Source organism: Rhopalosiphum maidis, chromosome 2 (genome assembly GCF_003676215.2).
Source record: "Rhopalosiphum maidis isolate BTI-1 chromosome 2, ASM367621v3, whole genome shotgun sequence".
NCBI lineage: Eukaryota > Metazoa > Arthropoda > Insecta > Hemiptera > Aphididae > Rhopalosiphum > Rhopalosiphum maidis.
The window spans coordinates 32,498,404-32,614,563 of NC_040878.1; the positions used below are offsets into that span (position 1 = coordinate 32,498,404).

The 116,160-nt window shown below is 26.7% G+C and overlaps 16 protein-coding genes and 1 pseudogene across 28 annotated transcripts; 8 read left to right on the forward strand and 9 right to left on the reverse strand.

Annotated features, from left to right (window-relative positions):
* Positions 1–2,793: 2,793 nt before the first annotated feature.
* LOC113552050 (protein dispatched) lies at positions 2,794–16,804 on the reverse strand. 3 transcript variants are annotated; one of them, XM_026954717.1, is made up of 12 exons: positions 12,607–12,896; positions 10,149–10,264; positions 9,210–9,333; positions 8,254–8,430; positions 7,731–7,893; positions 6,294–6,511; positions 6,053–6,229; positions 5,849–5,981; positions 5,348–5,780; positions 4,891–5,278; positions 4,269–4,814; positions 2,794–4,188 (listed from the first exon to the last, which is right to left on the reverse strand). In XM_026954717.1, the coding sequence occupies exons 2-12, from the start codon at positions 10,157–10,159 to the stop codon at positions 3,310–3,312; spliced, it is 3,249 nt and encodes a 1,082-aa protein (XP_026810518.1). In that variant the 5' UTR covers positions 10,160–10,264; positions 12,607–12,896; the 3' UTR covers positions 2,794–3,309. The 3 variants fall into 3 exon arrangements, with proteins under 3 accessions (XP_026810518.1, XP_026810517.1, XP_026810515.1); XM_026954716.1 differs by having other exon boundaries at positions 7,731–7,896; XM_026954714.1 differs by lacking the exon at positions 12,607–12,896 and adding an exon at positions 16,787–16,804 and having other exon boundaries at positions 3,310–4,188; positions 7,731–7,896.
* On the reverse strand, positions 16,654–20,567 carry LOC113552051 (protein C12orf4 homolog). Its single transcript, XM_026954718.1, has 12 exons — positions 20,384–20,567; positions 20,180–20,325; positions 19,921–20,105; positions 19,742–19,850; positions 18,475–18,593; positions 18,227–18,400; positions 18,041–18,162; positions 17,821–17,969; positions 17,641–17,758; positions 17,457–17,575; positions 17,025–17,150; positions 16,654–16,941 (listed from the first exon to the last, which is right to left on the reverse strand). Exons 1-12 carry the CDS (start codon positions 20,565–20,567, stop codon positions 16,783–16,785), a joined length of 1,710 nt encoding a protein of 569 aa, XP_026810519.1. The 3' UTR covers positions 16,654–16,782.
* Positions 20,568–21,839: 1,272 nt separating this feature from the next.
* LOC113551057 (60S ribosomal protein L18a) lies at positions 21,840–24,541 on the reverse strand. Its single transcript, XM_026953075.1, has 4 exons — positions 24,407–24,541; positions 24,029–24,208; positions 23,787–23,963; positions 21,840–22,057 (listed from the first exon to the last, which is right to left on the reverse strand). Exons 1-4 carry the CDS (start codon positions 24,422–24,424, stop codon positions 21,896–21,898), a joined length of 537 nt encoding a protein of 178 aa, XP_026808876.1. The 5' UTR covers positions 24,425–24,541; the 3' UTR covers positions 21,840–21,895.
* Positions 24,542–24,762: 221 nt separating this feature from the next.
* LOC113553640 (uncharacterized protein B0303.7) lies at positions 24,763–27,387 on the forward strand. Its single transcript, XM_026957079.1, has 8 exons — positions 24,763–25,062; positions 25,130–25,184; positions 25,251–25,383; positions 25,772–25,938; positions 26,022–26,277; positions 26,785–26,868; positions 26,930–27,133; positions 27,215–27,387. The coding sequence occupies exons 1-8, from the start codon at positions 25,029–25,031 to the stop codon at positions 27,332–27,334; spliced, it is 1,053 nt and encodes a 350-aa protein (XP_026812880.1). The 5' UTR covers positions 24,763–25,028; the 3' UTR covers positions 27,335–27,387.
* A 2,146-nt stretch (positions 27,388–29,533) lies between these two features.
* On the reverse strand, positions 29,534–33,582 carry LOC113553544 (cysteine-rich hydrophobic domain-containing protein 2). The gene is made up of 5 exons (XM_026956917.1): positions 33,348–33,582; positions 32,924–33,065; positions 31,336–31,546; positions 31,120–31,236; positions 29,534–30,459 (listed from the first exon to the last, which is right to left on the reverse strand). The coding sequence occupies exons 2-5, from the start codon at positions 33,043–33,045 to the stop codon at positions 30,409–30,411; spliced, it is 501 nt and encodes a 166-aa protein (XP_026812718.1). The 5' UTR covers positions 33,046–33,065; positions 33,348–33,582; the 3' UTR covers positions 29,534–30,408.
* Positions 33,583–33,752: 170 nt separating this feature from the next.
* LOC113553763 (short coiled-coil protein A) lies at positions 33,753–35,229 on the forward strand. The gene is made up of 4 exons (XM_026957269.1): positions 33,753–34,021; positions 34,104–34,220; positions 34,678–34,764; positions 34,852–35,229. Exons 1-4 carry the CDS (start codon positions 33,958–33,960, stop codon positions 34,992–34,994), a joined length of 411 nt encoding a protein of 136 aa, XP_026813070.1. The 5' UTR covers positions 33,753–33,957; the 3' UTR covers positions 34,995–35,229.
* Positions 35,230–35,847: 618 nt separating this feature from the next.
* Positions 35,848–38,799, reverse strand: LOC113553764 (fibroblast growth factor 1-like). Of its 5 annotated transcripts, none has more exons than XM_026957275.1 (6): positions 38,597–38,616; positions 38,356–38,462; positions 37,095–37,131; positions 36,718–37,012; positions 36,563–36,654; positions 35,848–36,349 (listed from the first exon to the last, which is right to left on the reverse strand). In XM_026957275.1, the coding sequence occupies exons 4-6, from the start codon at positions 36,907–36,909 to the stop codon at positions 36,205–36,207; spliced, it is 429 nt and encodes a 142-aa protein (XP_026813076.1). In that variant the 5' UTR covers positions 36,910–37,012; positions 37,095–37,131; positions 38,356–38,462; positions 38,597–38,616; the 3' UTR covers positions 35,848–36,204. The 5 variants fall into 5 exon arrangements, with proteins under 5 accessions (XP_026813076.1, XP_026813075.1, XP_026813074.1 ...); XM_026957274.1 differs by having other exon boundaries at positions 38,349–38,462; positions 38,597–38,614; XM_026957273.1 differs by having other exon boundaries at positions 38,356–38,799.
* Positions 38,800–43,225: 4,426 nt separating this feature from the next.
* Positions 43,226–44,116, forward strand: LOC113552431 (annotated as a pseudogene).
* Positions 44,117–44,646: 530 nt separating this feature from the next.
* Positions 44,647–45,636, forward strand: LOC113552432 (renalase-like). The gene has a single exon (XM_026955314.1). The coding sequence runs from the start codon at positions 44,647–44,649 to the stop codon at positions 45,634–45,636; it is 990 nt and encodes a 329-aa protein (XP_026811115.1).
* Positions 45,634–49,300, reverse strand: LOC113551585 (zinc finger CCCH domain-containing protein 15 homolog). Its single transcript, XM_026953905.1, has 7 exons — positions 49,229–49,300; positions 48,939–49,119; positions 47,234–47,475; positions 47,057–47,176; positions 46,757–46,966; positions 46,571–46,696; positions 45,634–45,946 (listed from the first exon to the last, which is right to left on the reverse strand). The coding sequence occupies exons 1-7, from the start codon at positions 49,298–49,300 to the stop codon at positions 45,746–45,748; spliced, it is 1,152 nt and encodes a 383-aa protein (XP_026809706.1). The 3' UTR covers positions 45,634–45,745.
* Positions 49,301–51,584: 2,284 nt separating this feature from the next.
* Positions 51,585–54,785, forward strand: LOC113553220 (lariat debranching enzyme). 3 transcript variants are annotated; one of them, XM_026956426.1, is made up of 8 exons: positions 51,585–51,717; positions 51,786–52,001; positions 52,064–52,355; positions 52,446–52,546; positions 53,452–53,587; positions 53,822–54,036; positions 54,127–54,578; positions 54,644–54,741. In XM_026956426.1, exons 2-8 carry the CDS (start codon positions 51,805–51,807, stop codon positions 54,739–54,741), a joined length of 1,491 nt encoding a protein of 496 aa, XP_026812227.1. In that variant the 5' UTR covers positions 51,585–51,717; positions 51,786–51,804. The 3 variants fall into 3 exon arrangements, with proteins under 3 accessions (XP_026812227.1, XP_026812228.1, XP_026812226.1); XM_026956427.1 differs by having other exon boundaries at positions 51,647–51,706; XM_026956425.1 differs by lacking the exon at positions 51,585–51,717 and having other exon boundaries at positions 51,805–52,001; positions 54,644–54,785.
* Positions 54,786–55,706: 921 nt separating this feature from the next.
* LOC113553567 (UDP-galactose transporter senju) lies at positions 55,707–59,618 on the forward strand. Its single transcript, XM_026956953.1, has 5 exons — positions 55,707–55,978; positions 57,606–57,720; positions 58,347–58,393; positions 58,470–58,957; positions 59,029–59,618. Exons 1-5 carry the CDS (start codon positions 55,885–55,887, stop codon positions 59,299–59,301), a joined length of 1,017 nt encoding a protein of 338 aa, XP_026812754.1. The 5' UTR covers positions 55,707–55,884; the 3' UTR covers positions 59,302–59,618.
* Positions 59,619–63,934: 4,316 nt separating this feature from the next.
* LOC113552145 lies at positions 63,935–84,812 on the forward strand. Of its 2 annotated transcripts, XM_026954859.1 has the most exons (12): positions 63,935–64,034; positions 64,106–64,407; positions 64,976–65,290; positions 65,790–65,954; positions 66,673–66,954; positions 71,714–71,754; positions 82,081–82,515; positions 83,446–83,652; positions 83,939–84,134; positions 84,191–84,339; positions 84,418–84,576; positions 84,649–84,812. In XM_026954859.1, the coding sequence occupies exons 2-12, from the start codon at positions 64,204–64,206 to the stop codon at positions 84,776–84,778; spliced, it is 2,283 nt and encodes a 760-aa protein (XP_026810660.1). In that variant the 5' UTR covers positions 63,935–64,034; positions 64,106–64,203; the 3' UTR covers positions 84,779–84,812. The 2 variants fall into 2 exon arrangements, with proteins under 2 accessions (XP_026810660.1, XP_026810661.1); XM_026954860.1 differs by lacking the exon at positions 83,446–83,652.
* LOC113552146 (UDP-N-acetylglucosamine transferase subunit ALG14 homolog) lies at positions 71,910–72,846 on the reverse strand. Its single transcript, XM_026954861.1, has one exon. The coding sequence runs from the start codon at positions 72,657–72,659 to the stop codon at positions 72,009–72,011; it is 651 nt and encodes a 216-aa protein (XP_026810662.1). The 5' UTR covers positions 72,660–72,846; the 3' UTR covers positions 71,910–72,008.
* A 225-nt stretch (positions 84,813–85,037) lies between the features above and the next one.
* Positions 85,038–88,544, reverse strand: LOC113553424 (transmembrane protein 87A). 4 transcript variants are annotated; one of them, XM_026956748.1, is made up of 16 exons: positions 88,331–88,544; positions 88,190–88,250; positions 87,700–87,788; positions 87,522–87,638; positions 87,408–87,461; positions 87,039–87,212; positions 86,852–86,972; positions 86,620–86,788; positions 86,346–86,555; positions 85,986–86,106; positions 85,821–85,924; positions 85,669–85,751; positions 85,497–85,603; positions 85,376–85,428; positions 85,270–85,297; positions 85,038–85,195 (listed from the first exon to the last, which is right to left on the reverse strand). In XM_026956748.1, the coding sequence occupies exons 1-16, from the start codon at positions 88,433–88,435 to the stop codon at positions 85,154–85,156; spliced, it is 1,638 nt and encodes a 545-aa protein (XP_026812549.1). In that variant the 5' UTR covers positions 88,436–88,544; the 3' UTR covers positions 85,038–85,153. The 4 variants fall into 4 exon arrangements, with proteins under 4 accessions (XP_026812549.1, XP_026812550.1, XP_026812548.1 ...); XM_026956749.1 differs by having other exon boundaries at positions 85,672–85,751; positions 87,039–87,215; XM_026956747.1 differs by having other exon boundaries at positions 87,039–87,215.
* A 2,290-nt stretch (positions 88,545–90,834) lies between these two features.
* On the reverse strand, positions 90,835–94,209 carry LOC113552214 (pre-mRNA-splicing factor Slu7). The gene is made up of 6 exons (XM_026954968.1): positions 94,018–94,209; positions 93,764–93,949; positions 92,229–92,525; positions 91,934–92,157; positions 91,569–91,875; positions 90,835–91,512 (listed from the first exon to the last, which is right to left on the reverse strand). Exons 1-6 carry the CDS (start codon positions 94,129–94,131, stop codon positions 90,916–90,918), a joined length of 1,725 nt encoding a protein of 574 aa, XP_026810769.1. The 5' UTR covers positions 94,132–94,209; the 3' UTR covers positions 90,835–90,915.
* Positions 94,210–97,586: 3,377 nt separating this feature from the next.
* On the forward strand, positions 97,587–104,405 carry LOC113552252 (protein inturned). Its single transcript, XM_026955032.1, has 19 exons — positions 97,587–98,443; positions 98,503–98,749; positions 98,809–98,995; positions 99,063–99,148; positions 99,219–99,493; positions 99,566–99,655; positions 99,716–99,793; positions 99,866–100,028; positions 100,090–100,134; positions 100,203–100,262; positions 100,323–100,591; positions 100,659–100,760; positions 103,183–103,271; positions 103,331–103,411; positions 103,482–103,654; positions 103,718–103,779; positions 103,855–104,044; positions 104,103–104,203; positions 104,268–104,405. The coding sequence occupies exons 1-19, from the start codon at positions 98,337–98,339 to the stop codon at positions 104,380–104,382; spliced, it is 2,520 nt and encodes an 839-aa protein (XP_026810833.1). The 5' UTR covers positions 97,587–98,336; the 3' UTR covers positions 104,383–104,405.
* The last annotated feature ends 11,755 nt before the right edge of the window (positions 104,406–116,160 follow it).

Consider the following 116,160-nt stretch of genomic DNA (forward strand, 5'->3'; position numbering starts at 1 on the left):
TGGCTCGCGAGCCGCATGCGGCTCTCTTCATCGTCGTATGCGGCTCGCGGTAATTAATATGTTTATCGGATGTTAGCTATCTTTATTATTTTTGTGGTATAAAAGTACAGATTAGATAATTTGGTTCTTGATATAATTGCATATAATTGCAATATATATGGCTCGCGTACATAGTCATGTTGACCACCACTGGTGTACAATGAAGTAGAGTAAACTACAAAAATATTATACATAATTATGGGTATGCCTAGCAAGTATATCCTATACTCATCAATACATGTACATCAATCATCAATCACATAAGTAATAATTTATAGGTACTCTCGTATAGGTACTATAAAATTAATTTCATATAGAAATAGAGTGCAACTCGTTAGGCACAAAAAATACTTTATGATTTTGTTTGTACACAGTAACTTAAAGTATTTTACCAGACAGCTGCAGCTACGCGTAATTATAATCTAAAGAATTTAGGTGAGATACGTCATCCGCAGTAGCGTACTAACAGAGTACCCCCCTCTCCCAAAAAAATTGAGATCTAAGTACGCTACTGATCATTTTAGACTGCATAAGATAATAGGGGATTATCGCACGTACGCGCGAACGGTAGCTACACGGTGGTGCGCAGCTCTTGACCAGATTACGAACGAGAAAGTGATGACCAAGAAAAGTGAGGAAAGAACCTATATGGGAAAGTTCAAGATAAAACATTTTAAAAGGGAATTACAAGAATTAGAGCGAGCACCTTCACACCAGTCTATTGTCAGAATTTAGTCATTAGGACATACCTAGAAACATTTTTGATTCAAAAATACGTTCAAAAATATTTTCAATTTAAAAACATTTAGAAAAATTTTTACGACTTGCTTATTGCACTGCGAGCTACTGCACAGCTTCATACACTCACCCGCTGGCCGCCACACTCGCATCCACAAATACACTAGAACTACGGTGACAAAATTTGAACTGTCGACATATTAATTAATAATTATGCAAACATTAATTTTTAGTTAAATGTATTAAGTCAGCTTTAATAAGGTACCTACATAATTCCAAAGGAATATTTAAGAATTTCATAATATAATGTACATAGATAGATGATAGGTACCTATGGTAATATTAGGTGATAGGTTCATTACAAACATAAATTGCAATCAAATTTACTTCCTATTGTTTACATTAATTTTATTTTGAACTAAATTCCAAACAATGTTCCACCACAACAGAATATTTAATACAAATCAATTCCATGTATAATATTAATATAGGTAAATACATTTATAATAGTAATGTAGTTAATTATACAATATTATATATGTAGATATCTACTTAAGACAATAAAGAAAATCAACCAACATTCATCAATATACAGTTCACAATTTATTTTGCACAACCATAATGCAAATGAGCAATATTTAATATATTGTTAAATTAAGTTCTGCCGTGATTGGTCAATTGTAAAACTAGTAAGTTGTTGTGCTTGCAAGTGATGAAATGAGGCATCGAATACTATCACTATACTTAATAATTATATACTATAATTATTTTAGCGTAGTCGCGTAGATTATACAAAAATTATGAGTATTAGAGACTATACCAATAAATGTTTTTTTGTGTGTTAGGTTTAGTAAAATATATTTCACACCGCCACTTCATATTGTAAATAATTTTAATTAAAAGGATGTCAGCACACCATTTTTTTCTCTCTGCAACCTACGCGCAACATAGAAAATCGACGTTCAACTAAATCTACCTTGTAGTATTAATTATTAGCACTAGTATTAAAGTGAAATGACTTATTATCAAGCTTAAAATTAAGAACTTGATCTGTGTTTTAATATTGAAATTTTATGATATTTCAATTTTAAAGCAAGATATGAACATTTTTAAATCCATGAAATTATGCACATTCCTACACATAACTTCATAAAAAATCCAATGTAAAAAGTAAGAATATGGATTATGTTTTTAACTTTAAATTTTACGATAGGTTTATTCATTATTACTACAGCTAGCTAACATTATAAGATTAGTTTTGTTGAAAGATTAAACGCAAATTTGCTATGTTGCGCATGGGTCAGAGAAAGAATTAAGAAACACATAATGCGCTGACATTCTCCTTGGTAACAATAACAATAATTATATCCATTAAAAATAAATTAATAATTATATTGTATATTTTAGTTAAATTTCTGAATCTCACTTATAAATTACTTCTTAATTCGACAAAATTTTAGTTCATATAGTTATAAAAATTGCAAAGGTATCTATGTCTTAAAACTAAAATATTCGTTTATATTTTTAAAAGCCACAAAATATTTTTGAAGTAATACAATTAATTCCGCTTTTTTCTTTTCAGTCAAATTAACTTGTTTACAATAATAATAATATTTTGGAATATCTTTTTTTTGTACAATAAACTAATAAACATAAATAACTGTATGTCTGTATACATAGGTATACTACTTTTATGTTTAAAAATTATAAATATAATTTAATACACATATAACTTATATTTAAATATAATAGCTATTACATAGTTAAACTATAATATAATAAACAATAGCATTTTATTAAATGCATCAAATATTAAACTCAAAAAATTTCATAAAATAATAAAAACAATAATTTTACAAACTAAAGAGATCAAAATTCAAAACTAATATTAACAAAATAAATATTTTACAAACAAATCATTTTAATTATCTACTCAAATAAATAAAATTTATATTTAATATTAACTAATGAACATATAATTGAGCACAAGCAATTTTCATAATTATAACTATATACTATAGTTATAATTATTAATTTATTTTTCATTTAAAACAATAGGTATGTTATGAAACTCCGCAGAAAAAAAAACATGTTTTAATATTATGTGCAACAGGTATTAGTATATATGTATTAGTGAGCACATAAACGTATCCCTCGAATTGCTATTACAGTATAAAATTTAAGTATCACAATAATAGTTCTTAGCGCCTAATGGCTCCGGTCACCAAACTAAAGGCCTATAGTGGCCTCCAAGCCTGCAAGGCTAGGTAAATCACCACAAAGGTTCTTCAAAATCGAGGAAATACTGGTAAGTGTACATCTAATAGGTATAACCTTGCTAATTTAAGTATGACAAATAATCAATTCCTATGTTTGCTCACTCTAGTCGGAACACTACAGTAAGTATTTACTAAATCATTTCATGAACATAATAAGTTTATAAAAGTTTATTAATATTAAATACCCAATAAATAATAAAATTTGGTAGGTATTTTCTATGTTCAAATAAAAATACTTAACTAATGGAAAATGTTAAATATGTATGGCATTAGTTTCATTTTTTTTTATCACATCATTATCATCAACATTCAAATATAAGCACGAAGTAACAGATTTTGTATTAGAAGGTTGACATTTTACTGGGAGAACAGTTAAATTTTCTAATTCTTGAGCTGTAGATTGATTAACAATAGCAGTGCTTATACATGATACAGTTGATTCTGATGCAACATTAGAAAATGGAGAAGCGTGTCTTACACGATTTTTATGTCTTTCGTTCACATTGATGTTTCGTAATTTCTTACAACAACGATATGGATATGGACCATGATCATAATCTGAACCAAATACTGATAAAAGTGATACTAGAAAAAAAGTTGAGTAGAACCAACTAATAAACATTATTATGATCAAAAATATGCCTAGTTGAGTATACGGTAAAACATCTGAAGGCAACATGAATGCTCCACTAGCGCCAGTTGTGATTGCACCCATTAATGATGGACAAGCCATTAAAGACAATGCTTTTGAAATAGCTGTTGCTCTAGGTGAGTCTTCACAAGCCAACTGATACTCAATAGTATAATGCAAACTAAAATCTACAGATAAACCAATAGCTACAGAAGTAGCAATTGATTCTAAGACATTAAGATGCCAGCCCATCAAAACCAACACAGCAATTGTAGTGCATATGATAAAAAATATAGAGAGCACTGTAATTATAGTTAGTGAAATACTTGTAGTTACAAAGAACATTATGGTAAAAGCAAGAAAAAGTGCAATAAAAGCTGACATTATAGTGTCTTCAATTAATGTCTTTTGAAGATCATAGAAACCAAGATGACTGTAAAACCAACCATTTCTGAGGCCCGGCGGAGCAGTTTCCATCATTTTAGATGACCATGACTCAACCTAAATTATAGACAATTCATAACATAATAAACAAAAAATCATTGTTTGTAAATAATTTAATGAAGTAAAAATATAATTACTTGTTTGTAAAAGAGTTCCATATCAGTATAAGATGTAGTAAAAATAAAATTACTTTCTAGTTCTACAACAACAGCTTTTATGATTGGCATGAGTGTTTGGTTTTCTGGATGAAATAATGGATTTGAAAACTTAGGTCCAGCTGCAGAAGGAACAAATATGGAAACTGGTGTATTATACACAATGTACATGGCTTTCATAATACAGAAATGAAATATATTTCTCGGGTATGGAAACTCAAAAGAATTACAACATGGCCATCGATCTTTTTCGAGATTATTTACACAAGCATGGCCCATCCAATTCACAAAAGTTTCCATAAAACAATTTGTCAATTGTGGTCCACCAACAGCTCGATAGAAGGGCTGTAAGCGTAAATTTGCACAAAACTGCAATAGCCAACTTTGCGACTTTGGATGCGCTATATCAAAGTTTGGATCATATACTAAATTTCCGTGATCTTCTGGATCCAAATGATTACCTGTATCATTGGGAAACAAACCCCAGACAAAGCGTAGAGGAACACGATTTTCTGGATTATTATCAATCTATAAAATTAAAATTAAATTATATTATAAATTTATTCACATTTTAAATAAAAATTGTAGTATTATAATGACTTACCCTTAAAATTCTTTCAAACCAGAATTGGTTTTTATATACCAAATCATATTGTTCGAATGGATGAGACTCTCGAAACAACTGAAACTCTACAGATTCTGGTAATTTCATACCTGGCCATATCCATATTATAGTTATACTTAAAATACCCAGGATAAAAAAAAATATTATCCACACCCATCGAAAGCGAAACACAATTTTTAATAACCATGCATTAAAAGAAGTTTGAATTCCACGTAACATTTGCTCCATTGAAAGTAATTTATTAACTGATCCGACTTCAAACAACACAATATTATGCCTGTGCTTTGAGCTTAAAAGTACGATACAGGATGGCAATAAACTTACAGTGATTAACAAATTCACAAAAACTGCCATAGCTGAAAAAATACTAATTAAAAAAAAATAATAATAATTAGAATAATAAATATTGTAATAAATATGATTTTAATAAACATACCTAAAACAACTAATTCCATTAATAGCACTGAGAAATGATGATGCAAAAGCACAAAATGTCGTTGTTGTGGATAATGATATAGAAAGTAATGAATGTTTTAATGTCTTAGAAATTACATCAACCAAAGAACCAGCCTGGTCATTGATCTTGATTACTTTCCAAACGTCACACATAATGAACGATGAATCTGCACTGACTCCAATTAACACAATTATGGCAAGAACATTCATGAATGGAAAAAAATGTATTTGAAACACAAATGTATAAATAAAATAGGAAACGGATAAGGAAAATAGTATATTCAAGAAAGTCACAATCGTAATTATTATTGACCAAGTATAAAATAATACACATAACATAATGAAAAAGGTACTCAGGAAAATTAGATATATATCCCTGACAAGCTCAAGGTCAAATAGCTTTTCTTTAATACCTAAAAATGATAATATAAATCTTAAACTCAATTTATTATTAAAATTTATTTTAAGATATATTTCTTACCAAAATCAATTGCTGAAATGCTAACTAATGGTGTTGATAAATTAGCGTCTTTCATTGCTTCATAAACATGAACAACTGATCCTTTTCCAAATGGTAAAAACATCATTGAACTTGTCAAAACATTAGTTGGAGCCTAAAATTATTTAAATAAAATAATAAAAAAAAATGTAATATAAGATATAAAATAATAAAAAATTGATTTACATGTGGTGGCATAAAATTTACATCTAAGTGATAATGCATTAAATTATAAACACCACTAAATTGAACACATTGTCGTGGTATTGTTGGATGATCTGTTTGCCATTCAAACAACTTATTGTCATGATAAAAGTGAGCACAACCTTCAAGTATTGTCATTGTTGCATTAATATCTCTTGGCTAAATAATAATACATAATATAAGTATTTTAGATTTAAAAACAAATAGTTTTTATTCAAATTACTGTAATTTCTGAACAAGACTTATGTTTTCTTAACAATGTAATGTAGTTAACCAAAGACCACGGAGGACAACACCCATTGTCTTGTACATCACAGACATCTTTATATGCTACCAAATTTTCTAAACGCTCCTGTATAAGACACATATCCTTGATAGATTTATATGTAAAAATATGTCCACCATCACTAGATGTGAACACCACTCTAGCATGATCATACGCTGCAAAATCATATGAATTTCAATTATTAAACATAAAATTATTAATGTGACAATGAATTTTAGATTTTGATACCTAAATTTTAGTCTGACTTAAAAATAATTAATTTTAAAATTTTTTAATACAACTTTGTTAACTAAGAAAATTGTTGAAGAAAAAAATGATGATAAAATTAAAAACTGAATTACATAACCACATGAACTAGATAACTATTTTTAATAATCTAGTAATATAATATAATTATGTTTCAAACTGGTATTTTACAGTTAATATTTTTCAGTATTCTGCTAGTTGTAGGTATAATAATTTTTTTATACATTATAATTGTATTTGAGAGTTACATCAAAACATTTATATTCTGAATTTCAAATTTTGCTCAAACAAATAAAATTCTATAATATAACTCATTTATGATTATTCCTATGTTTAAAATTGTATCTTGATAATTTTATGATTGAGACTTCCAACCTCTATAAACAATATTTTCACAAACCAATCATGAGCACTTTCAAATCATATTGGGACCAAATAAAATTTTTGAAACACTTCTGATCTCCAAAAAGTATTTTCCAAAATTCAAAATATATCATTGCCAAAACTTTCCTACTCTTATTCGAATACATTATATAAGTACAATGCTCAGATTTATAAATTTAAAAAGTACTAAAATATACGCGTATACATATATGCGTTATAATATACCTAAAAATCTTTGAAAAACAAATTGCTATAATATAAGCAATTATAACAATTGTATTTATTATTTTGAACGAAAAATTAAAAAGTGATTTATAATATATTATAATATAATTAAAAAATTTCTACAAAAAAATAAAATTAACTCAAATGCTGTCAATTAGATACAATTATTCAAAATTATTCGGAAAAGACTAAATATTTTTTCAAAATCAATCAAATTGCAAGGTAGAAAAATAGGACTAAAATATAAAATGCTTAAAATATAAATTAAAAATATTAAAACTATATATTTGTAATCCATGATATACAAAACAAAACAAATGTATAGCTTTTATTTGTATACATTTATATTTATAAGTATTTTATATGTATCTTAAAATAATTATCAAATACTGTAGAATCTGAGCCCTAATAATATAGAATACTAAAATATTAACCATAAACTAGTGAAGTACAGAACCATTAAGTATTAAATTTTAAGTATAAATACATTTTTAAATTGATATTATTAGTATTACTAACTTGGTCTTGAACAAAAAAAATCTAATCTACTCTTTCGTCTTTTCTTATCATTTCGTTGCGTCATCATTTCAGTTTCTTCAAATACTTCATCATCTAATGGTGACGTTTGAGGTAGGAATTTTTTTATATCCGCACTTGTAGAATCCACATCAGAATTCAAATTCTTCTATGTGCAAAAATATTATAGAATATTGTACATAAATAAAAATGTATTTACAAGCATCTAAAGTTTGAGGAATGGAATATTGTAGTAAAAATACATATAATAAAATATAAATATAATAATATTCAATTTCTAACTACTCCTCTAATCTAAACTACAAAACGTTTAAACTTAACATTCATAAATTAATATCTTTAATTAATAGGGACAGATATCATTGTTTAGAAATCAAAAATGAATTTAGTTTTACTAAAACATTCAAAAAAATAATAATTTTTAATTATAATATATACTATTATAAGTTATTTAAAATAATTAAAAATACTAAATAAACTAAAAGTAATATTAAACACAACTTACAAAATTAACTACAACATCATTTTTTCTGAAGTCTATATCTTTATAATGTTTTGGTAATATATGAGTTGGTATTCTTGAAATATCATCTACCAACTCTGTGCCTTTTTCTAATGCTTTAATTAAATTGTCCCAAGTAACTTGACGATTACCTATTTCAGTACCACGTGTTTCAAAACCCTGTTTAAAATATAAAATATTATTTGAATTTAATTTTAAATACAAATTTTGTATAGTGCAATTATAGATTAACACAATAATAGTTCTGTATGTATGTCTTTATATAATAAATTCTACACATTGTTTTATATTACAATATTAATAAAAACTAAAGCAACTTGATTATACTTAAAAATTGATTTTATTTAACTTTTATTTTAATTATTTCTGATTAGTCCACTCACTTTAAATATAAATTTGTAATTTATAGTTTACAAACTATTCAAATTATATAAAATAATACCATTGGGCAAATTTGACTAAATTATAAAAGTTAAGTGTATAAATCATGATCTATTTAAATTACCCATAAATAATATTCAAAAGAAAATATTTTTATAATCATTCTTTATTTTTAATACCTATTATTATTATTATTAAGTATACTAAATTTTTTTTGTATTTTTACTCCATTTAAAATTATTCTAACCAAGAAGTATTAGATATTCTACAAATAATATACTTATAAATTACCCAAGGGTGGGTTCTCTTCCTTTATTTTTTTTATACATTTTATTACATTTTTTTTAAAACCATAATATTATTATGGCCAATCAGAACAAAGCAAATTGTACCAGACACAAAAATCATGGGAAACCTCAAACAATAAATACATACATAAATAAAGTTTACTCCTTCCTACTTATAAATGTTAATAATTTTTATCAGTTTAATATAATCAATATTTTAAACATAAATCATAAATTAATTAAATCAGTAGAAAAACTTTAAATACTTACTAGTTCAGGATGTGAAAACTCTGGTAAGCGTCCAATAAAATAAGGTATAAGAATAGTACTACTGCATAATAACACCACAGTTGATATTACTTTACGTGGATGGTTTACTAATAATTTCACATACCTAAAATAAAATTTAAAATAATGTAAATAAATATATATGAAAAAATATGTACAAATTTTGATAAAAAATACTAAATTCAAATAATAATTCATTTTTAATAAGTTACAATAACTAAAATGCAGTCATATTATGAAAAGACAATACAATTATAAAAATTTCTTTTTTAACCATTACAAAACTATAGTATTAAAATATAACTTATGAACAATCATGTACAATAATTATTTATAATTAAATTAATTGTACCAACATCTGCAATAATGTCATAAAAGATAAACTAAAACACATAAGTGTATATATATATATATATATATATATATATATATAGAAAAATCATTTATATTCATCAGTATATTTTAAAAGAAAACTATAAAGAATATAATAAATCGAGTATTTATCCCTATACTCTACAAAAGTTAATTTATCAATTAGAATAACATAGCACTAACAACTCAATTTTTATAAATCATAATCACAATTGTATAATGGCTATATCTATTGATATCATATCAGCATAAAAATACTTAGAATTTACCCATTTTAAGGATGTAAAACTTGTTTATATGTTATTAACTTTTTATGAAACAATTTAAATTATATAAATAGCAAATTATAAATTTAGTATTGTATAAATAGCTTCTTAGAAAACAATATATTTATCTGGCTGATCTTATAATTATTTTAGACTCATAATAATTTAATATCCAAACAAAAATCAAAAATTGTATTTAATATTCATAAAATATGCAACATCTATGTAATCATCACAAAATATTTAACTTACATTAACTTATATATAAAACAATTATATTTACCAGTCAATCATTTTATATAATCAGACAATAAATCAAACAATATGTAGTAAAGACCTTATAATACTACAAATTCTTGTCTTCCAAACTTCCAAACATTAATTCTTTTTTCCTGATTTCTGAAAATATAAATAATAAATATATAAATGAAGTCTTGAATACATCGCTCTTTAACTTTATTCCAGTTTTACAGTTAAATACATTACACTTAAATCTTTATTTAAAAAACAAATAATACAACCCAACTGGTTAAATAAGTAGGAATAAATATTGCTAATAAATCGACTATTAATTTTTGTACATATACGTCCTGTAATACTCATCGAATATATGGCCAGGAATATTTATCAATAACTATTAAGTATTACTGTATTATTGAAATCTTATAACAATAAATCACAGTCATAAAATAAATATGATTGATGGGGGGAGGGCTCCTAAGCGCATACATAACAGTAATTATAAATGCGGAGGTAGACATTTCTAAAATTGTTTAGAAACATTCACCGGCTACACGTGCGTTTTTAGATAGTAAACCTTAGATCGTGAACAAAAAATGTAAAATAACAATAATAGTATTACGATTAAATACTTATCAAATCAACAGTAAAAAGTATTTGCTATAATATATATGTATAATAATAATTAATAATAATATAATAATTGAACAGACGAGTGCCGCGGTGGCTGAACACTGTCCGACCGGCGATCGACATAAAACAATTTAAATTACAACCACGACATTACTATATATACATATAGATTATAGACATATAGTAACATTAGTAACTATAAAATAAAAATGTACAAGTAAAGTTGTACTATTATACATTCAATTTGTAGAGTAGGTACTAAAGTAGGAGCTATACGTCATGTATATTGTATTATTTATATTATTATAATACAGTATATGAGCCGTAGGTCCGTAGAAATATTAAAGACGAGCCAATAATAAACAGATGGCTCATAAAAATATATGGTTTGTTATGGATCAATTTATGAAATATGTAATGCGTTTGAGCAAATGAGTATAATATATTTGGTCGAACGTTTTGAATAATATTATTAATTGCCAATTGGTGACATTGGTGTTTGTATTTTGGCGATATTTTAAACAACGCACGTTTTCCACTCGTTTGAATAAAACTATAGTGAATATCACGATATGATTAAAAAATACAGGTATTGAAAAACACAAAATATTCATAAATAATTACAAATCTGCAATAAGGTACTTACAAAAGAAATTTTTAAAAATAAATCTCAAATTTTATTTTTTGTTTTGTATTATATTCTATTGTAATAATGCATTTTTAGTAAATATATTGATCTAAAAATGTTGTATTTTTTTTATAAATTTAATGTCATCTTTTAGAGATAGCTGTTGCCATAATTCATTACGCGTAACATCCAGCGCTTACTTTTTATACTATGGTGATCTCAAAGCTCAAACTCATTGCTTAATACATTAATAGCCAATAGGTACCTCCTATTCGTCCCAAAATACATTTTACGGATCTCAATTATTGCAATTAAGATACGTGTGAAAAAATAATTAGCCCTCTCATTACGGTACATAAAAATGATGTAAACCATTAGACCAGTAATAGCCAATACTGGCAATACTCAATAGATTTATTCCTATAGTCTATAGTATATAAATTCGTAAAGATTGTATAATACTACCGTTACTACTTACCTACTGTCCTACTATAACGACATACTTGATCGAAAACATTTTCACCAATAATGTACCAGCAATAAGCTGGTATATTTAGTAAAATTCAAAAACCGTAGGCACCTATAAGTATTGGTCAGTGGTCTATGTAAGTATGTTATAACTTTATAGCTCACATGTAAAATATGGTTTCTTAAATTCCGGTTACCACTATATAAATGTAAAAGCGTCAGTTTTGACCAGATTGTAGTGCTCGTAAAAAAACAATGTTTTTTAAATAAAAAAAAATATACAAGACTAGAAAAAAGCTTCTGTTAATATTGGAATTAATTTACTAGGTATAAGATATTATTTGTATATATCATTTTAAAACCTATGATCTGTATACAAATCATGTAAAGTATAAGATAAAACTTTCTAAACAGTCAACATACCGTGATACAAATCTACAGAATATTTGTCTCAATGACTCAATGTCCTATCTTATTAATTTATTTATATTAGTATCTTTGTTTTTTCTATTTAGATTTTAGAAATTAATGGCAATACAATAAATTGAAGTTAAGATTGGATGTATAATGAATAATGTGTTACTACAGAAAAATACCTACGTTTGTTAATAACTGTTATCTGCTCGGAAGCTTAAGCTTTAAAAGTCAATAAATGTACATTATATTATTAAATAAACCCCGTTGGTCGTTGCACGCAGACTTGGGTAGTTGGATCCCGATTTATATTCTTAGCTTATTAAGTATTATATTTTGTAGTCATGCCGGTACATACCTAAAGTAGCTACCTATACCAGCCAGTTGGAAGATGGCCCTCGACGTAGGAAAATTAAATGTCACGCGTACTGCAATGGTTATGCACGGTTATAATGTAACGGTCAGAGACGGTCGCCGATGTCGATTTAAAGTTTTAGTATTGACGATCTATGCCGCGCGTAATAAAACGATAACAGTCGATGCACAACCCGTGCGATCAGCAACGGACGACGACAACCCATCCGCACACATCGCAGACACGACACTGAACTGTCTGGACAGAAGACTGAGCAGTGAGCGACGAGCGCAAGAGAATGTCGTCGTCGTCGTCGTCGACGCCGCCGTGGGTCGGCACCCGATAGATCGTTAGAGCCTGTTCGGGCCGTGCCGGGCGCCGCGTTAACGCGGTATAAACGTATAATATAATATAATATACACTCTACACGACTAGTGAGGAGTGATTGCGGGCGGGAAAGAGCGCGGCGAGAACACGGTTCCCATGGAAACAACGACATCGCTGCACCTGTACGGCTGCAGCAGCAGGCTGTACCACCCCCACCGACCCGACACCTGTTGGTTCGCTCGGCTTAAAAGACGCATGTTATTGGTAGAGGAGAAATTGGGGATAAGAGCGTTTGCCGTTTGCCGTCACTCGAATACTCGATAGATTTCACAAATAACAAATCCGTGCATTCATCAACACGACATCACTGCGCAGTTGCGTGTCGTGTTGCGCTCTGTGAAGAGACGTCCTGACTCATGAGAAAAAGACGATTTTTTTCAAGTTAATGTGGTATACGTTACACAGTGATAAAAAATATTATGATGCCGGACGCTTGTGTTGACATTTCGACGGTAATAAGACAATGGCTGTAAAAATAACTACATACATAGTATACAGATCAAAAGTGTTAAGTACTAAGATACAAATAAAAATCCTATAAATCTTCTATTTCGACTAAGTAGATTATAGGTAATTTATTAGATGGATTTTTTCAACAAAATATTTTCTAATAATCATATAATTTTTATTTTGAAATTAATACTTCTGCCGTAGTATCTAAATAGTACTTTTTTTCAATTTTTTACATGTAACACAATTGAATAAATTCTATTTTGGATTTAGTCCTACATATACATCAACATGGAGACTATGGGGAGCCTTTAAAATATGTGTAATGCCCAATAAAGCTTATATAGGGTATATTATTTTGAACTAATAATAACATTAAATAATCAAAAGGTTCAAGGTTGTACATTTTAAATGTAATTATAAATCAACAAAAAGGGAGGGTTTATTATTCTCAGAATTAAGTTTAGAGATAACCCTACAATGTAGTCAAACAATTGGAAAACATGAAATTAATCTGATTTGAATTGGACGACACATCAACATAACTTATGTCTCAAATTGCAATGTGTTAACCATGAGTAAACACATGAAAAATTTGAGTAATGTTTGAAAAAAAAATTTGGGGAGTGGGAAGGTCCTAAAAATTGTTCATATTGTAATATTTATCAATATTTAGGATTTAATGTTAGGCCTTGCAAGTATAATATAACTGTCAAGAGGGGCCGAGCCCTTAGATCTACCACTCAGTGCATTTATCTTGTTAATTAATAATATAATATTTATTTATTTATTTGATATTATTGATTTTTCAAAGAGATATTAACCCACGTTCACCACTGCTTTTTACATCTGGAGGCAAAATGTCTGATTTCACTCCTAATGTTGTCTGAATAACTGTACCCCACATTTAAATATTTATCTCATTCAATGGTGGAATTATTGTACAAGTTTAATTTTAGCAGCCCCAGTAAATTAATTCAAAAGACACAACATATTTTATAACAATCTAAATTAAATTTACACATCACATTTTTTAAATAAAATCAAAAAATCAGAATACAAATCTTAACATTTGGTACTGATATATCTAGTATTAATTAATATATCTAAACAACTTTTCCCATTTAAATTATTTAAAATATCTTTAAAAAAAATAATAATGTTGAATTTAACTAAACATTTATATATTATATACATAAATAATCTCATAGAAGATTTAAATTTAAATAAATAAATATGGTCTAATGTTTTGCATATTATTTACCTATATATTTAAATATATCTAAGTCATTATTACTATGTCTACTCAGTGGTATGGTGAGCTTAGCCCTAGAAATTAATCTTGAATTATTCTAAATTAGTATACAGTTTTAAACTGTATATTATGTTGCACTTGTTGTAGAGAGTAATGGTCAGTGGATGGCAGGGCCGCCCCTAGTGCAGAGCGAGCGGGCCCGCGCTCTCACCACAATTGGTCAGGTCCCGCTTCATAGATACAATAAAAAAGTCAAGTTGGTGAGCAAAAAAAAATTTACATATCATTTTTTTTTTCATGTAAAATTGTAAAAGAAAATGTCACCAACTTAGCTATAATTTCTATAGAAAAAGAAATTTCTGACCAATTAAAATATGATGATATTATTAATCAATTCATGGATTCAAAAAGTAGAAAAGTTGATTTTTAATACATTTTTATATTGTACCTATTACTATATTTTATATTTATTATCTTATTTTGTCAATATTATTATTTATTATATTAAGTTTGATTATATGACATGTTGTGTTAATTTATTTACTTATTCATATTGTTGTAGGTGTAAGGTACTATATTTGTTAAGACTATTTGCGCATATTTGAGTTTCAAATTTGGGGAGCTATACAGAGTAATTCTTTTATCATTAAACACTCATTATTTTAGTCAAGTATTAACTTTTTCATTTTTTTTTTCAAAATATTTTGTTTCATGCTTTTCACAAACTATATGAAATTTTTATTTTTGTTACCCTTTTATTTAATAGGTAAACCACTATCAACTTTTTATTTTCAAATGGCAACCTATATTTAAAATGTACTAAATGATTGGGCTATTTTTTTATGAATTTTAATAAAATTAATTTCAAAAAAGTTAACACTTTTTGAAATAATAAGTTTTTAATGATAAAGGAATCTTCCTGTATATGCAACTAATGCGCAATAGTGATATTTTAGACATTATAGGCCCCGCAATTTTTCTCTTTCCCAAGCCGCTCAAATCATTGGGTCGGCCCTGGTGGATGGATCATTGTTTAAATACTTTTCCTATGATTTAAAAAATGCTTGCCACACAACTATGTCTACTGTAGTTTTCTTCAATTTTTTTTTTTTTGTGATTGACTAATCTGTGCATTGATTGACTTACATTATACCTTTAATTAATACCATAAATTGAGTTACTTCTATTAACGGTCTATCAAAAATACTATCAACAGAACGTCTTACAATATAGAATGACAAATAGGTATACCAATATAATATAGAAAGACTACAACTAGATGCATTGTCTCCGTCTTACAAATGCAAAACATAACAATTTAAATGTTCTGAATAATCTATTTAACAATATAATATTTAAATTTTTTATAATAGTATATTGAGTTAATTATAAAATTTAAAATTTATTATTATTACTCGCATTTAAATAAAAATTAAAAAAATATATAATATAATATAAGTTAATAATAAATTCAATTTAATATTATTAAATTTAATGAATTCAGAAAATACAATTTTTTATGTTTAAGATGGAAACAGGGTGTAAAAACTAGGTATAGCATCATTTTTATACTAATATTTTTTTTAATTTTTAATTAAATATAATAATTTAAGATTATTAACCGTATTCTATTATGATCAATATGTATTAATATCATAAATTATTTAAATAGAAAATGTAATCAAGTCTTGCACTTAAAACAAGCATATTAAAACATCAACTAATCATTGCAACTAACAACAAACAAAACTACCCCATTATATTGATGACCTATTTACTTATCACTTGTCAGTTAACCATAGTGCAGAACATTTCATTTTTAATGAAAATAAAAATAATTTATACATTAAAGTAATAGTTAATTTTATTTTACCTTTATTATAAATCCAAAAAAAAAGGATTTTACAAAAGTAAAATAATATAATAACAATAGTCAATAATAGAACAAGTTACAAAAGTTCATATAAAATTTGATAATATATTTCTAATTTGAATAAAATATTCTTCATGATATATAATTTTAGTAAATGAAAAAGATACTAAAATTGAACTAGTAATTTATAATTTGATCAATTTAAAAATATAAATTACTTGGATTTAGAGTTTTGTTTACTTTTTGTACTCTTTTTGTTCTTGGTTTGTGACTCAATTCCTGGTCCTGATGATTCAAACACAAGTGGAGTAGATACTCTGAATATAGTTGGAACCATTGTTGCTAGTATTCCAAACACTTCTTCAGATATTCCCTAAGTATATTATTATTATTTTATATTTGTTTATTTATTCAGTTTATAAATATACAATAAAACAGTAATATATTAATACTCACTTTTGGAACTAGGAACTGAATAGTTTTTAGCTCTGATCCACCTAAAGATACAGATTCTATCATAAATCCTTTTACACACTTTAAAACTAGTTCTGCTCGTTTCTGACACCAAGGAACAGTCATATCCTAAAAAAATTATAACTATTTTAAAATATAAAAACGACAATGATTACTCCAACATTAAAGTTAAAACTAATTTTGCCTTATAAATTATAATTTCTTTTAATCGATTCATATTTTATAAAGAAGCGACACTTACAATTTGGTAAGATTTTTATTATCTTTAAAATTTAAATTGTTTAAGATAAGGATATATTTAAAAATAATATTTTTTTTAAATGTTTGAATGATCTTACCTTAATAAATATTTATTTTTTTTAATTTTAATGTGATTTGATACCCTTACCCATATATCACAGTATTTATAATTACCTCAGTCATTTCATGAGTCAAAAATAATGGAATAGTTATCATAGTAATATCATATGAACAAGCTGTTTTCAATATATTCCTTAATCCTAAGATTACTGGATGTCTGGAGTTAATATCACCTAAAAACAATCAATTATTTTAAGTAGACACAACACTTTTTTAGTTGACATATTAAACAACTAACCTGATTTTAATGAATCATCAATAACCATGTGAAATACGAGATGAACTGAAGCAAGATTTGAATGTTTTGTAATGTAAACATCACCACATTGTAAAAGTTTTGATTTATTTCGTCGAGCCTACAATTTAACAAACATTTTAATGATAAAGTAATTAAATTAATAAATAAATAAGGGTTTACCTGTAACTCTGGAGATAAAAAATTACTAACTGGTCCCTTGCACTTCCGATTTTCAACAGCCACTTTAAGATCAGATTTGATAATTTCTAATTGATCCTGTAAAGAATCAAAATGAAATTCTGTACTACCTTCGCAAATATCAAAAAACTCTAAAACAAAAACAAAATTTTATTAATAAACTATTAAATCAGGTTTTAATTTTAAATCATATTAAAATTACCCTTTGCTAGACCAGAGTAGAAATCTAAGTTATTTGTATCAATAAATAAAACAAGACCTTTAAGATCTTGAGAATATAATTCTAATACTGTTTGTAACCTTTGAGGATGATGAACAACTGCTCTAAAAAAAAAAAAAAATAACGATTATTATTAATAGTTTAAATTGCATATCACATATTATATACCCGTTTTCTTCTAAAGTTAAGCTTAGAAGATTTAAAGTATCTGCTGACATAATGCGAATATTATGGGTAGATTTCATTTGTGACCCAAGATGTATAGTGAAGCTTTCTTCCATATCATATAACGACATATTTGAAATGGTAAATCCATTTGTCACAATACTAATAGGAGAATTCCTAAAAATTATTATTAACATTTAAATTTTTTTGTTTTTATTCTTGGGAAAATAAGATTTATTTTTAGTTTTTACCCAATAGGAGAATACAATCCATCAACTCCTTGCATTTCTTCTACTGTTTTCATAACCCATTCTCTATACCCTGCACGTTGTTCCTGTTTCAATGTATCAAGTCTACTATTCCATTTACCCTAGAAAAATTTAAAAATAAAAATGTCTTTATCATAGAGTACAGACCATAATAAAACAATAATAAAATCATACAATTTTCCTCAATACCTAGTTACGAAAAATTAATAGATGACTACCAGGAAGCAATCTCCTAATGCTTTCATACATAAAAAAACAAAAGGCCTGTATTTATCTCAATAGTTAAAAAAAAAATTAATGCCTCAATTTTAGAAATATCATTGATTATAGAATAGACTATTTTATAATCAATGGTAATATTAAATAAAAGTTTAATATTTAATTTGTGTTAATACATATTTTATTGTATACACATTTTGTATTTTTCAATCAATATACAAAACCTATATTCAACATATATTAAACCTTATTCAACTTTAATAAAAATAAAATAATATTTATTATTATTGGATAAATATAGAAATTTATTTTATTTTAAATACAAACATTTTAATAAATTTAACTGTTTGCCTCACTCTATTGTGATCTGATTGATATAAACAATCTTAATCAAACGACAGTATAAAAACTACAAAGTCATAAGTATAGATATAATCTTATCTATTTTAATTTAATAAACTTTTGGTAAAAACAAAATTAAAAGGTAATAACATTGTGGAAGTTGCCCCTAAATCTATATTCAGTCACTAGGCAGTAGCCTATATTGCTTATACTTAAATTAGGATCTGCATTTTGCTAACCAGACTATATTTGGTGAGGCTTATTCTAGGACTGTTTTAATTACTATAATATTTTCAAGATGGCAAAATTTCAATTATTATAAAAATTTTTATACATTATAATAATTAACACTTTGACTGTTAACGTCGACAAATTGTATTTGTTCTATGCGGCGGGCGTCGAAAACCAGTATTATTTTCTGATCTTTCCCAATAATACCAGCATACAACAAGCTATTTGTGCTTGAGTCTCCGCACAGATAAACGGCTGAAATTGTTTAATTCGCGGTGGTTTGAGATATCGGGTATTTTTATATTTTTATTATACTTACTACTATTATTAGTTATTACAAAAAATATTCAACACAGAGGAATTGCTAAGGTCAACCCATGCCACAGTCAAAGTATTAATGTTGCTGATAATAAAACAATAATTTATTCTTATACTGAAATAAAATATTTCAAATTACTTGAAGTAATGTTTGGTCATCAAAGTGCTTTAGTGCTAAAGCATTAATATCATCTTCAGTACTGTACTTATTCAACCCATCCATGGCATAATTCATTTCTTGGGTTTGACTAGATAAAATTTAAAAATATTAACTACTTCATTCAAAATAAAATCATTTTTTAAATTATATGAACACACTTTTTTGTCAAAGATGTAACTTGTCTACATTTTCTACTCATGATATCTTGGACTGCTTGGGCGTAACCATATTCAATATGAAGAATAGCATCCAAAGAAGGTCCTGAATGAGCTAATTTATGAAATGCGGTACCAAACAATTGATCATTACTAGGTCCTTTATTATCAGTGAATGAGAAAGTTTCCTAGAAACATTAATAATACAAATTAACTTTATAACAAGTAAAAGAAAAAAACCTTAATGATTTTGACACTTTACCTCTTGAAATGCCTTTTCCCAATATTTAACAATGTCTTCAACTTCAATGGTTTCATTTTTAATACTTTCTATAGCATCAACTGTTTGACAGTCATAAAATTCATTAGAACATTTTTCAACAAATTTTTGTAACTCGCCCGATAGTTCTATAATGATAAGATGTAATTAATATTTTTGTCAAAAACGGTGACACAATATTATTACCTTCTATGACGTATAATGGTAAATTAAACCCATTTATAATTCTATGACTTAATTCTTCTATACTACCTTCAAATGGTATATGAATTGGCACTTCAATCTTATAACCATCAGGAATTTTAAGCATAGAAATTGTATAACAAAAAATTTTCTGATGTTTTTTCTCGTAATCTTTAATCCCATTCATCCTAACGATTAATAAGAGTTTAAACCAATAATATTTCAAAACTTCATATTTTTATTTTGTTAAATTTAAATAATATAGGTATTATACGCATATAAATGACAATCAAACAAGTTTGCAAATACTTATCACATATAATATAATAATAATACATATGTATTAAAGATCTTTTATCAGTCATCACAGAAGAATAATTGTTTATCAAATATCAATTATCACCTTTATGAATAACAGTCAACAGACGTATGCAAAAAAGTTTTAGGGGGTTTTCTTAAAAAGTAGAATTTTTTTAAATAAATATATAAAAAAATGTATGAAAATTAGATATACTTACAATACTTTTTTTTTAAATATAACAAAATTAAGATTTAATAATAACCATAAAAAAAGCTAAATATTTCGAGGGGTATTTGAACACCTGTGTATGCGCCTGATGAATATCGTTGATTATATAATAATATATATTATTATTAAATGCTAAGGGTAACCATACACTTAGAAGTAAAAAGTCTATGTTTAAACCTAAATGTCCTACTCTTTTTTTTTGTCTGTCATCACCTATCATTAAACATACATATAATTTATTACTACAAAATATATAAACAAATCTTGCCATTTTAGAATTAAATGATGATGTATTTCTTAATCACAAATTGTGTCCCATATAGCTATAAGCAATCATTAACAGGTTATAACTATGCACATACTTTATTATCATCATCATGGCCAGCAGTCCATTAGGAAAAAATTTTCTTGCATTAAAAGTACAAGGTCTATTTTCAAGTCTCTCTAAAAGGGCCACAAGTTAATATTTTCTTCTTATTATGATATCACAATTGTGAAACTATTATATAACTTTTATAGGAAATATTTACAATGCAATTCATTGATATTCATTACAAAATAATTCATTTAAGTAATGTATGAATAATGCACCAATGCAACTATTATATTAATAGTTTAACATAATATCCTAGAATGAAATACAAATCATTAGATCCGCATTATAAAAAAGTCAAACTGTAACCTGAAATAGGATTTAGTGCCACTATTCCAAATAATTTGATATAGTAGCCTAGTGCTACATCAATATTATTTTTAATCATATTAATAAATCAATTTAAAATGAATATATTACAATATTGGTCAAATACTGAATTCTATTAAGTCATTAGGGACTATTGTTATGGTATATATATATATATATAAACAAAACAAAATTCTGTTTAGTAAAAAAAATTCAAAATCTAAATTTTTGTAGTATACAAGGCAAAATTAAAAATATTAAATTGAATTCTTTTTATTCAGAAAAATCAAATATAATATCCATTTTACAAGAAACTGGTTGTTGGGCGTCGAATAGAGAATGTGTTATAACGACGACGTTTTCCTTCAACGCGGTGAGGTAGAGGGAAACGAATATCACTGTCGTGGAATTGTTTCACATGTGGTCTTCTGGTGTTCTTAGCTTTCACAACTTCCACTTTAATGATCTAAAAAAAATGTATATGCATTATAAATACATCAACAAAACAATAAGCATTAATTATTTTATTAATAAATTCAATCAATTTTTAAAATCTAAATTTTAAGTTTCTAATATTCAGGTTTGAATTCAAAGAGAGATCTAGGAGGTCTGGACCCAACATTTTTAAAAATAAAAGGTTTTGTATATGAACCAAATATAAAAAAAATATTATGTCAAACTAAAAGTAGCTTAAAAGTATTTTAAAGTATAATTACAACATGTACTATTAAACTTCCCATGATTAAAAACATTAATAAAACTACAGAAATATTATAATCTAATAACTTTAGATCCATATACTATGGATGGAGCCAGTCACGATATTTGAAGCACATATAAGCGACATGACTTTCCTTGACATTCATTATCTGCGCATGCGCGAGTATACTTGTCACATATTCATTCTAATATTTTTACCTAACCTAACACTGCACCAGTTCTGAACGAATATAGTCGCACATGCGCAAATAGTGAATATCAAGGAGACCTGTCGCTAATATGTGTTTCAAATTGTTTACACATACGAGATAGGCCATGGCTTTATCCATAGTATATGATCTAAGCTAATAACAGAATGATAAAATTGTGTGTAAATATAAAAACTATTAAACAAAATAAGGATTCTGATAGTGATGTAATAACTAATGAAAAAAATTAATTTTCATAAAAAGTATGTCATAATAAGTAAAATAATTTTAATGATGAAAAATGTTATTTGCTTTTTTAGAAAAAAATAAAATAAAAGGTAATTAAAGAATATTAATCCAAGGCTGTGAGCTCAAATGTTTTAGAGCCACAAGACACTCCACTCCTTTAATAATATAAAAACCTAATATAGTTGCATGAAAAAAAATAATTCATGTAATGGTTACCTAAAATTAAATGAACCAATCATAGTTTATAGAACACTAAAATTTATATTTGGAGACAATTGGCTCTCTATCAGTGTGTATACAAACTTATTGATTTAATATTATTGAATAATAGAACACAAAATGTAATAATTAATATTAATAGATCTTTTTTTTTAAACTACTTATATAAGAAGTTCACTAACTTTATAACTAGGGATAACATTATAGATTCTACGAGAGACTTAAAAGTTACAACTACACTAGCAGATTGCTAAGTCATACAGATCAGTACTAATTAGTTATCAAATTATTAAAAACATACATAATACTTCAAAGTATTGACTATTAAAATGTAATAAAATACGGTATAAATTATTAAGAGGACGTTATACCCTCTATGTGTTGTCTATCTGACTAATGTAGATCATAAGAAATTTTTGTTCAGCAGAACAAATTTTGAGATGTTAGCTTCAATATTAGAGTATTTACTTATTATCAAATTTAAAGGCAAGAATATTATCTAGGGCATCTCATAGGTTTTTAATGATATCTTAATTTTTAAGTGAGTTATAGATATGTAAAATATTAAAACTTTAAAATGCTTGTAACTCGCTTAAAAATTAATATACCAATAAAAGCCTATGAGATGTTCTAGATAACATTATTACCTTTAAGTTTGATAATAGGTAAATTGACTCTAATATTAAAGCTAACATCACAAAATGTGTTCTGCTGAACGAAAATTTGCTATGATCTACATTAGTAAGACAGAGACAACACATGCGGGTATAATGTCCTCTTAAATTCAAGTTAAATCTAAGGAATTATAAAAAAAAATACCTGGATAGCATGAGCTCTGGCTCTGTGTCTTGCGCCCATATCTCTGTAGCATTTAGTTACAGCGCTAGCAACAGTGGTATCTCTGTATTCACGGTACATGTTGTGTGTACCTGATCTTGAATCATAACGTAACCACACTCCAAAGTTTTTAATTTTTGTTGGCGATTTATCAGTAACCTATAAAAAAATAACCATAATTAAGTTATACATTCAGAAGAGGGAATAATCATAAATTAACATACTTGTTTCAAAGATACAATTTCACCTGTACTCTTCTTAAACTTCTTAAGTTGTCTTAAGAAATACCAAAATCGAGATTTGGCAACAATGCGATCTGGAGCGAAAATCCTCATCTTATATAAAGGTGTAGTCTTTTCTTTCTCGGTCGGCAATTTGCGTCCGATGACCTCATATTCTTTCAACTTAAAACAAATTAAACAAATTATAATGCAATAATATCCACATTAATGTTTAATTTCACTACAATGCCACATGTCATGTGATTTTGAATACTTCATTATTTAACCAGTTGGGAACGTCAAAACACACATCAAATATAGTTTCTTTAGTAAACACTACTCATATTCAAAAGAAATTACTAAAATCGAGAAAATACTTACATCTCCCTTGGCTTTCATTTTGAATTCAAAAGATCCTAAAAATAATTAGAAAAAGAGTATCTACTGAAAAAAATTATGAAATGAGAGAGCTCCAAACATAACCCCAATCCTGATGGTTTAATTTTTTTATCTTCTATTCCATTTGACACGGCACGATCATGGAATAATAATCACAACCTGACATGTGCAGCAGGCTGCTACACAGTCGCAGTGGTACAATAAATTGCATTTTTAAATTTGTAAAACAGCTACACTGTGTCTACTACCGTCACAAGATATTCTTATAAAAAATATATTGTATTATTGTTATTATTATATTATTATTCATTGGCTGTGAAGAGATAAGAACTTTATTAATAATTTTAGACGACAATAATACAAGTTTTTACGTTTCAACTGTATAGTGTATATATAATAATAATAATAATAATGAATCATTAACCAAAACATTCGTTTTTCGTTATGTGTTGGCAGATAGTGATTGAAAAAAATATCAGTCTCGAAGGTCGTGATGTTAAACGTATATGTCCGTGGTTGTATAAGTATGACTGTGGCTTGTCAGGATGAAATATTATGACAGTTCGGTTACTAAAAAATAAAACGGACATTATATCATTTCAAGATGGCCAATTGGACTGCTTTCACTTCCGACAGTTGTATGTGGTTTTTTTAGCTTATCCGTTTTTTTCGACATGCTAATGATAGATTTTTTTTATGTTTCAGCACCAAAGGTGCCAAATCGTCCCGCTCCCCCGCCGCCCAAAGTGAATAAGCCTTTGTAAGTTGGATAATGCTTCCGGTTTTTATAATAAATAAAATAACAATATTATTATTATTTGTTTAGAACTCAATCAAGATTAGCAAAAGTATTATCATTGAAACATTCAAAATCACTCAATGGTTTTCAACAACCTGTCAAGAAGAAACCTCCTCCTAGACCACCTCCCCCAAAATTTGCACAAACACCTAAAAGTCAAGTAATACATGAATTATATTTAATTCTTTAACTTTTAAACATAATATCATTGTAATTTTTTGTTAGGTCTTTCATTAAAATATAAATCATCATCAAAAAAAAAGGTATCGAGCTTTGATAAAATGTTTAAATCTACTATAATATCATCCCCTTCCTAATATAGTTGCCTAATTCTAGTTTTAATATCCTTTATCAATTTATTAATATGAATAAATTAATTTAGTACCTAGGGACATTATTGTTTTTTTCATGACTTGAGTGTCATCTCAACTATTATTTTAGAAATCATTTAAAATTGTTTCATTATCCTCAACTTCATATCTTTACTGTATTTAATAAAATAAAATGTAGTTCATATACCTATTTTAATCAATTATTTTTATTTTTAGGGTAAAGCTGGTTTGTCATCTTTAATTGGATTTAAAGCAAAGCATACTACTCAGACACCTTGGGTTGCAAAACCCAATGAAATCTCTAAATTTTCAAGTAATACTCAGATGGTGGGGTGTCTCATAGACTTAGATTCACCTCAAACTTCTCCTACATCTACTCATAAGTTTGTATTTTATATTTTTATTCTATAAAATTAAATAAATTTTAATTTAATGATAACAAAAATAAAATAAATTATTTATTTAGATCTAGTAGTGATGGAAATAGTGTTGATAGCTTCAACAGTGATTTTGGGCCCTGGAAAGGTTCACAAGCTGAAAGTAGTGGTTTTGAAGATGATTTTGATTTATTATGTTCCAATGCAGATATGGATTATTTTAAAAACCGCTTTTCAATTGAAAGTTCATTACCACCACCTTCATTACCTCCACCAATGTTACCACCAGATGCCCTTAATGTATTATTAAATGGTCCTCAATTACCTCCAAGACCGAATAAGTTGGTAAGTCCAGTATTTAAACTGATGATTAATATTTTATTATCGTCGTACTTGAACTTTATTAATCAATGATAATGATTGTAATCCATTCCCATTCCCATTGTATTCATTTTATTTTAATCACCATATTTTATTCCTTGATTATTTTAAAATATTACTTTGGATTATGCACTAGGGTAGTTTACAATTTTGAATGTCTTAAGTAAATATTTATCATACAAAATACTTCAATATTATTTTTTTTTCACTCAATAATTTAAATTTTTAATTTTGACAGGATTATGTCAAAAAATTTTTGTAATTTATTCTACTTGCGATAAAATAATTAATTTTATAATCATATAATTACTAAAAGTAATATTTATGAACTTATCGTAGGTCAAGTCAAATTTGTACCTGAAGCATAATAATTTTAATCATAACATTGTGTAATTCTAAAAAACTTTAATTTTAAAATGGAATATGCATATATTATTGTACATGTAATATATATACCAATTAATATTCTAGCAAACCGAACTGTCGAAATCACAGTCAAAGTGTATTGCTCAATTTGATTACATGTCTGGTCATGTAGATGATCTAGCTTTTAAGGTAATATCCCAACTATATTTTTAATTATACTCTTATTTATTTAAATTTTTCACAATCTTAGAAAGGTGATGAGATTCTCATCACACGATGTGTCAATGATGAATGGTTAGAAGGTACATTGAACGAGCATACTGGAATGTTTCCCATTAGTTATGTTGAAATAACTGAACCATTACCCAAGGAATCTCTGACCAATCAAGAAATCCGTAAAGTAATAGCTGTGTTTTCATTTAAACCAGAATGTTGGGAAGATCTAAGTATACAAGTAATAAATAATAAAACATTTACCTAGTGTTCCAAAAAAAAAATCATTGATATTTTATACTAATTTCCAACAAAAATTTAGGAAGGTGATCAAATTCAAGTATTAAGAAGAATTGATGAAAATTGGTTGTATGGAGAATGTAATGGATCTAAAGGCCAATTTCCATCAAATTTTGTCACTGAACTACCTGATGATTTGTAACAAGCATATTGTGATATTAAAATAAAATACATTTATATATATATATACATTTACCAAATTTATAATTTTAATACCTATTTTTTATTTTATATATTTAGTAAAGTAATAAGTGATTGTTATAATTATATGAAGTATGATACTAAATATTAATGAGCATAATGTATGAAATCAAAAAGAACCAAAATTAATGTAAATGAACAATCTTTAATGCTCAATCTATAAAACAAACAGGGTATTATTAATTACTTATTCATTAACTTTGCCTTAATTGTTACACCAATATTATTTTATATTATTATGGTATTCATATTCACATTTTGATTAAAATGTTAATTGTAATTTTATTGATATTTAGGCTATATAATTTTGTCCATAATATGCCTAAATGCCATTCTTAGTCGTACTATACACATATTTATTAATTATTATATTATATTCTCTTGAGAGTTATGTTATACAGTTTTTATTAACTTATTAATTTTAAATTAAAATAAACACTTGTATTATGAATTATTTTTTCAATCAATAACCTTATTTAAATCCTAATTTATTACTACACACCATTGTCATCAAAAGATAGGTATAGCCTCAATGCCTCATGTTTATATTTTATTACTCTAACCATAATATTATATGAAAATGAAATAGGAAAACAACTCATTAGTTATACTAAATCTGTGTCAATATATCTATATTGTTATTATCTTTACAAAATGCAAATTATGTCCACATGAAAATCTATCATGTGTATGTATACACAAAAAATCTGTCTGTGTTAGGTAATTAATTATTTCAAATCAAGTTAAGTGATTATCTTGCATTGACCTATTTATAATAAATTGGTCTCGTGGCATTCAGGGTCGCTATGTTTTTTACCTATATTATCAATTTTATAACATAGCTACTTCTACTATGTATATCCAGCCTACCGTACTTATTAGTTTATCGTTAAGATTCATTTAATTTTATATTCTTAAAATCATAATCAGTCATTGAAAATTGTCTCATAATCTAATAATTAAAAGAATACAAAAATATTTTAGCATAATTTAATAACTTAATTAGAGTAAATTGAGATGCATTTAAAAATAGCTTACGTGTTAAAAAATATGTATTCAAGTCTTGTAAATTAACTGCATCGCCTCTAAATGCTAGTAAAAATAAATCATTGTACTAATTCAATTACAAAATAATAGCATGTTATTGAACATTTCTATGTTTAAAAAGGCTAAAAACAATTAAAAAATTTTGTATTCCGTCTATTTAGTTTAGACATAATTTTAATAGAAGTCTATAGAAAAATGTTTTAATTAATATATTAATGAAAAAACAAAATACTGCAAAGTAACTGAAATCTTATAATAAACTTAAATGCAAAATATAACTTAGCATAATAAAAACATATAACTAAACTTTATTATTATTCAACACTTCTTTTTTTTTCTGAATAAAACTCATAATGTATTATTACTCCGACTAAATTAAGATTTTAGAAAAATTGGTCATTGCAGATTTCATTTTCATTTTCTTGATAAAATTAAAAATGAAATTTAACAACCTTTAGCTATACTAGAACGCAAATGTTTTGTACAGTTTTTAGTTTGGAGAAATTCCATTTACCATTAATTACTGTCACTGAATATAAAAAAAATTTCAACACAATTCATAAATATGTCTTAGAGTTAAAAGTCAAAGATAAACTGAAGAATATTTATAGACATAGAATGATTTAAATTATGTCAAAATAATTAATTTAAAAATCACTTAATAATCTGAATTTCTGTGCATAGTTTAACATTATCAATATCAGATTCAGATCAAGGTAAATATAAATCTAGTTAGTAATTCTTACGTCATAAAGTAAATTTTGTTTTGTTAATTTTTCATATTTATAATTTTAGATCTATTTCATTAATAAATATTTTCTAGTTATTTTTTATTTGTATATCATGAATATATAATAATTATAATTGAAATTAAAAATTTATAAAACAGAGCTTGTATATTAAAATTAATTTTTATTTTTGTAATGGGTGATGGATATTATTTCCTACTCCATATAAATTAATAAAAATTAAAAGTAAACACACTTAAAAACATAAAAAATAGTAAAAATTCTTTTTTTATTACATTTATTATGGCAATTATTGTAGGACATATTTTTGTATTTTTAAGTGCATATTAAAAATGCTAAATATGTATAAGCTCGTTTACAAACATTTATTAAAAAGAATATTTACACCATAATTATAAACAATATGATTATACATAAATTAACATTAAAATATTTATTTATGCACAAATTAATCACTTGGAACTAACATATTTGATCCTTTGGAAGCATGTACATTGGATACTTAATTAATATAAAAAAAAATATATAAGTAGATCTTAATATATCTTATACAATTAAAATCAAATAATAATAAATTTATTTTCAATTATAAACTAACGTTTCTAACAGAAAAATACAAATATATGTGATGCTGTCATGAAATTTACTTAAACATATGCATATATTTTTTTTTAAGTACAAAGTTTAAGTTTAAAACTTGATATTCATTTTTGTTCAAGTAATTGACTTAAATTTATATTTTTAAAACCTAAGTTAATAAAATAACAGAAAAAAAATCAGGTCAGATTCTTCTAAGGACGAGATAAACATATAAATAAATATTAAGTACCCGTCCAGGTATCACACAAATTGATATCACATTAACTCATAATTTTTAAATCAAATATTGATAACATAAAGACATAAACTTAAATCTTTATTTCAATCAACTTCTGTTGAAAGAATTATGTAATACATTTAAAAATTAATGAAATATATAAACAACTAATTTAATTTCACATAGTCATAAATCCATTTAATTTTACGATATTGAGCAAGTTAGGATGACTGATAAATAAGTCCAAAAATAATAGTTGATAAAAATCATTACAAATTCTAAATATTACCTGGTAAAATGATAATGGTTAAATTTTTTGTGCCTTGCAAATTAATAACTAACCAATATTCTATCTTTAAACTGATAGAAATAAACAAAATTTAAATATCTGTTATATTTTACTTAATCTGGTTTATAGATTGGAATTTTAGGAATAAATTCCACCAAAAGTACCTGTAAAAAATAATAAATATAATAAATAACATTGCATTATAATAGAGCCGTGCCGTGGGGAAGACTTGGGCACATGGTTTAAAGGAACGCCAAAAAAATTGAAATGCATAATGATAAATAAAATAAGGAGCGAATATTTTTAATTTTGCACTGGGCGCCAAATCTTAACAGCACGGCTGCATAATAAAGTAGTTTTAGTAGGGATAAATCATGGAGATTTCATATCATTTTATACTACTTATAATAAATAATTATTAGCTTAAAATAATTAAAATGCAAAAGCATAATATTATTTATTAAGTGATTCAAAAGATAAATATTTAGAAAAACCAGTCAACTTATAATTAAAAGGGGGTAAAAATAGGGTATCGCTCTACTATACAGTAGGTGTCAAATTTACTGTCTTTAAGTAAATTACTGTAATATATGTGTTACAATTGAATTCAATAATAAATCATTGCATACAAAAAACGATTATGATAAAATATATCTTTCATGATTTAAACACTGTACATTTATTAATGCAAACTTGAACTTAAAAGAAAAAATGGGTCAAATACACAGGAAGTTTGTTCAAGACTAGAGTATAATACAATATTTTATAAAGTAGCTATTAATTTGTGTTCAATATTTAATTAAAATATCACTTTAAAAACTTACATATTCTGTAATAGATGAAGTATCTACTCTTTGTTTATTCAATCTCCAATGCAAACCAATTTTATTATAAAGATGATTATTTTCCCAATCGAGTAATTTATTCAAACTGTGCTGAGTCTAAAATTAAAGTTGATGAATTGACATGATTATATAAGTTGTATAATATAAATTATAAATAATAAATATAAAAACATTATATTAATTAAGAGTAATTACCCTTTTACTAAGACAAATAACAGGCCAAAGTGAACAACCAAGAGTACAGCAGCAACACATACATCCACAAAACAACCATTTAGCATTCATTGGTAAACTTTTCTTTAAAACAGAATTGATTCGCGCCATTGTCTCTTCAAATTCTTCTGGAGCCACACGTGATACAAGAGCACTTGGAAATTCTGACTGGAATCTGCTACTCAATCCAAAACTATAATATACACAAATATATATTTACTTGTAAAATAATAACTAAAATATTTTTATACAGCCATACAGAGTGATTAATTTAACTACGACACTCATTGATATTTACCTAATCTAATCTTTCTTAAGTTTACCAATGATTTCTAAATTTTTTTTCAAAAGTTATGTACAAAGGTTTTTTTTTTCATTTTTGAGTAAATTTGTGTAATTTCCAAGCATTGATACATAAATCACTTTAATCAGATCAAAATTAAACTCATATGTAATCGAATGAATTTATTACAATTATCAAATGAGTGTGCCAAATTATCAAATTCTATTTTTAGCATCATGATAATTTTCAATAACAATATTTTTCATTTATTTTTGAGTATGACAGTTAGTGAATGGGAAAGTGACAATTAAACAAATTTCGACTGTACATACATTATATTTTTTTTAACATTACTTTATGATTTAAATTGTAGCAAATTTATAGTTTAATAATAATAGTTAATATTACAAAAAAAAATACCTAAAAAAATAATTTGTTTTTATAATACATGTTAGCTGTTGTAGATATTAGTAAAATACTTAATTTTTATTTAATAATTAATCTATATTAATAATCATACCTATAATATACAAATTAATAGATAACAGGCATGCTTACACCTATTATATATTTTATTTATATATTTATTTAAATTAATATTTTAATAAACACATAATTAAAGGATAAAATATGGATGATAATATACAGTGAAACACCAGTGTTTTGTTATTAAATTTTACCATTGATTAATTACAGCATGCAATTACTGTAATATCATCAATGATAATACCTACTAATTTTCACTATGTCTAACAGCACTAGGATCCAAAATATTTCATAAATCATGTTCACACTTATCTATAATTGTTTTAATAGACATAGTTGATAAACATTTAACTATTCATTTTAATTGTTCTTTCAGAAATTGTACAATACATAATAACATGAAACAATTTATAATTTAATTTGTACGTACTTTTATAGATGTAAGTTAATATTATATATTTTAGTTAATTTTTCATATAAGATTATTTTTTAAATTGAAATAACTTAAAGACAAAGTACATATCAATATAATATACTAGAAAAAATTAATTAAAAGTAAAATAAAATTTGAATTTTAACAGTTTAGTATCTATTTTTTTAATGAAACAAATTTCCTTTATAAAGGAATATTGATTTAAAATAATTTAACAACATAACACATATAATTTTTAACGTTCAAGATAAATATTTTGAAGATAAAATAAATTGATAAAAGTACAATTTATGAAATTATGCAATAAACTTTTCAACATGCATAACAATAAGTAATCACTATTAAACCCAGGACATGCCATTACTTACACAGTAAGATTTCCAATTCCTCTGATGAGTACTGGCTCTTGTACATGCATCAGGTATGCTTCATCCATTGATGTGCATGCAATCTCTTCATCATATCGCTGTATGTCGTCGAATACAGCCATGACATTTGTGACGGTGTCCACTAAATTAACAATTAGATTTGTTTCAATGTAATTTTTAAAAACACAGCTGAAACTACTTGACACAACTAGAGGGGAGGGGAGAGGGATAAGCACAGGTTACAAGGATATCCAGCTGGGAACCCATCGGATGTCATTGAGTGGAATAGTTTATAAGACCCACAGACTTTTCCGTAATACACTATTATCGGCCTAGATGTCTTACTATTTATGATCTTAACTGTATCTCGGCCGTTTATTAACAAGCAATAATTACAAAAGAAAATATTCATGATGACACTTACCCTGAGATCTAGCGTGATAAATATTATAAGTAAATCTTGTAGATCGCCGAGTTTTCGACGAAAACAGTCTACTGCACTAAAGTTCAAGAGCCACCGACAATCGAAGGCAAAAATAAGACGAGAAAATTAATGTTAGTAGGCAGTAATATTATTGTAGTTGCATTCAGATATTTGATATTATATATTAATTATTAATATTATTATTATTATTATTATTATATTATTGTTCTTCGTCGTACAGCAACAGCAGAGAAAAATAATTATGTCATTGTGATTTCGAGCACAAAAATAATATTTTGTTTTTGTTTTCTCATATTTCGTTATGTTGGCAATAACAATTAGGTTTGTTTCTACCACAACTGCATGATATCATTCTCTATTATCGCTATCGCACGATATCTAGAAATTCACGATTATCGAATTATCGTCTATAGACGAAAATGTAAATATTAATAAAATATTATGTTTATTATTGCTATTGTACATTTTATAGTGATTTACTGATTTGAATTGCTTACACTTACAATTTCTGGTCGAACCACTTCCTGCCGGGGTAACAGATGCATTAGTGCAAAGACGGCAAACGTGTACGTGCATAAACGTACCTACGATGGAAGAAGACAGAGATAAGTCGCCAGAAGACAATATCCCTTTGGCGGACGATGATCCTCAAGGTATGTTTTGTACGGTAGATTTGCTAATAGATTATACTTCGGTTGCTTATTGCAATTGCTTCATTTTAAATATTTATTTTAGCCATTATCCATGATGATCAAGACATATCTCAATGTTCCGACATCATTGTACGCAATCAAAGTATGGATTCATTACAATCATCGTTTACTAACGGAAGTAATAGTCCAAGCAGAAACAGTGAGTGTTATATGTATATTATAAGATTTCCATTTGTCCTGATTGCACCAGGATACTACAGATTATCAGTATATAGTTCCAATATCATTTAAATCACACTCATGATTTTAAAAAATACTGGTTTTTAAACATTAGTCCTGTTTTAATTTGTGTATTGTCTAAACTATATAGCTAAAAGTATAAATGTTCTAAAACAAAATATGATTTTCTTCAAATTAATTTATATATTTTAAGTTATTTTTATGCATCACTGAGATGCAGACAAGTAGGGTACTATGCTATATCATTGTATATTTCTATTTTTTTTATGGCTAATGAGTATTAACTGTCAATTAATTTTAAATGAATAGCAATACTTAAAACAGATTATTCAAAGCTCAATCATTGCTTTAAAATAAAATAATTTTTCTAACACTATCAGTCTAAATGTTTGGTTACCTGCTACCTGATTTTATAGGTTTAGATCGTGATATGAGTCCAGATGAATTGGAAGAAAAAGCCAGACTAATTACCCAAGTTTTAGAACTACAAAACACATTGGATGGTAAATATGTTTTATATATAAAAATACATTGCATTGGAAAAATGAAATAAATAATTAAAATTTATGAACAATTCAATATCATTTTAGATTTATCTCAACGTGTGGATAGTGTAAAAGAAGAAAATTTGAAACTACGATCTGAAAATCAAGTTCTTGGCCAATATATTGAAAATCTTATGTCAGCTTCTAGTGTATTCCAGACTACTTCTCCAAGAGTGAAAAAGAAATGAAAAATAGAGTATTTTTGTTTATTTGCTGCCATAAACAATGCAAATTAATTAAACTTAAATGGTTAAAATACGCACAAAGCTTTATCTGCTTTAACTTCCAATCTATAACACTACATAAACAAACTGTTTTTAAAAAATAATTAACTTATTTCTGCTATTTAATTTATAAAATCTAAGTTAACATTTTTTTAATACAGTTACATCAATACTCTAAATGTTAAAACTAATAATTTATTGACAAAGTTTATTTTTTATCTTATTCTCATTGTATCTAAATAATTGTAAAATCAATCTATTTTATTTATGTTAAACATATTGTTTTATCTTAAATTTTTTTAGATTGTAACACATTACATATTATGTTATTTTAGTTCTTACATTCCATTCATACTTCAATTTATTGTTGCGAAAATGATTTTATTTATTTTTTGTAATTTCTTATTAAGTTTTTACAAATAGCATAAGCTATTAAAAATAAAGTATGTATCTCATTATCAGTATTCAACTAATTTAATTGAAATGTAGGTATATTCTCAAAATGTTAGATGGTTGCTTTAGATTTTAATTCTCATTTTAATTTATTATAATTGTTATTATTTGAAAATTTAAATTATAGAAGTCTAGATCTAAATTTAAGAATTTCATATTTTATATTGTCTTATTTGTCAACTATATACGAATGAGTATACTCTGTTCCAAAAGGGAGCAATCATTTTTGAGGCATTGGGAATAATGCAATTAACACTTCAAATGGTTCTCGACCATTTCTATGACGCCAAGTAATTGGTAGGAGACGTACTAAGACAGGAAAATTAGTGAGCAAATAGTTATTCTCTATATAAAACACAAAAAATATTGCAATACATTTTTACTTTCTCTTAGAAAAATTATTTATCATAATAATGTAACAAAGAATTTTAAAAAACAAAATAAAAATAGTGACTAGTGTCTAGTTTAATAATACTAATAGTAGTAACAGTATAATACTAGTCTAGCCTTTATGGCTTTGTTGCATTGACTTTACAGTGCTTCAATTTCACATTAAATAAGTATTATGCTTTGATATTGTTTTCATAATATAAATATACAAAATAAATAACAATATACCTGTATTGTGTGCTAAATAAAATACAGTTTTACTTAAAAGTAAATGTTATGAATTTTAGAAAAGAAATGTAGATTTAATACTAATTAGTGACAATATAATATATTATATTCTGTCCAGCAAGAAAACATGCCAATTATTTGCGAATCTATACTTTACCCAGTAATCAAGACCTGTTCCACTATAGCATAGTGTTGTGCAAGTATGCATACAAGAATTTATTTTTGTCTGGCAGCAGCGTGTTCTCTTGCTAGACAAAATATAGTTTATATATATAAATTTAAATAAATAATAGTTAAATACATTAATATATTTTATTCGACAATATTATAATTGTATTTAAAAAAAATCAAAGAATGTAGTACGATATTATACAACAATTGTTAAAAAATGTGTAGCATGTTGTCCTCTTTTGGTTGTTGGGCCTAATTTAATTTTACCATTTTTTTTTATAGCTACATACCATTTTTTTCGTTGATATTTCAAAGATAGGTATGCACTGTAAGGACCCTCAGGTTGTTCAATGAAAATAGTTGAATTGTTGTTGGGATCAGCCTAAAAATTAATGAAAAGTTAATCAATTAAACATTTAAAAAAACTATTAAATACAATTCCCACCTCTCCATAAAGAAGTCCATCTTTATTCATAGCTAAAAACAAATTTGCTTCAACTCCTTTAATACGAACATGGCCAGGAGACATTGATGTGAATTCCATTATACAATGACTATCTATGTCATCATCAGAACTAGAAACTTTTCCGTTTTGGAGAATTAAAATATTATACCCATGCCTGCAATTCAATTTCATCCTGCGGCCATAATGTTTAATCACACGTGTATCAATAATTATAGGTTTTTGATTCTTCTGAGAAGAATGACCATTAGATATGTGTGCATTGCTCAACAAGTGGCTAACATAAATCACACAATTCAAACAATAAATACATTTTGTTTTTTAACATCAGTAATAAATGTATTAACTTCTTTACATACTTGGAAGCTGCGACATCATTTGTTTTTTGAAATTTTTCTTTTTGTTGATCCATGAAAAATGTGAAATGAGATTAAAACCAAGTACAATTATTATGTTGCCGGAAGAGTATGTTGTTTTTCAACAAAATATTTATTAACAAAATCAGGTTTTTCTGAGTATACAAAAAAATCCACTAAAAAAAAAATAACTACCTACATGTTTACAATGTGATATTATGTTTATGTTCAATAAGTCATAAGAGGCAATGCAGCAATAGCCAATGAGGCATGTGTGGGCTTAACGTGGGCAGACCACTAACAATCTAAATTTAAATTTGTATTTTTACCTTTAACCCCTCCATAATTTATTTTGATATAAATGGTACATTGGTACACCATGATATATTATATACTATTTCATCGTTTTTAAAATTAATATAATTATAAAAAATCTCTCTAACGTTTACTTTTTACTGAATAAATATTCAAATAATAATATTTCACACCAATTTTAGATACAGTAAGACGTACCTATATCTAAGTAGGTACATTTTATTTTCAAATAATAATTATGCTTCCTCATATATCTTATAGACATTGCGTAGCCGTCTTAGTCATTAATTCCCATCAAATGTATTTATCAAATTTCGAAAAAAATTAACTTTAAACACTTATAAAAAAAAATTATATCTACCTACCTACCTGGTTATCTATATATTGTATTTTTAATATTTATAAAAAACCAGAGAAACTGAGAAACCTTGTATTGATTAAATTCAAGCTTTTTTACTCCCAAACAAAAAATAAAAAACATAAATACATATATATTTATGTGTTATGTCTATAAATAACATAAAGAGCCGATTATTTTGAAAATTGTCATGTGCCTAAATAAAATGTTAATATAAAATATATTTAATGAAACAATTAAGTCTAATTAAAAACCATCTTTAAAGTTAAAAATTGAAGCATTTTTACTATGATAAATAATTGTTCAAATACTTTCATATTTGGTATACCAATACCATAAATTATATGTTTTGAAAAAAAAATGTAAAATGATAAACATAGACAAGTGGGTACAACTTTGCTGTACCTAAGGTAAGTATCAAGCACTCAAGCGAGTCACTTATATATATATATATATCATTAATTATAATGTTAAATTAACTGAATTCAATGATAATATATTGAATCATAATATAGGTATACATAAAACTACTCTAGCGGAGAAGCAGCTATCGGTCTATGAATATATCAATTTTGCTATATTACCTTTTACCTGTATCTATATAAGAATATTTATATATCGATTGCTCCGTCTCCGCGTATCAACTCAATTGAACTACTTCACATTTTGGCATTTTGATTCCGCCGACTATCAGTCCGCTAAATATTTGTAAGTTATTTACTTTAATAATAATTAAACAACGCAAAAGGTGGCTTATAAATGTAATATAGAAATTATAAATATTATTGTATGACTTGCCTATTTGTCTATAGATTATAAATTTATAACATACCCAGTAGCACCAAGCATGGAGTACAGGTCGGGCGGTTGTCTGATCAATTGTTTTGGGTGGTGGCCGGTGGGTGGTACCCACATTGTGTTATAAATTCAGGGAGTTAAAATGGGTTAAAACTCTTTTTGAGTACCTAATTATCGAATTTTGTATTAAAATCCCGGTAAAAATACTATGGGTAACAGCTAACAGGTTTTGCGTTTAAAATCGGGTGGAATTGTTTGTGGGTTCTGCGTTCAAAACCGACTATAGAATTCTTTATAAGTTTCTCATTTAAATTACCTTTTTTTTTTCGAGCGTGCTATGAAAAATATTACATAGGAACATTATATTCAGTATTGTAAAAAAATTTTGTAATTTTATTGTATAATTAATGTATTAATATTTAATATAAAAAAGGTAAGTTTAGTGACTCATATGAATAAGTTGAAGGAAAAATAGACAAAACAGCTAATGCTACTATTTTAAACCTAACCGATAAAAGCCGTATACTTAAAATATTTTTACCTATTATATATATACTATATAGTAAAAGTATTTTAATTTTTTGTGTGCCATGAATTTGACATCCCTGGAATAGAGTAACATTATGTCATTTTGATATAGGTACCTATTTATTTTTTATTATAATTATTTTCTTTATAGACGGAAAAACTCCATTTATAAAACATTTACATAAGTATAAATTGTATAGTGAATAACAGATACTATAATGTACAAAAGAGTATATTGATATAAAACAATAATTTTTAAGACAGAATCCAATCAGACTCGTCATCATCCCGCGATCAGTTGAGTTCACACCACAACACAACATTATATACAATTTAAGAAGTCGCCTTCAGTCGGGACTCGTAATAGAAACGACCCACGCCAGATATGTTAACGCTTTTCTTATGCTGTTGGCTCTATCTCCACCGTCATGGCTGCCGCTAGTCCATCTTCGTCACTTTCGATGATGTTGTCCAGATCTGTATCGATATCTGCACTGTGTACCTCAAATGGCGTACACAAAGGCTGCTTTATCTGTAGTATTCTGTACGTTTACCACACATCCTGACATCCTTAAATTAGCAACGAATTACGTGTGACTCGATAACCTTCTCAATTCTCATTTTCGAAGAAGACCTAAATTCTTCAACCTTCTTGAGAGCCAAATTCTCAGAATCGATGATCACTATTTGTGCAGTACTACTTCCACCAAAAAATATGTTAATATTATATTTTTATCGCGATGCAAAAAATAACGACTGCAGTCATCGATGCTCGTAAAGTATCGGCTAGTTCCGACGTGTTTCTTAGGCACAATGGTATCGATGGCAAATTTCTCTCGTTTATTTCACCGATAAACATGGACGTCGATGAATCGTCCTTGATGCGCTAGCAAAAAATCACAGTCATTGATAACTTCATCAAACTACGTGTATTCGCTGCTTGTTTGGTATTGGGCATTCTACTATAGACAGATCAATCGACAATAGTTGGTGAAATATGAATATTACGATTTTCGATTTCCGGTTACCGTTCACCTTGTGTCTTGTGTGTACTGACTCAAAATATGTAATCGAATTTACAAATAAATATTCAATATATGACAACAAAAAACATTGACGCCTTGGCGGTAACCTATTTTAGTATATTTATTATTTTTCAACTTTCTTAACATTATTTGTTATTTAATTATTTTGTTAACTATACTTGCACTACACTACAGTTATTTTGGTATAGAAAACTGTACTTGACTTTTGAATATTAAAGCGAGCATGTAATATTATATTATATAAAAAGTGTTTTTACTTATTTAAAAAAAACCTTAATATTTATAATGTGTAATTTATAAATACTTTGCACTTCTGTTTTTATAAGTTTAAATTGTGCGTTTGTGCACAGTAATGAAAGAATAGTTGAAGTGTGAATTACTTAAAAGTAGAAGAAATTCCATCCAGTATAGTGCATTACGTGTTAACTTAATAATGAAATCACAGAAATGTCAAATTGTTTGTCCCATAACTGATTCATGATTCATTAATCATAACATTGAGTCAATGAATTCGATTTCATTGATGTTGGCTGATTCGTAATCTGCAGACATTTTATAACAAACGCCGGGTGTTATATCAGTCACCATTTGTATTAATATACCAACTGGTTATCGTGTGCATACGTCTCCGATTGCTTATGTATAGCATTACCTGTATACATCTATATACATATAGGTGACTACCCCTATTCACTCATTAATGCCCAGATCGAACCGCTGGGTTTAGACTTCTAAAGACTTGAAATTTTGTACAGAGGTTCCTTAAGCAATGTAGGGGCGCACTAAGAAAGGATTTTTCAAAATTCGACCTCAAAGGCGGGGGTGAAAGAGTGGTTTTTTATACAGTTATAATATATATATGTATTTTTTAATTGTTTCATAATTGTTTGTTATTTACTAGGATACTATAAATATAAAAAAAAAAACGTATCGAAAGTAATTAGACATATTTTTAGTATCTAGCTGCTGCCGTCTGACGTATTTTACTTCCATCGCACCTTGCGACTGTTAAACACGTATTTATTCGAATACACTTTGAAAACCGTTCGATCAACTTGAGCTTCACATATTATTAACGTATCTAATACACAGGCAACAGCCGTGACGGAACAACTAGCTAGTTTATTATATAGGTATGCGACAAGTTGTTTTTGTGCGTCCACATGTGCCATCGCATAGTAGGATTTCGCTACAGCTTTGAAACATGACAAAAAAATCTAACATCATAAATAAAATCAGCGTTCTAAATAATATAGCACTTTGACGGGTTTCCAATAATTTACCATATTATATTTAACTCAACTGTTACAACACTCCCAATTCTGCATAACTAGTATATAATAATTTCAATATGACAACTATTGATGATGGATGAAGAAGTACTGCGTTTTTTTTATAGGTACCCATATGCTATTTATAAAATATTAATAACTGAAAATATTTTTTTAAATTATGTCACGTATAAGAAATGCTAATATAAACCTGAACATTTCAAATATTTACGCGCGGTTATTCATTTTAGAAATAAGTATATAAAAAAAAAACTCAATTGATTTTGTTAAAATTTGCAAGTTTTGAGTGGATTTTCTTCGTTTATGTTTGTTTTTCTTATTTTGAAAAATACTGGGAATTTTTAAATATAAACTATGTTCAATATGTAATCAAAAACCACCCTCAAACTTAAAATCGAAGCTTTCCTTCAACTTACTATCTATATTCAATATTTTATAATAGGTACATTGTACATATTATATCTACATACACGTAATACAAAATACATACCTATCATTGTAAAATCAATACATCTGCTCAGAATTTTAAATTGGAAATTGATAAATTGTTGACCACAAAATAATTTTTAGGTACATTTTCATGATTCTATTAAAATTTGTACTTAAATTCCTTACACAAAAAAATTGTGTTTATTTATTTTTAATTTTAATTTTCTTTATGTCTAGTAAAACAACTTAAGAGGAATCTTGTATTAAATTGTCAAGCTTTTTGATCAAGCAACTGACAAACATATTGGTACTTGTCTGTTATCGCTCTGCTGGCCTGTTAGTACTCCGTAAAATTTATCGTCTCGCACTCAGTGCCGGATTAAGATCAACCATAGCCCTATTATAGGGCTATAATAGACTAACAATTTTTTTATAGCCTACCGTATTAAGATTTAAAACTTTCACTATGGACGCCCGGTTAAACTGGCACAAAGTCACTATAAAAAAATAGTCTCTTCTGACAGCTACTTTTATCTAGCCAATAAGCACGTGCCTATTCCGCCTGTACCGGTTGTACCTACGCTAATCCGGCACTGACCGCATTTCCGCCATATAGTATTATATTAGCGTGACGTTATTGTTCCTACAATTATCGTATTAAGCTTGTGATAAATGATCTATTTTAGGAAATAAGAAAACTACATTTTTATATTGTAATATATTAGTACGTTCAAATACTCTATACAGAGTATTTGGTAAATAAATAAATAAATCAGCATTGTTACTTATTTTATTACCTACTTGGCTACTTCGTTCAAACCAATTTAAAATATTAAATTTAGTGTACCTAGTACCTATGATAAAATGAAATTTAATGATTAAGATAGATAATATTTGGCATTATTAATATACTTATACTTAGGTTAAATTTATAATTTATTTAAATACCTTTGGTTTGTCTTGTGCACGAACTAAGATATACAGGACTGGAAACGAATGGGATGGCGCGTGCAGGGTCTAGGCCAAATGTACAACGCTTCCTCTACTTCTGACAGTACAACTGCGACTGCTGTGCCATCTATTGGCAAATACTATTAGCCTTTAAATAAATAATAAAATGTAATATTTAATTTACAATAATTATTCAACATTGCAACTTGTAACTGTATAGACAATAAAACAGTATAACACTTAAGACTTGTATCTAGTTTTATTTCTTGACTATATAATATAATATATTCAAACATTATCAGTACTATAATAATATTACCTATTTTATGATAATATATGTTATATTTTTTTATTACTAATAATATGGTAATATTTGAATAGTAATGTCATTTGACGTAATTTAAATAAATTTCCAAAATGCCTATACGGTGTAGTGTAGATCAGTGTCATATTTTGAAAAACAATATTAAATGTACATTATTCAAAGCACCAAAAGAACCTAATATTTTAACAGCTTGGAACCAAGCTGCCTCTAAAGCTAATGGGAAAAGTTTCATTGCTTATTATGTGTGTAAAAATCAATTTTCAGCCTAAGATTTAATAAGTGTATATACTAACTATCCTGGAGATTTAAATGTATGTTAAATATTATGTTTATGCAATTTATAATCTATTATACAATTATTACTATTAACTATCGTCAGTATAAAACTTGGCAACTTGTAGTGTTGTAAAGATAATTTTTAAAAGTATTTAAAATATTACTCAAACGGCTCAAATATTTTTCAAATTTTCATACTTTATTTATATATATTATTAAACCAAGAGAAGTATTTAAAAATTAAAAAACACTGTAAAGTACAAGTGAATTGATACTACCAACATAAAGACGAAATACACTAAATATACTACTCTTATAATATAATGTATTGTATTACAGACTAATGAAGTTGGCCAACGTAAAATATGTTCTTTAAAAAAAAAGTGCAATTCCATCAATTTTTGATAGATTGTTTGAATGTCATTCACAAAATGAAATCTTTAATGGTGTTGAACTGGTAAAATATTCTTCAACTAAATAGTAATTATTATTTTTACTTAATTAGTTATATAATTTATACATTTTAGTTGCTTCCGAAAATCAAAACAAATAAACAAACTCGCAGAAGAGAGTTATAATGGAAAGATAATTCACCACAACAGTTCTCTAGTATTATGGATGTGATGAATAGTATTTTTAGTTATTATATTACCTATTCGTATTTACAGCCATTTATTCTGACTTATTTGCTACATTTTATTTTATAGAAAGATAAATATGTAGATGAGCATAACAATGAGGTTGCAGTACTTAATAATAGGTACAAACGAGGGTACTAATGTTCAATAATTACAATTTAATATATTATTAGTTGTTGATATAGCCAAGTAAGTATTGTTATATAGCACACTTGCGTATCTACTACCTAGATAGCGTTAGATCAACGTTGTACCAGCTAGCGTTGTGCATTGGTTCCATAGATAACGGCGTCGTTTCCAGTCTTGTATAATATCTTAGTCCGTGGTCTTGTGAAAGAAATTATCAAACTATCAGTTGACCTTGCTCTCCTTTCACGATAAATAATTTTATTGAGTGTTATCACTCAATGACTTTGTACAGTGCGCACTGATAAAGCATATAAATAATTAAATATTTTATAATTATTTAATACTTTATTAAGCAATATAATATTATAGTAAATACTAAATATTTTAAATTTTATTCCATTACAGGAACCTAAAGTTATTAGTTTATTAAGTATATTAATTTTTATCGCTATTTTTATATTTTTTATAAAATGAAAGTACTCTTAATTGGCTGTGGACTAACTTCAACAATAACTGCATACTTGTTACGTACCCGTATACCAAATATTCATTTGACACTATGGGACAAAGCCAGAGGCCCAGGTGGCCGCACTTCAGTTCGGCGTGGCCCGAACGGTACATTTGTTGACCTTGGTGCTCAATTCATTTCCACTGATGCATCAACATTATCCAAATACTCTGCTATATACGAACCATTAATTTCCACTAAAACATTAGCACTTATGAATTGCAAAATCGAAGGGATTTCAGAATCACACCACAAACAACACTTTATTGCACCGTTAGGTGCAAACTCATTAGTAAAATATTTTTTGAATAATGCCAGTATAGATTGTATCAAATTTGAAAGAAAAGTATGTGCAATTACCCCTACAGGTAAAGTGACATGTATTTGTGGAAGTGAAGAGTTGTTTGACTTAATAGTGATAACAGCACCAGCACCACAAATTCTTCAAATGGATTGTCCAATGTCTCAAACAATTCGCTATGAACTAGAAAAAGTTACCTATAGTACACGTTTTACATATAATATGTTTTATGAAAAACCTGTATTAAAAACCGAATGGGACGTACAGTTTTTAAATGATAAAACATTCAGATATGTTTCTATAGAAAATAGAAAACGAGAACAATATAATTTACCAGATTGTGTAGTTTTCCATACAACCAAGGAATTTGGACAAGAACATATAAAAGAAACCACAGAAAGTATGTTCCAAATGTTAAATGATAAAGTAAACAAATTATTTCCAGAATGGCCATTACCCACAACAAGCAATGTTCATAAATGGTTATATTCACAAGTCACAACTCCTTATAGTAACAGTCCTGGATGTGTTTTGCTAAATGAATCCATTCCAATTTTAGCTGGTGGAGATAGTTTTACCCAGTCAACATTTAATGGTTGTATAGAATCAGCACTTCAAATTTGCGAGACTATAGAAAATTTAGAGTCATAAACATGTATACATTTATTTTTTTTAATTAATTTTAATAACAAGGAGGAAGCATTTTAAGAGTTATTATTAAAAATAATTATTTGTTGAAGAAATGTTTTTTTTTTTAAATCTAATTTGTTGAATTATCATCTAAATTCAATTCATCTAATTCATCATCTAGATCATCAAGATCTTCGTCCACAAAAAGGTTTTCATTGATTGGGATTGTAGCTACATCAGAATCATTAAATCGATCCTGGGGTAACCGGGTACCAGTATCATCTACTTCACTTGCTTCCAATTCTAATGTTTCTAATTGAATTTCTCTAACCTATAAAAATCATAAATTACATAATTAATAAATAAAAACATATTTAAGTTTAAATATAAATGGTATCAATATCATAATCATTTTAGAAATTTAATTTAATAATATTATATTAGTATGTTTTTGGTTTGTTGTTATATGGTATTTGTAATTTCAAGTAATTAGTTTCAAATTATTGAGATGCTTAAATCATTATAATCTTAAACTTTTTTAAATAGTCATGAAAGTACAGTACAATTAAAGGTTCTTTAGAAAATGTTCTTATTAGTTTGCAATTATTTTCTTGTGTGTAAGTATGAATAATAACTGTCCTACTATTAATTGTGTACTATATATTATTATTTACTATTATTTGTAAATTTTTTTTAAAGTAAATAAAAATAATAATTCGTATAGGAAAAATAAGAAAAAAAAGTACCAGAAAATCTTACTAATTATAACTAAACTGTATTAGATCAAAACTTATTTCAACATAATGAGTACAAAAATATGTTTATGAATTAACAAATAGTATAAATATCTATTTATGTTATATTCTCTGAATTAAATTAGTAAGTTACTAAGAAAAATTTGGCAGGTTTTTTCAGTGGTTAGTATAATATTGTATTTATTAAATATAAAACGTACTTTTACATTTCCATCTAGTTCTTCATCTTCATCACGTATATAAGCATCGAATGCTTCTTCTCCATCATCCATTGAGTCACCAATTGCCATCTCAGGATTAAATGAAAACATTTCACGACCAGAAAGCTAAAGAAATATAAAATATACATTTAATTAGTCATAAAAAATTAAAAAAAAATTACAAACCCCAATTTGTCTTCCAGCTTTATAATCTGTTCGTTTCTTTTCTTCATCTTTAATTATTGCATCTTTCTTTTCTCTAACTTTACGTTTTTTCCAAGCTAAAAAGCTTTCTAAGGTTACTCTAGTAAATTTGACAGAATTCAAAGCAGCTCGTTCTCTTTCTATCAAATCTTCTAATTGAATTTCATCCTTTTTGTCATCTTTTTTCTTGTCCTAAATATATTTGGTTAGTGATATAAGGACAGAAATGATAGATATCTTAATATTTAAGAACTGTATTCTTATTGAACACATTAGACCAACCTTCTTAAGCACAAATCCTGGTGGTAGCGCATGTCTATAAATACAAGAGGTACCATTTGGACATGACCAGAACCAACCATATTTACTTTTTTCAACAGCTTCCAAAAAAAACATGCAAATCTAAAACCGAAATTATATTGCATTAAAATGTAGATTTAAAATAAGTAAGTAACTAACAATATCAGTTGTTGGATGTTTTTTATCATTTTCTCCGTGTTTTTTATCTACAACTTCTTTGAGCTTGTCTTCATCCCAGTTTTCCATAGTATCATTTTCTTCGCCATCTCGCAAATCCACATACATACTTCTTTTCTCAGCTTTCTTTTCAGTAGCCAAATCGTGAGAAAATTTACATTTTGACCCTTTAGCACACTGACCTTGTTTGTAAAATGCACATAGGATGGATTTTGGATCAGCACCTAATTTATTTGTTATAAAATAAAATTATTGTTACTTAACAAATAATAAACATGTAATATTTTTCCAAGTAAATAAAAAAAGATCTTGAAAAAACGGTTCTTGTTTTTTACTAAACTATACATCAGTGACACCGACATTAGTTTCAAATGGTACTGTAAAAAACTAAAAATATAAAATCTGTAAGAGGAGCCGAGAAGGCACCTGTAAACAATAAATTTATAGCACTAAAATATAGGAATTTTGTGTATCCAAATATCTACAAATATAACTTGTATACCAATATCCTACAGACTGATATTGTGCGCCATGGCACCTATCACCTAAATTAATTATTACATCTGTTACTACTATACATAGTACATACAAGCAAATGTATCATTGGAATAAAATTTAAAATGAGATTTATTATGATTATGTTACTTTCAGTTACATGACTAATTTGTTAATATCAAAATTAGGGAAAAAATTCTAAAAGGGTGAAAGTAGATAACTATTTTGCTATACAGAAAGTATTATATTATATATATCATAATTTAGTAAATCACTATAATACATGTATAACATTTGAACTTAATGATAAAAATCATTGAATAGAAAAAAAATAATTCTGAGAGAAGATCAACATATACAACTAAATATATTTAACAATTTGTTTTTTAACATTGCTATTACTGATATAATAAATATTTTTACCAAAAACATTGCATATATTAAATTATTAATATTTATTTATGGTAATAATATATATTTACATCATATATTATTGTTATTATCTCAATACATAGGTGTACATAGACTAGAATTTCAAGGGGTGCCTACAATATTTTTGAATCTAATATTTATATTTAAAATAGTTTCAATTTATAAATGAATTGTACTTTTGTGCAACATCTAGCTGTTACATTATGATAAGTTTTTTCATATAAATTTAAAATATTTAAAAAAAAATTACATTTTATTTTAGTAACATAAGTTTTAATACGGGTTCCTTACTCTGAAATTTTAATTTTAGGGTTTCAATTATAATATGTATATTTGCTTATGAATCAATAACAACTTACAAAGAAGAGTATGAAAAGATTGGTTGTATTTAAATGTTTTGAACTGTCTGTATAAAAAATAATTTATTATTAATTAATAATGATAAACGTAAGTTTCAAGTTCCTAAAATTAAATTTTTAATAATGACAAAATAACTAGAATAGATATTTTTTGCTTAAATATCTATTTTATTTTCAAATTTAAACTTCAAATGTACAAAAAAAACTTTTTTAAGGTTTTTTTTGGTTTCATTGTCCTGATAAGTAAAACGTATTGAATTTTTAAACTTATGAATAAAAAACTTTGTTTATTCAAACCTTATAATCAGAACAAGTTAAATGGAGAAAATCAATTTTAGATAGGTAAAAAGTTACAGATTTCTCAGGACTTAGTAATGTCACAACTAAATTTGAAGTTTTACCTTTTTCAACTTTTTGAACCGGTTTAAATATCAATCCTAAATCATCTTTAGTTTTATCATCTTTTTTCTTGTCATCTACTTTACGTGCAGCAATGCCACCAGATTTAACTTGTTTCTCAACTTGTTGAATGAATCTTTGTTGTTTGGCTCCTTTTTTATTTTTTAAGCCAAAAGTTTTGTCCTATAAATCAAATAAGTATAATCGATCAGAATTTAATAAATACCAGTTATTTTTTGTAAATGTTTAATAGCAAAATTAACATTTGTAATTATAAAAATTTACAACTTACTTCGATAACTCTTTCTTTTTTCTTAGCATCAGCTTTTTTACTAGTTCCCTGTGCTTTCGTTTTAGGAGGCATTTCGTTTGTTATAAAACAACTAGTTAGGTATAAACTATTTAAATGAACACTAAATGCAAAAAATACTTTATTCCAGTTTTAGATATTCATAGAAAAAAATGTACAATAATTATAATATATTTTATATATAAAAAAAAAAATAAAAACTATATAAAGTATTAAAGTAGTAAGTTGAAAGTATTATATCAAAATTTATGAACGATAACCTCAAAAACAAGAAATTATCGTAAAACATTCAGTGTGTTAAACACAATCAAGATATACAATAATCTGTGATAATATGTAAGATATAATAAGAACTTATTTATATATATCTTAATATTTGTCCTTTGATGGACTAATTCATGGTACACAAATTAATATCTTTTAATTAAAGATAAGAATTCTATCTTAATTCGTTTCACGGTCTTAGAAGATTTTCTAAGACCGTGGACTAATTTTTCGGTAAGTAGGTAGGTACATCATATATATAAAAAATTGATAATATGGGTTAGCAAATGATGTGCGAGTAGGTTTTAACCATAGACGTATATTATATTAAACGTCTATGGTTTTAAGTGTTATAACAAAACTTAGAGTCTGGGTCTTTGTTATTACACACTATTATGGTTTTTGCTTTTCCTCTTCAACATTTGTATAGAAAACATAAATCAAATTAATCAAAACATAATCAGGGATGGGCACTTTAAGGGGATTCGATACCGTGATTTTCTGTTTTTGTCTAACGTACGCGTGACATGGGATTTTAGACAGATCCTTTGCCAATCATACCAATTGATCAAATGAAACGATAAGAATTCTAAAAACCGATTTGAATTTATCGTCGAGCCTATTTGAAATTGACTTTCCCAGATTTTTGAATTTTTGATTTTAATTTCTCCAAAACTTGAAATATGGCAATTTTTAATTACTCTTTTTTAACATAACTTTTTTTAGGAATTAGGAGAAAAATAACAGAGGTGAAGATAATTAATTTTTTCATTGATAAACATATTGCACTTAAAACCAAATTTTATATAAAGATCTATTTTTTTATACAAAATGTTCAATTGTATTTCTTATAAAAAGAATGTTTAAAAATAAAATTATGGTGCTTGATCCTTCTAAACTAAAAAAAAAAAACAGCAGAATCTTGTATTAAAAAAAAAATAGAATAATTTTAAATATTTTTTAAATTAGATATAAAAAATATTTAAGCTTTAAATACCTAACAAAGCAAGTGTAATTTGGAGGGATAAGCCATACCAAAATGGTTTGTTTATATTCCTTTCCAATTTTATAAATCTGGAAGCATACACACAGAACATACATGCAAATTATAATAGCTCCCCTTAATTTAAAACTTAAATTGCGCCTATGCAGTACAGGCAATAATGTCAATTATACAATTTACATATTAGAATCAAATACAATAAAATAAGTATTATATTTTTCATATATTTACTTACATTTCAGTCTATACAACAAATAACTATTAACTTTAAAGTATATTAATTTATAGAATACATTTTATCATTCAATCACCATTCCCTATGTTTTTTTTGCTGTACACCTGTAAGAATATAGTAAGCCTTGTCTTGGTGTCTGATACTCATTTGCTTATGTTTTTGAAAAGTTTTGCATAAATTGTACAATCGTTGATCCCTGGTAACAAAATAACAATCCTTACAACGCTTTCTTACTTTTCCAAAAACTTTAAATCCTCTAGAAGGGACTAAGGATAATCCACTAAATGATGGTGTATATAACGCTGATAATATTTGAGGAGCTCTATTTATAATAGCGGCTTTTTGGAATAGATTGCTTAAAAAATTCATTCTGAAACATTCATAGTAAAAAATAGAAAATGGTGAATTTTAAAATATTAAAAACGATTAACTAAACGACGTTTAAATAACTGAATAACTGAAAGATTACGATTAACCTACCTTTATTGTTAATTGCTGTTTTGAGTATTGTCAATTGTGAAAAAAATAAAAAATAGTAATTTAATAAAGAATTTGTCACGCGACTCCTATGGATCTATGGTCCTGAGATAAACTTTTTACTATCAGTTATCATCAATGTCATAATAAATACAACTTGCTTAGAAGATGGGACAAATATTTTGTGGTACAAATTGTACACACTGTCCTGTTATCACTATCATTTATCATAATTAGAATAGAATTTAAATTTTAAAATTTAAATGTTTAAAATTGTAAGAGAAAAATTATATAATCTTTACACTAACACACTATATTATTATAATATTATTATGGTCTAAGAATATAGTTATATTTAAATTATAATAATTTTAGATATTCAAGTTTTAAAAAATTAGAATTAAAAATAAGTGATACTTGTTGATTACAATATTATACTGATTTTTGTATTAAAAATATAAAACCTTTTTAAGCTTTAGAAGTGAGTTAGAAGTATGTTTCAGTATTTATATTATTGTTTTATAATTTAAATGTATCTTAATAATATATTTAATTTGTAGATATTAGTAAAGAAATATAATGAAAATTGCTATTGAAGGCTGTGCTCACGGTGAGCTTCAGCAAATCTATAATACAATAGAATTTATTGAAAAACGTGACAACATAAAAGTAGATTTGCTAATATGCTGTGGAGATTTTCAAGCAACACGAAATAATGAAGATCTTTTAGCAATGGCAGTTCCACCAAAATATAGATTAATGTGCAGTTTTCACAAGTTAGCATTAAAAAAAAAAAATGGTATTTTGAAAATAAAAGAATTTTTTTTTATATATTTAGATATTATACCGGAGAATTAGTAGCACCAGTTTTAACTATATTTATTGGTGGAAACCACGAGGCTTCCAATCATTTGCAAGAACTCAGTTATGGTGGTTGGGCAGCACCCAATATATACTATATGGGTTTAGCTGGTGTAATTAATGTTGGCGGTATTCGTATTGGAGGATTATCTGGTATTTATAAATCAACTGATTACATGCGAGGTAGGTATGAAAAACAACCATACACTGAACAAACAAAAAGAAGTATATATCACATTCGACAATTGGAAGTATTTCGATTAAAACAAGTAAATATAAACAACTTAATGTTTATTTTAAATGAACTTAAATTTGATATAAGTTTATTAAAAATATATATTTGAATTTAACCTGTATAGTTGAAACAACCAGTTGACATAATGTTATCTCATGATTGGCCACAAGGAATAGAAAATTATGGCAATTTAAAACAATTACTTAAATACAAACCTTTTTTTGAGTAAGTATAATGTTTAATAAAATAAATTTTAATCCTTATAAAAAAAAATGCTTGCAAATTTAGAGATCAGCATATAAAGTTTCTTGATTTTCAATTTTTAGATATTTATTAATTATATTTAATATGTATGTATAATTTTTTTTATTTTCATTTTCATTTAATGAGATAGATCTCTGAAACCGGAGAGTGGGTTTTGTTGTTTGGGGTCTTATTTGATTCACATTGTCTAGGAAAAGTACAGTGAAGATTTTCAGAGCTTTATCTTTTATAGTTAATTCACTACAGAGCTTCAAAAAAAAAATGAAAACACATTTTATTGGGTATTTTTTTTATGTTTTTCAGCTTTATAGCTTTGTAGTGAGTAAATGATTGAAGATAAATTTTGAAAAACTTCACAGCACTTCTCCTAGCCAATGTGAATCTAACAAGACCCCAAATAACAAAATCTGTTCTCCAGTTTCGGTAATCTACCAGTCAACCACGTTAAATGAAAATCTAGCTAAAAATAACTAATTTTTTAACTGTGAAAAATTCAATAATTTTTTTTGAAAACTTTTTATCTCAGATTTTGTATCTTCTTGATAATCCCTTTTTAATGAACTATCAACCAACCTTTTAGCTATAATAGTTTTAGAGAAAAGTTAAAAAATAGAAATTTTAGGATTGTTCACGCCGACGTTTTTATGGATTCAAATCGTTATACCACTTAGATGTGATCTCTCTCATTAATATTTTATGTTAAAGCTAGCTTAATTATTCACTTACTCATTACAACTGAGTTACATTTTTATTATTTTATTATTTAACATAAATTCAGACTTTTTTCATTATAATTACGATACTTACTTGATTAAAAATCAAGAAAGTAAAAAACTAATAATTTACATTTACTTTTATTGCTTTAGAACAGATATCAAAGAAGGCAAATTGGGTAGTAAACCTGCAAGAGAATTATTGGATGAATTAAAACCAAAATACTGGTTTTCTGCTCATCTTCATTGTAAATTTGCTGCCATAGTAAACCATACATCAAATGATAATGTAACTATTTTTTATGTTTTTCTAAAAGTGTGTTATATATAATACTCACATCACTTTGAAATGAGTATGATAGGACTATAAATTATTTTAAATTAATAAATCTGTTTATTTTATGTTCGATAATACTTGATAAAAGAAAAAATTAGGATTAGTGAATGTATTATATGCATGATTAATGATAATGTATTATTTTATATAGTTACTTAATAATATTATCATTTTATAAATTAACAGGAAGAAATGGAGAAAAGATTTACTAAATTCTTGTCACTTGACAAGTGCTTGCCAAAAAAAAGATTTTTACAGATTTTAGATGTTCCTCATGATAATTCTAAATCAATTGATTTAATGTATGATCTTGAATGGCTGTCAATTTTGCATCTTACGAATCATTTGTTAAATACTTATAGTAACATGTATTATTTACCAGGACCTACTGCTTCAGAAAGGTTTTTGTATAAATTATTAAATTTCATTATACTTTGTATCAATTATTCTGCTATTATTGAATGTACAATAAATTATTAATTTATTTTTAGGTATGATTTTACACCAACTGAAGAGGAAAAGACAGCTGTTCTTAACATGTTCTCTCATGACTTGAGAATCCCAAACAATTTTATTACTCTTGAAAATTATAAATCGAATACAAATCCTCAGACTACTAATTTTTGTGAGAAATTATGTATAGACGACCCTCTTGCTTTGTTATTAGGACAATGGTCTCGTTCTAATTTAACTGAAAATGAACATGAAATGGATTCTACATTTTCATCATTTTTAAACTCTACTGTGTGTTCAAATAATGATGACGAAATAGAAGATAAGTCTTCAGAAAAATTATCAATGTCTCCATTTATACTACCTGAACCAAAAAATGATAGTACATATTCAAATATTAATGAAAATTTATTTTTGAATAATTGCTCTAACATCACAACACCAAATAAATCTATGGAAAAATCTGATGAAGACATTCAACAATCACAAGGTAAATCCTGTAAAATACTTTAAATGTTTCAATTATTTTAATACAAAATACTGAAAAAATTTTAGATGCCGATGTAAATATTGAAGTAAATAATATAACTACTAAAACAAAATGTTTAAAAAGAAGGAATTATCAACAAACTCATGACAATGACTGTGAATAGTATTATGTATTTTTTAAATTGTTTAACAACTAATGTTTATTTTTTAATAAATAATTTAATTAATTTATGTACTCATGTTTATTATTTGCTTCTATCTCTGTTCTGTCTATCCATCTTCTCTTCAGTATTCCTTCCCCTATTTTTCCTTCCAAATTTATTTCCATAGTTACTCTCACTGTCTCCCAGTCACCTTTCCTCACAACATGATCGATCTCAACCATCTCAACTCTCCCTCATTTTGTGTATAATTGGTACCACTCTTACTCTACCACTAATGATTACATTTTTTAAAGCTTCCTTAGTCATTTCAACCACAACATTCTTATCTCTGCTATACTAACTCTACCTTTTAATCTCAATGGTATCATCTTGTTCATCCAAAGTACCTAACGTTCTCTCCTCTTCATCCATTCACATATAATCCTATTTCTGATTTCATCCTCAAAAACACCATTATTTTGTTATATTTATCCTAAATGACCTAGATACTTTAATATATTTATTTTACACATTTATCATCCTAGTACCTAATCATGTTTACAATATTTGGAATGCTTTAAAAATTTTCCTACAATAATACGAAAATAACTCTTATTAAACTATTAAATATTATATAATGCCAATTGGAAGTTGAATGGTTTATTCTTAAAATAGGTAGGTAGTCAACAAGGTATCTTAGTGGTCTATATATATAAACGTATTTATTATATATATATAATAGTTTATTATAGTTTCAAGTATGTATCCATTTTGGTACTTAAAAAAGACCTTTAAATATAAATATTACTAAATTACAACCTATATTGCAATCATAGACCTATACAAACAGTATAAATTATAATTTATGATTTCATTTCAATGTTCCCAGAAGTCAGAACGGATTAATAAGCACGTTATCGTTTTGTCAACGATATTTCCGGTGGTGTTATCTCTAGTATATATTTACATTACGCCCGTATCAAGTATCCATCAACGATTTATTTTTTATTAATTTGAAAAAATGTAGTTATTAATATTTCAGTATTTTTTTTATGTACAAATAGTATTTTATATTTTTTCACTCCTACATTTAGTTCAATTTCTGTTCAATGAGGAATAGTATATTATATTAACTTAATAGTGATAGCTATATAATCAACAACTATGACGTGGAAATCCAGCAATTGGACTAGTTTATTTCCTACTAAAACATCGTTTGTTGTATTTGTCTTGTACATAGCACTTTCGATGAATCACGGTAAAAATACAGTTAATATTAATGATTAATTACTTTTTTCTCTCTCTGTTGCCTTATGATAAAATCTTTTTACAATAGATGAATTAAAATTATCTAATTGTTTATATGTATAAAAAACAAATTACTGTTATTGGCGGCGAAGATAGTATTTTTTTTTTTGTTACGAATAAAATGTTTTAAGATCACTCATGGATATTATAATTTTTTATTCTTTTAACAATATATTAGACACTATTTAAATTGATCTGGATTTAGGGTCTACAACTGGAATGCATTTAAAAAAACAAATTTAAATAAAATAACAACTTTCCTGAATATCATGCCATGTAAAATCGTAAATACTATACCATACATTTCAAATCAAACCCTTTACTATACTGATTTACATATTAAAATAATTGAAGAAAATATGCTGTATTTTACATGTGATTATTCTCATGTCTGGATGATTATAAAAACCCACTCATTTAAAAAATGTATACATTGGTACTTCTTAAAAATCCTTGCTACTGAATGAAAATGAGATGGTGTAGAATCGTATATATCTTTTGCTTCAACTTATAATGATTTTATCTTTTCTTTTTTTAAGAGAGAAGCTCTTTTTTCACCTCTAAGCTAGGTGTTACCATTAAGTAACGTTATAATCAAGTAATCTCATGTTACTTTTTTTTTTTATTCCCTTCACTTATGCATATTCATAAGCGTGTGCACGGGGGGTTCCGGGTGTGTCTGGGCACCTCCGACATGTAATTGGGGCCCTAAAATTTAAGTCCTATAGCATATATATGGTTCCGTATTTTAATTAATCTTACTAGAATAAAAATGAAATTTTTCTAAAATATGTTGTCAAAAATTATGTTTTTAGATGAAAAAAAATTATACAACTTAAAATATTTTAAATTTGTGTTATAAAACTTATTATGATTATAACAGCTAGATGTTATTGACAACAAAAGTAAAAATAATAAATAAAATATGTTGCAATTATCTTGAAAATAGATTTTAGATCTAACCATCTAATGAAATATTATATAACTTGGTACTAGTAATAATACTGATTAATATGTGATATAATTTAAGTAATGTTTATTCAGACATTAAAAGTTATTAAAATATGTACATGTCTTGTTAAGAAAGGGCCCAAATTCAGAAAAGGGCTCAAAAAAATTGTAGGTACCCCCGAAATTCAGGTCTGCGCACGCCTATGTGCATATTGTGGTATTCTATACAGATCTATATTATTTCTCTTAACAATAATAATAATAAAAAATTATATATTTTTATAACATAGCTATATTTATTTTTTTTTAAATCACTCCAGTCTCAGTGAACATTATCATTTCATGTTTGCATACTTTAATACAATATCAATACTGGTTTATACCAACTTACTATTTATTGTAAACTAGTTTAAAATATTAATATACAACTATGTGGATACATTTTTTAATACAATCCATAAAAAATAATCAAACAATATGCCTTTCTAGGCCTTGAGGCCATTAGCAGTCAGGACATGTATGGAAATTACTATGTCCACATAGGTGCTATATCTTTCTCTGAATATAAATACTAAATAAGTATAATATTACATTTGAAATTGTTTAAACTTATTTTTCTTTTGCAGGATTGTTAGTAAAATTATCACAAGAAAAAGGCATTTATAACTATAATATTGTCTCAGTAATTATTTTAACCGAAGTTACAAAACTAGTTATATCCTTATTTTTATTTTGCAAAGAGTAAGTAAAGTTTTTAAAACAAAATACCTACCTATAATATAATACAATTTATATTTACCTACCTAGGTAAAATATTAATAGCTCTACAAGTTATTAATATAACCTTAATATTTAATATATAAAAAGTTTAAATAAATTTATTTTAGGTAAATACAATTTAAATTTAAATAAATAATAAATACTTATAAAATAAATAATAATAAATGCATTTGTGCATTAGTGATATTATGTTGATCAGTGGCATAATTAAGTAGTTACGATATGGGTGATATATCAACTCTCAAACTTTTTATTTTTTTACATACTATGTTGACTGATTAGAAAAACTAAAAATATTTCTATATAAAAATAAAAATAATAAGTACCTTTAATAATATACATACATGTATTTGTGTTTGTTTTATTCCTTATAACTTGTTAAAATTATGAAATATCCATGTCATTCCTGACAAAATGGTCTTAGCTATGCCACTGACGCTGATGGATTTTGTTTTTATTTTACGGTATTGGTTCAAATATTTATTTTGAGAAAAGCCAATATCATCAATAAAAGCAAATATTATAGAAGAAGATTCTAGAGTATCAGTCCATTTTTAATTTTAATAATTGGAAATTTTGTTTTGCAGCAATCCCTTAAGAAATATTATTGATCAGACTAGAGAAAACTATACAGGTCAGTACTTATTGATCTATATTATATATATGTGTACTTTATACTTATATATGTTTATTTGGATTTTTATTATCAGTACTCTTTCTCTACATGGTGCCGGCATTTCTCTACTGCCTATATAATAATTTGGCTTTTGTGAACCTATCAATATTTGACCCAACTACATATTTTATTCTTCTTCAACTAAGAGTTATACTCACTGGTATTGTATATCAGTGTTTGTTTAAAAAAGATCTCAGCAAAATTCAATGGTTGTCTTTAGTTCTTTTGACTGTTGGATGTATCATAAAAGAGTTAAAAATTGAGGGCAATATCCAACAACAGCCTTATAGTATTTTTATAAGTATATTATTGATGTTGACTCAAATACTTTGCTCGTGTTTAGCTGGTGTCTACAATGAATATTTACTTAAAAAAGGTCAAGGTGTAAATGTGAATGTTTATGTACAAAACATATATATGTACACAGATTCAATACTTTGTAATTTATTATTGTGGATAATATTTAAACATAATGATAACAAAAGCAATGCTCCAGAAACAAACATTTTTAAAAATTATATGGTATGAGATTAATTATATTATTATACTTTGTTCTTATTAATTAATTAAAACAATTGTCATTATTTCTTTAGGTCATGTTTATTGTATTAAATAGTGCCATGTATGGTGTTGTAACTAGTTTACTGTTACACAGCTTAAATTCAATCATAAAAGTTTTTGCCACAGCAATTGAACTAGTCCTTATTGCTATATTGTCATGGGTACTTCTAGGATATCCAATTACTATGCAGACTGTGGCAGCTGTTTGTATTGTTTCGTGTTCTGTGGTTGTTTATGCCAAACATCCTATAACTAAAAGTACACCACCAACTACTAATTATAATAAAAATATGATTAATATTTAAAACTTAATTAAATAAATAATTATTGAAATAAAATATTATATTTACCCACCTACTTAATTTCCTATCACCTAAATATTGTACACATATAACTTTTATATAAATTATATATTTTGTGTCTATATTTCTATTATTATTATATTTCAATAACTGTAAGTACCTAAATACTATAAACTAATAATATTATAATTTATTTGAAAATCAAAACATTTGTATTGTATTGCCTAATAATTCCTATTTTTTAATTGTATAAGTAACGATTGTAGTCCTTTGAAAGAAACTAAATCATGCCCATGTATTATGTATTCTACTGTAATTTAATTAAATTATCCCATAAGTATAAAATAAAATGTGATAATATTAGCTTTAGTCAATACAAATTATTTATTTTATAAATAAGTCAGTTAATATTATTGTTATTAGTTACCAATATAATATAATCAAATGTAATTTATTTTTGTTGTATTAAGTTGTAGTAAACAACAATATATTTCATCGAAATATAATATGTCTAATAATAATTATTACATTTAATTATTACCTATAGGCTATAAACAATTTATGTTATTTAGTGCCACATATTTCTGCATTTTTTTTTTAATGACACATAGGACATAGGTAGCTGACAATGCTGATAAACATCCAAAGTGAAAAATGTCAACACCATTTTTCTTATTCATTTTACTTCCATGTATTCTTTGTATTTTGGTATAATTACTTATTTATTTTCACCTAAGTATCCTTTATCAGTTGTCATACAAACTAAAATAAAAAAAATAGTGCATTAAATCTGTTATGTAGTAGAAATCCAGTATACCTGGTCATTGAGTAGGCAATGAATTAATTAAATTTGAATTTTATGAGAAATCATATAGCATGTAAAATGATTCAGAACAGAGCTATTAGCCTTGATATTTTATAATAATATATTTATATTGCTATAAGTAATTTATTTTTCTATTAGTATCTTTTACCTAAATCTATTGTTAATTCAGTAATATAGGTTATTTGTATCTATTGGTTAATTCTTGCCAAAAAACGTAAATTTTATTATTTTTTGTTCTTAATTATTATAATACTATGTATGTATGTATATCATTAATAATTGTGATTAAATGTTTTTAAAAACCTTTTTTTTTATAAATTTGCTTTAATTTGATATATTTTATACAATAATGTTAACTTTTTCATATTAATTAAAATTACTATTCCTCAACCCATTAAATGTAATTTCTCAACAAATAATTAACATTATAGCTAACTTAAAAAGTACTATTGAGTTCATGTGGGTCTCTTCACTTATTAGTATCAAAGGTAACAAAGAAGTTGAGTTACTAGCAAACCAAGCAATATCATCCGCTGAATCAACTGCTATAAAATCATTACCAAATAAAGACCTAACAAAAACTATTAACCAAATCTCCATTCAGCAATGGCAATCACAATGGGACTCTATCTCTAACAACAAATTAAAAAACTATACAAAAATGGCGATTCTCCATCAACACAGCCCATATAGTAGATATTGTCATCACAAGAGCTAGAATCGGCCACACACATCTTAATCATTCTTTCCTCTTCAACCATGAAGAATAACCCACCACTGACAATCAAACATCTTACCCTCCACTGTACCACGTATGACAACGAACAAAGCATCTTAAATCACCCCTCCAACATCGAAGAAGTACTTGGAGAGATTAACACTGATGCAATCTTAAATTTTTTCAACACCATCAAACTACCCAACTTATTATAAAACAATCTCTAAATGTCACCTTTTCTTATGTATATAATTATATATAAGTATTTCTAAGCTACCAAACTACTCTTAATTTTACAATGTTAACCTTGCAGGCTAATGACCTTCGTTGTCAAAGCCTTAATTCTTAATAAAAAAAAAAAAAAAATTAAAATTCACACGAGTGCTATAGCAGAAGAATCTGGGCATGACCGAAAATGTAGCTGAGTAAAGCATAATATAATATTATTTTGACCAGAAATAAATTGATCGTTTGCGTGAATTTATGAATTAATGAATAACTTAAAAAAAAATGAGTGTACTCTGTGTATGTGTTGTGAACTTATGAACATATAACTATGTAACCGAAGTGTACTTTTTTACAAGGGAAGTAATATGCCTATACAACAATTTTTAGTATATTAACTATCTACATTTTTTTAACCGTATCATGGTTAACTGAGTCCCAAGTCACAAAAAATGAGAAAGAAAACGTATTAGTTTTTATAAATTTACCTAAATGTGCTAAATGATAATAAACATAATATATTTAAGATCGCACAAATGATATGTTGTTTTGAGTTATTGACCCAAATAAAAGCCGCTCCGCAATCTTGTATTGTAGAACTTCAGTACCTATCTATAATAATAAACAAAGAATTGATAACATTTACATTTTTGACCAATCCATTTTTGAATTTTAATCATCCGTCTATTAATTAATATTGATTTAAATTCTTGTGAAGCACAATCTTAGTATTTTTAACCCAATTTCCTCAATAAAATTTTATTGAAATAGTCAATACGTTCTCTTTAGAATTTTATAAAAATAGGTATCCAAATTCTAATAGGTAACTCGTAATTGAAATTTATTGTTGTTATTATTTTTTTTATTATACTAGTGGTAAATGTAAAAGGTCGATTTTTGTTTGAACATGATTCACTGTATACTAGGTATATGCATGGTCACATGGTAATTACTAATTAACCAAGCATATACTTAGTCCTAATCCCTATTTTTCATCTAATAATGAATTTACTCAAATTCTAATTTTCAGATTTTTTAAATAGGTACCTATATACATAATGACCTGATTTTTAAATAATTAAATTTTGTATACCATATTTAAAGAGTATCCTGTGGTAATTTTATTCAAAATTGTTATGTAGATATTCAAATTTGAAGTTGGAACGAGTATAGGTTACCTTTACCTAGTAGATAAAGCTTATGATTTTACAAATATTATTATATTTAATTTTGCGTATTAAGGATAGGTCCTAATAGGTTTGGAATATATGGAGCTGAGAGCTGTGACTTGAAAATTGTATTAATATTAATCCATCTTCATTTTATATTTTGTAAAACTTGTACGATTATTGAAGTATTATAAGTAGGTTAATACTAAATTAAATGTTACATCTATTTTATAGTTTTCAAGTTTTGTATAATCATATTTAAAGACTATTATTTTTACTTTCTAAGAAATTAATATATAAATGTAATTAATAACTCGAAACTTTTTAGAACAAATTTTAATTTAAATACCTACATGAAGTACATAGGAATTTTTTAAAAAATTATCTGTTTCATAAAAGGTTGGTCAAAAACAAGTTTGAATCACCACAGGATTCTTCTTAAGACTTAAATAGTGTAAGAATTAAGTAGGTGTTTGAAAATATGGTTCTTAAATAAACTGTATGTACCTATACTTACTTAAAAAAATTCAAAAATCAGAATTTGAATTAATTTGTTATTATTTATTAAAGAAAAATAAGAACGAGCATACGCTTGGTGAATCGTCCTTTACTTGTTTTATGTACAATGTATATGTACTTACAGACTACAGATTTTATATATTTCTGGTAGTGTACGTCATTCATTTATACACGGTAGCGTTACGGGTGCCTTCTAGTTCCCTAGTCCTAATTGACGCGCATGTGTCTCGTATTAATGGATAAGTCCCGTTGTATATGTAGGTACACAGGCTTTAAGCGCGGTGGGGTAGTTGGGGGAACGTAAGAAAGTGTCCCTCTACCCACCCGTACATGAAGTATGTGCGCCGGTCGCCGAGCGCTAAGTGTTATATTTCGTGTGATTTATTCTGACGCATTGGTATAGTAGGTATAAATGGTATATATAGGTATATAACCTCATAAATCATAATATATTATTATATACAGGGTAATTCGAATTATAAGTGGTCACACCAATTTTCTTAGTCAATTTTTGAGTTTTCATCAAAATGTATTTGTATACGTGGTTTAAGAAAAAATATTCAAATACTTTAGTATTTACTATAAAAATATAAACTGGGTTTATTAAAATTATTTTCGTGACAATCAATGTTTTTAATTTCATAATCTGAAAGAAAATAATATAATTTTTTTTAAATCCCAATGCTCGATAGTAATTTATTTATACATCACAATGATATTGGACAAATATATTTTGTGTGTTAATAATCCATTAGATAAGGTTCAAATGAGCAAATATGGTATTTATTATAGCAAAACGATAGGTAGACTACAGCAGGCAATCTCTTACCTTCTAATCTATAATACTCTTCTAATTCGACTCGTCTAACTATTGGATGCGATTATGATCACTAATAAAAAACTACGATGTTAAATATTCGATATAATACGCCCCCGTGGCCTGTACATCTAATATTAAAAAAATATATCCCTTATGTAATACGACATAAATATTATAAATGTCGTAGACTACAAAATATTAAGGAAAGTGGTGTATAGAGTCACTTAAACAACGTTTCACCCCGTATACTACACAACGCCTCATTATTATACTTAGCTATATATACATACAGGTACACGATTGTATACGTACATACATACACGGTTTGTGTTGCTATGCGAACGCTATATATATATATTTATAGGACAACACTGCAATAAGGCGTTTTGCGCGCGGGCGAACCGACGAAGACGGGCGGTCATAGGTGGTGTGCGATGCCTGCACTCGTGTTGTTGCACCGTAATAATACACTTCTTAATTATTATTAGCAATGTATATTTTACCATTTTTTTTATATTTATTGCATATAGATCCAAATCCTAATTATTATCGTTGGTGTGTATAACTACTCTCGCGCTGCCAAAATCGTACTTCTGCAGATACATCGCGGTACATCATCATAACAATCATGCAAACCGTAACGCTGCGTCCGGATGTCCGGCTCGTCCCTGACCCGGTGTCCACGCCGGAAAAGTTTCGCTCTGGCCACTACCACCTGGAGCTGACGCCCGTTTGGCAGTACGTAATCAAGAAAAACCGGTTTCCGGCCAACGTCGACCGACAGGAAGTATTCGCCGAGCTGACCGTCCGACTACAGCATCCCGAATGGCAGGTCGGTGCATCTTTGTGTGTTAGATTTTCTGCGATACTGTACAGTGATTTCACAGTACCTATAATAATATAATATAATTTCCACGACGTATTTGGCGCTATTGAACGAGATGATAAGATAATTATTGGAAACAATATTTTCCAAGCATTAGTAAAGGTTTGACTGGTTTGAGCTGGGTCGGCCTGGGTACCTGAGGGCCCAGGCAGGAATTATTTTCTGGGGCCCAATAATTTTATACTGTATTTTAGGGTACCACAGTATAAAGGCCTAGGAACTATAATACGACAAGGGCCCATGCAGGAATCCCGGCCCTCCGGCCCTGACCAGGCAGACCCTGGGTTTGAGTTTATGCATGCAAATCATCGCGGTTACCTATACAAACATATTGTTTTTATTACCCAATTTATTCATAGAACAGAAGTATCAGAATGTGTATGGTAATTGGCAAACTCTAAAAAAGTTAAATTAAAACAAAAATGGGGGTGGGTTGACGTGAATTTTCAAAAATTGAAAATGAAATCGATTAAGGGCTAGCATTTGACGCGTTATGTTATGCAATTCGTTACAGGTGAGACTTCATGGTTCACGAGTGCTAGCTTACGTTATACCTGCAGTTGGCCCACAACTGGACGCGTTGATGTCCCCGACAATACTCCCAGCGGTCATTACAAATCTTGCCCACTTTTCACCGGCCCTCAGAAGTAGCTCTATGGATGCAATTTTGGTCTACGTACAACACTCGGCTGACCCCGAATTTGTTCTCAAGTCCATGATCGTGCAGGGATTGGATGTATTTGGTGCCAAATCAAGTCTCACTGTGAATGTTATGGAATGCGTACCTGTAGTACTTCAACAAATCGTTAAGAGAAATGGTGAACGACCCGTGAGTAAAACAAATTATTAATAGACTATAATATACATATAATTTGCAAAAAATATATCTTAAACTCAGAGCTTACCTAATAATTTAATGCTTTATGAATATATAATTTTGTATAAAAATAAAAATATTAGACCTATGTATTTCTATTATTTTTATTTTTCAAATTTAAAATAAAAAACTTTTTTTTCCCAGTTGTATTATTTATGGTGCGGGTATATAGAGTCAGAAGTTGGGGCTAATGCCTCGATAACTTTTTTTTTGGTGTAATGTAGTACTAGTTATAAATCATATAACGAAATATTGTTCCAGAAAAATAGATTTAATATCTAAAAATTATATTGATAGGATCTAAATAGGGTTGATGCCACAAAAATATATGGTAATAAGTTTAATAATATTGACCCTGGCTAATGGCTAGAATGAGATTTCAGCCAAAAATCTTTAAAATTTAAGCTCAATAAATTTAAAAGTTTTGGTTTATTTTTTTTTTGTATTTTAGATTGCGATACCTACATTTGTGCACCTTGTAACTGCCTTATCCAACAAGATGGTACAAGCAACATTTCAACAAGCTGCTGTTTACTGTTTAGACAGGGTTAAAGAAATTGTCGGAAGAAATAAATTTGATCACTATCTTGAAACATTTCATCCTATTATTAAAAAGGTAATAAATAATAATTATTTAAATTCTAAACAATTTATTCCATCTGAATAATGTATATATTTCTGCCTTCTGAGTTCTGGTAAAAGCCAAAAGGTAATATAGGTTAGTTACCTATTATTATACGACTATTGATAATAAATATTTATTATATTTAGTATTTATAATCAATGTTATTACATATCAAATATCCTGATATCCATTTGAATATTAAACATAAATATGTAGATTTAGGTTATATATATTTTATGTATAAACTTATATATAACTATAAATAAGTCTATATAACATATGAGTTATAAGTATTACCGGCATATACTGGCTGTATTAGTATAATTTATGTAATATGAACCTACTGAAAAATTATTAATTAAATGGTTTAAATTAAATTAATTAATACCTGAGGTATTATACCTCCTATCTATAAATATTTGTTGAACTTTTATAAATGCATTTATGGTATACATTTATTTAAAGATATACATATGTATACCGTGTAAAAAGTATTAAAATTATTTTTTTTTATCGATGTATGTAAAGTATAATTTATAATTTTTGTTCCAATTTTTATTCCAAAAATGTATATATTTAATATATCTATACTTATACTTTTATAGTTTATATGTAGGTACTAGGTTTAATCATATTATCATAATTTGTATTATTAATTTAAGTAATTTCTAATTTTAGAATTGCATTTTAGTTATGTTTTTCTTTTTAGGATTTTGAAGTGTTGTGTGAAGTGTATAGAATATCTTCATCATCTGGTCGAGATTCTTCAATATCATCGTATGATGACGAAGACGATGTAGAAACTTCAAAAACGCCTAGAAGAGTAACGTTTGGTGGAGAGCTTATTAAGATTCGAAGTCCTGACATCTCTGATGAACATCATGAAGTTCAAAAGTCTACTGGTATTCCAATTCCAATCAAGCCTGCATTAAGTATACCAAAACATCCCAAAAATGAAAACATATCAATAAAATTACCACTTTCACGACAAGTAAAAATCACATTTACCTTATCAACTTTATTTTATATTTAGCATGATTATTATTCTATTTTTAATATTTCTATGCATATATAGATGCTCTAATAATACTATTATAATGATTAATGACATAATGCCTATATTGCCTATATAGACAAGACAATTTTAGTCTCTTAATTTATTATATATATATACCTTCTTAAATCTTCGTAGTTCATACTTTATTTCAGTGCCGTATCCAGGGGGACTTTTGGGCTTAAGCCCACCCCGAAATATTTTATTTTAAATAGTAGATGTATATAAATGTTTTAAATTAATTCTTATTTTCCTATGAAGTTAAGTAATAAGTATGCATGTTTAAACCCCCCCCCCCCCCGAAAACAAATCCTGGGTATGGCATTGCTTTATTTAATTAATAAATTAGTTTTACCAACCTAGTGCTTTTTAATAGTACCTACCTACTTACCTACTATAATTTCTGTTTTAATCATAGTTAAATATATGACATATATTGTTGGATTTAAATTGATGTACTTGATTATAACGTGTTAATTACAATTTGGTGCTCATACATTTTTCCACACAAGAAAGACACTTATTATAAATAGAAAATAAACAATTCAAGAATGAAACTAAGTAGAAATGAATGTCCCAAACTTTCGACCCAAGTTTAAAATCTTTAATTTTATCCCATAAATACAACTTAAAAACTTTATTATTAGGTAATTACTAATTACATTTTGTTGGTGGTTTTGGTTCTTGTCTTCTTAACTTTTTATTAGCTAGATTACGTATGCCTAATACCCATAGTTATAGTAATCTAGTTAGTTATAAATTTATGATAATATAGGATGCCTGTATTTATTTTATTTTATTGGAATTAATTAAGCATTTGCATTTGCTATAGTTTTATTTTAGCTAAAATTATTTAAGATATATATATATATATATATATATATATATTAACACTTTATACATAAAATATAAGCATATACATTCAAAGTTATAGAATTCAAGTTAGGAAATAACATATATATTGTAGTTAACTATTAGATATTTTTTATTGAACTTCCCTATCTATTAAGTTTTTCTCTTTATTGTCTAATGCGTCTTGCTAGCGACTCCCCGCCTTTAACCTCGTCCATAAACTTTTCATTAACTGAAACTACTCAGATTCTACTATAGATTTTATATAATTATTAATTATTCATTTTATTCTATCTAATATACGATATACCTAGCAAATATTAAGTGATATTATATACCTAACGTTTAACTCGTGTTACTGAAACTCGACCCGTATTGTTATGAACCATAAAGTATTTTAATCACTTAATAAATAACAAGCCAAATAAACCAAATAAAATCTTACCAAATTAATTTAATGTTTTTATTACTTATTTACTTTTAAATTATAATATAATTCTCAACTTCAACTATTATTTTGTATTTAAATATGAATTGTGTCATATACATCTCTAAAATGAGAATCGACCTGTTTGTTAGTACACAACTTTTGTCTAGATTTAAATGTCCGATAACGTCCAAGTTTTTCCGGCTATTGTGGCGTGGTGCAAATAGTACAGATTTATAAATAGGTCAACATTAAGCCATTCGATTTAATCACGAAACACTATTGCCCTACATAAAGCTATAAAGGGGTTAAAAATTAGCATTTTTGCGTGTTACTGTAGATATTTATTTTTAACTTTAACATATGTGTACCTACCTATTATGGAAAAGTGACGGTGCTTAAGAAATTGGGTCAAACTAAAGATTTTTTATTTAGATATATGAAATAACCACTACGTGCATGTCGGTTTTTTATTTTTTATTTAAAATGGTATTTATGTACATACTAGTATACTTCATTACCATTTACCATAACACATTCAGTGATGATACAATATAATATATTGTCTTATTCTATACGTATAACTGTATAAGGTCATCTTGGATCAATATAGCATAATAGTTAGGAAAATTTAACATTTTAGGTTAATGGTAAATGACTAGTGACCATGCGAGACCTATGGTGTTTGACAGAAAATCTATAAAACAGTTTTGACCAAGGGTGAATAACCCCAATTTTCGTTATTAGATAGGTACTTGTATGCATATTACTTATAAACCTATTATTTATAATATTGTCTATTTTTTTAAAACCTACGTTCTTTTTAATCATCTCTATTGAAGAATAAACTTAGCATTAAAACTTTATTTTATTTTTAGACCCAATTTCGAAGCTTCGGTAATTATTTGCACCAAAAACGAGTAATCAATCAATTGAGGCCAAACACCTTACCACCCTTACGACAACCAAGTATTTACCTACACTATTTTCATAATATGTTTCAATTTTTCAAATTATTAGATATTTTTTTATAAAACTTTTCAGATTTCAAACAATTTACAAGTGCTTCTGTAGGTCCGTTATTAAGTACAACTTTCAGAAGAAAATTGGATGATAGGTATATATTTTAAGGAATTTCCTGTAGTTTTATTTTATCAACCTTGTTAATAAAATAACAAAATTATAAAAGTTCTTTTTTTTTAGAATATCATTTAATAAGGGATTTTTTTCTCCACACGCTATAATTTGTTCTAGAAGGACCAACGATACATTTAATGTTAGTAGGTATATTACTTTTATAGAACAATAAACCTATACTATTATACACCTAACTATACCTATAAGCCTGCAGGCGCGTATCAAGGATTATCACATGCGGCCATGTGGTAATAATCAGAGTATAGAGTGAAGAGTATATACTAGATATCGACTACACGTATCTAAAGATTTTAATATAATAAAATACCCATTACAAGTTTAGTAGGTACGCATTATTAAATATGGTTTCTTATTTCAGTGGGTCACAGTAACGTCTAGCATATTTATGTAATATTTATTTTTTAAATAAACCTAACCTAACCTGAAATTAAAATATTATGCTTCTTAAATTGGTAATAAGACTAATCATTTACGTTTAACAAAATTAGAAAATTTATAATAGAAAAATCTCCATTTTCGGCAAAGCGAGGGCACACTTTGTATTCGTTTTTCCACTTTTTCCGATAAACTTTTATATAATTTTACTTTTTTTTCCACGCAGTTATTACAAATACTCATCCTGTGTTAAAGCGTCTCATTATTATTGCCATTTTTCAACGAGTATATAGCCGTCGTATATTATGATGGTTATTGGTTATTCTACTAGTACCTATAGTAATTAGTACGTATATAAAATTAAATAAAAGGTTAGGAATTAACCTTTTTATATGCAGGCTATTGGGTCAATGTGACCAAACGTTCAGCCCCCAAGCAGCTAATTAAAAATAAATTAAAGTCATTTTCAAAATCTATTTATCCATAATTATTAATTATACATCAATCGATCATTCAATATCAATAAATTAAGAACATAAAAATTCAACAAATCTTAAAGGATTATAAACATTTTCTTTATTTATGTATTTTAGTATCCTTTAAGTATGACTTAAGTGTTAAATAAACTTTTCAAATCCAAGAACATCAGTAAGAAAAATATTAAGATACTTTTTCATTCAAATACTTAAGTCTACAATGGGTACCACGAGAATGACTAGAAATGAGGAACTATGCTGTACTGAAGTTGGGAATAAGAAATCATTGACATCAAGAACGGAACTATAAAATATAAACTTCCTTTATATAATTCAAATAAATTATTACTAAACTCAAGTGGTCTGGTGTCTTGAATAGCCTCTATTAAGTATTAATCCAGAAATAGCACGGACGCACAGCTACAATTTATAATTACAGTATTTATTAACTATTTAATATTAAATATTAATCTCAATATTAATTTTTCTCAAATCAATATTTAGGTACGTAAAACCTCACATAAATCCAATGCCAATTTATTGGGTATTAAAAAAAAATAGTGATTAATTACTAAAACCTTCTCTAGTTATTGGACATCCATAATACGCGCCTGAATGAATGTTATTATATTATTATTTCTATTCACTATACATATATCATATATTTTTATTATAGTATGATGCTTATTAAAGTATTACTATATCTATAGATGCCAAATGGTTAGAAATTATTATTACTTACTTAGTTTTTAATGTTTTAATATAGTATTACTCACTTAAATAAAACTAAAAACACTATTGTAGTTTGGTTTATCGCTATGATACCGTTTTCATTTAAATGGTGAGGGACGTTATATAAATTAGTAAGTCATTTTGATGCTTTGGTGTTTGGTTTAGTATTATTTTGTATGATTTGAAGCATCTTAAAATAAAATAGTTAACTATTACTTATTAGGTATCTTATATTCTTATATATACGTATACTAAATGCAAAATATATTTTATATTATTAAGTGAATCATAGCTGATTAATTTATTATTATTGTAAAAGTTTCTTAACTACTAATTAATCATAAGTTATCATAACTTAAATTGAAGATGTTAATCTTTTCAAGTTTTATGTAATTTCAACTCTTGATTGTATTTTTTCCATACCATAAAATAAATAGCTAGATAATTTAAGTATACTATATAAGTATATAAGATATACTTTGTGCACATATTTTGTATAATTTAAAATATAAAATTAAATAAACACATTTTTATGCATGGTATTTTCATTTTTTGTTGAACATAAATTACCCATACTTTGGTTTATTTAAAAAAATATTAGAATTCAATAATAATTAAAACTCAAATTATTTATAATAATTTTTTCATTACTGAATTATGTATTATTGTTTTTTAGAGAAATTATAAAAATATGAAGACAGACAAAACATTTAAAAAGTGAGTACAGAATACATATTAAAAAATCATATATTATCCAAAATTTTAAATATTCTAACTTTAGTAATTTTACTGATAAAAATAGGTAAAAATGTAAACTATATGGTTTGTTTTCTTCGTTTTACTTTACTAGGAATCACGGTAATCAGAAATTAAGGATATAATTTATAAACACAATTTTCACATAATATTATTATATTAATAATTTACATACATAAATTAATGCATTAAGTTATCTACATTAAATAATAGAATTATAAATTCAATCCTTCATCAAGATATTTGACTCTCTGTCCATACTTCTGTCTCAATTCAGGCCATTGAACAATTATTAAATCAGCAATAAAATACATTAATTTTCCGGTTAAAGATAAAGATTTAACCCGGCAGATACTTTCAACAAATATAATTGATGTATCTGCATAATGGAATAATTTCATTATAAAAGCAACCAGACATACTGGAACACAAGTACCAGGTCCATTGCATAAAACCAAATCTGGTTTGAATGATAAAACCATAGGCACAGTTATAAAAATTGCATAAATAGTTGAAAAAATAGATGTTAAGTATGATTGATTTACATGTCTTGAGCGTGGTATAGTGGCTATGGACCATTCTAAACCACTTTCATCATTTTCTACACAGTTGCGGCTTGTTGTATCTGTATCAGCTAATAGATATAAACGTGGCATAAATTTTAACTTGTTCATAGAATTCATTAAACGTAACATTTCAGCTGTATGTCCACCTGAACCAATTACAACTAACGTCCGAACCGGTTGTTTTGATTTTTTAAGTGATTGTGTATTAGTTAGATTTTTTAAGATCATATACATAAGACGACCTGAAAAGTATGCCGAAAATATGGTTGGGATCAGCAACCACATAATAAATAATAACATAGTTATAAGTACAACTTTAAAATTGATTTAAAAATTTTCGACAAATTACATTTCAAACTTAAGCTCGCAATATTTTAAATGTTTGATAATCAACTAAAATTAAAAATAACGGTTTAAAATTAAATTTATATTTGAAAAAAAAACTGTACACGCTGAACGGTTGAAAGATTTAAAACAAAACGACAAAGTTGAGACTTAAAAACAAATGTCAAATATTTGATTTTGACAATACATTTTAATCATTAATAATTGATAACATATCTTAACTCTTAAGTGATAAACTGATAAAGCTACTAAGTTACCAACATTTAAACATGCTGTATTTTCGTCAGTATTATTATAGAATAAATAATATTGGTATTATGAAATAATAAATAATAATAAGAATAATATTTTTCTATAATGTATTATAAATATAAGTTTTATCCTTTATATATTATAATTTTCGTAGATTTTAACCAGTACCAAATACTATTAGATACCTATTACTTGCTTTTGTCTATTGTTATATTATTATACAAAATTATTTTAGTTAGAAATTCATAAAAAATTTTATTTTTTTTATCAAAGATTTGAAAATTTAATAAGAGGTTCTTATAAAAATTGTATTAACTTAAAAAAAAATCAATAATAGTAGATATTTAAAATGTTTAATAAACACTTATATAATTATATTTTCCATACATAAAATAATTTTTTAAATATTTCGAATATTTTTGTTATTATTTATAATTTATTTATAGATAACATTTGAAATTGTTTTTAGTTTTATTTCTTTAAATATAGATATGTATTATAATTTTTTTATTAAAAAACTGGAAAATTTAATACAACATAGGTTGCAGGCTTATATTTCTTATAAATACATAATATAAATAGGTATGTAGATTACATTAACACAATTTATTTTTATATAAGCATTTGAATTTATAATGTTGACAAAAATCATCAATATGGCGAAAATTTGCAAATTGTTAAGCAGTTAAAAATCTATAAAAAGTTTAATTTTTATAGCCAAGACTTGAAAACTTTATACAAAGTTCCTCAAAGTAGTTATGAGTTATGACATTATACTAAAATAAAAAAATCTAAAAAAGATATAAATACAATTTTTTTTGTAGACAATTGAATTTTAGATTTAGATAAAATTGAATATTTAATCTATGAATTATGTTCATTATTTTGTTATAATTTAAAAACATTATTCGTGGGGACTTTAAAAACTTTTTCGTATACTCGTATTATATGTTTAACTATACGCAATGAAATTTTCAAAAGACATAGATTAATTTTATACTATTAATATTATTTATACCATGAACTTTATCACACTATTTTGCGGTAAATTTAAATCGATAAAATGGTATTGACTTAAAAGTTAATAAGTAATAACAATAATATAATATGGTATTATTTTAATAATAAAATATGATAAATGCTGTTTTCGATAAAAATTAAATAAACCTACTGCAATACTATAAATTAAAATAAACTACCTACTTTTATAGTAGGTACTTTAAGTGTATATAGGCTGCACACAAACCGTCTCCGCTAAGAATGTTGTTTTTCGTTTATTATGATTTATGACTAGGCCACTAGAGCCCGGATTTATATGCTCTAAAAACCTCAGAAATATGCATTATAAAATATGCTTTTATGCTCTTTTTTTATAGAAATATACCCTGTAAAATAAAAAATATGCAAAAAAATCGAAAAAAGTCTTTTATATCCGGCAACAAATTTGTTTAGCCTACTAAACGTTTAAATGTAGTTGCGCTGATTTTCGGCATTTTAAATATAAGTAAATACAATCTAATGAAAGTTTTGCGCACTCAGATCACGACAAACAAGAAGAAATAAACACGACTAATGTCTGATTCATTAAAACCTACTTAATAAGACAATAACAGATTAATACTTGTACCTATAGGTCTCAGATAAGATAAAAACGACTTTGTCAAATTACATGAACTATAAATACGCTATTTTAATTAAAATAAGCAAAATATTACATAATATTATGCATTTAAAAACCGTATACATGCAATAAAAAATACAGAAGTATGCACTCATGTCAAAAAATCACAAATATGCAAAATAAAACTTTATATTTTGGATCTATTGACTACAAATCAAACTTGTAGCTTACCTAGCTTGGACTGTTCAGAAAAAACATGCAACTGCATATATAAATCCGTGCACTATTTTATATTTTATGACATATCATAATAATAAGTTAGTATAAGTTATGTATCTTATATGGTGTTACTTGTTATATATTTTTATCTGTTATCTATGTATTTCTTGTCTGTTAATTTTGTAAAAGCCGTCTGGCGTTGATTTTAATAAATATAAATAACATGGCCATTTAGTGGCGTCATTTGAGGGGGGCAAGGTGGGCATTTGCCCCTGTCTGATTTTAAAAGCAGTCCAATGGGCCGGTGTCCGGTTTTTGCCATTTAACCATTATTATATTTTATTAGTGAAAAAACATAATTATTTTTATAGTATTTTCAGAAAATATTTTAGTCTAACTATTTTTTTTTTTTTTTTTAATCTAGAAAATTGTAAAATCTGTAAAATAATTATTTACAATAAGCACAAGTGATTAAAGAGTTAACATAGAAAAGACAAAATAACATAGTATAAAGTAACAAAATTACAAACTTTAATAAGTTAAATTAAACTACGATTATTTACATCAATTCAGACAGGGGGCTTGAGTGAAGAGGCCATCCATTGATGGTACTTCATGATATGTAGACATGTAGAGGTGGGGGTTAGTCTATTAGTAGATCACAATACGTTGTTCGTTTTAGACGCCTTCTGGTGTCACCAGGAATAGTAGGGACAGATAGTTCTGAAATTAAGGGGTTGCGATGGGGTTGTGTAAATTGGAGTACATGCGCTTGTAGAAAATCTTGGCAACGTTTTTTACTGTTTGGATAAATAGGTCTTTATGGAGAGTGTCGTTGGATACATAGTATGGAGCTTTAGTTATTTGTCGCAGGCATTTAGATTGGAATGATTGGATATTAGTAATATTGGAGGGTTTGGTGGCACCTACAGTCTAACTACTAAAAAATGATTGTCACAATGATACATTTTTAATTAATTGATTGTTGGAATAAATTTATATTTAGACGCATGCGGGACGTGCATGTATGTTTTGTGTGTGCGTGTGTGTATGTGTTTTGTGAAGAAAAAGGATTTAGAAACACAATATTATTGTACACACAATAATAATAATTAATATCATAGTCCCGTATAGTCTTTATTTTTTTTAAATCTACAAATTCTAAAAACAACGATCGATTGACACTCTTATTTAACCTTGATCTCAGTCTTCAGACTTCAGTTAACTTGCGACAGTCGTGTATCACAGTTCACAATTTACAGTAAACTATTATTTTGTTAATTTAGTTCAGTTTCAGTTATCGCTTATTCTACATGTATTAATTTTTTTTCGTGACGCGTGTTTTCATTATTCTTTTGATACGGACAAAACATTTCTTAAAAAAAAAGAAATGGGTGGTGCGGCTAAAAACCATCCTGCAAAAACAATAAAACTACAGCAAGTCGTCCAAGAATCAAAAACAATTACTGAAATGTTTAATAGACAAACAAAACCTGGACCAGTTATCAAGCAATAAAAAATAAAAAATAAATATAATTTAAGATAAATTATAAATTTTTTATATATTATATATTTATTTTTAAAGATACTAGATACAAGATACATGTATCTGAGATACGTATAAGATACAAGATACTTAATATATTTATTTATTATTATTAATTCCTTTATTTACCTTGGATACAATTTTCTCACGTTAAACTTTATCATACATCATTTATATTATAGTATAGCTTATAAATGTATAATAATACAGTATGTATTGATCATTACCAATATAATTTAAAATAATATTTGATACGCTTAGAATAATAATACTAATAATAGACAAACGAAATAATAGGTAAAAAGATTTACAGTCTATAAAAAATATATAAAATATCGCTGATATAATATTATCGTCAGGCACCAAAGTTACTTTAATCTAATCTTAAAACATATTATTACTTATTGGGCAATTAGGAAAACTGATGTATAAATGAAATACGAAACATATTTTTTGAATTATTATTATCTTATTAATCATAAAAAGATACTAGATACAAGTCAATAAAGCCTTTAAATACCCAACAGAAGATACATTTAAATTATGTATCTCGATACAAGATACAAGATACAATTGTATCTAAGATACTGCCCAGCCCTGCCATATACCCGTATAATAATATCGTGAGTTCGTAACGGTATTCTAATAAATTATGAAATTGTTAATTTGTTAATGTATAATATACTATGTACTAAAATATGTACCTATTTATTTTGTAAATATATTTGTACTATAAATTGTTAATTTATGTAGGGAGTGCGACCGCACCATCGCACATAATATGCACGAGCCGTCACTGCTTATAGTTCTTAAAATCTAGGCACTACTTTTAATATTATATATATAGCCATATAGTTACTAGTTTTAATCGTTTTAGATCAATCTATACTTATACGCAATACATCAAAACAATCATTGTATTAGTGTATATAATCCAAGATACCATTTTGAAATTGTAATGACTAACAAGTACCTATTTATTAATGAATTAATGTCAATAATGTTTGATAAGTTATTTCAACGATGTTGCCAGATGCCAGTATACTGTATACATTCATACAATCATGACAAAATAATAAATATAAATATAATATACTTTAAATGTATTTTGTCATGCATACAATAATCAGGTAAAATGATTTAAGGTAAAAATATCAACAAGTCCCCTTACATATGTATATCACGTATTCACGTGTATACCAAGCTACATATAAAAAATATGAATAAAAGAAATATAGTCCACGCCGTATATTGGGGTGAGTTGACCGTTGACCTTATTTAAAAATCCAATCAATTGCGTGTGCCGTGTATCCATAATAACTTTATATCTACATGCAATATCGTATATATATATACCAATGCGTGCATATCATAAGTCCACTCCCCCTTGCAAGAACTAGCAGGACCCTCTGCACTATTACAGCACACATCATATTATTAATATATTATAGGTATACCTATAAAACATATACATTATATTTACATATCGATACCTGCTATATCAGTATACTTTTACCGCGTGAGTATTTGCAAATGTAGTGGTCGGCACATCACCAGTCTGTTTTTCACATTACAAGCGAAGCCGCTGATGGTTTTTTTCTTTATTGGTTTTTTTATCATGAAATATTTTAATTATTTTCGTCGATATCACAATAGTATATAATTATGTTGCGGTCTTGTTTCTGTTGCGGTCCTGTTCCTCCTCATCGCCGTCGTAGCCTCGTAGCGTATCCGCCGCCGAAAGACAACGTCGTCACACCACCCGCTGCCACATTACCACCGGCTAAACGCAAATATATATTTCACAATTATGTGCACCGGGATAAAAGGAATAAACTGAATCGTAAACAGATATCTTTGAACCACACTGTGTTCGTAGTACCCAAGCATATATCATTGTGTACGCCGACGATCGTCGAGTAAGATCCTTATATTATATAAATAGGTATACATATAATATAACTGCACCACGCTGAACCGAGCTAAATGGCCAGGCTTAATTTCGCATTTTAATTTATGGTATTTTTTTATATGATCATGCATGCTTTAGTAACATTTATTTAAATTTCACCACTCTAAGAACCGGGTTCCGGCCATATGGATTAGACGTGATACTAAATATGTGTACCTCATTTGTGATGAGATCATTTTTAAGTTTCTACGAATGCCATTTAGTTAATAAGTGTATGTATTTTTGTATTTATCAATTTATTACAACACCCTTACTAAGCCACAGCATATAAAAGGGAATCAGGTGAGCATTACGACTCCCAATTTTCTATTGTACCTATCTATAATCATTAATCGTTATTATAATGTATGTCGAACTAAAGGCTTTTAGGGCTCCAAAGCAATTACTAAGGAAGGAGACTTTTAAAAATATATTAATAAAAAATCCTTTTAAAAATGTATAAAATGCGGTTCTGATACAAATTATTTCTTTATACATCCATAGCCATATAGTACAATATAATATTGATGTCCCAGTTACTACCTACTTCATAATAATATTCTACATTTTAATTCGACATTTTTTTTTTTTTTTTTTGTTACTTGGCCGGAACAAGCCCGTAGCCAAATAAATTCTTCAGGGGGAGCTAATCGAGTTTTAGAGGGAGCAAAAGAAAAAAATATTTTATTTTATTTTTACACTCAGAGAAAAATTTCATTTAATTAATGAAAAACGCATGTTAAATCAATGAAAAACGGATATGATTTTGATCCAATGAAGTCAACTCATTATATTCAGGTTATTGATTTCATTAAATTAATAAAGCTGATAATTCTTGAAAAATAATACATTTTCCATTAAATTAATTATGACTATAAACAATTTAAAGAAATCATTTCTTTCATATTAAGAAATCATATAATAGAAAAAAAATATTAATTGTAATAAGATCAATACTACCACCTTTAAATTATAACCTTAATATCTTTAAACTTAAGATTTAATGTACTAGACAAAAATAAATTTTTCTTCAATATAATGATTTTTTTTTTTTTAATGCAAAAATTCAAGCACCATGTTAATCAAGGCGTCGCCCAAATCCGCCGGAGCGGGATTCGTTCTTATTACTATTGTACCTACCTATGCTTGGAAACCTAACGCTAACACCTATCGATTACAGTTTGAATTGATAATTGATGCCAAATCTTGAGCATTTAAGCCGTTATTTCTGAGCGGTTTTTTTTATTTTACATTAAACATTATTTAGCTATGCGATTCGTATAATTCATGTGTAATTAAACTTAGATATTCTTATTAATTATCTTTTTAATTTATTTACTATTTATCAACAATATCTGTTTATAATTTCATGTTTTTTATGTATTATATATTACTCTTAGCATAGAAAAATACAGAATATACAATATACAATATTTTAATATACCAAATTTATTTAAAGAATTAAATATTAATGCTTATACCTGTTCTATATAATTTCAATAAAATACATTATAGCACTGTATAAACACTATAGTTTGATAAAAAAATTGGAGGGGGGAATTATAGAGTACCATATAATAGGTTCTCTTTTTAAATATAGAACATAAGATTTAAATAACTGCTTTCCATTTGTTTCAGTCCTAAAAGAATATAGAATAAATAAATTTATTAGATAGATTTAACATTAAAATGTTTTAATGTTAGACACTTCTTATACAAATAAAAGCTATATTAGTTTGCGCAGTAGTAATGTACACGTTTGCTGCAATCTTATACATATACCTATGCCATAAAGCGACGCCAAAACTTTTCTACTAATTGACTGATATTTTTTTATCTTAAACTATAGAAATATATTTTCGACAATATAACGGAAAATGCTATTAATTCAATACCATTTTACAGTTGTTAAATTGAGAAAAAACGAAATATTGATAATATTCCATTAATATTAAGATGTTTTCCTTAAAACTAATACTATTTTAGAAAACTTGAATTATGATATCCGATAACATTGATTATAGGAAAAGTAACATTGATGTAAAGATTGATTGAAATGTATTTAATGTAATAAGCTATTGATTTTAAACCAATTTGATAACAAATTAAGTACTATTTTTTATTAATTCGACATCATAATTATGCGTAAAAATGAAAATTTTTTTCATTGTTTCTAAGTCAGTTGAACATTAAATAAAATATTTTTTTTTCTTTATTTTAAAGAAAACTGAATAATATAACCAACGGATTTGCTAAAATTTAATTGTATATTTTTATTCTTAAATTAAAGAAAATATGGAATGAAATCATAGAAATTAAAATTATATTTTCTCTCAGTGTACAAATTAATTATAATGTTTTAAATTTATGAATAAAAAATAAAACTTATATTATTATTTATTAGTATCAAAAGTTTGGTTTATTTGGAAAATTGGTTTATCGTCTGTTTTGTTATGTATTGAAGATTTTCTGATGTTTTAGAATTTTAGATTTATTTGTTAGATCCTTTGAAACCGTGTTTGACTTTATTAACCATGAATCCATTTTTAATGTTTAACAGAAACTAAAAATAATAAAAATATATACCTAAATATTAAATATAATAAATATTTATTCAGATTTACTATAATAAGATAATAATATACTCTATTATAAAGAAATGATTTGTTATATGTATTATGTATTTTATGTTATATATTTATAATTATTATTATAAAACAAATTATTTGCCATAGTATATTTTATCATTACCTGAAACAGCGAAATAAAACAAACTGTCCGCGATTTTCATTTTTTTGATATGACTGTATACCGTATAACGCGTTCGTCAACTAAAAAACGCGTCAACTGAGGAATTTATTATGTTCCAAAATTTAACATGTGCAATTACTCGATATTTCACCCACTACTCACGAGTCACTACTCACAAATTAATTAATTACAAAAACAAAACTTTTTATCTTACCTTTAAATCTTACGGAAAACAAACGTATGACGAAGTTATTAATAGTAATAATTATTATTATATTGTTATTAGTAATTATATTTACTCATATACCTACTGCATTAATTTGGCTGTGAAATGACAACAGTCCATGATAAAATATTAAAAAATGATAAAATTGTCGTCATCAGTCGTTACTCGTTGCTCATACACATTTAGTACACCTCTACAATCAAACTATAATTGTGGTTATATTTATAAAATGATCGTATGATCACCACCATACTCTTTTTCCAATATATCAATCAATTCGAAAATCACCGTCTTCCAATAAAATGCTAAGGGGGATCAACGAACGGGTTTAAGGGAGACAATGACTCTTCCCTCCCTCATGGCTACGGGTCTGGGCCCACAGGAGGTAAGATCTCTTAGGCAGCTGCCTAGTTTGCCTATAGACGGAAGCTCAAAACTACCTATAGTAGCAAGGAGCTATTATAGGTCAAACCAAAAACTAATGTAAGCAATATGTACTGAAGAAATAATTAACTGTGCATATATCATATATAGGTATACCATATAATTTTTAAATTTTAATATATATTTTTTACAACATAACTACAATTTAAATGAATTTATATAAAAATTAATTGTATATGTATATCCAACACATACCAATTATATATTTTAACTTGTAGGTATAAACTATAAATTTATAATATAGTATAATAATACTACTACAGTAAGGCAATAAGCATAATAACTGGTGTATGCGCCTATAATAATTGCTCCATTATATCGTAGTACACATAAATAACAACGTACTTGCATTTTTTTTTTTATCAGTTTCGAGTCTTCTGTAAGAACAACGTTTTCCATGACCGTGGTGCCGGAGATCAGCAGGCAGGAACACAACAGCAGCAGAATGTCCAACGCAGACGATAATCCCCAACACACTCTTATTCGTCCCATGGACAACAGCCGCGGTGGTGACGACGAAACTAAATCGTCAGACGGCGAATATGATGATGCCCGGCGACAGACTCCGGTCAACCGAACGTCGTCGAATATTCCGATCGAAGGTAGCGCAATAATGGGAACTCGACGCGTTAACCACGATGATCGACTGCCTCAGCAGCAGCAAGTGATTGACAATCACAAACAATCGACAACGCAGTCTGAAAATTATAGCAACGTTGATCTCGTCAAACCGACCAATCTTAAGTTGCAGTGCTCTACCACGAGCGTAACAGCAGGTGCAGACACTCAATCGCAAAACGAGTGAGTCCATATAAAGTACAAATAAGGGTTCTAGAGATACCGGACAACCCTTCTGTTAATTATGTGTAATTAAATAAAAATATTAAAACATTTTTTTTTTTTTGAAAATACGCCTCTGAAGCTAAGTAGAAGTCACGGAGACAATACGCGCGGTGAAACCGACTAGTAGGTAACCTACCTATAGTCTTTAATAAGTATCCAGTCTTATAAAAGATACTTTTATCTAATTTTGATGATCATTACCTACATTCAATTAAATCGATAATTTAGGCCTCTAAAAATATTACAATATATACACAACGATCACCAATCTATAGATAAACATTTTGTATAATTTGTATTATTTTAGTTAAATTTGAGCATCCCTATACATAAAATAAGATAAAAAAAGTATTTAAAAATAGGTAGTAATTAATTAAAAATATTAAAAACAGATACTTTCAAAACAGTATTCAAATACTACATGTGCTCAAGCATTTGTTTCAAACGTATTTAGAATATGTATTTGAATAGTTTTATTCAAGTACTTGACAAGACTGTCTAGTGTCTATATCTAGATACCTTATAATTTGTATGGCTTATTGATTTAGAAAAATGAACATATTGTGTTCATTATTATTTATATTTTTAATTTAGATAGTTCATTCAATTTTTACATCTCAGTAGTTTGGCAAAAGCGATGATTTTTTTTTAATGAGATATGAAAAAAACGTAACTATAATTTAAATTATAAACAAGCAACAGGCATACTATGAAATTACTGAGATTAATCTATGAACAATTATTTGATTACATCAGTATCTTTCTACAAATTAACACGAATCTGCAATTAGATTGGGCCTATGGGAACAAGAGGCACTGACATTTATTCACTTCAAACTTCAAAATGTAGATTTTTAATGAATTTATTGGTTATTTGTTTTTACACAGTAAAAAACCAATAGCTGAAGTAAAACCTACGAAATCTGTTGTGCAACCATCTGCGCCAACCATTACATCAACGGCCGAAAGGAGGAGATCTGTTGGAACGAATCTTAAAAATAAACGATCTAGTGAAATAGGACCAAATTTCACTCCGTTCAATGAACCTCAAAGAGCTCTACATTTGGTTTCTACTCAAATCAATAGCCCGGAATGGTAAACTTAATGATAAAACTTATTAAAATGTACAACTGTACAAGGATATCTTTGGCTAGGGGTGTAGGGGCTAGGCTTTTATCTCTCCTCCAAATAAATATTTGCATAGGTCTCCTCCAGTAGAAAGAAGTAATTTAAGTCCACCGCATTCCTCCTAGTTGCATATAAAGATAAATATAAAAACACTATATTATAGTTGTTATACTTATAAGTAGGTAGGTAGTACATTACTACGTTTATTGTGTAATTTTTGATTGATTAACAAATAGCTAATATGTTATGACAGGGAAGCGGCCGTTACGGGTCTACAGAATATTTCACGATTGGCTATGTTCCACAGTAAAGAACTGCGTCCAGGTTCCTTACAACCTTTCGCTCGCAATGTGGCTAAGCATATCAAATGTCTCCGATCCCAAGTGGCGCGAGCCGCATGTACGGCTGCACAGAAAATGTTTTCTTATGTACCGAAATCAGTGGAACCGGTAAGGCAATAATCAAATGTTCGAATATTTCTTAATATCAAAATACTTTTGTTTAGGATGTTGAAGAAATCGCATCGACACTGTTTCCGCGTACAGCGGATACCAATAAATTTCTTAGGGTGCAAAGTGCAGAAGCTTTGAACGCAATGGTCGATAACGTAAATCCTGTAAAATGTGTGCATGTAATCACAGCTAAAGGGATAAAGTAAGTCTTGTCGTATCAGTAAAAAAAATTAGGTGTATTGTGTTATAAAGAAAATACTTTCTATATTAAACTTCTCAGACATGGAAATCGAATGGTTCGTGCAGAAGCGTGCCGTCTTTTAGCCAGAATGGTCGATAGACTTGGAGTCAGTGGAACTCTTCATTTACCAACAGATGCTAGAGATGCAGTGATAACTGCTGCCACTAGTATGGTATTTGATAATACGCCTACTTCTCGGTAAGTATTAAACAACTGTAGTACTAATTGAAGAATGGTTTGATTTACCAAGAAATATTTATGTATGTTTAGTCAAGCCGCTCAACATATATTAACCAGATTGAGCGAAGATCCGAGAGGTGCAGCATTAATATCATCAGCAGCTTCACCAAATGTAAAAGCTACATTAAATAAATCGTTGTCAAGAATATTTCTTAAATGAAATATTTTTTTGATCAATGAATTATTAATTTATTAAAATCAAATGAACATATTATATTTTATATAATCTTCAATAAAATATTTTTATCATTTTTAATTATTTTTTTTATTTACATAATTTTGTTTTTAAATTTACATGATTTCGTAATTATTCATTGTTTTTTATGACTAAAATTAAAACAACATAAAAAATAAAGGAATATGGATAAGATATTAAAATACACAATATTTTTGTGAGGAATAACAAAATAATAATTAAATTAAAATAAATAAAAACAGTTTATAAGTAAATAGTAGTACATAATAATAAACATTTATACTTGGCTTAGTTTATGTGATGAACTACAGCATTGTTTAAGGCTTAAATTTAAAATGTTTATTGTAGTTTTGACCGCTCAATGGCAGTATTATGATCATCCTAAAATAAAAAAATAATATATATTCTGGTCCACATGTTATACTTTATCAAGTTAAAATAAAACAAATATTTACCTCGCTATAATCCAAAATTGGTACAGTACTAGAAGTGAAAAAATTTAAATACAATGTTAAATTTTGTTATAAAATGTTTAACTAAATCAAAATTTTAGTAACTTACGTTTCATACAATGAACCTGGTATGTTTTCTTCAACCCACTTCAAATCATCATCCTGTTGAGGATTAATTACAATTAATATATTATATAATATATAATACTATAAAACAATTAAATACATACAAGTTGTGTTTGACTTTTTGTGCTACTATTTGAAGCGGGATAGTCTTTGTATGGTGTCACATTAGAATTATGACTGGATGTATTTGTAGTGGTTCTCATCTTCACATCTGAACAAAATGCAATTAACAATGAAAAACATCTTTATAAGCGTAGAATAATAAATATTTTATACCACCATTATGAGTATCTTTAATAAATAATTCGGTTTCGTCTCTATCATCATCTGGAGCGTCTAGCAATGGAGTAAATGCATATCTATGTAACAAAATAAGAGTTGAACAATTAATTGTTATTACAAATTTAAATAAAGCTATAATAAGTTACCTTTGATTGTTATTAGTTGGTCTCCAAAGTATCATAATTACAAGTAAAATTATAGAAAACTCAATATGCCAGAATGCATCGTCTAACCATTGTTCCTTCCAATTCTACAAATATTGAAAACATATTAATATTTATTAAATAATTATAGTTTTTAAATTAACTTACACCACCACAATCTGATAACCGTTGCGTTTTTATAGAATACAGCATGAACAAAGTAGAAGTCATAACAGTAAAACCCAGAACATTGGTAAAATGTGTATATAATTGTAGTTTAACTGCATTCCTTAAAATAAAATAAAATGTGTAAATAAATAATACTTTATAATTGCATGTATGTGTATTATATATATTACAATTATACAATTAGACATCAATGTGATGGTTAAAAAATAAATCCCCCATATAATTATTTCAACCTTTAACAATATTTGTTGATGTAATAAGTTTATTTTAATAAATAATATCATAGACCATAATGATGATAACAAATATAATATACATTAAATAATATTTATTATGTACCTCCGAAGTCTTAAAGCTCTAGTTGTCTGAGTTAGGGCTGCAAATATCCAACAAACAATTCCAGAATCTAAAGCAGCTAATGGTAATTCAACTAATAAAATTTCTGCACTCATATTACTAGACAGTCGAAAATAGGATTCCATTAATGACATTGCTAGATATAAAGAACTAACCCCTAGAACCTTTGGTAAAAGTGGACCTAATCTGGGCCTAAATAATAACAAATACAATTACACAATTATTATAATAAATCATTATTCTACCGAACACTTACTTGACAATACCAAACCCTAAGCTTACAATGATAACTAAAGTCCGAGCAAGTGTTCGTTTCAAGCAAGAAATCACTTCAGCCATAGTCATTACTCCATAAATATTATCTAAATGCCCAGTAAGGTTTAGTTCATGATATTCAGCATAAAAAGCTGCTTTTTCAACCATTCCTGAAGAGTATAAAGAGGTAAATATTTTTGTACTTAGGGTTCATAATTATTTTAGTTAATTACCTAGAAGAATAACTGCTCCAATCCAAAATTGTATTTGAAGCAAATCCCTCCATTGCATAAATAATAAAACCAACCACGTTAAACCAAAAAATATATAAACGAAACACATGAAACCGTAAAACTAAAAAAATATAAAATATAAATAAAATTGTATTCATGTACAATTTACTTTGTTAAACTTAATTACATGTAATAATGGCCAATTTGTAGCTGATAAATATCCATGTGGTCCTTTCATTGAAATTTCTAAATAGGCAGTAAATTTATTATTCTTTTGAACATATCTAGTATCTTGTCTAATTGTTACTGTTAGTAAATATACTCCATCTGTTAAAACTGTATAAACTCGATGATTGGATCTCTGCTTATAAAATAAAACAACATTTTTATCTTTACAGTAAATAGATATAATTAATCTTCTTATAACTAATTGCAAACATTACACATATAATGATTTTAAAATAATATATTTTCACAGTTATATTAGTTATAGTTTTATTCAACAAGTCTAGTTCAATACTACACATTTAAATTTAAACTGATAAAAATTACTTACTTGGTGAAGTGCTTTATTATTAGTTTTATTAGTTTCATATAATGATAAATCATCCTAAAAAAAATGGTTAAAATTATTTACTGAATCATAATATTATTTAATTTGTATAAATACCAAATCTACTCCATTGGCACATGAGTATATTTTATCATCAAAATTTATATGATTCATATATGTACTATTGGTATTAGCGTCATGATTAATATCTTCTATTTGAAGTTGTTTTATAAGCTAAAAAAATTATTTTCAAAAGTAGGTAATAAATAAACAACCATTTAAATAAATAATTTACCCCGCCGCCAAGGTTCAAATAGTCATTCCAACATTGGGGTTCTGTTAGGATCCAACCAACAGAGACATTGAATACATTACTACAACTGACTATAACAAAAATCAAAATTAAAAAGTTTGTTTTGTGCATACATATAACAATAACATCCAGCGCCATACTCAGCTTTAGAAAGCATTGGGAAAACTAAATTTTACCTAAGGGTTAGGCCTCATTGTTAGGGCCAAATTTGTTTTATTATTCACAAGCTAATAATTTATTTGTGTATATATATATATTGTATGACGTATTATTATATAATTGTATATATGTGAATAAAATTTTAATTAATGAAAAAGTTTTCAAGTGGTTGGAGCCCTAAGTTTTATACCTAAGCTACAGCCGGGGTTCGTTGGGATTTTTAATTTTTTTTAAAGCATACACTTCGGATAAATTACCCGAGAAAACTGGTCTGAGTACAGCCCTGGTAACATCAACATATGTATAAATTTACTTTTAATTGATATTTCTGTGCCTTTAAATAGGCTGCCGCCACAAAATTGTATGTAATTATCCTGAAAAAATAAAAATGAAAAATAAATATATTGTCAAACTTTATGATTTGCCGATTACAATGACATGGTAAACACCTCACATTGTCAATGATGGAGGACCATGATCCTTCACCAGGTCTAACTGCATGACACGTAAATGCTAAAAAAGTACAATACAACAAATATATCGGGACATTTGACAACATTGAGAGTATGTCTAACAAAATATCGTAATAATAATTCAAATTTATACAAATACAAGTAAATGTCCACTACGTTTGTCGTTCAAAAACAATACACCATTAAAATTCTAAAACGTTTTAATATTTAATGTAAATAAATATATATCTTATCATAGTTGATACTTATTCCGTGATAGCGGTGTTATATCTTAATAACACATTAGCCAATAGCAATTCAGGACATTTCCGCTATATATTTAAACAAATCTAGAGATAAATATACAATTGAAATTTGATCTTACCTCATACCTCAAAGTTTAATAATAATTAATAGGCTAATTCAGTGGCACCCAATGACCCACGTAGAGTAAAAAATAATGAAATTTCACTGGTTTCATGCAGGACCTGAGGCCTATTCAAAAAAATTGTCACGGATTTGTAATATTTTTAAATTTATTTAAAGGAAATATGAGAAATTGAGAAGCGTAATACATTGGACATTGGAGCATTATAACAATAGCATTTGGAAAGAAATTATTTGAATCAAATGAATATGAATAAATACCTAAATAACTTTCTATAATTTCTGCCGCTCTGGTGAATCCCGGAAAAAAAAATATAAGAAAAATAAACCAAAATGGTAATATAATCAAAGAATTAGTATTATCTATTAGCGACGTAACTTGGGGGGGACTTAGCCCTCCCAATTGTTTTGATTACTTAATTTTGAATAATAGTTTAAGCATAAGATAACGAGATACGTCCTATGCAATATGACGTAGAGAATTATTATAACAGAATTATTTAAAAGTAAATTGTATAAATATAAAATACCTATTAAAGTTTAATTTGCAATATGTAATCTAATAAAATAATTATTGAGAAAAATGTATACAAATTATATGAATAAATGATCACTCTGTAAAAATATAACATAATATAATATTTTTATTACTATATAAAATGCTATTCTGAAAAATTCAATTTTTAAAATTGAACCTTTGGAATGCCTTTAGTTATAACGCCTCATAAGCATCTAGCTGAATCATGGCAACTGGTAACTGGCAAGTAGAAGTGATCTGCAAAGTTATTGCTAAAATTAAAATTAAAGCTGCTGATTCGAGTGTTGATTTTGGTTTTTTTCCCGTGTACAGTATACGGCTCTGGTTCGTTTGGTTCACGGAAAACCTGTGACCGTCACAGAGTAATACTCTATGGAGCGCCACTACCGCCACTGGATCAATTCAATCTAATATTGGAATTAATAATACAAAATTGGAACTGCTGAACATAAATTTTTTATGTTGTCTATTGTTCATTTGTAGACAATTCCACATTTACAATAAGCTAAGGCCAGGGCTATACACGACGTATTCGGGTATTCCGCCACGTTTACTGTTGAATTCAAGATTCATTGTCTTATATCGGAGTAGTAAGTAGCTATACATACACGACGGACGTTTTCATCCGTGGCAGGAAACGCGGGTCGGCCTGCCTAACACACTAAAATATGTCTGATTTAGTAGTATTAAGACATTTATAATGCTTAACTGCATTAACGTATTATAGGAAGTACTGTACAAAGTGTGTATACATGATGCAATATCATTTAAATTTAATAAACGCGCAGCAAAAACCTAAAAACCTATCTGCCTATAATGTAATGGTTGTACAACAAACCAATAGAAGGTTGTTTTTTATTATCAAATGAATACTTTTTATCTGAAGATATATATAAAACTTAAATATTTTAAAGAAAATTTCTAGTTAAAGATATTAAAAACTAAAAAACATTATAGTTTACCAAATATAAATTAAAACATAATCAAATACATTTTTAAATTGTTAGAAAAATTATTTATGTAATATGAATAACATATCATTAATATTAAAGATAAGCCAAACTTCAGTTTTCACAAATTCAAATATGTTTATCCTTGAACTCAAATCCATTATTGAATTGTTCAGCTAAATTTTATTTGTTAATCTATTTTAATTTTAAATTATTAGGGACCATACTGAAAATAAAAATATTTCAGAATAAGGCTATTTATATTTTATAAAATACAAATCATATTTATCAAAGAATTGATTTTGAATGTTTCGGACAAACTTCAAACTGTTGAATTTCTCGAAGGTCGGGATAATAATAGAGTAATATTTATAAATTAGGGTAATAAATGGGCTATTAAAATTATCAAATTATCAAACTATCAAACTCTCAAGTACCTTAACCTTCAAGAAATTCCAACTGTGAAGTTTGTTGGAAACATTTAAAATTAATACTTTAATAAATACAGTTTGTATTTTATAAAATATAAATAACATTATTCTAAATTTGATTAGTTTGATAATTCAGTCCTAAATTATTTACTAATATTTAATTTATTAATGAACTAAAGGCATTAATAATATAAGCATAATATCTTTACACTTAACATGTAATGTAATATATAGTAAAATTGAACATTTTTATGAGAGGATAATACAAATAAATTAAAATATTAAACAAAATTGGACATAGGATCTTCATCTCTACGTTTCTTCATGTGATATGCTTCAATTTCTTCATCAGTAGGCTTAGAAACTTCATACATACTATTATATGGCCGTTTCCTCTCATCCATCTTCATAATTCGATCAACTTCTTTCAATCGTTCATCTTCTTTATCTAATGCCTTTTGTAATGCATCTTTTAATTCCTCTTTTTTAGCCTTCTTTTTCGTCATTTTTTTCTTCTTCTTCTTTTTTTTCTTTTTTTTTGACTTTTCTTTTAACGTTTCAGAATCTGATGAAGATGATGACAATGACGATGATGAACAATGAGATTTTATTGACTCGGCTTTTTTAGGTTTATCCTTAAATATATTAATAGACTCTGGGACAGTATTTTCAATAACAGGGACAATCTTTCCTAATTCTGGTACATTTGTGGATAATGTTACCCCCGATTTGCCTGTACAATAAGAGTTTTGTACCAATGAACGGCAGCATTTATAGCCCCATTCTCCAGCTTCCCAGTAAGAACCCCAAACAGATGTATGATTAGAAGGGTGAACATCTTCTTCATAGCGTGAACGTACAATTCCTTTTTCTTCACCCTAAAAAAAAAAAAAATTTCATTCATATTGAAAGGTAATTATTATTTAAGTCATACTTTAATAATATCTCCTCTTCTAGAATACTCAATGTACTCTTCAGTTTGTGCTAATAACAATTGTACAGGAGGTGTTTGCAAGTGTTCTTCTCCACCATATTTTGCCAATACTGTATTCTGAGTTTTCTTTTTAAAACGATCTTTATGAGTTTCATACTCTTTTTTCAGTTGCTCTAATTTTGTAGGTTCGGCTAATAAATGCACGTCAACACCACGTTCATATGCTTCCCAAGCAAATAACTGTGCTTGTGCATGTTTATTAGTATCGCCACTGAATCTAACAAAATTCTCACCAGCATATTCCACTCTAAAATTGATTAATGAATTAATAACTTTTTAACATGTTAAACTAATTGATAACTTACTGTTCTGGATCTTCTCCAGGTTTATGTGGGTTGTCCCTCATTGACCTTGTTTTAGGATCATAATAGGCAGATGATAAATCTAAATTTCTAAGATATTTTGCTGTATCTTCTCGGATTCTTAAATTTCTAACAGTAATACGTTGTTTGCTGTCTACTTTTGTTCCAGGCATGTCAAAATCATCTACATATTTATCTTCATCATTTTCGTCAGCAGAACTGTTACCCTGAAAATTATATATTTTATAGTAAAAATTACTATAATTTGAATTTAATTGACAAAAGAAATTAAATTTACTTCTCCTTTTTCATCGGCATTTAGTTTTTGAGCACGTAGGTCACGCTTAGCCTCTTCAATTTGTTGATACTGATCGATAATTGCTTTATGTTGAGAAGGATCATATCCAGCCCATCGATCTCGTTTTCCATCAAAATCTTGATTAAGTTCAGGTTGTACATATTCATCTGGCGCAATATTTATGGAATTATGAATAGCTCCAACTTTTCGTGGTCTTTCAAAACAATCTTTTTTTTTATGTGTTATTGCACCACAGTTTTCACATGCTCCTTTACGGAATTTGGTGCTTACAGATTCCTTCAAATTATATGAAAGTAAATATTTAGATAATTAAGTATATATAATATACAGAGATGTTTTTTTGTGAACTACGTAATATCTTACCAAAACAGGAATTATACCTTATTAACTTTAATTTTAATATAACAATAAACATTTTTAACAAATACAAATTACCAAATATAAATACCTGTATAATACACAAAAATATCACAATATTGAAATAGTGGATATAAGTATTAACAGATATAATGCTCGGTAATATATATATATATATAATTTCAATAAATATAAAAATAGTTTATAAGTTAAATGTATGATGCATCATATACCGTGCATTAGGTTACAGGTTACACAGATAACAGGAAATATTTCAAACGCATGACTTTGAGTTTGATTCGGAAATTTTTACTGCATACATTTGTTTTTTCTAATTTTTTACTATTTTTATACACACATACACAGTAAAATAAAAATTTCTTAAAAGGAATTACTATTTTTGATACTGAATCTGGATTGCTTTATTTTTTCTGAGCAACTTTGATCTTTAGTTTTTTTATATCTTCAAAATTGACATTTTTAGGACAGTCAAAAGTTAGAAATAAGGTAATTTATAATTATAATTTATAGGTATTATTATAATAATTTATTTTGATTAAAATTATAAAGTGTATTTATTATTACATCGAATTTATAAAAAAAAAATCATTGGGATTTATTGATAAATTATACCTTTAAATGAGTGATTAAGATAGAGTGTTGAAAAATGTAATAATAACAAATTATCTAATTTAAAACTTTCAACTGCAGATAAAAATGGTTAAAAATTAGAATTTATCAAAAACAAATGTATTTATATGTTTTATACACAGTAAAAAAAACTCCAAATCAAACTCAGCCATGCATTTGAAATATTTCCTGTTACCTTTAAAATTGAACACACATTGTTGGTATGCAATAATAGTTATATATTTTTTATTATCAGTAAAGAACTATCAACAAATTAATTGTTATTAATATTGTTTATGCTACATAAATATCTAATATATTTTAATCTTAACACTGAAAAAGGGATTCAATATAAATAAAAATATGATGCACCATTTAAATAAAATGTTTGGTAGTACATACTGTATACACATTATAAAGAATGTTCTTTATGTGTAAATTAATATTAAACAAGACATGTTGCTGGCATACATAATGTTAATATAACAGATAATCATTTAAATTTAAAAGTGTTGAAAGATACTTACAGTGTTTACACCCCGTTTATACCATTCGTTTAAACTCGAATATTCTTGGGTTTTGCCTGGAACACGTTGATGTTTGAGCGTTGGACCAGAAGTGCCATAATACCATGGTGCTGATGATATATATTGTGGAATATGAGGATTGATATCTTTGCCCTCCTCGTCAACAGCAGCTGGAGCTGTTCCTGCCTAAGTATATTACAATTAGTTATTAACTGTCAGATAAACTAGAAAAAATAAATATTATTTTTACTAACTTTTCGAGCTTCTTCAAGTTCTTTAGCTTTTCTCCAATCTTCACGCGATTTCTTTTTTGGTTCTTCTTCATCGTCATCGGTCTTGGTTTTTAAAATTTCTGATATAGTTGCCATTGTGTTAGAGGAACAACAATTCAGCCTTTAATTCGATTGGTCTTATTTGGATAAAAACTCTAAAATCAAAACTGAAAACAGTCGAATAGCTAAATAATATTATCAATAGTGTTATCACTTGCTTTGATAGTTTATCATGGAAAAACACTCTAAATGTAATTCAATCGTAAACCATGTTCATGCGGCGTCGTACATAGACTACCAAAGGTACACCTCATGATTATAATATAGTAGGTATAATTTATTATGTATTTAGATATAGAGTACATAGATAATAGACATGTAGTGTATTTTTGGAATAACTTACAACAAAAGAGGTAACTATAATTGCTATTTTTGTTAAAATTTTCTGTTTTGTCAAAATTTGAACTTTTTATGTATACTGAACAGGTATATTAAAATAGGTAATTTGTGTAAGAACAATTTATGAGGAATTTTGTACAAAATAACTTTCTCAAAAATAAAAATTGTATCATACATACAACTATACATATATACAACCAAAAATGTCGTATAATTTTGATAGCTATCATTAATATTATATAACATTGTCAATATTGATACCGTGATGGATGGTAGTAAACTCTCCCGATTTTTAAAAATCCCGGGTCAACATTTTCAAAGTTGCAATAAAAACAAAACAAGCAAAAACAGTAATACAAAAAATAATTATAAAACTATATCTTAAAAAAATATTAGATAATAAAGACAAAATAATAGATACCATAAGTTTTTTGAAATCTGTGTGTTTTTATTAAGAAAAAAAATTAAATTTAAACATTTTTATTTTATTATATATTTTGTATTTATTTTGTATATTAGATTTATTTTATGAATTTTTATTTTTTATTGTATTTCTACTATAATATTATAGCTCAATGCTTATAGCAGCTAAATACATTAATTTATATTATTATTATTATTATTATTATTATTGTATGATCGACTATTTTTAAATTAAACTTAAATATATATAAGATTTATTGTATGATTTTTTAATTGGTAGTACTAAAGACCCGGAAGAGTTCACCATCGGGAGAGTTTACAATCGCCCGCCATGATAATGGATTGTTTGATTTAATTATACACACAATTTCAATAAAAATTATTATTAAATATATGTATATTAATTTTCAGTTGTAAATGCTATACAAATTATAATAATTAAGAGTATAAGTTGGTAAAAAATTGGCTGCTGAGTATCAAATGAAACCAATTAACTATTAATTAACTTTTTAAGTCATATTAAGGTATAGGTGTATGCTAATCAATCATAAGTATTAGCATATTAAAAGCATTTAACTATTTATTAATTATTATTAAAAATGGATGATATATAAATAATATTATCAAAATACTATAATCAAACAAAAACAAATAAATAAATACAATTAATAATTGACCGTCAATTAAAAATACAATAATTTAAAATTACTTATAAGTGTTATACCTAATACCAGGTGTTATAACCAATTGACCTCAAAGGTTGTTTTAAAAATGTACCAGTTGCCCTCATCACATTATTGCTGCGTGAAATCAAATTTATTTTTATTGTTTTTCTAAATTTTTAGAAAATATTAGTTATTTTTTCAACAAATTATTTTATCTTTTAACTTAGAAACATTTTATTTTATACTATTTGACTATTTATATAAATTAATACTTATGTTATAATTCAAAGAAATGACCGAGGAAAAGTACAAAAAATTAGAAAATAAATTTTCCTAAAATACATACTTTATATTTCTTTTTACATACTCATAATATATAAATAATAAATAAAAAAAAATTCTATTTTTTTTTATAAAATAGAGATAGGCCATATATTATACTACAGTTTTTTCTACGGTAGACCACATTCATTGGAAAACCGCATAATAGGAGATTTCCATAGGCCTAATTTGAGGGGTGTTAAGCCACCAAAATCAATCGTAGCCCCCTTCCTCCCAAATGGTTTGTATATATCCCCTCTTCCACCTTTATATATCTCAGGGAGCATACACACAGTACATACTACATACATGCAAATTATAATAGCCCCCCCCAAATTTAAAACTCAAATTTCGTGTATGGAGATTTCTCTAATGATTATGGGCTTAAAGGTTTTGGATTTCATTTTTAACAATAAAAAATCGTCTTTCTAAAAAAATATCTTGTCACCAACATAAGTAAAAAATCCACCACCCCTGTACTCTTATAAGCTATAATTTCTGTCACTGGCGTTTGGATATTCATTTTCATCGGTTTCATATTTATCTCATGTTCAATTTCAATATCTTTGGCTCCGTGTTCAATATTGTCTGCTGTTTTTCGGTCTACTTGTATAAATAGACATCTATTGTATTAACGTTTCTCTTGAAAAAGGTATTTGTTTATTTCGACCACACAGTAATAGGCACCCAATTTTGTCATTTTAAGAAATGATTGTCAACATTTCGGCACAAATTGAACGAATTAGTTATTGTGTGTGCGGTATGCCTCTTCCTGTCCACTGAACTGTTCAATTTTTCAAACATACAGGAAAACATAATCTATGAATAGTTAGCATTAAAATCAACATAGGTTTATTATTACTTTATTAGTAACATTATTATTTTTTATATTTATTAAATTATGTTTTTTTTGTATACATTTTTAATTTATAAAAATAAATAGCAGATATTATATTGGTACCAGATCGTTTTCTTTTCAATTTACTCAAATGAAAAAATAATTGTAAATTATTGAGTAAATAATTTTATTTAAGGTTATTAAGTAAAATAAAAGTTATTTTTTCAGGATAGGGGTGGTGAATTTTATTTGGCATAAGGGTGCAAGCTGTTAAATCCACCCCTGGTTGAGATAGATCTAGATCATTAAGAAATTATAGTCATTTACTCTTTAATTTTTCTGTTATTTTACTTTCTATTATAATTTTCTGTTAAATTTACTTTATGGATTACTAACTTTTGGTATGCGTTTTCTAAAAAATTACTACCGCCGTGGACAAATTTGCAATAATATGTGTTACACTGCCTGCACTTAAGACACGATTTAAAATCGTTTGTATGTGAATATAATATGATATAAGTTAGGAACCTAATATTTATCCGTGGACATATTTACATACAGGGATGGGCAAGATACTCAAAAATCAGTATCGAGATACTAGATACTCAATACTTACATTTTAAATATTTAGGTATTCGATACCCGATACTCGATACATTTGAAAAAGTTAAACATAGCCTATGACGCATAGGATTTTTTTATACACATTTAGGTAGGTTGTATAGGAATATATTATATACATATATTGATAAAAACCGTAAATACTAAATACTGATTATTATAATATAGTCAATAATATTGTGTAATGTATAATATTCACTAGTCAAGGTTTAATTTAATTGATATCGTATATAACGTCTAAAAAACTTTAAAAACTAATAATTTATTTATTTACTATAAATTATAATAATTAATATAACTTCTTATTTCTTTTTAAAAATACTAATTTTTTAAAAGTAATATCTGATAATTTATTCCTGGTAAGATTATGAATAAATCCTGCTAGGGATAACATACGCTCAATTGATGCTTAAACATACTATTAGTTAAACAGTCGAGGTTGGTCCAATAGGCGAGTATAAATATTCCTAAAAAATTAATTTTTCAAAGTATTGCATTAATGTATCGAGTACTTTACGATAAAATTATTTTATGAAATACCTACTCGATACATTGACTAAAAATGTATCGCGATACAAGATATTTCATATTTCATATAATTGTATCGAGATACAAGATACAATTGTATCTAAGATACTTGTATCGAAGTTACTGTCCAACTCTGCTTACATACCATAGAGCCATAGAGGCATAACGCATAGACATATTAATAAATTAATATTATTACTTATATACTTTATTTATTTACTTTTATTTTTTACTTCCATTATCAAGAAAGTGGAAACTTCAATGCATAGAGTAATCTGTGTTTTGATGAGAGTCATCAAGAATTGATAAGAATGTACATCTAAGGTGTAAGTCATAGAGTAATATTACTGTGTAAGTGGTAACATTTTTAGTCTATAATAACTTAATTCCTTCAATTTATCATATTATTTTTACTTATTATATTCATACTGTTCATTTAATTTATATTTTATTACTTGTATTGTTTAATTTACCACTGTTGAAGTTTCCATTAGTTTTTTTTTAATATGAATGAAAATAATGTTTTTGGTAAATCTTTCAAAACATACTTAAGTGATACTGATAGTTCTTCAACTCATTCATCTTGTGAATGTAACGATGTCAACTCAAACGTGTAAGAATATATTTTTCTATAATATAATATTCATTTTATAATATTTATTATTTCCTAAGTTCGGATTTTGAATGGGAAAATGAAATAAATGACCAGGGTGAACTATTTTTTGTTAAATGTTCCCCTCGAAAACAGACAAAATATACCAAACACAATAAGATTGAATCAAATGATGCTCCAAAAAAGACCAAAACCACTGCAGGGAAATTGGTTAAGCTTTTGAAGCGTAAGAAAAGGAGTAGAGATAGAAATGATGGTTCCAAACATACTGGAAATCCTAATAAAGTCACTTTTTTGGACACGCAAGTATGGACCTTAGTTTTTAAGTAAAATATGGATGAGTGTATATATATTTTTAATTCTAGGAAGGTGAGGTGAGAGAAGTGACAGTTGAAGTTGAAAATGATAGTTTTAGTAATCTTGGTAGAAGAGCTACATTAACTGAAAAACTACTGGGCTTAACAACAACAGTTTTTGAAGACGGTTTGCGTATAATGGTAGCATCAATTATTCCAAATACTCCTGTCGATAACCAGAGATCTATAAAAATAGGTATTATTGTAATTTGATATATATCTCTCATATCTGAATAAAAAATGTATTATTATATTATACATAGGAGATTGGCTTAAAATTATTAATGGGGAAATTGTCACAGCTAAAACTTTGGATCAAATTCTATCAAACATAACTCCACCAGCTACAGTAATATTTTATGGAATGCAATATTGAATAGTTATATTGGAGTATACAATCTAATTTACATTGCCATTAGGTTATGCTAGTTGTTCAAAGAGTCGCAGTTAGCTTAGTTGGTGACGATAAACACAATAACCAACAGTTATCAAGTTATTTATCTTTGAAGACTATTAACGATGAATTTGTATCAGAACTTGCTAAATATCCTGTGGCTGTCATGTACTTGATATCTGAAAATCCAGATGCTATTTATGTGTATCCTGGCCCATTATCAATATTTAATCAAATTAAAGGAGCTTTTCAAACTATTAGTCACATTGTTCCACAGATTGTCAAAAACCAGACTAGAAGGTAAAACAAAAAATTATAAATTATAAAAATAGTATATTTTACATATTTTCTTTGTATTATTTTATATTTTAGTACATCAATGATATGTGATGATCAGCTTGTTCATTCAATATTTTTGTTTGAAGGACAAGGAACATTTATTTTTATTGCACCAGATTCAAAGTAAATACTGTATGATAGGAATACACACAATATATTTATAGATTTATTCTGTTTGATTAGATTAAATTTAACCTATGCTGATTGGATGGCTTCTAATATAGTAAGAAATTTATGTTTCTGCTATGAAAATTTAAATAGGTGATTTGTTTATTCTGTATCCTTAAGTTTTATTTTATTACATATAAAATATATTTATTTTTATAATTTTAGTTGCTTTTCAAATGAAGATAATCATTGTTCATTAGATAAATACTTTACAATCATATTTTCAAAGTTATATGATATTAATATGTTTCATAATATAGAAAATTCTCATGAGATTGAAAAATATTTACCTGCATCTAAGAGTATTCCCTTGCTAAGAAGCATTCAAGTAAATATACACTTTTCTTTATATATATCTAAATACATAATTTGTTAATATTTATTTTTAGATGGAACTTGATGATATATTAAATGAATTCGAGGCCAATTATGTAGTATGTATTTTTATACAAAAGGTTATTATCTAAAAAATTTATTTTCATGATTTTTATTTTTTAACTAGTGTGAAGATACCAGAGAACCAAGACCATACTTGATTATTGGTACATCAATTTATTACAAGGTAATTAAATTGACACATTAAAATAGCATTAATTAAATTATACCTAACATTTTATCATAGGAATACTTGTTGTCGTCCCACTTAAATTATGAAGATCATTTAGATATTCACATGTTTTGCTTACAAAATGGTTTGTTTCACCTGCTTAATTCGGAATACTTAGAACGTTTAATAATATTCAGAAGAGTATATCCATCGTCAGTTAGATCAAATAGTACATTTGTCGGCTCTGTGTACACTCTACCAAAAGCTAAATGGTATTTATTAATAGTTGGACGTGGCAACAATCTTATGGCAACACTCCTTGAAGTTGGTCCTTGTTGTTTAAAGTAAAAATATAAAAAGAATAATTTTGGTACATAGTTAGGTTTTATTTAATTTTTATTTTTGATACAGTAATGAAGTACTTGATGGACCCAATGTAGAATATGTGGAAGAAGCTGAAGATACATTAGAAAGTGTTTTGAATATGAATGTTGATGAAGTTGCAGAAAAGTGGTACTATATAATTCTGTATAATAAAATATTACAATATAACATTAATTTATCATTAGTCAGCCATGGTTAGAACACCTATATGTTGTTATATTACTTAAATTAAATAACATATGATAAAATTTATATTTTTATTTCATACACTCTAAGCTAATGAATCATAATTAAGTTGACCAGCACTGTTAATTTAAAGTGAGGTGCAAATGGTACAATGGTATTTGTTAATCATTTTATGTACATTTCTTTTGGATCTTATTGACCCTATGGTATTTATTGTTTTATATCCTGGTGCTGTTCAGTTATAAAAGTGTAGAATGTCAAACAATTACAAGAGAGTTTGATGTGATTTATGACTGAAAATACTTTTATTATTTTCAAACAAGCATGTATAATATCTCATTGAGGTCCATATGACAATCAATTTCTTATCTGTGTATGACTTACAGTACTACATACATTTCTGTTAAATTCTATGGCAGCTATGAGACTCCTTATAGACCAGTGTTTTGTGAAGGGTGTGCCGTGAAATTTGTAAGGTGTGCTACGATAACTTGAAATTTTTTCCGGTCCTAAACCACTTATATTTGAAAAGTAGATACAGTGGACGCCGCTTAAAAGACTCACGGATGTAAGGTTCGGTTTCTTATTAGACTCAAAATCGTCTGGAACAATCCAGGCATATCCAAATACATTATAAAAAATTTGGTTATAAAACTCAAATTTTGTAAAAAAAAAAATTGTAAAAAAAACATTTTTTGTTAAAATTTAGAAATAAATTAGTTTTCAAAAATTACATATTGTTTTGTGTTATTTCTGGTTTCAATTCATGCTTTATAATGTGTGTAATGTATGTACAGCTACAAATTTTATCGCATTTCACATTTTTTGCAATTATCGTTATTATAATATGAGTACTAGAAATATATTTACAGAATATTAGCTTATAACTCAAAACAAACCAAAATTACAAATTTTTTTCATAAATAATAAATACATCATGTATCTTTAATAATTTTTTATTAATATGTAATAATTTTTATAATATTTTGTATTATAATTTTTTTTTTTTTATCAGAATTTTTAAATTTATTCAATAATAAGTAGGTAATATGTAATATTATGTATTAAAGTAAATTAAAATATGTAGTAAAATAAAATTCATAAATATGTAATTAAAAATTTTTTTGTCCCGCTTGCCTGTAAGATTTATTTGGTTATAAGACTAATTTTGGGACCAGCACAAAATGAGTCTTTATAAGCGGCATCATTTTCAAGCTCTACCTATGTTAGCAACTTTGATTGTAAAATACATATTATAACATTGTGTTCCTAATCTTATGCCACATATTATGTATTTTATTTTAATGGTAATAAACATCTATAGTATTCAGCAGTATTTAATACAATAATTTTAATAAATTAAATATAATAAGAAATATTATTTCTTAAATCGTTCAAAGAAAAAATTAAAATTAAAGTTTATTCTCATAAAACTGTTATTATTAATTAATAATTTACATAAAAAGTCAGGACTTTACTTTGAGGTATTAGGGAGGGGTTAATAATCTGTCATATAGGGAAGACTTAATTAGGATCCATGATGAGTTTGGTATGTTAACACTGTGAGTATATAACAATTTAGACTTCTACTGTAGTCTTTAAGTAAATTATAATTTCAATACAAATTCTTCTTCGTTTTGTCAGTCAGCTGTGTCAGATTTCTTTTTGGAGTCAATAATTTATCAGTTTTATTTTAATACATGATTATGTGTTATTTAATACATTCACAAAATACTGAAAATATTTTTAAATTATCCTGAAATTGTGTTTTTTTCTAAAGCTACTAACAATGAGCATAGGTATGTTTACAGGTCTTGCATGTTCTATGAAATTTGATCTAACTTATATTATAAATTGTGGTGCATAATATAACATTTTTTTTCTCAGTTTCTTATTTCATATATATTTTTTTAATTTTCATCATGCGGACTTGTAAGTAACGCTTTTAAGACTATAAAAATTGATAATTCTATTGCAGTAACCTTATCCTCCTGAATATGCCACTGTTATACACGACCTGTGAATGAGGCCTAGACACGCCTATGACAATGAGTTAATAATGATTTGGACACATATATAAAATAGTTTAAATTGTAAATGATGACTTTTAGCTATGTAACAATATTGATAAGTTTATTAATTTTAATTTAAATCACATTTTATAAGTGATACATTATAATTTTTGATAATAATGTTACAAAAATCAGGGGGGTAAGAATAATAAAAATGTAATTATATGTTTGATTAATTTAACAACAATATAACACAATGTATAATTCACATCACTAATGGTTTTATCTTTTATAGATGTACATAATATCAAATTTTATTTTGAATATTCTAATAATCGTTCTTTATTTTGTAGGATTGAAGGTAATATTATACAAATACACCAAATGGAAAACATAAAAAATACAGCATTAAATATGTCTGTATATAATAAACAATCAAGTGGTAATACATTTTTTATGAATTTTTGTTTGTATTATAAATTATAATACAATTTTTTTCAGGTTTGCAATCAAAAAAACCAGAAATAATTTCAATATTAAAACATAAAAATGACATCACATCAAATTCACAATTACTTAATGGTAAGATATAAAATATAATTCAATTGAATTATTACATTACATTAGATAATTTAAAACTATATTGTAACAGATTCTAGACAATTGGATTCATGTTCAGAAACAAGTTTAACGAGTAGTGGAGCGCCCAGTACAGAAGGCAGCACATATGTGCAAGGTCCAGTATTTGGTCGTCGAGCTGAACGCATGATGAAAGCTTCATCAATTGAGTGGTCTGATAATTCTGAAGATGAATATACCATTTCAGTAATATTATAAATGTTTTTATTAGGGAATACTCAAAATATTAATTTATATATTTAATTTTAGGATGGTTCACGGTCAATAGATATGACTGATATTACAAAGAATTTACCTGTATTACCTAATAAGTAAATATTTTAAATTAACAAATGATTTGTAATTTATAATAATTATTACAATTTAAGATTAAAATATTTTATTAGATTTAGTTTAGGTAAATTATGTATGCTGTTTCGTTATCTTGATATAAACTGTCACACTGGTGTCATGTTATGTTCACCGTCCATATACAATGAAGATAATTCAAAAACCAAAGATTTATTCAAAAATATTGATGAAAAATTTAATTCAACTGTTACTATAATACGAGATTTAATTGATGATTCAAATCAGGTATACATGCATGCCATAAAAAATAAATAAATGAAAATTATTTCAAATTATGTTTTAGGATGAAAATAAAATAAATGAGATAGGGGTTTTATTTCAAATACCTTCATCAAGCACAGATTCTCCAAAAAAATCATCCATGATAAAATTTTGGGTAATGGGGTGAGTAATTATTTTAAGATAATTATTATTTAAAATCATGAATACAAATTTATCAACATTTCAGAAGATTACTCAAAGAACCAAATAAACGAGAGTTATATGTTTGTTATGAAGAAGGGATACCTCAAAATATGGTTGAAATTGCATTTAAATTGTGTACAAATTATACAACTGGATAGAAACAAATTATGTTATAAAATAAACAAAAATCTTTACATTTTTTTTTCCAATTATAAAAAAAATGTTGGGTATTAATAAATTTTGAACTTTTCTCAATGTACAAACTAGATTCAATTTTTTATCCAAAACCACCCTAAAAATTAAAAATTGAAGTATTTCATTAACAACTTATCGTGAATACATACAAGCAATTATTGTAAGATCAATCCATTCATTCACTAAGAATCAAATAAAAAAAAAGGTACGCAAGTGGGTATTGCTCTGCTGTATAGTAGAGATGGAGAGTAGATCACTGGTCACTATAACGGATATGTTAAATTTGAAGCAATGACAGGTATCATTTTATAAGAAAAACGATTCTGAACGGAGATGATTTGTTAGTCTATATTAATTAATAAAATATATTATATTATTAGTAGTATATAACTTATATAACTATAGCTACTATTATATTATCATTATTGCTTAGAAGTTTTAATTTTATTCATATTCTGACTCCCAGTCTCAGAGGTTAGTCGTAACTCCAGTGGCGCCGATCTATATTTCATGTTATGGGGAAAAAATGCTGGTGTTAGACCCACCTACTAAAAAAATGTTTAGTTAGTTATGTTCGAATGGTATATTTATTTCAAACTATATACATACAAGATACTGCATAACAAACTATTTTTGATTATCACCCTTCCACCCATAAATATTTTTGGGGAATTTTCCCTAGTTAATACTCGTGTTTGATGCTACTGTTAGTACATATACCAAATTCGAATATTAACAAAACTGGATATTTTAACGAAAAATAACGATTATATATATAGTTATTTATTTTGTTTTAAGTTATTACAAAAATATTATTTAAAGACACCAATTCGTGTATTATTATTTAACACTAACAGAGAATTATTCAAAATATTATGTAGATTAATTTTAAGCTGCTTATACCATAAACTTATTAAACACCTGTAGTGGTGGCTCATCAGGGGTCTTTGAGATAGCAACTCCTCATAAAAAAAAAAGTAGTTAAGCAATAAAAAAGTTTGAAGAAAATTGTAGTATAATTTAATATTTTTTTTTATTTTGAAAATAATTATCATGGTTTTCGATATTAATATTGATTATTGATAATATTATAATATTTTGTATTATATTTTTACATTAATAATGAGAAGACGGGTGTCATTCAATAATAATACGGACGAAAAATACCGATAACAACAACTAATTACTAAGTTATGCCAATGGCAGAAACTTTCAATGAGTCTAGTCTCTATGTACTGAACAACATCTATACAATCTATCCCGCCATCGACCTTATCATGCATATAAAATTTGTATAAGTACACAATTGAGTCTCTCGAACGGCAGACTCCTGAATAAATTTAAATGTCTGGCTAATAATAGAAAAATATAAGTAGCTAATATAGTAGCTTTTAGGCTATTATTATTATTTTAATAATAATATTACAATATAATAATACTGTATATAATCTATGGGTATGGATCTATCATATTAATCTATCATCTATGGCAATCATCAATCTTCGCTATTTGTCGGAGACGATTGATGGTTGTATTTTAACGGAGAAAAAAAATAGACGTACAAATCGTTAAACCGTAATTTAATATATTATATAATATTTTACACGCATATGCCGTTCTGTTCAGCTTATTTTTATGAAATATCTCAATATCTTCAATTCGAAACGCGGTAAAGACAGACAAGGAAAGGTGTTCCTGGGTCAGAGATGTGGTTACTGAACGTGTGGACATTAAATATGACACAACTAAGTTCCACAAAAAAAATCGATATTTACGTGAGTTTGATTTTCTATACTTTTGAAGCTTTAATTTACTTTTTTAGACATAAAATAAATACATACTTATTGCACCGGACAATTTGCTACCCGCCGGGTGACGTATACGTATGCATATTTTATTCCCCAACGCGCAATGCATAAAAAACGTGAGACCGAAAATACATAATCGTCATATTAATATATTACCAGACCCATTAAATATAATGATTTATATTTATTTTAATTCTATAAATAGCATTTTTCATTTTTAACTGGCCGAGTACCTGACTAATGTAAATTTTTTTTATCCCTAACAAAAATAAAAAGTTTTCCGAAAAGACGCATTAATATTTTTTTATAATTGTCTGAATTTTGAATTTTCAAGACATTGGATATCCATTTCATATTTCTGTGATAACTGTTTCTGCTCAACCGATTTTTGTTTTTTTGTAATAATTTAAAAACGAATAACTGTAGTTAATGTTTGCATTTCTTAAACATATTATAATTTTCAAAATATTTTAACTATACACTTATAGGATAAAATAACAATATCATAATACCATAAATAGATTATTATATATATATATTAATATCGCAAATTATCTGAGCATATTAACATTAGAACTTATTGATTATTTTAAAATCAATAAAAATAGTATGAGTAGGTATGTATTATTTCTAAACAGGACAGTACCGAAACGCCAATGATATAGTCTCATGTGTATACAACGAGTCGAATGTAGTATGTCACTATAACGAATTTGTACAATTTGAATTCAATTTTCTATGTATAATACATTAATGCATTGTGTACAATGTAAAATTATGCTGGTCAAAGATGGTCTTATTTTTTAGTGAGAAATTTTACCAGACAATTATTAAAATAATAAAATTATAATTTAAAAAATAATTCAGGATAATATACAATTATTATGATTTTATGTATGAAATTAATTAGATACCAAAAGTTTCGGATGCAAGACCACTGAAATATAATAATAAATCCTATAAAATCACAAAGAGTTCTATAAAAAAAACATTATTATAATACTTATCATCCATGGCAAACGAAAATCGTCGTCATTTGTAGGAGACGATTAACAATTCTAATAATTTTATTGAACAGTCGTCAAACAACAGCCTTCAGTACATGACAAGTACTCTCATTTTCATAAAATATTTCAATAATTCCATGCCGAAGCGTAAAGAAGACGAATTAAGAAATAAACTAGCTGTTTCTTCGGTGACGGTGCACGTTTGAACTTTAATATGGCACAGCTTGATTTCGCCGAAAAGCGTCGAAGGATACTTGCGTAGGTTAATTTTCCTATAATTTTAGAGTAGTAATAAATTTAATTTTTATATTTTAAATAATGATTTGTACAAGCTGCCACCCCGATTACTTAGACCTATATTTTATTTCCGATCGTCAAATGCAGTTGGTCGGCAACTGGCGGGTTATTGTATACGACCCGTTATAAATTCTTAAACAATGAAATATTTTTTTAAATATTTTATTATTTTAAAGTTCTAGATAATATTTATTTTCAGAGTAAATGATTTAAGAAAATACAATTTTTTTCTGGTCCGCAAACTGTTTTTAATTTGTGAATATGGCATGAGAGTTCTAAAAGGTTAAAGTTAAAAAATAGCCAAGAATAAAATTAATTCGTCAATTATACCTTGGATCCTGGACGTAGAAATGAATGTATATTGATTTTAAAATCAAATTGATTTTTTTTCTATCTATTATGAATTCTTGTAGCAAATATGATATATTTATTACTTTGGGTGATTAATAGTAAAATAAAATAAAAAAGTTCAGATCTTGTCATAATATCGGAAAAACTGGAATCATTACACTATATACTTGCATAATTTCGACAAAATTAATTCATTTACTAAGTTTTAATTCAAAAATGCTAATCATAGAATGTTGAAAATTTTACCAACTGTCTACATTATGAAATTCAATATTTTTTGACTTATTGAGTATTAATTTTTCATTCCAAAAATAAACTTATTCTTGTAAAACGATTTTTATATTGTGTTATACACTATATATACTATATAGTTTAAAAACAAATAATCTTAAACACCGATAACTTAAAGTTTTAACTAATTTTTTATGAGAGTATTTCTTATTCATGTTATTATTTTAAAAATATTTCAAACTATATACATACAATGTTCTTTATTTTTTCATTGATACAAATTTTTAAAATGTTCACATTTTTTTCATTAGTATTCATATAAATATTTCTTTTTTATATTTACAATTTTAAAATGTTCTATAAGAATTCTCATTAGTTTTTTTAATGCAAAAAAAAAAATGAAATGCTCACCTGAAACTTATATTACGACGGTTTGAAGATCAGTATTTTATAATTTATAAATCAATTAATAAAATATGCGTCTACATCGATTACATCATCCGGGTATTTTAAGTTTAAAAAGTAAATTGATCCCCCAAAGCATTGACTAGTGACTAGGTACTATTTGTTACAAGAAACCACAATAAACGAAATGTATGAATTTTTTTCTATTATGATAGGTGTCTTCAGACACAATAATAATAATTTAAAACATAACGATATTAATCATAATTTTTTTTTTTAAATACTTAATAATATGATTATTTTTATTTAGTTCACTATTTTCATAGATTAAATTAAATAATTTGTAATCATCTTCATTAGAATAAAATATTAATACTTTGCAATGTAAAGATTTGGTCTAGTTTATATGTTTCAATTTTACGTATGTCAAACAGCTAAAATAGAAAAATAGATGGTATAATATCACAAAGAGGTTCTATTTAGATTTATCATATTATAATATTCGTCATCCGTGGCATACGACAATCGACGACATTCGTCGGAGACGATTAACAATTCTATAATAGTCTTAATGAACAGTACTGAGGTACATGACAAGTACTCTCGTTTTAATTTCGTGTTGTTTATTTTCATAAAATGTATTTTTATTCTCATTTAGAATCACAATGAAGATCGATATGAAGACAATTTGCAGTTTCTTCGGCAGCGGTGCACCACTACGTATAGACTGAAGATTGACACAACTCGGTTTCCCGGGAACAGTCGACGATTACGTAAGTTTTTTCCTTATTCTTTTTTAGGATTAAATTTATATTTTAAACTTAAAATAAAATATATTCATTTATTTGAACAATCGGCTACCCGGACGATGTAATCGACCTAAGCACATATTTTATTCTACTATTCACGCCGGGTGACATATACGTATGCATATTTTATTCCCCAACGCGCAATGCATAAAATACATAATCGTCATATTAGTATATTACTATACCCATTTTTATAATAATTTATATTTATATTAATTATATAAATAGCATTTTTCTGGCCGAGTACCCGACTAATGTAAGTTTTTTATATCCCTAACAAAAATAAAAAGTTTTCCGAAAAGACACATTAATATTTTATAATTGTCTGAATTTTGAATTTTTATGACATGATTAGATATTCATTTCATATTTCTGTGATAACTATTTCTCCTCGACGAATTTTTGTTTTTTGTAGTAATTTAAAAACAAATTACTATAGTTATTTGATAATTTTAAAAAATGTTAAAGTTTGCATTTATTTTATATATTATAATTTTCCAAATATTTTGACTATACACTTAATATAGAATAGTAAAAAACATAGTATAATACCATAAATAAATGGATTTATTATATATATATATATTAATTAGAACTTATCGATTAATTTTAAAATTTGTAAAAATAGTATTAGTATGTATTTTTCCTAAACAGGACGGTACCGAAACAGAAATGATATGTGACTATATGTGTATATCAAGTTGAATGTGAATAATTAATTTTATTCATTTTGTAAGTCCTTCTTTATAATATATAATAGATCATAATCTATTAACTATTTAGTATGTAATATCAGTTTAATGATTAAACTTTTTAATATTATTAATCATTTAGTTCAGCCAAACCGTTAATAAATGATATAAAATTATGATTTAAAAAAAAATTCAGATTAATATACAATTATTATGATTTTACGTTTGAAATTAAGTAGATACCAAAAGTTTCGTATGCAAGACATCAGCTGAAATGTATTAATAAATCCTATAAAATCACAAAGAGTTCTATAAAAAAAACATTATTATAATATTTATCATCCGTGGCAAACGACAATCGTTGTCATTTGTAGGAGACGATTAACAATTCTAATAATTTTATTGAACAGTCGCCAAACAACAGCCTTCAGTACATGACAAGTACTCTCATTTTCAAAAAATATTTCAATAATTCCATTCCGAAGTGTAAAGAAAACAAATGAAGAAATAAACTTGCTGTTTCTTCGGTGACGGTGCACGTTTGAACTTTAATATGACACAGCTTGATTTCGCCGAAAAGCGTCGAAGGATACTTACGTAGGTTAATTGTCCTATAATTTTGGGGTAGTAATAAATTTACTATTTATACATAAAATAAATGTTTATTGACTTCTACAAGCTTTTACCCCGATGGCCCGATGACAGCCTATATTTTATTTCCGATTATCCAGTCCAATGAAGTGGTCGGCAACCAGCCGGGTTATTGTCCATACGACCCGTTTTAAATTCTAAAACACTGACATTTTTTTTTATTTATATTTTATTATTTTAAAGTTCCAGATAATATTTATTTTCAGAGTAAATAATTTAAGAATATACAATTTTTATTTTTATTTGGTCCGAAAACTGTTTTTAATTTGTGAATGTTGCCTGAAAATTCAAAAAGGTTACCGACCACGCATTAATGATGAAATTGCCAAGAATAAAATAAGTCGTTAAGTACACCTTAGATCCTGGACGTAGCGAAAAATGTATAATGATTTTACAATTATGTAGTTTATTTTCTCTTTGTCATGAATCCTTGTAGCAAATATGATCTATTTAGTACTTTGGGTGGTAAATAGTAAAATAAAACAAAAAATTTCAGATCTTGCCATAATATCGGAAAAACAACAAAACTGAAATAATTACGGTATATTCTTGTATAATTTCAACCCGGAGGACGATTGGCAGCATCAATAAAAAGATCATCTGAATAACAAGTGTCGCAAGGCTGTGTTTGTTTAATACTATAATTTTTTGAACAGTAGTACAGTATATTATGAATATTCACTTAAATTATACTTAATTTTTATGGTTTTTTTTTCTGATAATATACTGTACTACGGTTTTAGGTGTTCTTTTTATTTCAATAATACGTTGATAAATTACCAATTTTTTTTCTTATTACATAGCTAGTTCATCTTTGTGTATGTTTAAATTTATATTTTTTATAGTTATTGTGCTGTTTAACTTTCTTATAAAAGAGAGTGAGGAATTTAAAAGGTGGCCACCGAACAGAAAGTTAAACTGCAATATACTATAATCTTCTTAGTTCTTTTTTACATTTTTAACTGATAAATCATGAATGTAAAATTTAAAATTAATTTAAATTCAAAAATAAAAGAACACCAACACATATTTCTGAAATATTAAAATTGTTTTTTCTATTGCATTTAATCTGCACATTAGTTTGTAGTTTTATAGGAACCAAACATTTAGCTGGATCATGGACTACTCACCGACGATGAATTTGTCATTGAGCTGATGGAAAATGTGTCGGCACTCGGCTTCGTTTCAACCCGGAGGAAACTGGCAGCATCAATAAGAAGCTCATCTTAATATCAACTGTCGAAAGGATTTGTTTGTATTACATTATAATTTTTAGAATAGTAGTAGGTACAGTGTACTATACATAATATTTATTAGTGAAGAAGAATTTGTCACAAAGTTGATGGAAAATGTAGTGTCGGCTGTATTTCTACATGGAGGACGTCTGGCAGCAGCAAAAAGAAATTCAACTGATAATCAACTGTCAAAAGGATTTGTTTGTATTATATAATAATTTTTAGAATCATAGTAGGTGCAGTATACTTTATATAAATATATAATATTTATATTTATTAGTGAAGAAGAATTTGTCACAAAGTTGATGGAAAATGTATCGGCTGTATTTCTACATGGAGGACGTCTGGCAGCAGCAAAAAGAAGCTCATCTTAATATTAAGTGTCGAAAGGATTTATTTGTATTATATTATAATTTTTAGAATCGTAGTAGGTACAGTATACTTTATATAATATTTATTAGTGAAGAAGAATTTGTCACAAAGCTGATGGGAAATGTGTCAGCACTCAGCTTCGTTTCAACCCGGAGGAAGATTAGCAGCATCAATAAGAAGCTCATCTTAATATCAAGTGTTGCCAGGATGTGTTTGTTTTATAGTATAGGTTAGGTTAAGTTATTATATTAGTATATTATAATAATTTTTATTTAGTTGTCCCCTTACGCGTCAACGCTCATCTCTCATTCACTCATCCAACACATTGACTATCGCCGGCCGGCAACACACATATTATACACATTACCGAAAATCATATTTTTATTCCTAGGATTCCTTATTGAAAAAAATTATTAAGTATTATTAGAATCTACATAGTTTAAGTTATTGTATATTTTTTTTATTATTTGAATGCATTCACATGATCAGTGGCGTATTTAGGAATTTTAGGATAAGGGCAACACATATTTTGCTGCCTCTCCCCCCCAGTAAAAAAAAAACTAAAAAACTTCTACGCCTCGCAATGGTGAAACTTTTAATACCATAGAACACCATGTTATATAAATACTATAGTATTTTATGACTCTATGGCACACATTTGTTGTGAAAACATTAATGATTGACGTAACTCAAAGCCCCTACCTAACTACGCCCCTGCATATGATGCGTTCTCGCTTATGATGTGGATTAGGCCTACTGGGGACACCACAATAAAAAAAACGCGCCTCGTGTAATACCTCATAAAGTTATTAAACAATACGGACAATGTTATTGTCCGTCGTTTAATAATAAAGGTGGTGTGGAAAATTACCTAACACTGTTATTCTTATCTTATAGTTTCCTTGTATACATTTTTTTATTAAATACCAATTAAATAATTATTTATATCAAGAAACGAGAAATATTAACATTTTATAAAGTATCACAATGAAATAGTTTTGAAAAAAAAATATTCTTTGACTTATTATAAAAAGACTCCAAGTAGTTATTATATTAGTTCTTATTTTACAAAGACACTAACAATAGTGGGTCAAGTTTAATGTTGCCAGAAATATTGTATGTATCTATTACTTTACTTAAAACATTGAATTTACACATATTTTTATTTACTAATTATTGTGTATTTTATTAATGATTTTATTTTTATTTCATGTAAATTTGAAATTTCATATTTTACTAATTTACTGACGCATTGGTTATGTCGGTATTTGTGTCTTGTAATAAAATACAAATGTTTGCATGTGAATATGTGATTGTACACATTTGGATTTAATTAACCATAGGCTACAATTCCTCTAAAATCATTATGTTCTTAATCTTTTACGCTAACCGGTTTTCAACAAAAGTCGATGAATAGCCGTAAAATTTAAATAGCTTACTAAGTATTTATATTACCTTTTTTTCTATAAATGGTATAATTTTCAAATAATTGTAATTCATTTTGAGCTCTTTATAGGCAATTATATTTGCGTGCTTTATAAGTGTTTTTTAATAGCGAAAATTGATAAATGGGTCAAAATCCTTGAAAATTGAATTAATTTCTTGATAAGTTGTTAATTTACTTATTAAAAATATAAAAAAACGTATATTCCCTTTATTTTTATAAACGTATACAGTGGCGTAGCTAGGAATTTTAGTTTGTGTGTGTGTGGGGGGGGGGGGCTAAATTTCAAAATTGTTCATAATAATCATGGATTATATAACGTCATATACACAAGTATATAGCCATATAGGTAGTAATTAGTAATTCATTTCAGTAAATGAAAATAATAAAATAATACAATATAATATAATAATACAATATAGAACAATACTATTACAGTATTACGACTTTAATATACAGTTTTTTAAATTACCAAATTTTTTTTAAAATTTAATTTTCAGGGGTGATTGGAGGGGCAAGGACCCCATATTGTATTCTAACTGCTAACCTAACTTATGTTCAATGCGACAATTCATCGATTATATACAATATACGTACTTATATAAATTACATTAAATTATTGAGATACAACGTACCTACCTACATGGCAACACCGGCTTGTCTATATTTAATTTATAGGTAATTTTATTTTACAATTTGTTTTTTACGAATTAAATGTTGAGTACCTTAAATAAATCCCACAACAATTTGGTCAATAAAAAAGGTCTTTTAATAGTGATGTTTTAGGAGCATAATATAAAAGTTTAATACCTAACATAGATATTATTTATTATCCATATTTAAATTGTAATACATCGTTATTTTACTCGATTTTGTAAAAAAATAAATTTCATACGTTCATAATTTTTTTCTATATTGACGCTGGAATTTTTTTCACAGTTAGGGTTATGGATAACCTTGTATTGGGTTTTTTTACCCTTAGAAATAAACCGTAAAAATTTTACGAATTTTCAACTTCAAATTTTTGCGATTTTGATATATTTTGTAAAAATTTGAACTTTAAATGCTTATAAACAAAAATTGAGACTAACGATTTTTGATTTTTTTTTTTTACTACAATAAGTACAACAACCTTGTATTAAATTTTACAGATTTTTTGGAAAGCCAAATTTTTTTTATCGGCATTTGAAGAATAAAAATTTAGAAAAATTAAAAATTTCAATGGTTTATAATTTTATAAATATTTTAAAAAAATTCTAAATATTTTGAAAATTTATTCGTAAATAGATAACGCTAATATAAACATTTGTTAAAAATTTCAAGTATTTATAATGATTCGTTTTTGAGTTACAGCAAAATCAAAAAATCGATTTTGTCAAAAAGTGGTTATGCCTAAAAATTCCCGTTTTTCCTGACGCTTTTGAAAACTACTGGAAATTTTTTACTTTTGACCCCCCAATGTACCAACTATTTTCCTTTTTAAAGATGGGCTGAAGTAAAAAATCAAAGCATTATTACTACTAATACTACTCCAAAATGTAATGACAGTCAAAAAAATAAAAAAAACACACATCATTGTAGAATCAGTACATTCATCACTCTGTTCAAAATCTAAAAAATTTGAAATTTATTTTTTTTTAAATAATTTTCTTCTGAGAATAGTTGTTATTTAGTTTTTATACTTTTACAATAAACATTTTTTATTTAATATTCATTCTAAGAGAATTCAAATGAACATCAAACGTTTTGACCAATTGAGACACCATTTCAATATCCAATTACATCTATTCTTAGACTTTTACCATGTTTGAATAACACATCACTTAATTTCTGTTGTCTCTAAATAATAGGTGATGCAATATCGACAGTTTCTGTCTTTGTTTAACACAAGCGGAAAACAGAAATCTGGTTATCTTCATTGCCAAACCAATTGATGTATTAAAATTTTATTTCTGAAAAAATTTAAATTTTTCATTATATCTACTTGAAATTGATTTTCCTACACTTTTAAATATATATCTTTCTAGCTATCTATAACTTTTTTAGTATTGTGGTAGTAAAATCACAAATATGGAAACGTCAATCTAAAGAGTCACAACTCAACCAGGTTAAAGTGTGTTGTAAACCCCTGTATGTAATTGCATTAATTAAATATGATATAGCAAGTAAGCATTTTGTTATTGTAAACAGGTGGATGGTCCCACGATCAGAAGGAAATCGCTGTGTGGAAAGTTTTGGGGCCGAATGAGCTCCTACCATGTCTTGCTGTCTGTACAAGAGTCAGTGTTGTACTGTCCAAGCATCTCGTAGAACCTCAGTAACTTAAGTTTTTTTAAAACTATTTAAGGTCTATAAACCTTTTAAGTTTCTTTGTAATTTGATTGTGGAGACGTCCATAACAAGCTGTTATGTGCATTTGAGCTATAATAATTTATCTAA

What these genes read in the sequence shown, in the direction of transcription:
- LOC113553764 (XM_026957270.1), bottom strand. Translation starts at nt 37,147, where the DNA reads ATGGATCAACAAAAAGAAAAATTTCAAAAAACAAATGATGTCGCAGCT. An exon ending in ATGGACTTCTTTATGGAGAG is followed by an intron (nt 36,655 to 36,717) that starts GTGGGAATTGTA and finishes ATTAATTTTTAG; the next exon opens with GCTGATCCCAACAACAATTC. An exon ending in AAATATCAACGAAAAAAATG is followed by an intron (nt 36,350 to 36,562) that starts GTATGTAGCTAT and finishes TATTTTGTCTAG; the next exon opens with CAAGAGAACACGCTGCTGCC.
- LOC113551057 (XM_026953075.1), bottom strand. An exon ending in AAATTGTATCTTTGAAACAA is followed by an intron (nt 23,964 to 24,028) that starts GTATGTTAATTT and finishes ATTTTTTTATAG; the next exon opens with GTTACTGATAAATCGCCAAC. An exon ending in CCAGAGCTCATGCTATCCAG is followed by an intron (nt 22,058 to 23,786) that starts GTATTTTTTTTT and finishes CATTTTTTTTAG; the next exon opens with ATCATTAAAGTGGAAGTTGT.
- LOC113553544 (XM_026956917.1), bottom strand. Translation starts at nt 33,045, where the DNA reads ATGGCTGTATTCGACGACATACAGCGATATGATGAAGAGATTGCATGC. An exon ending in TTATTTGTCTTAGTAAAAGG is followed by an intron (nt 31,237 to 31,335) that starts GTAATTACTCTT and finishes CTTTAATTTTAG; the next exon opens with ACTCAGCACAGTTTGAATAA. An exon ending in CTTCATCTATTACAGAATAT is followed by an intron (nt 30,460 to 31,119) that starts GTAAGTTTTTAA and finishes TATTTTTTACAG; the next exon opens with GTACTTTTGGTGGAATTTAT.
- LOC113553567 (XM_026956953.1), top strand. Translation starts at nt 55,885, where the DNA reads ATGACGTGGAAATCCAGCAATTGGACTAGTTTATTTCCTACTAAAACA. An exon ending in AGCACTTTCGATGAATCACG is followed by an intron (nt 55,979 to 57,605) that starts GTAAAAATACAG and finishes TTTCTTTTGCAG; the next exon opens with GATTGTTAGTAAAATTATCA. An exon ending in ACATTTTTAAAAATTATATG is followed by an intron (nt 58,958 to 59,028) that starts GTATGAGATTAA and finishes TTATTTCTTTAG; the next exon opens with GTCATGTTTATTGTATTAAA.
- LOC113553640 (XM_026957079.1), top strand. Translation starts at nt 25,029, where the DNA reads ATGGCCAATTGGACTGCTTTCACTTCCGACAGTT. An exon ending in CCCAAAGTGAATAAGCCTTT is followed by an intron (nt 25,185 to 25,250) that starts GTAAGTTGGATA and finishes TTATTTGTTTAG; the next exon opens with AACTCAATCAAGATTAGCAA. An exon ending in TCTCCTACATCTACTCATAA is followed by an intron (nt 25,939 to 26,021) that starts GTTTGTATTTTA and finishes TTATTTATTTAG; the next exon opens with ATCTAGTAGTGATGGAAATA.
- LOC113552214 (XM_026954968.1), bottom strand. Translation starts at nt 94,131, where the DNA reads ATGGCAACTATATCAGAAATTTTAAAAACCAAGACCGATGACGATGAA. An exon ending in AACTTGAAGAAGCTCGAAAA is followed by an intron (nt 93,950 to 94,017) that starts GTTAGTAAAAAT and finishes TAATATACTTAG; the next exon opens with GCAGGAACAGCTCCAGCTGC. An exon ending in GAAGAGGAGATATTATTAAA is followed by an intron (nt 91,513 to 91,568) that starts GTATGACTTAAA and finishes TTTTTTTTTTAG; the next exon opens with GGTGAAGAAAAAGGAATTGT.
- LOC113552252 (XM_026955032.1), top strand. Translation starts at nt 98,337, where the DNA reads ATGAATGAAAATAATGTTTTTGGTAAATCTTTCAAAACATACTTAAGT. An exon ending in CCTTGCTAAGAAGCATTCAA is followed by an intron (nt 100,029 to 100,089) that starts GTAAATATACAC and finishes ATTTATTTTTAG; the next exon opens with ATGGAACTTGATGATATATT. An exon ending in ATATAATAAACAATCAAGTG is followed by an intron (nt 103,272 to 103,330) that starts GTAATACATTTT and finishes AATTTTTTTCAG; the next exon opens with GTTTGCAATCAAAAAAACCA.
- LOC113552051 (XM_026954718.1), bottom strand. Translation starts at nt 20,567, where the DNA reads ATGAATGGGATTAAAGATTACGAGAAAAAACATCAGAAAATTTTTTGT. An exon ending in ACCATTATACGTCATAGAAG is followed by an intron (nt 20,326 to 20,383) that starts GTAATAATATTG and finishes TTATCATTATAG; the next exon opens with AACTATCGGGCGAGTTACAA. An exon ending in CTACTCTGGTCTAGCAAAGG is followed by an intron (nt 17,970 to 18,040) that starts GTAATTTTAATA and finishes TTTTTGTTTTAG; the next exon opens with AGTTTTTTGATATTTGCGAA.
- LOC113551585 (XM_026953905.1), bottom strand. Translation starts at nt 49,300, where the DNA reads ATGCCTCCTAAAACGAAAGCACAGGGAACTAGTAAAAAAGCTGATGCT. An exon ending in AAGCTGGAAGACAAATTGGG is followed by an intron (nt 46,697 to 46,756) that starts GTTTGTAATTTT and finishes ATATTTCTTTAG; the next exon opens with CTTTCTGGTCGTGAAATGTT. An exon ending in AACTAGATGGAAATGTAAAA is followed by an intron (nt 45,947 to 46,570) that starts GTACGTTTTATA and finishes TGATTTTTATAG; the next exon opens with GTTAGAGAAATTCAATTAGA.
- LOC113553220 (XM_026956426.1), top strand. Translation starts at nt 51,805, where the DNA reads ATGAAAATTGCTATTGAAGGCTGTGCTCACGGTGAGCTTCAGCAAATC. An exon ending in TTAATGTGCAGTTTTCACAA is followed by an intron (nt 52,002 to 52,063) that starts GTTAGCATTAAA and finishes TTATATATTTAG; the next exon opens with ATATTATACCGGAGAATTAG. An exon ending in AAGTATTTCGATTAAAACAA is followed by an intron (nt 52,356 to 52,445) that starts GTAAATATAAAC and finishes TAACCTGTATAG; the next exon opens with TTGAAACAACCAGTTGACAT.
- LOC113552145 (XM_026954859.1), top strand. Translation starts at nt 64,204, where the DNA reads ATGCAAACCGTAACGCTGCGTCCGGATGTCCGGCTCGTCCCTGACCCG. An exon ending in GACACTCAATCGCAAAACGA is followed by an intron (nt 82,516 to 83,445) that starts GTGAGTCCATAT and finishes GTTTTTACACAG; the next exon opens with TAAAAAACCAATAGCTGAAG. An exon ending in CAAATCAATAGCCCGGAATG is followed by an intron (nt 83,653 to 83,938) that starts GTAAACTTAATG and finishes ATGTTATGACAG; the next exon opens with GGAAGCGGCCGTTACGGGTC.
- LOC113552050 (XM_026954716.1), bottom strand. An exon ending in TTTTTTTTGTTCAAGACCAA is followed by an intron (nt 6,512 to 7,730) that starts GTTAGTAATACT and finishes ATGATTTTGCAG; the next exon opens with CGTATGATCATGCTAGAGTG. An exon ending in TAAATTTTATGCCACCACAT is followed by an intron (nt 5,982 to 6,052) that starts GTAAATCAATTT and finishes AAATAATTTTAG; the next exon opens with GCTCCAACTAATGTTTTGAC.
- LOC113552146 (XM_026954861.1), bottom strand. Translation starts at nt 72,659, where the DNA reads ATGTTATTATTTATTATGTGGTTGCTGATCCCAACCATATTTTCGGCA.
- LOC113553763 (XM_026957269.1), top strand. Translation starts at nt 33,958, where the DNA reads ATGGAAGAAGACAGAGATAAGTCGCCAGAAGACAATATCCCTTTGGCG. An exon ending in GGCGGACGATGATCCTCAAG is followed by an intron (nt 34,022 to 34,103) that starts GTATGTTTTGTA and finishes TATTTATTTTAG; the next exon opens with CCATTATCCATGATGATCAA. An exon ending in ACTACAAAACACATTGGATG is followed by an intron (nt 34,765 to 34,851) that starts GTAAATATGTTT and finishes ATATCATTTTAG; the next exon opens with ATTTATCTCAACGTGTGGAT.
- LOC113552432 (XM_026955314.1), top strand. Translation starts at nt 44,647, where the DNA reads ATGAAAGTACTCTTAATTGGCTGTGGACTAACTTCAACAATAACTGCA.
- LOC113553424 (XM_026956747.1), bottom strand. Translation starts at nt 88,435, where the DNA reads ATGTTGTCAAATGTCCCGATATATTTGTTGTATTGTACTTTTTTAGCA. An exon ending in TTAGGGTTTGGTATTGTCAA is followed by an intron (nt 86,556 to 86,619) that starts GTAAGTGTTCGG and finishes GTTATTATTTAG; the next exon opens with GCCCAGATTAGGTCCACTTT. An exon ending in AGAGCTTTAAGACTTCGGAG is followed by an intron (nt 86,107 to 86,345) that starts GTACATAATAAA and finishes TTTTATTTTAAG; the next exon opens with GAATGCAGTTAAACTACAAT.